The sequence below is a fragment of the Mirounga angustirostris genome, unplaced genomic scaffold (genome assembly GCF_029215605.1).
Source record: "Mirounga angustirostris isolate CCGP_5_RB_7025 unplaced genomic scaffold, mMirAng1.0.hap1 SCAF_7, whole genome shotgun sequence".
Lineage (NCBI taxonomy): Eukaryota > Metazoa > Chordata > Mammalia > Carnivora > Phocidae > Mirounga > Mirounga angustirostris.
The window spans coordinates 7377550-7514415 of record NW_026991715.1 but is presented as its reverse complement, the minus strand read 5'-3'; the positions used below and the strand labels follow the sequence as shown (position 1 = coordinate 7514415).

The following is a 136866-nucleotide window of genomic DNA, read 5'->3' as shown; positions in this document are numbered from 1 at the left end:
TGCATTACATATCAAGTTCAATTTGTTGCTAGTTTGCAACCATTTCAACAGCCCAACCCCTATTTACTGTTATCACCTCAGCCACATGAGTGACAAATGTGCTGATGAGGCCATGAGATTATCCTATTCAATATTTTCCAATTTTTGTGATGATTGCTATTATCTGTGTTTTGTGTTTTTGAATCCTAAATGCAAGTATAAATTTCATTAATCCTCAGAACATTGGGTATCTATTAAATCAGGAAACGTCCTTTTGAAACTTACAGGGTTAAGGGTCTGACTCTTGATTTCAGCTCAGGTCATGATCTCAGGGTTGTCAGATGGAGCCCCACATCAGCAAGCACGCTAAGCCTGCTTAAGATTCTTTCTCTCCCTCTGCCCCTCCCCTCCACACACACACACTGCTCATGCTCTTTCTCACTCTCTAAAAAAAATAATTTTAAAAAATGAAAATTTCATAGTATGAAACTGTTCATTCAGTATCAAAATTAGTGGAAAGTCATAAACCAGCATATACTAAAAGCTAAACAAAGGTTTATAATTAACTATAAAGGGATAAAGTAACAAATTTTCTGATGAAATTCAGATAAAAATAATCATAGAGGTTGTAATGATTATCAACACTGTATCATCAATCTTTTTAGCACAAATGACTGATTGCATATACAAGGAGTTTTTTCTCATTCTAAAACTGCAAATGAATTTTCAAGTGTCAGCATAAAATACTGCAATAATGAAAATGTAATTGCTCTATTTACTATTTCAGAGATTATTAAAGATCTAAAGATGCTTCATTTTGTTACAACATAGCCCAAGATGTAAGTAATCACAATGCAGGAAAAAAGTTCCTTTCCTTGTGCAATGTTTTTCTTGTGAAAAAGCCTTGCTTAGAAGGTATTGCAAGTAAAATCCCTTCCAGGTGAGACTTCAGAAATATAAAATTTTTGCAGAGACTCAGTAAATTATGAGGAAAAGTGTACTGCTTTCGGTAGCGATAATACAGATGCAAATTTTGGATGTGCAAAAGTGCAGACAATTTATTCGAAGTTACAACAAAGTATAATGGATTCTGTGGCAGACGGTGGTGGTTCTGCCCATACTCTGCATTTCTGCGTAGTGCTGCGGACAACATCTGATATCCTTGCTACTGACACTGAAATAATTATTACAAAAATGTTGCAACATTTGAGCAGTTACAGGATTTTTGTGATTTTGTTTGCATTCAATAATCTTCAGTTACTTAGCATTCAGAAACTTGTTTGGACTTCTGGTTTCAGCTATGACATGTAAACAGCTTAAAATCATCACTTCTAACAAGAAAAAGCTGAAAATCACAAGCTGAAGATCAATAACTTATCTTCCTGGGAACTGAGGTTACTGGGCAAATTGCAACACTGATCTCGAGAGACAGACATATCCAGAAAGACAGCCCAGTTCTGCTTACATGGAGCAGAAGCTGCTGGAGCCATAAACATACAGGAACATTTAAATGATAGTTTTGGTGAATTGTTGGAGGTTGAGTGTGGGCTAGCCTGAGAATGAGAGGTCCCCCACATCTCCAATGCCATTAGCTCCCTCATGCTCAACATCACTCATCATCAGGGAAATACAAATCAAAACTACAATGCGGTATTGCTTCACACCAGTCAGAATGACTAGTATCAAAAAGGCAAGAAATAACATGTTGGCAGGGATGTGGAGAAAAAGGAACCCTTATGCAGAGTTGATGGGAATGCGGATTGTTGCAAACATTGCAGAAAACAGTACAGAGTTTCCTCAAAAAATTAATAGAAATACCATACGATCCAGTAATTCTTTTTTTTTTTAAAGATTTTATTTATTAGAGGGGGAGAGAGAGAGCACAAGTGTGGGGCAGAGGCAGAGGGAGAAGAAGACTCCCCACTGAGCAGGGAGCCCGATGTGGGGCTTGATCCCAGGACCCTGGGATCATGACCTGAGCTGAAGGCAGACGCTTAACCAACTGAGCCACCCAGGCGCCCCTAATCTAGTAATTCTACTTCTGAGTATTTACCCAAAGAAAATGAAAATACTAATTCGAAAAGATATGTGCACCCTTGTGTTTGCTGCAGGATTATTTACAAGAGCCAAGTTGAATCCATTGACTCAAGAAGGACCAAGGGGGGTCGAATTTTGAAGAAGGGAACTTCTGAAAGGAAAAAGGAGGCCAAAAAAAAAAAAAAATTTGAGAAGACATCACTAAAGTACTAAAAGTGAATAATTGTCCTAGGATTCTATACTCTTTGGAATATATATATATATTTTAAAGATTTTATTTATTTGAGAGAGAGAATGAGAGAGAGAGCATGAGAGGGGGAGGGTCAGAGGGAGAAGCAGGCTCCCCGCTGAGCAGGGAGCCCGATGCGGGACTCGATCCCGGGACTCCAGGATCATGACCTGAGCCGAAGGCAGCCGCTTAACCAACTGAGCCACCCAGGCCCCCCTGGAATATATTTTAAATTAAAATAGTAAAGAATGGATATATGACAGGTGAGTACAAAGAAAATAGAATGAGAAGACCTATTCAGTTAATCCAAAAGAAAACACTTAAAAACAAAAGTAACATAAGGGAGGAGTGGGGGGAAAAAAGGATTAGTGTGAAGCCAGATATAAACCCCACAAGCCACCCAAATGGTGCTTTAGTTATGCTTCTCTAGTCGGGAGTGTCACAGCACTTTACCTGGTCCTAAGGGTTAACTTGCTTCAAGTTAGCACACTCCCTACTTGCTGACCTAAGCCCCTTGATCCCTAACAGACAGACCGCTGGCCTTGAGGAGTGAAGGACCACAACTTTCCCAGGCCACAGGGGCCGGCAAGTCTGTTTGAAACACCCTCGGCTCTTTGATTAGCCTAGCAATGTTTTAGCAAAATGTTTTTCTTTTTTGAGGTCACACAGATGCTTTTCCTAACCTCCGTTTGTGCATTAGTAGGCTTCCCTGTCCTGTGCAGAAGGAACAGGGTACTCTACATACCAGGAAACAAGAACCAGAACCCGGAACACAGCCCTGGCCCCACCCCAACACCAGCACTGGGATGACATTTGTAGTTAGCACCATCGTGTCTGCACATAATCAAGAAATGTTGCAAACCACTGCACTCCCTTTACTTGTTACCCTAAACCACTTTGATCTTTTTAATTTTTTTTTTTAAGATTTTATTTATTTATTTGAGACAGAGAGCATGAGCAGGAAGAGGGCAGAGGGGGAAGCAGACTCCCCGCCGAGCAGGGAGCCCGATGCGGGACTCGATCCCGGGACTCCAGGATCATGACCTGAGCCGAAGGCAGTCGCCTAACCGACTGAGCCACCCAGGCGCCCTACCCTAAACCACTTTAAAAACCCCTGGACCAGGCAGAAACCTCAGAGTTGGCTTTTGGACAAGAGTCTGCCTTCTCCCCCGTCTGCTGGCCTCCTGGATGAAGCTCAAGTTCCTTTCCAATCAAAACTCGTCTCTTGAGTAACGATTGATCTTTTGACAGGGAGCCGAACTTGGAACTTGGGTTCGGTAACAGGAGGAGGAAGGTACATGTTATCCCGCTGATGGAGGGCAGCAAGTCTGTGGGCTCAGCCAAAAGGCGGCAATCAAAGTTGAAAACAGTCTCAGCAGGATGGATTTCCCCACATTGTGTAGATTGAATATGGCAGTTCATTTGTGGGGCCCAAGCAAATGCCACCAAAAGGGCCCCAAAAGGCTTGCCTGCTGGTAGGGAGGGAGCTGCTCTCGTCCCTCCCTGGAGGTTCCCTCCTCTGTATCTGACCTCAGCTGCTTTAAGGACTGAGCCAAATACTCTCCTGGGGAGGGAACGGCATGACTCACAAGTCTAGTGATCCAGGCAGGCTGGGTCTGAGGACCCGGACCTGGTCCCGCAGCACCAGCCCACAGGGTCCTTTGGCTTCTCGCAGGACAGAAATCAAACTCCCGTCCAGAGGAAGCGAGAGCAGTGTTTATGGAAGGTATATAGAGGGTGCAGGGACAGACAGAGGGTCTGGGAGACTCAGAAAGGCAAGGAGAGAGTGTCTCGTCTCTGCCTGGGGTCTGGCTTTCTACTGAGGATGGTGGTCTCTCCGTCATCCAGGAACCGGTGAGAACAAGGACAGGGTCCGGGTGTCCATCACAAGTCACTTCTTCCCTGAAGCCAAGGGGGTCTGGCGTCAAAATGTCCAGTGTCAGTGCTCTGAAATCCGCACACGATGGCCTCACCCAGTCATTCTTGCCCCTGCACTCCTTAGATGTTATCTATTGTGCTGGAAGGCTCCAAAGACATCATTAACTCCTTGTCTCTTACAAGGAGCACATACATTAAGGCACGTGTAAGGTGAGGGTACAGGTCCTAGCAAGAAGAGAAGCAGGAAAAGGAAGAAACACCCCAGCTTTTCTCCTCATGGGGTCCCTTCAGTTTCCCTGTCTCCCTAGCTCTGCTGCACACAGATGCCCGAGTCAGCATCCTCCCTGGTCCTGAGTGAGGGATGCCAAGTACGGGGCTGGCCAAGGCTCCCAGAAGCAGAGGCAGCATCAGGGTGGAATGTGACAGCACAGGGAAAAAGGGGAGGGGGCTTCAGGCCCACAGAAAAGGAGGTAGCTCTGAGCCTGCATTGAAGACCAAAGGGGGGAGAGAAGCCACCCCCGATTCATGCTGTCCCCCCCAGGGCCACCTCCGTTACCCCCTGTACTTCCTGGTTTACCTGAACTCTCTCAAACTCCTGACCAGCATGTGTTAAACCGCTTGGTCTCTGTTCCCAAAAAAGAAATTCAACTGGGAGAGTTTGAGCACTAATTGTAGTTTGGCGGGGGGGGGGGGGGGGGGGGGGGGGGGGGGGGGTTAAAGTAAACTTACAAGACAGGACTCTGAGCCAATTCAGTCCCGTGGTTCCAGCTGCCCTGCCAAGTGCATCGTCAAACGTGTGGGTCACGGCTTGCTCCGTGAATGTAAATGATTAAAGAAAGGAAAACGATAGATCAATACTTCTCAAGGACATGTAAACAGCCTCCCCAAAATACTAGCATTCAAATCCAGCACTCTATCAAAGGATAACATAGCATAACCACAAGCAATGAATTCCAGAAATACAAAGGTAGTTTATCAGGTGGGGGCGGGGGGTGGGGCGGGGTGGGAAATGGTAGTTTATAACAAATAGAAAATCTCAGGCCACCTGGGTGGTTCAGTGGGTTAAGCGTCTGCCTTCAACTCAGGTCATGATCCCACGGTCCTGGGACCGAGCTCCCAGCTCCTGGGCAGTGGCGGGGGGGTGGGTCTGCTTCTCCCTCTGCTACTCCCCCTGCTTGTGCTCTCTATCAAATAAATAAATCTTAAAAAAAAAATAGAAAATCTTGATAAAATAATTTACTAATATTCAACACCCATTCACGATTAATTTTCTATTTTTAAAATGTTTTATGTATTTGAGAGAGAGACAGTGTGGGCGCACAAGCCGGGGTGGGGGGCAGAGGGAGAGGGAGAAGCAGACTCCCCCTGAGCCCCCTGAGCAGGAACCCCCCGGGGGCTCCACCCCAGGACCCCGGGATCACGACCTGAGCTGAAGGCAGACGCTTACCCACTGAGCCACCCAGGCGCCCCATGATTGATTTTCAAAGACCTCTCAGACCACTATGACTAGAGAAAACAATCTTAGACTCAGCTGCACAAAGGCGACAGCAGGTGTTAATCCCGCGTGAACTGCGGAAAGCGCCTCAGCCCTTGGGGGGCGGGCCTGGCCCAGGCACCGGGAGGTCAGTATGGCACCTGCTGGGGTCACCGGACGGGGGTCCTTGGACCCAACGACTGTAGAAACGGGACTGTGCCCGACACTTACAGGCACAGGCAGGGCAATACTGGGCCAGCGGGCGCGGCTGCAGGGAGACGCAGTCCGACAAAGGGGTCGCGCGGGGTCCCCAGCAGCGGTCCGGGGACACTTCACCGGGGCTGCGGCGGGAGCGGGGTGACGGCCGCGCAGGCGCAGGTGACGGAACTTGCGGCTTCTACGCGGCAGATCTCGTTGGCGCGTTAAATCCCCCTGGCTGGGCGCGTTTTTTAGCGGTGAAATGAGGGAGAAAGTCGGTGAAAGGCCCGCTTCGGCGGCCACTGGTGTCCGGGACTCACGTGACCCGGTCTAGGCCTGCTCCTCGGCAAGCGGCTTTGCTCTGCAAGCAGCGATCCCCGCCCGCGGGGAGCGTCCCGGGTGCACTTGTTCCCCAGGTCCTGGCCCGGCTCGCTGGGACTGACACAGGACAGAACAGAGTGGTGCCCAGGACTTGGCTTTGACGCGGGCGGGCGGGGCTGCAGGAGTGTGGAGCCTTGGGGTCAGGCTTTCCCGAGACTGTGGCCTCTGCAAGGTGAGGAGACAGAGGCCAGGGATGCTTACTCTTCCCGAAAATTCCAGCTGCCTCGGCTCCCTGCTGGAAGAGAAGCCCTCAAAGGGCCTAGGGGTGGAGGCAGCCTCCTCGATGACAGAGCAGAGGATTCCCAGGCCCTTGTCCCCAAGCCCCCAGGAGGAAACTGGGGATCCCCACAAATACCCCAAGAAGGCCCTAATGGGGTTCCGTTCCAGCCCATGTGTCCAGGACTCCCAACATCTGGGGAACTGAGGGGATTCCTCCTGGAGCCAGTAGGTAAGAAGGAGCCAGAGGCAACAGGGCCCAACCACCCCTCTCAGGCATGTTCTAGAAAGCATTCCTTTAGCTAGCCCTAAAGCAACGGTTCTCAACTGGGGAATTTTGCACCCCAGGAAACACTTAGCAATGTCGAGAGATGTATCTGGTTGTCACAACTGAGGGGGAGCTACTGGAGAGATGTGGGGTGCTGGTAAGCATTCTAACACGGGCGAGACAGCCCTCCACAGCAAAGAAGTATCTGGCCCAAGTATCAGCAGTGCCGAGACAGGAAGGAGCTTTAGAAAGCCGGGCCCTGAGCCGGGAATCTGGGGGCAGGCCCGGCCCATCTGTGCCCTGTGCAGAAGAGCAGACAGCTGCCCGTCGGGCTGCCCCCTTCTGAGAGGAGCACAGCTTCCTTCCTACCTGTTTGCTACCTGCCCCCCACAGGATGTGCCCAGGACCTCGGCTCTAAGGGTCTGTGCCCCGGCCTCGTCCAGAGTGTGACCTGACCCCCTGGCTAAGACGAGATCAGGGCAGTGATTGGACAGAGGGTCTGTGATAACCTAAGTCATCTGCATGTGTCAACCCTGCCCCCCCACCCCGGCCCTCTCACTGGACCTCCCTCTTCCCAAGTGCTGACTCCAAACCCGGCCCATCCGTGCTCCCCCCGAGGCTGCAGTGGGCGCTCCCACTGAAGAGCTACACTGGGGGCACGCAGGCCCCAGGATGGGTGCTCTGGACTGTGAGTCCTCTGCGGTGCCCTCCAAACTCGTTTCCTGCACGTTCACAGTCAGGCCTCTCTTCCCAGTAGCAGTGGCTGAACCCCAGGACCATGAACCAGTCACAGAACCATCACACTGTTTTGGCTTTGGTCCCAAGTCCACCTGAAAGAAAATGAGGGTCATGCTTCTCAATCCCAATGACTTGCTCTCCCTTCCACAAACCCAGTAAATACATAATCATAAAAAAAACTATCAAAACCACGTAGATGTCCCTTACACTCTCCAGTAGTATTTGTTTATTTCTGGTTTAGTTACAAGCAATAGAAGCAGGGACATCTCGTTACCACAAGAATCGAGAGGACCGGGCGCCTGGGTGGCTCAGTTGGTTAAGCGACTGCCTTCGGCTCAGGTCATGATCCTGGAGTCCCGGGATCGAGTCCCGCATCGGGCTCCCTGCTCGGCGGGGAGTCTGCTTCTCCCTCTGACCCTCCCCCCTCTCATGTGCTCTCTCTCATTCTCTCTCTCAAATAAATAAAATCTTAAAAAAAAAAAAAAAAGTACTTTAAAAGAAAAAAAAAAAGAATCGAGAGGACCACACTGATGGTTCCAGAGGCCTGCCATGAAGCAGCAGGAAGAGGTGAACGACCAGGAAAGGAGAAGGGGACAGGGCTGTGCCAGGCTGCATTCCAGAGGTCCCTGATCTAGCAGACTCCACCGCGGGGGGTGGCCTCCCATCCTGGGCACTGGTTGACTGCTGCACTAGGAGGGGAAGGTTTCTGCCGCGAAAGGTCTTGGGCTCCCTCTAGCACAAGGATACCCACTTCCTGTGGAAGTAGTTGAAAACAAGATCTCCTGCCGCCCCCCAACAATCCCTCCACAAAGGTAGAAAGAAAACACATTTTTAAAAAATGGAGTAAGCTTTAAACCAGATTGTGGTACCCACAAGACAATCCACTAGCAAGATTACGGAGACAGACGGAAACTCATAACCCAGGGCATCACATACGCAAGATAAACCACAACCAGCCCTCGAGAAGACTTGACCATGCCGTTCGTCACACCGAGCTCACCCTAAATTCACCTGGCAAGTGGGATTGCTACTGGTTTCCTAGTTGCCTTTACCCAAAGGAAACATTTCTAGTATTTTATTACGAGAGGTAGGTTTGTTACTCAGAGCCTTGCACCTGCCCAAGTTCGTTCCTTCCCTCCTGGGAGACCGGAATAAGGGGCTCTACCGTCCTCCATGATTGCATTTCACAGAGATGGCTCTCCGGTGCTTGAGAAATCATTCTTGATCTTTAGAAAGCTAGCAAGGGGGTTATCCAGCTTTTTAAGTTCCCTCCCAGCCCACAGGGCAGCTCTGGGGAGGAGAGGCCGATGGCCCCATGTACCTGGTCTCTGTCTTTGCCCAGAGTCCCAGTGACAGGAACGTGAACAAGGCCCCTTCTGAAGGCAAATCCCCACCACCCTGCCTCAGCATTGTCTATTAATGACCAGTACTGGACCTCACCCTCCTATTAAAATTGAGCTGAAGTTTCTTTTTTAGATTTTTTTTTTATTCACTTGAGACAGAGAGTTACAGAGAGAGAGCGAGCGAGCACAAGCAGGGGGAGTGGGAGAGGGAGAAGCAGGCTCCCGGCTGAGCCAGGAGCCAGACGTGGGGCTCCATCCCAGGACCCTGGGATCATGACCTGAGCCGAAGGCAGACGCTTAACCACCTGAGCCACCCAGGCGCCCCTGAGCTGAAGTTTCTTAATAGTCAGACTTGGGGGAATATTTTCTGTGTAGTATATGTGTACAGGGTCACTCTGTCATATCTTTCTCCACTTTCTTAGAAGTTTATGAATTTTTTTCTCCCAGTGTAGATCCCAACTTAGTCTAGTCTTTCTCTTGAAAAACTTATTACACACAATTCACGCTCCTTTTACTAATAAGATTCGTCGAAATAATGAGGATTGCTGTCCTTCGATGAATATTGCCTTTCGTGGAGAATGGAAGCTTTAGAACCGAGGTGGCTTACTGGTCGTTAGAGGGTGCCCTTGAAAGGCCACATTTCCAAAAATAAACATTGGCAGGGGGTGGACTTGTGGGTCAAAGCCCTGGCAGAAGGACTCCGCCAGGACCCGAGGGGGTGGGCAATCCACCCCACAGATTAGTCAGAGACAGGCGCAGGCCCAGCCACCACTCCTCCCTCCTCCGCCGTCTTATGCAATTGGAGGCCTTGGTGCCTGAACCCGACGAAGCCTGGGCTCTAGGTCCTCCCCTTCTGGGCACAGAAAAACAGCAGTAGCCCAGAGCCCATGTTTCCCTCTTTTGTCTGACAAAGGGTGTCTCGTCATGTGGCTGCAGGCTGGACACACCCCAACCCAGCCACCCAGAGGCCTCCAGAGACAGCTTGCTGCCCTCAGATTTCAGGAAGTATCCGAGAAGACAGGACTGAACAGGATGCTGCTCTGACCCAGGTTCTCACCTGGAAGACCCAGACGTCAGGGCCACCTTGTCCCCCACTTTCCCAAGACCTGCAGGAGGAGCCATCTGCCACCAGGGGGCAGCAGAGATACCACCGGGCTTGGAGGGTCTGTAGTGGGGGAGCAGGGCAGGGCTCCCCGTTAGCACAGAGGTGGTCACTGTGTGTCGGAGCCCCCGTCCCCAGCCCCCATCTCACCTACACTCAGCCTCTCAACACACATGTGGGTTAAAATGGCCGCAAACATTCCAGCGATCTTTGTGTTCTCTCTCTGCTTCAATCTCTTTCCTCCTGGCAGGTCTCTCCTAAAATTTTCTTTAGGTCATCGAGGAATCTGAGGTGATGCTCTACCTCTGGAAACCCTTCCAGTCACTTCCATGGCAGCTCAGCAACTGTCCTGGGCTCACCCAGGCACTCACAGTTCTGATGCATGAAGACCTTCCTCCAGGAAAACCTAGTATGTTCATTCATTTCAAGGACTTCTGCCTATAGGTTACTAACACAGAGTTCCTCTTTCTAATGTTTGGCTGAAAAGCTCCGATTTACCCAAAAAGTATTTTTAATTGCATTATATTTCACTGACAACGTTGTTTTACCCTGAAGTATAGAAACAATTTCCCACATATTGATGATTTTTCTGTAAGCTTGAAGCTGAGCCCAGCCTTTCGTCACACGGCCCCTAGAAGACAGCCCTAAAGACATTTGAAGAGCAGATTATCAAATCCACACACCCCTCTAGAGTCCATCTCTAGGTTCTAGGTCAGGCTTAGGTCCTCTGCCCCAAGTGGTGGGAATTTCATAAAGCTCTCAAATTCCTCAAGGAATAAAAAAAACCAAACCTGGGGGCGCCTGGGTGGCTCAGTCGGTTAAGTATCTGCCTTCAGCTCAGGTCATGATCCCAAGATCCTGGGATTGAGCCCCACATTGGGCTCCCTGCTCGGTGGGAAGCCTGCTTCTCCCTCTCCCACTCCCCCTGCTTGTGTGCGTGTGCTTGCTCACACTCTCTCTCAAATAAGGTTTAAAAAAAAAAAAAAAGAACCAACTCTAAATTATGAGATGCACTTTCCTTTTTACAAGACTCCTCTTGACCTTTAAGGGGAAAAGTCAGGGGCCAGGGTGGGGAGTCTTGCGTCTGTGTTTATGGAGAGGCCCCACAGAGAATCCTGGGCTATTAATAGAAGGTCCACAGTTTCCGGGGTTTTCTCTATTTTCCAGGTCCTGGTTGTTAAGGGAGTGACTTCAAGCCCAGCCCGGCCCATTGTGTCCAGAGAATTCTGAACCAGGTCAGCCCATAGGTTCTCTCGACCCATCAGAAAGAGGTCCTGGCCTTTTTGGAATGTCCCCTGCTTCTCTTTCCTATTTGCTCCTCAGTAACTGGGGGACCCAGCAGTGGCCTCGAGGGACACTGTCTGGGCCTCAAAGTGGACGTGGCCTCTTCATTAGGGCAGATTTCCCAGGGAGACTTGACACCCTCCTGAAATCTGTTCTCTATCCCCTTTCTCTACTCCCTCCCCACCACCACGCCCCTCCCCACCAACTGCCTCCACACAGTGGGCACCACAGCATGCATTCACCCCCACAATCAACTCACCTCCAGCCTCTTGAGAGAACCTACTTCAGCTTCCTAGGACACCATTAGGTAGAAACTGTCATAGATTCTCCCCCACATTTTTCTTATTTGCCCAAATTCCCTTATTTCAGGATGCTTGATCCTTCTTAATTTTCCTTCTGTCACTCAGAAGACTCCATTTTACCTTTGGAAATAAAATCCTTCCCCGTCACTGTCTTGCCACATCAGAAATGACCACTGGCTCATGGTCACACGTGTTTCTGACCTGGGAAGACAGTCCTTCACACAGCAGCCCCCACTGTCTCCTCACGCCTCACCTGTAACTGCTTTTCCTTCTCATATTCTAACCCCCAAGAAGGTGCCCTTCATGTTTCAGAAGTTCACCCTAAAAACGTCATAGTTGGGTGTTTTTTTTGTTTTTTTTTTTTTTACAGTGAAATCTTGAAAAAATTTCCCCTAAATTAGAAAAATTTTCCTAAGGCTTAGAACTCAATACCTATGTTTCCTCATCCGTAGGAAGACAAGCAGCCCTAAAAATGGCGACATAGCTTCCTCTAAATCCACATGCTCCTCTGGAATAGATCTGAAATCTCAGAAAGTCTTTCCTAATCAGGCCTGAGTCTTCTGCCCCAAAGAACCTCTGAGAGCGTTCTTTTTCCTCAGAGAAAACGCAAAGCAGCCGCCCATCCAACCCTTCTTAAGAGGAGCTTCTCGGCCCCATTGTGCATCGTGCATTAGAAGCACCTGAGGCTTTCCTAGAGTCTCTGCCCCTCTGGAGTCCTGGGAGGTGGGAAGGACCATGGACTCAGGGCCGGCTCATGGCAAAGGGCATGATGTTCCTCTAGGAGGCAGCAGATCTCAGCCCAGGCTGCAGCTGAGACTCCCCCAGGCAGCTCTCCACACCAAGGCCTGGGACCCGGCCCAGGATAATTAACTTTTAACCACAGGGATCCACCTTTGAAATGCCTTCCGGTTCGTTCCACTGCAGAATCAGGTCTGGGCACCTGAATACAACTGAATTCACTGGCAGGCAAAGATCCATGAGTTTGCTGAATTTGTAGACCAGGGGCTGAGCTAGCCTTGACCAGGAAATTCCGTTAAACAGAGTGGTAGTCAAGGACAGAAAAACAGAGACGTTAAGTGTGACTGGAGCATTGATATGAGGAGGACATACATGCTTGACCTGAAGTTGTTGGTGGATAAGGAATGAAGAAGTTTCTGAGAAGTCATAGAACCCGTGGGCTGCACACGGAGGCAAATCTAAGCAGGATTCCCTGTGAGATGTCATGCCGGCTGTTCATGGAAACCCCCTCGGTGCCTGGTCTATGTTCATTCCCATGTCGGAAAACAAAACAGTTAATGGCACACATAGTTAGAAGATAGGATGCCAATCATTTCTGCTGGAGAAGAGCCATGAGTATGGTGATCAAAAGAATCTAGGAGTCGTTTCTCCATTTCTGCTCTGGAAACATCCTGGAAGATCCCCATTGGCCCAAAGGGAGGGGCCCTGAACAGGGGTTCTATTGAGGGTGATGCTGGGGGAGTTTACTCTGAGTGGGGTCCCGCTGAGCATGGAGGCCAAGGGGATCCTGAAGCTTGGACTTCCTGCTGCATAACAAGGGTGATAAGCTGGAGAGGGAAACTTGGTTGTTAGTAGCATCTGGGGAGGGGATGGGGGTAACATGGTCAGGGTTGCGTCTAAATGGTCCCTTAGGCAGTCGGGGTGGGGTGGACAGGACAGGCCTGGAATGAGAAGCTCAGTGTCTCATTAGGGGATTCCCCGGTCATTTGGGCATCAGGAAAGGGAAGCCTGAAATCTGTCTATGGAAATGAAGGGAATGTGATGTTTTGTTTTTTAAAGATTCATTGATTTTTTTTTTTATGTACTCTCTACATACAACCCTGAGATCAAGAGTCACATGCTTTTCTGACTGAGTCAGCCAGGCGCCCCAGGACTGTGATGTTTTCAGGATTCCTCCTGAGCTAGTAGACCCTGAGCCTGAGCTGACTTAAGAAGTTACCACTCCTTGTAAAGCCCCCTTCCCTGCCTCCTCAGACACCATCCTGAGATAGATGCCATAAATCTGAAGGACCAGGGAGAAATGGGGTGGATGGTCGCCAAGACTTGAGTTTTATTCTGAGTGGGGTCCAGATTCCTGACGGGCAGCTGAGCTCCTGAAGTCAAAAGACAATCCAAGGATCATCATTCCTGTGAGTTTGTGGGACGATGGCTGGATTCTTTGTCTTTCATTTCCATAAGCATTTTTACAGCCATTAAAAGAGGAGCCCTGCATGTCTCTCTGACCTTTACAAATTCTAAACTTGTTCAATCCTCAAAGCATGTGTCATGGAAGGTGTTAACTACACTCGTTTGGCAGAGCTGGGTGGTAGCTACTTCTCAGAGCGGGGACCAGACACCCAGCACTGTGGGTACAGGGCTCATGATGCTGTGGATGTTGCTTCTGAAATATTTCCTGGGACAGTCCTTCAAAATTCCTGATTTTGTTTTAGAGGGAGAGTGTGCATGGGTGGAGGGGGAGGGGTAGAGGGAGAGAATCTCAAGCAGGCTGTACACTGAGCGTGGAGCCCAATATAGGGCTTGATCTCAGGACCCTGAGATCATGAGCTGAGCCAAAATCAAGAGTTGGATGCTTAACCAACGGAACCACCCAGGCGCCCCTCAAAATTCCTGATTTTTTTAAAACATGGATGAATCTTTTTCTTTTAAAGATTTTATTTATTTATTTGACAGAGAGCGAGTGCAAGCAGGGGGAGTGGCAGGCAGAGGAAGAGGGAGAAGCAGGCTCCCCGCTGAGCATGGAGCCCAATGTGGGGCTCGATCCCAGAACCCTGGGATCATGACTTGAGCTGAAGGCAGATGCTTAATGACTGAGCCACCCAGGGGCCCCTCAAAACTCCTGATTTTAATGGGACTGTGTGTCTGCTTTGATTTTTCATCTGACTCACTCATTTTGCACCTCCAAAGCTCCATATAGGTCCTGTTGATGTTCTTTAGTTACCTCCTGTGTTCATACTCTCCCCATGTGTTTGACCACAGCTAGGCTATTCATAACAGTTGTTTCGAAGTCCTTCTCTATTAATTTCACCCTCTCTATCATTTCGGAGCAATTTTCCTGCTTGTAGTGAATATCATGCCTGGTAATTTTATTTTTTTTTCTTTTTTCTTCTTTAAACAGCAATTGGTAAATTTTTTCCTTTTTTTAAGATTTTATTTTATTTGAGAAAGAGATTTACAATATCTTTTTTTTTAAGATTTCATTTATTTATTTGACAGAGAGAGAGAACAAGTAGGCAGAGTGGCAGGCAGAGGGAGAGGGAGAAGCAGGCTCCCTGATGAGCAGAGAGCCCGACGACTCCGGATTTGATCCCAGGACCCCAGGATCATGACTTGAGCCGAAGGCAGACGCCCAACCTACTGAGCCACCCAGGCCTCCCAGCATTTGGTAATTATTTTATTCTATTTTATTTTTTTAAGATTTATTTATTTGGGGCGCCTGGGTGGCTCAGTTGGTTAAGTAACTGCCTTCGGCTCAGGTCATGATCCTGGAGTCCCGGGATCGAGTCCCGCATCGGGCTCCCTGCTCGGCGGGGAGCCTGCTTCTGCCTCTGACCCTCCCCCCTCTCATGTGCTCTCTCTCTCTCATTCTCTCTGTCTCAAATAAAAAAAAAAAAGATTTATTTATTTGACAGAGAGAAACACAGTGGGAGAGGGAACACAAGCAGGGGGAGTGAGAGAGGGAGAAGCAGGCTTCCCGCTGAGCAGAGAGCCTGATGCGGGGCTCGATCCCAGGACCCCGGGATCATGACCTGAGCCAAAGGCAGACGCTTAACCGACTCACCCACCCAGGCACCCCTCATCTGGTCATTTTAGACAGAGGTCAGCATTAGGCATTTTACATTGTTAGGTATTGGATATTTTCTATCCCTTTAAATAATATTGGCTTTGTTCTGTGGTGCAGTTAAGTATCATGAATCAGATTGACTTGACAATTTTTGAAAAGGTTTGTATTTCTTTGCTTCAGAAGGTCCAAGCTCTGATTTCTAGCAAAGAGCAAGAGGAAGAGAAATGGTTGGAAGATCCATAGAAGGAAGCCCATAAACATGAGGATCCTGAGATTAAGAGGGAATTTAAAACACTTCTGGGGGCCCGTGTTTACCATGCGCTCCTCAGAAGTCACGCCCAAGACAGGAGTTAGGTGGTCCCACCAGGCCACATGGTCCATGTGATGGGCCCAGAGAAGCAATTCTCACACAGATATCCCTCCTGCCCCATCCACAGCAAGGCGGCTTGTCCCCCCTTGGAGGCCCAGTCCACACTGACCAAGTGACGTGGTCATCAGCAAACTCACACAGATCCTCTCCTCCCTGAGGCAGCATCCCTGCCACAGGAAACATCACGATGGAGGGTCAAAAGGTGGTAGAAAAAAAGAAACCTCCAAAGTCAGACATGAACATATTTGAAAGGCATTGCAGATTATGTGCCCTCTGTGACCAGGACACCAGGACAAGGAACAGGACAGACGTCAGGAAAGGGAGCTAGCCAGACCCAGGCTGAGAGCTGGACCAACAGATGAAGATGGGGCGGCACAGCTCCTTGGAGAAGCACAAAGTGGATGATAAGCCCACGGACATGGACAGAGGGCCTGGGTCCTGCTAAGGAGTTGATCAAGTGTATCAGAGAGGAGTTTCCTGAATTGCTGGCTGGAAAGGTGCCGGTTTCTCTGAAGAAGCCAGAGGACAAGAGTAGGCTGGGAGATTTCTTTTGCATGTCCAACAGTGACACAGCATGCAAACCAGACAGGGAGGGTGAATGGCTGTGGGCGGTTTTGAGGAGGTGGATTATAGCAGCTGGACCAGGGCACAGGAAGGGCCCCGGAGGCTGCTGGGACTTTGATAGCAGGGGGAATAGGGTGAGTATATGAACACCCGGGAGGCTCTCCGCCTGATGTCATGATGTCTGGAGGGTGGAGAACCAGGCACTTCAAAGAAACCAGAGCTTTCATTGCCAGTGGAGGAAGATGAAGGCAATTATTGAGAGGAGGACAATAATGGAAGCCAATGGAGTTGAAGTCAAAAGACCAAAATGTTCATCTCCAGTTCCAACCCCAAGAAGAATCTCCACAAGGATATGTTCGTACGGCTTTCTCTGCAGTATCCAGAAGGCCGCTAGGGTTGTCTTATGAATGCATATACCAATTTTGTCCCATTGAAGCTGGTTATCCTGCCAATGGAGCAGTGGTCCTGAAGAACTCTTCCCCTGGGCTTTCTTAGAGAGGACATGGCCCCTGGGCATGGCTAGGTCATAGGCAAAGATTCAGAGAGAGGGTGGGTGATGTCCTCATGAGTTCTCCACATGCCTTTCTCTCTCTCAGGTCCTCCCAGTACAGATGCAGCTGACCTCCCACCTCGTCAGTACCGAATCCAGGCCTGGACCGCCACCCACCTTCCATCTGGGGAGATGCTTTGGGACCCCCCCCACATGTGATCTACCCAGAGAATCCTTAGAAACCATAACATGAGGCCTCAAACATGAACCTTCCATGGTCCAGTTCATACCCATTTCCTACCTTTCACACCTGCAAAGTCCCCAGCAGCACTGATGGACTCCCCTCTGATTATGATCCAGATCTTGAACTTTAAGAAAACTTGAACCCGGACCCCAATTCCACTTGAGAGATAAGAGACATCCTGACTTCTTTCCTTCCCCCAAACCAATAAAATAAAAATAAAATGTGAAATGGAACAAAATGATCCTTTAGTTCTGATTTGTGATCAGGGCTTGAAAGGGACCCTAAAACAGAGCAAGGGGCAGGGAGGGTGCTCAGCTTCCTCAGGAAGCTGGAACCTGTCTTCCTACTCATCACCCCTCCCCTTTCCTTCCTGCACTGAGGCTCCTTGACCATCCCGGGGCATCCTTCATAACCTGGACCAGATCCAGGACTTATAAACAATTTGAAACTTGACCTTGATTCCCTTTGAGGGACAAAGGACTATCACAGTCCATATACTCATGACTCTTCCTCTTCCTCAGACTCTCGTGAAATTAAAAATTGGAAGTGCGTAAGACAAATCTCCTCTCTTTCTACCTGGGGGCTGGGATTGGGGGGATCCCAAAATAATGGAGACAAAAGCCAAGGGACAGCTTGGAACTCAGCTGGGTGACTTGGGATATGTCACTCTCTTCACTCTCCTCTCCCCAGCATTCCTTCTGCACATGAGGGACACTTATAGATAAAGGAGTCTGTTAGTTCTTATAGGCAGCCATGGGTTCGGTGCACCTTACTGAGATTGGAGTGGCCCAGTCTGGCTCAGCTGCCCTTCTCCCTGGGACTCATTCTCCAGGCTAGCTGGGGATTCTGTGTGGTGAAGCGGATGCCCACGGGCTCCAAGGCCCTGAATATGCTCAGTCCTCCGAGGCTCTGCTCAACGAGGTGGACAGAAGAAGCAGATACCCCAGGCATTCCAAGGGATCTTGGCACTTTCCCCTTTGGGTTCCCATCTGTAGGCTGGGGGGCATCCTGGGCTAGGGCCTCATGACCTAAACACTCACCCACCAGCTCCCTGTTCCCCATCTGTCACAGGACTCCAGGGACAAGTCCATACCATATGACAGCATGGAGCATGCCAAGAGTATGAACATCATGGTACTAAGTTCCCTTGATGACCCAGAGTCAAGGTTACCTCTCACTCCACCGTCCCCCGGAAACCAGTGTGGACAGCAAAGTATCCTGGGGCACAGACTTGGCCCAGGAATACCTGTTGCCTGTAAGTAGCTGCAACTGGGGCTCTGCATTTCAGAACAAAGGCTCTGGAGTTGTATCATGCTTCCCTGGTGTTTGTGAACCACTATGAAAAAGCTGATCATCAGATTGCTCATGATTTCCCATCATCTCAGAGAACAGAACAAAGAGCGATTTACCACTTAGAGCAGAACGTCTCAACCTTGAATGCCCCTGAGAAACAGCTGGGCCCATAGACTGCAGGGTGGTTAGACTCACCTGGGACCCAATCAAGCCTGATGGGCGAGAGTTGGCCAAATCTGTTTAGAAAGTCTGCAGGATTTCAGCCCAGGTCATGATCTCATTCCTTTTCAATATTGATGCCTTTTATATCTTTTTCTTGCTTAAATTGCCCTGGCTAGAACATTTAGTACAATGTTGAATAGCAATGATGAGAGTAGACATCCATGTCTTGTTCCTGATCTTAGAGGGAAAGCAACCAATCACTCACCATTAAGTATGATGTTAACTATGGGTTTTCTTTTTCTTTTTTTTAAATTTTATTATGTTATGTTAGTCACCATACAATACATCATTGGTTTTTGATGTGGTGATCCACGATCTATTGTTTTCGTATAACACCCAGTGCTCCATGCAGTACATGCCCTCCTTAATACCCATCACCGGGCTAACCAATCCCCCCTCCCCCCTCCCCTCTAAAACCCTGTTTGTTTCTCAGAGTCCATAGTCTCTCATGGTTCATCTCTCCCTCCAATTCCTCCCCCCCATTTTTCCCTTCCTTCTCCTAATCTCCTCCATGCTATTCCTTATGTTCCACAAATAAGTGAAACCATATGATAATTGACTTTCTCTGCTTGATTTATTTCACTTAGCATAATCTCCTCCAGTCCCATCCATGTTGATGTGAAAGTTGGGTATTCATCCTTTCTGATGGCTGAGTAATATTCTATTGTATATATGGACCACATCTTCTTTATCCATTCGTCTGTTGAAGGGCATCTCAGCTCTTTCCACAGTTTGGCTATTGCGGACATTGCTGCTATGAACACTGGGGTGCATATGGCCTTTCTTTTCACTACATCTGTGTCTTTGGGGTAAATACCCAGGAATGCAATGGCTGGGTCATAGGGTAGCTCTATTTTTAAATTTTTGAGGCACCTCCACACTGTTTTCCAAAGTGGCTGTACCAACTTGCATTCCCACCAACAGTGTAAGAGGGTTCCCCTTTCTCCACAACCTCTCCAACATTTGTTGTTTCTTTCCCTGTCCATTTTTGCCATTCTAACTGGTGTAAGGTGGTATCTCAGTGTGGTTTTGATTTGAATTTCCCTGATGGCTAATGATGATGAACATTTTTTCATGTGTCTGTTAGCCATTTGTATGTCTTCTTCAGAGAAGTGTCTTTTCATATCTTCTGCCCACTTTTTGACTTGATTCTTTGTTTTTTGGGTGTTGAGTTTGAGAAGTTCTTTATAGATCTTAGCTACCAGCCCTTTATCTGTAGTGTCATTTGCAAATATCTTCTCCCATTCTGTGGGTTGCCTCTTTGTTTTGTTGACTGTTTCCTTTGCTGTGCAGAAGCTTTTTATCTTGATGAAAATCCTAGCTAATAGGATCCAACAATACATTAAAAGAATCATCCACGAAGACCAAGTGGGATTTATCCCCGGGATGCCAGGGTGGTTCAACATTCGCAAATCAATCAATGTGATAGAACACATTAATAAGAGGAGGGAGAAGAACCATATGGTCCTCTCAATGGATGCAGAAAAAGCATTTGACAAAATACAACATCCTTTCCTGATTAAAACTCTTCAGAGTATAGGGATAGAGGGAACATCCCTCAAGTTCATAAAATCCATCTATGAAAAACCCACAGCAAATATCATCCTCAATGGGGAAAAGCTGAGAGCCTTTCCCTTAAGATCAGGAACACGTCAAGGATGCCCACTCTCGCCACTATTGTTCAACATAGTACTAGAAGTCCTAGCAACAGCAATCAGACAACAAAAAGAAATAAAAGGTATTCAAATTGGCAAAGAAGAAGTCAAACTCTCTCTTTTCTCAGACGACATGATACTTTATGTGGAAAACCCAAAAGACTCCACCCCCAAATTACTAGAACTCATACAGCAATTCAGTAATGTGGCAGTATACAAAATCAATGCACAGAAATCAGTTGCTTTCTTATACACTAACAACACAACTGTAGAAAGAGAAATTAGAGAAATGATTCCATTTACAATAGCACCAAAAACCATAAGATACCTCAGAATAAACCTAACCAAAGAGGTAAAGGATCTATACTCTAGGAACTACAAAACACTCATGAAAGAAATCGAAGAAGACACAAAAAGATGGAAAAATATTCCATGCTCATGGATTGGAAGAATAAACATTGTTAAAATGTCTATGCTACCCAGAGCAATCTATACCTTCAATACCATCCTGATCAAAATTCCAATGACATTTTTCAAAGTGCTGGAACAAACAATCCTAAAATTTGTATGGAATCAGAAAAGACCCCGAATCGCCAAGGAAATGTTGAAAAAGAAAAACAAAGCTGGGGCATCACGTTACCTGATTGCAAGCTATATTACAAAGCTGTGATCACCAAGACAGCATGGTACTGGCACAAAAACAGACATATAGACCAATGGAACAGAATAGAGAACCCAGATATGGACCCTCAACTATATGGTCAAATAATCTTCGACAAAGCAGGAAAAAACATGCAATGGAAAAAAGACAGTCTCTTCTGAACCATGAGAGACAATGGACTCCGAAAAACAAACTGAGGGTTCTAGAGGGGAGGGCGGTGGGAGGATGGGTTAGCCTGGTGATGGGTATTAAAGAGGGCATGTTCTGCATGGAGCACTGGGTGTTATGCACAAACAATGAATCATGGAACACTACATCTAAAACTAATGATGTAATGTATGGTGATTAACATAACAATAAAAATTTTTTTTAAAAAAGACAGTCTCTTCAATAAATGGTGCTGGGAAAATTGGACAGCCACATGCAGAAGAATGAAACTCGACCATTCTCTAACACCATTCACAAAGATAAACTCAAAGTGGATGAAAGAGCTCAATGTGAGACAGGAATCCATCAAAATCCTAGAGGAGAACATAGGCAGTAACCTCTTTGACATCACCCACAGCAACTTCTTTCAAGATACATCTCCAAAAGCTAGTGAAACAAAAGCAAAAATGAACTTTTGGGACTTCATCAAGATAAAAAACTATGGGTTTTCAAGGATGATCTTTATCAGGTTGAGGATGTTTCCTTCTATTCAGAGTTTGTGAGTGTTTTCATCATGTTGGATTTTGTCAAATGCTTGTGTCCACAGAAATGAACATGAGTGTTTTGTTCTTTACTTTGTTCTATATTCTATTGATATGATGTATACTCTTTTCATCTCAAATAATTTAAAAGACAACTGCATAAAGCCATAATTACAAAGCTATTGTTAGGCTCATAATGTATAAGGATGGAATTTGCATGACAATACTACAGAGGAGGTAGGAAGAGAACTATATTTCAGTAGTTTCTGTATACTATTGGAATTAAGTTAATATTCATCTGAAATTGTTTTTTAAGTTAAAATGCATATTGTTTTCCCCAGAGCATCCATTAAAAAGAACTCCAAATATATAGTTTTTTTATTATAAAAATCATTTATTTGGAATAGTACTATATAATAACTCATTTTTTACCTGAGTTATTTTAACAGCTATTTCTTTACACTGGAACAAGATAACATTTTTTATAAAGTCTAGAAGTTAATTATTGAACATCAGTGATTGCTTAACTACATTTAACTACCATTTCTTTTTTCTTTTTTTCCTTTTTAAAAGTTTTTTTATTTAAATTCAATTAACATATAGTGTATCATTAGTTTCAAAGGTAGAGTTCAGTTATTCATCAGTTGCATATAACACTCAGTTCTCACTACATACGTGCCCTCCTTAATGCCCATCACCCAGTTACCCCATCCCCCACCCCTCTCCCCTCCAGCAACCCTCAGTTTGTTTCCTATAGTAAAGAGTCTCTTATGGTTTGCCTCCCTCTCTGATTTTGTCTTATTTTATTTTTCTCTCCTTTCCCTATGATCCTCTGTTTTTTTCTTAAATTCCACATATGAATGAAACCATATGGTAATTGTCTTTCTCTGATTGACTTATTTTGCTTAGCATAATACCCTCCAGTTCCCAAATATATAATTTTTTTAACAAAAAAGAAAAATGGTACACCTGAAAACATCTATTTAACACAAAAGAAGGCAATTAGAGGACAAAGGCACAAAAAAGCTATATAGAGAAAACAAATGACAAAATGACAGATGTAAATCCAATGGATTAAACACTCCAATAAAAAGGCAGAAATTGCCAGACTGGGTTTCAAAAAAGCAGAATCTAACCATGTGCTGTCTACAAGAGACACACTAAAGTCAAATATACAAATAGGTTAAAACTAAAAGGATGGAAAAAGATAGACAATGTAAATAGTTAGCAAAAGAGAGTTACAGTGGCTATTCTAATGTCAAACAAAATTAAGGGAAAAAGGTTACTAGGGACAAAAAGAAACATTTTAAAATATTAAAAAAGAGATCATTCATCAGGAAGAAAAGACAATCACAAACGTAGATCTGTCTAACAAGAGAGCCTAAAATATATGATACAAAAAATGAATGAGTTGAAGGGAGACTTCAGTACTATCAGTCTGCTTGACTTAATTGGCACTTATAGAAAATCCCAGCCAACAGCAGGGGAAAATACATTTTTTTCAATTGCACAAGAAACATTCTCTATGATAGACCACGATCTATTATATATCTGATTTATGCTTGGCCATAAAACTAGTCTCAATAAATTTAAAATAATTGAAATCATATAAAGTATATTCTCTGACTATAAGGGAATGAAATTAGAAATCAACAATTTTCAAAAAATGGAAAATCTGGGGCACCTGGGTGGCTCAGTCGTTAAGCATCTGCCTTTGGCTCAGGTCATGATCCCAGGGTCCTGGGATTGAGCCCCACATCAGGCTCTCTGCTCAGCAGAAAGCCTGCTTCTCCCTCTCCCACTCTCATTGCTTGTGTTCCCTCTCTCGCTGTTTCTCTCTCTGTCAAATAAATAAATAAAATCTTTTTAAAAAATTGAAAATCCATAAACATTTGTAAATTAAACAACACATTTCTAAATAACCCATGAGCCAAAGAAGAAATCACAAGTTAAATTAGAAAGTCTTTAGAACTGAAAGAAAAGGAAATCACAATATATCAAACTTTATGGGATGCAGCTAAAGCAGTATTTAGAGGGAAATGTATAGCTTTAAGCACATATACTAGCAAAGAAGAAAGATCACACATCAATAATTTAAACTTTTCTCTTCTGTATCTAGATTCTGAAGACAAAAGCTTAAATTACTGAGCGTGAAATAAGTGGAAAATAGGAAGATTCACATACTAGAGTGGGAATTAATGAAATAGAAAATAGAAAAATAGTAGAGAAAATAAATTAAACCAAAAGTTGGTTCTCTGAAAGGAGCAACAAAATTGTCAAACCTTAACTAGACCAACAGAGAGAGAGAAAGGAAGCACATCACCAAAATCAGGAATGAAAGGATGACACCATTAGCCCTAGAAAAATTAAAAGAATTATGAAAAAAAATACAGTGAACAATATTATGCCAACAAATTAAACTGAGATGAAATGGGAAAATTCCTAGAAAGACATAAAGTACTTGAAACTGACTCAGGAAGAACAGGATAATCAAATGTAATTTGATTTGATAATCAAACGTAATAAGAACAGGATAATCAAACTTTTTCCTTCAAAAAGTGAGGAAATGAAATTAATAATTAAAAAAAACCTTTCTACAAAGAAAAGCTAAGGCCCAGATGGCTTCAATGGTACATTTTAGCAAACACTTGAAGAAATAATTCCTTCACAAACTTTTCTAGGAAATAGAGGAGGGGGAATGCTTTCTGGCTATTAGGCCGGAATTACCCTAATAGCAAAGCCAGACAAAAATATTATAAGAAAAAACAACCATTGCAGCCTTATTCCAGTATAACCACACTAGCACCTTTGAAAGTCCTTCAGTTCTTAAACACCTCTGCTTCTGAAACCCACCAATACCTACATGCAAGGCTCCCAAAAACTTAGGTAAGACCAGCACTGGCTGTGTTTGGGGAGACTGTCCCTTGCAAGTACAGCTCTCCCTTGGAAGCAAACAGGAAGTTCACTTTTTTTTCTTTGCATCAGATAACAAATTAAACTTATGGTGAATTCACAATCTTTTGGCTAGATCAACTCCAATTACAATTTGTTATTAGTTCAGGCTTGTGGGTGGCAGATGCACGAATGCAGCTTTGAGATGCTCAAACTCAATTTTTCTAGTTTTTGTGGTGATTGCTATCATCCCCTTTTCTATATGTATATATATATATGAACTCCAAAATGCCAAAATGCAAGTGTAAATTTTATGATGAATTTTCTGAACAACTGACATTCATTAAACAAAGAAAAATTCTTCGTAGCTCTTAGTAATGCATGCAATTATTCATTAAATATAAAAAATGATGGAAACTCAGTTATAAACCAGCATATTCTAAGCAGTGAGTATAAGAGATGCATGATTTCTTCAACTAACATCAAAGAAAGTGATAACACATTTTTTGATTAATGAAGATAAAATAATCACAGAAAAAGTTGTAATGGATGGCCTTGTACGCTGTATATTATCAGACTTTCAGCTCAAATGTCTGGCCATACTGCTTCTAGAATATTTTCTAACTGTTTTAAAAGCCTTGAAGAAGGGGGGCAACTGGGTGGCTCAGTTGGGGTCTGACTCTTGGTTTCAGCTCAGGTCATGATCCAGGGTCCTGGGATCGAGCCCCAAGTCGGGCTCCACGCTCAGTGCAGAGTCTGCTTGGGATTCTCTGTCTCCCTCTTCCTCTGCCCCTCCCTCTGCTCCCCCTGCTCATGCTCTCTCTCTCTAAAATAAATAAATAAAAATCTTAAAAAAAAAAAAGCCTTGAAGAAGGAACTTGGCGAGGTCAGGTCAGCCAGCTGTAGAGTCAGAGAACTTTTATAGCCACAGGGAAGATTGTACTGAAAATAAGACTCAGGATCTAACGTTAGGGGGAGCAAAGCTGCAAAGGAAACTGAATGTATAGCCTCAGCGCTCCCTGATGCTAAAGTTCAGAACTCTGAGAAGAACTAGTGCATTTAATATGTTGTCCTTTCAATCTACCCCAAAGTGACCAAATAAGTCACTTATTTATATATGTATCCTTGAAAACATGTAGCATAGTTGTGGTTTTTTAAAAACGGCAAAAATGACATTGTGTTACAAATCGCATTTTCTTTTTCACTCCATGTTAAGTTCTCAGGTCTGTATCGCCATATGTAAATTTAGTTCATTGCTTTTAACTTATGTGTAGTATACAGTTGACTCTTGAACAACACAGGTTTGAACTGTGTGGGTCTGACACCTATACACGGGTTTTTTTCAATAAACACAGTACAGTACCATAAATGTATTTTCCTTATGATTTCCTTAACATTTTTTTCTTTAGCTTACTTTACTGTAAGAATACAGTGTATAATACATGTAACATACAAAATGTGTTAATGGACTGTTGATGTTATCTGTAAGGTTTCCTGTCCACAGTAGGCTATGAGTAGTTAAGTTTTGAGGGAGTCAAAAGTTACGCACAGATTTTCAAATGTGCGGTGGGGGTCAGCACCTCTAACCCCTGCACCCTTCAAGGATCAACTGTGCATCCATTTTATTTACCCACTTCCCTAGTGATGAACATCTACATTATAATCTTTTCTTCCTATCACAAAATGTCAGAGTATCCTCACACATGTTGTCTTAATGGGGTTAAAAGAGACTTCCTGTGGGTTTCTGTTCCACTGTTCCCATGACCACCTTCTTCTTTCCCTTTAGCCCCGCTTGTCCTATCTGCCGAGAGTCCTTGTCTTCATCCTACTTAAAGATGACCCTCCTCAGTTATGCTTTTAGTCCCCAGTTTGTTTCCTTCATGGCATATATAAAAAGTTGAAGTATTTTGGGGCACCAGGGTGGCTCAGTTGGTTAAGCGCTCAACTCTTGGTTTTGGCTCAGGTCATGATCTCAGGGTTGTGATATCGAGCCCTGCATCAGGCTCCACGCTCAGCAGGGAGTCTGCTTGAAGATTCTCTCTCCCTCTCCCTCTGCCCCTCCCCCTGCACGCACGCTCTCTCTCTAAAATAAATAAATCTTTTTAAAAAGTTGAAATATTTTATTCTATTTTCTTTCTCTCTCCCCCACTGGAATCTAAGCTCTATGAGGGCAGGTACTTTTCCTCGTGTACCGTGGTATCCTCAGCACCTAGATCAGTGTGTAGCATAAGTACATGACACAGGAACTTGACAATTATACAGTGAAAGAAAGGGTTAAGCCCAGAAGATTCGAAGACAAATATATATGACATATTTCCATACTTTTATGTAGGCATCTACAACAGTCACGAGAGATTTAGGATTTAGGTAAATGTATTTTCCCTGCAATGGTTTCACGGGATGGGTGACAGTTGAGACTATTGGTAAGTGGGGGTTGAGAAAGTAATTTATTAACCTGGCTCTAAAGCCCTTTCATTGGAAATTCACAAGAAAATTGGGAAGACCAGCCCATCCTATTCCCTCCAGAACCTCTGAATTAAATCCCTTCCAGCACCCTTTTACTCTCCTCCTCACATATACGTGGCAAGGTGCTTTGTGTATCAGGGAACTCTTCTAGCACTGTCTGGTGGGACTGAATCCTGCTTAATAATCCTGTGCTGTGTGAATCCCCTCACAACCAGTGTCAGGAAACACGGAACGGGGGATGTTATCCATCTTCAGCAGTGTGGGATGCATGGAGTCCTTTGTGACTTGCTGTTGAACAATGAATGAGGCATGCTGAGGCCTTTGATGACCTGGACGTGCTGGAGATAATCTGACCCATTGTTTCATCATGAGCAGCCCTTGGTGATGTATCACCGTGGAGAGCGGTTGGTTTTTTTTTTAAGACAAACTCCTTTGGTGTTGATGAAAGATGGATTCGGCATATTTTCCATAAGGACTAAGGAAAGTGAGTTGTTATGTACTTTGTTCTATGAGTTGAAGCACTTAGAATAGTTAAATGCCAGTACTTTGGAGCAAGCAAGGCCTAAGGCTGAATCTTGGTTCTGGTACTTATTAACTGTGACCTAGAGCAAATAACCAAAGAGTGATCACTTCATAGGGTTGTTTAGATTATTAAATGAGGCGACCATGGATATACAGTGGTTAGCACATAATGGATATTTAACTGATAGCTAAACACAAGTGAAAAATCTAATTGAATACAGATTGGTAATTATCAGTAATAGGCAACTTAAAACAGAGGTTATAACTCTGTAAAGGATTGTTTATGCCTTTGTAAAGGTTTCTCTAGAGAGACGATAAGCTTTTGTTAAAATTAATTTACTTGACAATTTAGACTTTTTCTCTAAAACTCTGCTCTCATACCTGTGCTAGACTATACAAGAATATTCCTCTGCTTGCTCTTCAAAACTAAGATTTTCTTTTTTTTTAAGATTTTATTTATTTATTTATTTATTTTTGCCAGAGAGAGCACGCTCATGAGTGTGGGGGCAGAAGGGCAGAGGGAGACGCAGACTCCTCACTGATCAGGGAGCCCGATGTGGGACTCCGTCCCAGGACCCTGGGATTATGACCTGAGCTAAAGGCAGATGCTTAACCTACTGAGCCACCCAGCAACCCCACACTTAAGATTAAATACTCAAAATGACATTTAAACAAGATAGCAGCAACTACAAAGCAGACTCTGCTATTCGGGAACACTTTTCTGGGATGTCTATAGATGCCTCTGGGGGCCTTTCCGTTTGGCTGCCTTTTTTTTTTTTAAGATTTTATTTGAGAGAGCGAGAGCACACAATCAGGGGGAGCGTGGAGCCCTATGAGGGGCTGGATCCCACTACCCTGAGATCATGACCTGAGCAGAAATCAAGAGTCAGATGCCCAACTGACCAAACCACCCAGTTACTCCTTCACTGGGCTGCCTTGTAATGTTGTATTGCTGTTTGAGCAGAACTGTGCACAGTCTTGACCACATTCTCTCATATCCTCTTGAGACAAACGTTTCTCAGCAAAAAGAAAAAAAAAGCAAGTTTTCTTCGGTGCCGGCTTCAGTTTATGCCTGTACATACACAGTAAGCTGAGCCCCACTTTACCTTGCAGATGGCCCAGTCCACCCAGTTCGGCACTCTATCTGATAGATGTCCCTGATCCAGCATGGGTAATCAGTCGTAGAACCAGTGAATTTCATGTTTTGGGCAAAATTGGTTGGTGTATCTTGGTGGCTCCAGGCATAACAGTATGCTGTGGGTGCCTGTTTCAGGACCTCATCTCTAACTGGTGCCTAGTCAAGAGCAGGGTAACGGCTGGGAACAGATCTAGTCTGGGACAGCATCTTATAGATGGACCTGGAAGGATGGGCAAGATTTAGAGTTGTCGATACAGAAATGTTGGCGACTCCAGACAACAATAATATTGTCCGTTTCATTCTATAGCATAAAGAATTTTCAGTTCCAATTTTCCAGTTATCTTTCCAACTCCATTTCTTCGCTTCTTGAAGGGTGGCATGATCTCCGTGAGGATGTACGTATCTTCAACTTCACTTTTTGAAGTCCTGTGGTACAATCTCTATGACAATTCAATTTATCCTAAGTAGGGGGCACAAGTGTCTAAGGATATCAGATCACTAAATTACAGGGTCTTCCTTTCACCTAACGATATACAAGAGTTCAGGTGCTATTGAGTTTATGTCCATAACCATCCAACCCTGTCCTCCCAAATTTGATTTCTGGCTTTCCCTTTTATTCAGTGAGTCCTTGTCAGAATACAGAATCCTCTTGACCCCTTCAGTACTAAGGATACCTGACCCCTTCCCTGCATTTGGGACTGCCAGCTTTTCCTTCATTTAAGCCCTTCTCCCACCAGCTTTCTCTGACACCGCACTCTTGGTTCTCCTCTCCTTCTGATCGTTCCTTCTCAGGCTCTTTCCCTCCGTCCCTTAAAAGCGTTTCCTAGGGCTCAGACTGGTTCTCTTTTCTCTACACACTCACAGTGGAGAACTGTCTAGGGACTCCTTAGAACTGCAAAATACTTTGAGATAAGCAAGCCCCTTAACAGATGCTCACTAGCTCTCAGATGTTACTCTGCCTCGGTTAAACGAAACCCACCCAGCAAGGACACAAAAATGGGAGCTTTGTTAGGGAAATTTTCCAGCTACCACCTGCCCGGGAAGCAGGCACCTTAACAGGAAGAACCCTGTGAGGAGTCTCAGCTGAAACTTGCTCCTTTTGTTTGTTGTGTTCTTCCGACGAGGAGCACAGGCCTCAAAAAGAGAAGCAACCCTGAGCTTGTTTTCTGAGACATCCTCTCTATTTATGCCCTTCCATTTTAGACTGCAAGCTCCCAGGCGAGCTGGACGACTCTTGCCCTGATCACTGAACTGCCCGCAGCACCCGCCCCGGGCCGGGCACAGGGCAGGTTTGGGGGCTTAGCTGCGGCTTGTTGGCACTCTCCAGCGCTGACGCCCCGGAGAGGACCGAGGGACGGCAGCCCAAGGGCCACAGTGGGTCCAGCTGAGCGGGAGAGCAGGAACCGGGGCCACGGCTGGCTCCGCCGAGGGGCGCCGCACCCAGCTGCACCTGAAGGAGCAGACACGTGCCACACGGTCCCGACAGAGCCCAGGCATTTCCTGCGGATTTCATCCAGACCCCGCCCCCACGGAAACAACCTTCAGGGTCCGGTCCACCACCCCGCCCCCAGGCCTCCGGGCGGGGCCTGCCTGGGCCGCGCAGCCGCAGTGTGGAGGGCCGGCCCGGCCCGGGTCGTCACAGAAGCCCCGCCCCTTCCGCGCAGTGACGGGAGCGCGCGAGCCTCTGTCACGCAGGCGCGCTCGCGCGGCGTAGGTGGCGCTAGAGGCCGCCCCGGGGGTTGTCAGGAGACGGCGCTGCCGCCATTTTGTGGGGTGTTTGTCGCAGCGGCTGGAGAGGGAAGACGGCGGTTTGGCGACGTTTCCCGGCCAGAGGGCCTTTTGCTTTTGCGGAGGTGAGGTTTTGGGTGGGCCGGGCTGGGCCGTTTCCAGTCTCTTAAGAAGCCAGGTGTCGGAGAAATGACCCAGTCCGGGGCCTTGGCGATCGGGCTTTCTTCGAGCACAGCCCCGCTGGTGGCCTTTGAACCTCGAGTTGCTCGGGTGCCCTGGTAGATTTGAAGTCCCGGGGCGGCGGGGCGGCGGTTGTGCCGCGGACGCGTCTCTGATGGCCTGGCCCTCGCGTCGGGGCTCCGGGAGCCCTGGCCCCTGCCGCCGGCGAGAGCGAGGACGTGTCGGGAAGACCCTTCGAGAGCTGCCCTGGGGGCCGGTGTAGTCGGAGGTCAGGTTCTCCCCCCAGGGCCTGGTCTCTGCCCCGCGGTAGCGTTCCGGGGTTTTCCAGTCAAAGCCTCTGGACCTGGCTGCGAGGGCGCCGAAGGCCCTGGCCAGGTGCCCGGGCGGGGCGGAGTGCGCGTCGGAGGCACTGCGAGGCCGCCGGTCCGGGTGGGGGACCGAGCCCGGGCTCGGGGGAGGGGGACCGCGCAGGGCTTCGAGCCTGGTGCAGCGCCCTTCCCGCCGCCTGAAGCGGAGCGCACGGCTGCCGCGCTGATCTGCGTTCCCGACGCTTGGGCGTCAGGCTGGCCTCGGTTACCAGGTGGCCTCGCACGCTGACCCGCCCCGCTCGGCCTTGTTTTGTAGCTGTCCTGCTGTGACTGTGCTCCGCACACGCGCTCCTCCAGGCTCCCGTTACCCGTTAGGTGCAGTCCTTCTGGGCCATCTAATCATACCTTCAGCCTCTTCCGATGTTTTTTTTTTTTAAAGATTTTATTTGACAGAGAGAGAGACAGCAAGAGAGGGAACACAAGCAGGGGGAGTGGGGGAGGGAGAAGCAGGCCTCCTGTCGAGAAGGGAGCCCGATGCGGGGCTCGATCCCAGGACCCTGGGATCACGACCTGAGCCGAAGGCGGACGCTTAACGACTGAGCCACCCAGGCGCCCCTATTTTACTATTTTTAAATAAAGAACGCATTCATGTGGGGTGCCTGGGTGGCTCAGTCAGTTGAGCATCTCCTTTTTTTTTTTTTTTTTAATTGACAGAGAGAGACACAGCAAGAGAGGGAACACAAGCAGGGGGAGTGGGAGAGGGAGAAGCAGGCTTCCCGCCGAGCAGGGAGCCCGATGCGGGGCTCGATCTCAGGACGCTGAGATCATGACCTGAGCCGAAGGCGGACGCTTAACGACTGAGCCACCCAGGCGCCCCCGATGTTTTTAAAAGTCATGTCCACAGGGGCGCCTGGGTGGCTCAGTCGTTAAGCGTCCGCCTTCGGCTCGGGTCGTGGTCCCGGGGTCCTGGGATCGAGCCCCGCATCGGGCTCCGTGCTTAGCGGGGAGCCTGCTTCTCCCTCTCCCACTCCCCCTGCTTGTGTTCCTGCTTTCACTCTCTCTCTCTCTGTCAAATAAATAAATAAAATCTAAAAAAATAAAAAAAAAGTCATGTCCACAGCATGAAATTGGGTATGAAAGGGCAGTAAGAGAATCAGATTTCTAAGGCGGATCCGTTGTGTCCGATGTTTCCAGTGAAAGATATGCGGGGACTCTCACATGTAAGACTGTTTCTTGATTGAAGGTAGTGTAATAATTCTAAGTGGTTTTTTCTTTTGTGTGGATGTGAAGGACCTTTGACATGCAGGTCTGGGATTCTCTCTGCCTCCTGAGACAATATTTCTGAACATTAGTAGGGGGAAAAGTTCAGGGTGCTCATTCTTATTTCAATGTTTTGAGTATTGATAATTTTGGTGATCTGAGTATTCTGCCTTGTTAGAGATGAGCTGGTTTTGGCAGACTGACAGAAGGGGCAAAAACAAACAGACAAACAAAAAACACCCCACAAAGCTAAAGCAGATAGTTTTGCAAAAACTGCATTCATAATGGATAATCATGATGATAATCCTCAGTCATCAGGTGTTGTAATTTTGCTGGCTGTGATTTAAGAATGCTTAACCAAGCTATTTTAAAGAGTTACTACTGTGGTTAAAAGACAGGTGGGGTGATTAAAGGAAGGTTTGGAAGAATTCCACTAGAAATACAAATTTCTTTAGATGGCTTTTCTGTTGGCCTTGCCTCAAGTTAACTGGTAGTGTCATTCATTTCAGTTTCCCATTTTGAGGTGACTCTGTATCACACTGGAATGCTCACTTAAATCATTCCCAATGAGAATCCTAACACATTTTAGAATTTTTGATTTACCTGACCAATGCCTTCTCTTCTCTTTTTAAGCAAAAGGCATGATACAAATATTTTCTTAGGGAATACCTCCCAGGAGAATTGCAGCTGCCTCATTTCAAGTCTTTTAATGCATTTGAAATCATTTATTTAAATTTTTACTTGAATTTGTTTGTTACAAAGTCATTTGGGCAAGCTAAAGGCAGTAAACTAAGCTGAATTTGCTCCATTTTACCTTTTTTTCAGCTCTTGAGTTGCAAAACTCACCCTTTGAGCAGTTTGGATATCACTGTTAAAAACTTAACTGCTTGGTAAAAGAAGTAAGATGGGGAGCAGCAGATAGTGATTACATTGTTAGAGCACCTATCCCGAGCCTGGAAGGAACCTTTGCATTAGAGGTTGTAGAGGGAAGCAGGAAATCAGGGAATGGTCATTACCCTCATCTGATTTCACTGACCATGTGCATCCTTGTAGGTTGGTTTCTTCAGTCACCCCAGATCTACAACAATTATGTTTTCATTTTAAGACTAATTGCAAGATGATCTGAAAATAAACTTGTTGAATAGAGAAAATGAGTTTATTAAAAAAAAAATCTTTGTTTTGCTTTTCAGTTTCTCTGTTTGAATACTGTGTTTTACTCATGTCCTACTTTTTTCCCCAAAGCTTGGAGTCATTCTGAGATTAGAAAAGGGAACTCTCTTTAGTGTTTTGGTTTTTTTTTTTTAAAGAAGCTTCTTTACCTTTAAAACATCATCCCCTGTATTTAGTGTCCCTAAGTGTTCCTCTGATTTCAGTTGTCTGTATTACAGAATTTTGCCAAAGCTGTATGACACTTAGGGTATTTCTTTAAAATAGTTCATAAGGCCCCTGGGTGGCTCAGTTGGTTAAGCGACTGCCTTCAGCTCAGGTCATGATCCCAGGGTCCTGGGATGGAATCCTGCATTGGGCTCCCCACCCCTTGCTCTGTGGGGAGCCTGCTTCTCCCTCTCCCTCTCCCTCTCCCTCTCCCTCTGCCTGTCGGTCCCTGCCTGTGCTCTCTCTCTGTCAAATAACAAAAATCTTAACTTTTATGGGCTATTTTTTTTTAACGTTTTGTTTTAAAGAAACCATATTAATAACTTAATCAGGAGATCATTTACTATAAAAGGAAGGTAAGGGACACCTGGCTGGCTCAGTTGGTGGAGCATGTGACTCCTGATCTTGGGGTTGTGAGTTTAAGCCCTGCGTTGGGTATGGGGATTACTTAAAAATAAAATCTTAAAAGTAATAAAAATGAATTAAAACCACTCAAATTATTAATTTTTAGCTGGATATTGTCTACTGGAGGTTCTAAGTCTAAATCCTAGCTCTTTGACCATGTTTACAATGGCAGTTAGCAAGGGTTAGTTGAAGATAAACACCAAACTTGAGCATTTCTTTAGAAGAATTGAAAGAAAGTGTATTATTAAGGTCTCACAGTGTCTTGCATCATTTGGTACTAGATCTGTATGCCATTTACAGTCATCTGACATACCATGGAATGGTGTTCTATGCCTTGGGAAATACCACCTACAAAGATGTTAGAACCCATAGGAGCCCATGTGCTGAGTGTTTATATTTAAATGCTGTGTAATATTTTATTTACTAAACATAGCCATCTATCGTCTCCACAGCTCACTATTCCTTTCCATTAACAGATGCGGCATTCCAAAAGAACCCACTGCCCTGATTGGGATAGCAGAGAAAGCTGGGGCCATGAAAGCTACAGTGAAAGTCACAAACGGAAGAGGAGGTCCCACAGTAGTACGCAAGAGAACAGACACTGTAAAGCACATCACCAGTTTAAAGAATCTGATTGGTAAATTACTTTTGAATTAGTCACATTTTAACACTAGGCGTTTTAATGATTTCTCATTAGCTTATGTAGCTTTATTCTGTCAGATTGTTTTATAGTTCAGTCAGGAGATACTCAGAAAACGTTTGTTGGATTCCTGTTATAGGCTAAATACCGTACAGGTGCTGAGACTACAGCTGTGACTAAAACAGTTCACACTCTTGTTGATGTCTGGCTGGGCCTGGTGGGAGACAGTTGAGTCCCAGCTGCCAGGGCGGTGGTAGTGAGGGCGGTGAGACACAAAGAGTTTAGTCAGAGTGGTGACAGGATGTCCAGTGAGTGCCTTTAACTTGTATGTAGGAGGAGATGTGTATTTTGGGGTGCTCATTTAGGGTTCCACGAATGAGAGATGATGAGGGGGTAGGGAGAGTTAGTCCAGATGAGAAAACCAGCATGTGCTACTTGGGAATGGTAAAGTGCATGGGGGGATTAGTCACTTACACTGTATTCTGTAGGTTATATTTGTGGATAAGGCCAGTGGAGGTGTGTAGGACTTTTAGAAGCTTGGTTATTGTAAGAACCAGTAATTTAGGAAAGGGCCTCAATAAAAATTGTTCAGTAGCACATGTCCTGTTTAATTATACTACTGTGTAAAATTTGGAGGTAATACATTTATATAGAATTAAAGGAATTTTAAAGTTCCTAAAGGATTAAAGAAAGGCTAGGTGAGTAGCATTTCTTTCGGTCTGTCTTCCATTAACTTCCCTTTCTCATTTGTTTTGTTGGTTCTGTGTTTTCTCCTTGTTTTGTACAGATGTTCCATTGAGACTGTTTGCCAGATTGCTTTCTAAATTAGCCAGCTGGGGTTACTTTAAAAAAGAGTATGTAATTTTTTTCCTTCTCCATGCTAAAACAGTCTTGTTCTGCGGAACAGTGAGCTTGTGGATAGTCACTGCAGACTAATCTTTTCTTCATCACATACTGTCATATGGGGAAGAGGGAGGGTGTGCGCCAGGATGACGGTGACCTGAGCTAATTAATGCACTGTAGAAAAACGTCTGTTCCCTTCTATTAACAAATACAAAATGCCCTGTGAGGTTTAACATCATAGTACTGATAATCGATAAGCTTGTTATTCATTGTATATGTAGGAAGGAAGGTTTGAGTGATGAATAGTTTTCTTGTTCACAGTTAACTACATAAACATGATACTGTGTCAGTCCAGTTAACCAGCTGGCCAGCAGCTGCTGCTTTGACAGTGGCACCAGGGGTGTCTTCTGGTAATTGCTCTCCATAATCTGGAATATTCTAATAGCCTTTTTTGAAGATTAAAAAACTTTACAATAGGGGTGCCTGGGTGGCTCATTCGGTTAAGCGTGTGCCGTCGGCTCTGGTCATGGTCCCAGAGTCCTGGGATCGAGCCCCGTATTGGGCTCCCTGCTCGGCGGGGAACCTGCTTCTCCCTCTGCTGCTCCCCCTGCTTGTGCTCTCTCTCTCTCTCTCTGTCAAATAAATAAATAAATAAAACAAAACTTTACAGTAGTATTTTTTATAAAATTATTGAAAAGAGAACTGCAGTAAACTGTAAAGAAGGTAACCTTGGTAGGTGGTAAGTCCCCCATTATTTCTAACTGTTCTTAAAAAATCATTCTTTACAAGTCTTTGTTTCTATTTCCTGAAAATAGGTTCTAAGAAGGGACATTTTTAAGTTAAAGGGTGTGAACTCTTATAAACCTCTTGCTACATATTCATGTTTTTTTCTAGAAAGTTTGTACCAGATTCTACAACATGTTCTTTCATGCTCCTACCAGTCTTGACATTTTGAAATGCCAAGAATAGTGGTTTTAATTCGAATTTTTAAGGTTTTAGTGAGTTTGTCCAATACATATTTTTTCTCTTTCAGAGTATTTTACTGATTTAGAAGAGCTTTTACTGTATATCAATTTTTTTTAACCTTTTTTCATACATATTGCAAAGTGTCTTTCTGATTTGTCTTTTGGCAGTAGCCTGTGAATTGGTCTCCCTTGCTACAGGCTTAATTAGTTCTGTACAGTATATCAGGAAGACTGATGTGGCTATAAACAGTGCTTTTATGTATTGTGGTAAAAGTTCTTGCCTTATGTAACCTAGAGTATCAAGTCTTAAACCAGTGATTCTCAAATTTGAGTGTGAACAGAATCTCATCTCCTCAGAGGTATGTGTAAAATGCATATTACCAGATGTAGATTCAGTCAGTCTGACCTGGGGCCCAGGGATCTTCATTTTTTAATAATTCCATATTTTGATACTATTGATAAACAGACCACCCTTTGAGAAACGCTATCTTAAACTCTTCAGCCTGGCATGCAAGATTTGCATGATCTGTTCCCTGCTTATTTATTTGCCTCTGTTCGTTCCCCTATGTGGAAAATTGGTCTTGCTGTAATTGTCTACGTACTGTTTCCTGGGTAATACGTAGACAGGCCATCTCCCAGAACACTGTTGTGATCTGTTAATGTGAGATGGTAATAATGCCATTCTTCTGCCCTGGCATTTCTTCTGCTTTCTACTGTATCGAAATCTTGACTTCCCTTTAAGATGCAACTCTGCTTTTTTATGGAGTCTTCCCTGACCATTTTAAACAGTTTGAGCCCCCCCTCCCCCCCAATGATCCTAGCACTCATGCAACCTTTCAACATTTCCTGCATTGTTGAGTTTTGTTTTTATGTTCGTAATCTCAGATTGTTCATTTGTTGGCAAGGATTTTGCCTTATATCTATTTTTTTTTTTATCTTCCACAGGACCTGTGTGGAAATAAAAACGAATGCCCGTAGCCTCATTATTCTTGGCTATCTTGAAGGACCACAGTGAAATATTCACTGGACATTCAGTGAATATTTTTAGAACTTAAATCAGTCTCTTCATCTTGTCCACTCTGTCCATACATAGCCTTTATAATTCTGTAGACTTTGTTTATATGATCTCTAAGGCTTGGTGGTTACAGATTGAAGAGGTCCCTCATCTTTCTAGTTTATCCTCATGGCTTTACTTCACCTCATGTTTGTTAGTCTGTAGATCGTTTATGGATTATCTGCAGCTCTAATTTTATGCACTATTCCAGCTAAAGATTATTAGTATTAGTTTTTTCTGATAGGTTTTGGACTTTAATGGAAAGGATGCCCTACAGAATTACAAAGGATGCCCTTAAGAGTGAGGTAATTTCTAGCCTGATGTAGATTTGTTGCTGACAGTTCGAAGCCAAGTGATCAGATCCCTGACCCAGACTCACATTCTTACCCTAATATCCTGAGTCATTTCTCCAGTGGTTAGAACCTAAGATTAAAACTGGGGAAAGGGGATAAAGGGGGTTCTGCATTTCCCTAGCCTGGATTTGATGCCAGCCCTGTTGAGTAGGAGCTTAGAGATGCTTTCCCTGTATCTCTGCCTACACCAGCACACTGGGAAAAAGAACAACAGCATATTCTGGGCAAAGAATGAGGTTGGTGAGGGCAACTAGTCAACATCTGTCACTCCATTGCTTGTCAGGATTCTTGTAGCCGATTTGTCTGACTGGGCAGGTGTCCCCTCTCTCCCTCAGTGCTCCATGTGCATCCCTCTTGAAGCTTCGCACTCTGTTGAAGAGGACACCATCCCAGGTAGAGAGGGGGACGGGAAACTGGGCCAATTGAATCTATGTCCTTTTCTTTCCATCAGATCTAGGCTACTTAACTGGGATCTGTGGACTTCCTGGGGTCCGGGACCTCTATGCAATTCCTTGCCGAGTTTTGTTTGTGCATTTGTGCATTTCTTAAGGGAGAGGGTCCATAGCTTTCATCAGATTTTTGAAGGGATCTGTAGATTCAGAAGTTAAGCACTATGGCACTAGATGGTAAGGTTTCCCATGTAGAATTTTTGAGTATTTTGCAAGTGGGAATGACAGGAAATCAGAACACAAAGGGAAATAGGGTGGTGCGGGTGGGTGTTTTGTAATCCTAGGCAAGCAATTACAAGATCCTTTTCTCATTTGTGGGGAATATATTTTAATGTCTTTGGCACATGAGGCAACCTTCAAAAGCGGTGTTGTCTATTTCTCAAAAAGGAAAACCAGGAAGCTGGGAATACGAAGAGGAGAGGAGATGGGATGGGTGATACGTGTAGTAGAATGGGCCTGTATGATAGGAGTTAGAATATGTTCTACAACCATGGCAAATCCTTTTCCTTCTTAGGGATCTTAATTTAGTGATGTGTAAAATGAAAGGGCTGGAATGCAATTAAGATTCCTTCTAGCTCCAGTATACCTTTCATGAAAGAATTGTGTGTGTGCCGGAGAGAACTAAAATTCTCTTACATTAAAAGAGAAAGGAATCCTGTTTGGCCTGCCTCTGATTGTGTGTGGCTCTGTGAGGAAAGCAGGCAAGCTAATTATAGATGCATGTATCCTAAGACTGATAAATTTCAGAAGAGCAGTTTTGTGAATTTTTGGTTTTAACTTTCTCTGAAAGGTAAAGGGACACTTAAGTAAACCCTGAACATAACATAATTGACTCAAGCTTTGTTCCTTGATGTGAGGTGTTTGATAGTCTATCTGATGGAGAGTGTGAACTCGCTTGTTGGTTAAAGCAAGATTATGTCTTAAGTTTATGAGATAAGTATAAATTCTAATCCATCAATTTGAGGTTTTTTCTTTTATTGAGTTAGCTGCTAAACCAGGAATTACTGAGAGATTGTTCTGTTTGAGCCACACTGCTGCAGAACGAAGAGAATGATTTGAAATCCTTTACTGTGTTCACAGTCATTATTTAGAAGCAAGGTCCTTGAATGAGAGAGATTATCGGGACCGGAGATACGTTGATGAATACAGAAATGACTACTGTGAAGGCTATGTTCCTAGACATTATCACAGAGACGTTGAAAGCGGTTATCGAGTCCACTGCAGTAAATCTTCGGTCCGAAGCAGGAGAAGCAGTCCTAAAAGGAAGCGTAATAGACACTGTTCAAGTCATCAGTCATGTTCGGTATGATTGATTTTGTTTTTATCTTGGGTGGATGCTTATTTGTGTGTAAAAGCTCTTAAGGAGCCAGTAAGTTTGAAAAAGTTTATGTATACATATAATATTATTTGGATATATTATAATTGTTTATATTACTTGAGTCCTTAAACATCCAGATTCTCATAGCTAATCTGTATTTATTAGGTAGCCTTCATTTGCCCACGTTTACTCATTTTCTGCACTCCAGATCATGAGTTCTTGATTTTAATATTAAAAATATTTTTAAGTTTTGTAATATAATTTTGTGAAAAGATGAAGCACCCATCTTTTCTTTCATCTTAAACTTTTTTTTTTTTTAACACACTTTAAAAGAAGCCCTTTTCCTGATAGTTGGAAACAAATCTAGAATGTTGCACTGGTGGATACTTAATTGTTGATAGTCTCTACATAGGGAAGTCCCAGAGCACAGTGCGTCATTGTCCGTAGCTAGTTCCATCAAAATTCTGAAATGGGTGCTGAATGGAAAATGCATTAGCCAAAAGCGTGCCTTTTTTTACACTCAGACATCTTCACCTGTTTAATCAGTAAACTTTGAATAAATTGTTTTCTTCCCCAAGTTTTCTTCAGTAGAACTAGCTTTGATTAGATTGAACACTGAAATTAACTAGCTTTTATTTCCCCTTTTACTTTAATAATGTATACTTTAAAATATTGCTAAATAAGCAATTTCAACTAGTCTTGACATTTTAAAACCTTTTCCTGACAAACTAGACATTTCAATTCACAGCATATGCTATTATAGCAAGAGATTAGTAGATCATGACATTGCATTCTTTAAATTTCAGACTTCAATTAAATCAGTATTTTAGAGAGACAATTGTGTTGTTTTTTTCTATTGCCACTTTAAGTATCTTATCTGAAAATCTGTTCCTTGCCATGTTTTTCTTCTGTAACATAAACTGTGCCCTGTGAATTTCTGGGGACTGAATTTGAAATTGCTCCTGCCAACTGTTCGTGGCCTGGTGCTTATCTGAATGCCTGAATATCTCCCCGCTGAATGAATTGCGTATTCTGCCCTGAATTCACTCTGATATATTGATTGGCTGGACGATCTCGGTGCTGCCCACTTGCCGTTCCAGAAGAGCCACCGAAGGAAAAGATCCAGGAGTATAGAGGATGATGAGGAGGGTCACCTGATCTGTCAAAGTGGAGACGTTCTAAGAGCAAGATGTATAGAATATTTTTCAACACTTTTTTAACTTTGCAGACAGAATAATCTTTTTAAGAATAGTTTGTCAGCGGGGGGCTAAAGAACTCTTCATTGCTTTTTTGTTTTGTTTTTTTGTGGGTTTGTTTGTTGTTCTTTTGTATTTCTTCTTTTCTATAGAATTTAAATATTTCTACTCTAAAGTTCCAAAATAATCAATGGAATTTGAGATTAGAGCAAGAAAGATAGCTCTATCTAATTGTTTTTGTAGCAGCTGAAAATAAAATAATTTGAGTGCTGGAACCTTAGTTATGCTTTGGTAGAGATCATTTGAAAATATTCCACACTTTAAGTATTCATTGTTTGAATAACTAGATAATTAGTACTCAGGTACTTACTCCTCTTTCTCCTCCCTTACTTTAGATGAAATCGTGGACACTTTGGGTGAAGGGGCCTTTGGCAAAGTTGTAGAGTGCATTGATCATGGCATGTAAGTTTTTTTTCTTTTTTGAACATTCTGATATTTCTTGGGGGGAAGGATCCATCATTTAGATGAAATGGTATTTTAAGTAGGAGCCACGTGTTTTCCTGGGTGGTGTAAATATCCAAAATTTCTTGAGCTGTGTCTGGTTATTTACCAGAATGTGGATTTTGATCAAGAATGCTGACAAATTCAGGGGCGCCTGGCTGGCTCAGTCGGTGGAGCGTGCGACTCTTGATCTTTGGGCTGTGAATTTGAGCCCCAGGGCAGGTGTAGAGATTACTTAAAAATAAAATGTTAAAAAAAGAAACCTGACAAATTCCATCAGTTGGTGTTTGTTGAAATTAAAGTGGGTCTTAAAAAGAAGGGGTTTCCTAGAATTTAGGTCTTGACCCTTATGTGAGATTTAGAGTGCTTTGCTTTAGTTTTGAATAGCAGAGACAATAAAGCTTGTCTAATCTCGGTCAGAAACATGTATTCTCGATCTGAAGATTGCACAGTGGAAGAAATGGCCTAGCAAAAAGCAGTCTGCCCTGGAGTGTTGTTAATAAGGGAGTGGAAGGGAACATCTTCCATTTAAAAGGTTTTGGAACCTTTTAGGGGCTCCTGGGTGGCTCAGTTGGTTAAGCATCGGCCTTTGGCTCAGGTTCATGATCTCATGGTCCTGGGATCAAGCCCCCATTAGGGAGGCTCAGTGGGGAGTCTCCTTGCCCTCTACCCCTCCCCCGCTCATGCTCATGACCTCGCCCCACCCCCCATAAATTTAAAAAAAAAATCTTAAAAAAATAGATAAGATTTTGGAACCTTCCAGCTTTATTTTGGAATGATTCATAATTACAACTGGAAGTCTGCTATTAAGTACTAGATAGTACTAGAAGAATTACATTTTATCACAGTTGTGCTCTGTGTCATGCAGATCTTATACATTGTTTCTTCAGACTTGATGAAATCAAAGTTTGTATGGCAAAGAAACAAAAACAGAACAAAAACCTTTATTCCCAAATTTGTGTATTAGAGTTAGCTTCTTAAGTATAAAGAAATTCTATTATTTAAAGTCTGCAGAATAAAGTCCAGATTCTTTAATGAGTTATACGAAACCCTTTGTGATTTGGTGCTCTGTGTCTCATTTTAACATTTTCCTCCAGGATCTCTGTTCTGTAAATTGCAAACTTTTTTTGTAAATGAACCTCTTTAAAACAGTTTAGTTCAACTGCACATCTCTAAATTGGTATCTAAAATTTTTCATCATAAAATAGTTGGGAAGGATGTGATTTTCACCTTATTTAAACAATATATTTTTATTTATTTATTTATTTATTTATTTATTTTTATTTATTTATTTTTAAAGATTTTATTTATTTTTCAACAGAGAGAGAGAGGCAGCGAGAGAGGGAACACAAGCAGGGGGAGTGGGAGAGGGAGAAGCAGGCTTCCCTCGGAGCAGGGAGCCCGATGCGGGGGCTCGATCCCGGGACTCCAGGATCATGACCTGAGCCGAAAGCAGTCGCTCAACCAACTGAGCCACCCAGGCGCCCCAAACAATATATTTTTAAACTTCTCTCTTTAAATATATTTGAGGGAATGTAAATACTGTAGCAACTTGATAAACCTAATGTTATCCATGAATCAACTCTTCTTGAATGCTTAAACATGTTATTCTTGGTTATTTTCATTCCATTTTCCATAAAGTATATTATTCTAAGTATCTTATTATCACCCTGTCTTTTTCTGTAACAAAAATGTGAATGTTAAGTGAAATTTTGAAGTATATTGAAATACTTTCAGACTTCTAGAAAAGTTTCTAGAATAGCTGAAAAATCCTATATATCCCTTTCCCAGATTTTCCACATGTTAGCATTTTACATTTTATCATTCTCTATATACACACATGTGTTATATTTTCAAATTTTGCCAGCTCAGGTCTTACTCAGACTTCACCAGTTGTCCTATTAATATCCTTTAAAATTTCTTGAGATTCCAAAGTGAGTATTTGAGATATTCCAATTAATGGTATTCAGTTGATCAAGTACAATTCTATTGCAAATTTTGATACTTATTGGACCTGCGTATAAAAGTTAATTGGAAATGTGTCTTTTATTGGGTTGGTTTGGACTTTTAAAAAAGGAGTACACATATTCATAAACATACTTCAAGTGCTTAACTTTAGAGGCTCCCTTTTTTTTTTTTAGATGACATGTAACGTGTAAGTTGAAAGTGTACAATTCTTCACTGTAATATAATTACTCTAGTAGTTTTAGCTAACGGTTTTATTTTTCATTTGTAGAGCTAATAAGCACTGAGAAAACTTGGTCATACAGTAGATGAGACTAGAAGGAATTTTGTCACAGTAGTTTCATAGCGACTCTTTGAAGAAGTCTTGAGATACATGCCAAGTGTCATAGGGAGATTATCATCAAAATAAGTTTTTAATGATTTGTGAGCTCACAGTTTCACTGGGGCTTTGTTGAAAACAGTGAATCGGAACCCACCAGACTTGGAAAAAAGGTTTGCTGTCCAGCCGCTAAAAAGCTTGGTTTGCCTCAACGATTTTTTTTAAGGCTAATTTATTTTGAGAGAGCGTGAGGGTAGGGGCAGAGGGAGAGACTCTCAAGCAAACTCTCGGCGCTGAGCACCGAGCGGGACGTGGGGCTCACTCTCATGACCCTGAGATCATGACCTGAGCAGAAATCATGAGTTGGCTGCTGAATGGACTCTGCCACCCAGGCGCCCCCTAGGGCACATATCTTAATACACTAATTAGGGGTGTATGAAGTTTTCTTATGTAAAGTGGAAGGACCACAGTAAAAAAAAAAAGGAGGCTCGAATGCTGGTTCGTCTTTAGGAAGATCAGATTTAGAAAAGAAGACAAAAAGAATTGGAAGGTTTAGAAATCCATTTCCTTCTAGATCATTCGTGGCTTGATACTTTCTAGGAAGTATTACAGATACCCAGATACCCCAGTCTAAAGCTTCTGCCCTACTCTAGCTGTTTTACCTACTTGCATCAGTGAATGTGCTAAACATTTTCTTGGCTTCATGGCGTCTGCTTTGTTTGAACATGTTCACTTTTCCTCCCAAATCTTACAGACTGGTAGCTGTTTTTCAGGGCTCAGTCATGTGTCACCTCTTCTCTGAATAAGTTTGAGCTTCCCTGACCCCCTAATTGTTAAGCTCTCCCATCTCTTTGCTGTGTAGTAAGTAGCTCATACGAAGCACTTCTAACCTTGTAAGTTGTTCATGTGTCTGTTTTTTCCATTAGACCGTGAGGAACGGAGGGACAAACCTTGTCTTCTTCACTAACACCTGTGTGCCCTCTGGCACAGGGTGGTCTGTCCCGGTGAATGAGCATATGCTTTCAGCAGTAGCATGTTCTATTTGAGGTTTTATTTTTATCTTCTTTTTTTTTTTTTAACTTTTGTTTAAAATCTAGGTAAATTGTAAAGTTCTGGAAACATTAATATTTGTGAGTATTAAGGGAATTGTTCTATAGAAAGTGTGTTTTGTCAGAATGTTTTGAAAAGATGTTATATGGAATCTGATAAAAGATGCCCTGAAAAGTCTTTTTAGACTTATTTTAGAAAAATAACAAGAGTAATTAATACTCAGTAAGATTATGCTTTAGAGGACACATGTCTTCAGCCTTCTCCTGTACATAAACCTTTTTCATCTTAATTTTGTTTTTAAGGGATGGCATACATGTAGCAGTGAAAATTGTAAAAAATGTAGGTCGATACCGTGAAGCAGCTCGTTCAGAAATCCAAGTATTGGAGCATTTAAATAGTACTGATCCCAATAGTGTCTTGTAAGTATAAACTTGAACTGTGCTCCATCATGTTGCCTAAATTAAGCAGAATTCTGTGAACTGACTTGTTTTTATTTTGATCTGTTTTAGCCGATGTGTCCAGATGCTAGAATGGTTTGATCATCATGGTCATGTTTGTATTGTGTTTGAACTACTGGGACTTAGTACCTATGATTTCATTAAAGAAAATAGCTTTCTACCATTTCAAATTGACCACATCAGGCAGATGGCGTATCAGATCTGCCAGTCTATAAATTGTAAGTATACTTGATAAATTTTAAACACCAGAAAATTAAAAGTGTTCGTTATACAAGCAACATGTCAAAACATTGTTACTAAAAGTACACGTTAGGTAAAGATGAAACTCCCGTACCCACTACTAATCCTCACTGTCCCCCAATACGGATGAAATAATGTAAAGGAAACTAATAATGCCTTTTTGTTCTCTTGTAGTTTTGCATCATAATAAATTAACCCATACAGATCTGAAGCCTGAAAATATTTTATTTGTGAAGTCTGACTATGTAGTCAAATATAATTCTAAAATGGTAAGTTACAGACTTAATTTTGGTGGTGGTTTTTAAAATTAATTTAGCTTGGTGATCTTGGATGAGGAATTTTCACTTCTGAGGCTGGTTATATCCTGATATTTAACCTAAAAAGGATAATCCTTCTTTACTTTTCTCATGGAGTTATGTTGAACATCAGAAAGATAATTCATGTGCAGCAAGCCTTTTGAAGTGCTATAAAGTATTTCATTTCTTTACTGATCTTTGTGTTGACTCAACTGTATTTTTCTAGAAACGTGATGAACGCACACTGAAAAACACAGATATCAAAGTTGTTGACTTTGGAAGTGCAACGTACGATGATGAACATCATAGTACTTTGGTATCTACACGGCATTACAGAGCTCCAGAGGTCATTCTGGGTCAGTAGACACCACCCTTCCTGATACTGTAATTAAAAAAGATATTTTTTTCCTCCACATCTTTTATTAGGGGATTGGGGGGGCTGGATATGATTTTCTTAGCAGTGTACAGAAAATGTTACCTGTCTTAAGAAAAACTGTCTGGACATGGCTAAAAATAACTTTTCCTGAATGGGAAAAATGTGATACCATCTGTAAAGACATTTCAGATGTTTTTGTTTTTAGTTTTTATTTTATTTATGTATGCTTGTATGCTTGCTCCATGCCCAGCATGGAGCCCAGTGCAGGGCTTGAACTCACATACCTGAGATCAAGACCTGAATTGGAATCGAGAGACAGACGCTTAACTGACTGAGCCACCCAGGCGCCCCCAAGTGGTTATTTTTTAAACAGGTTAACTTTGCGAGATCATAAAAGGGCAGGTTCCGTTGACAAAGTCTGTCACAGCAATGTGAAGTGATGGGGCTACCCATTTTCACGTCACAAAAGCATGGTGCTGTAGAAATGCTAAAGGTCTGGTTGGCAGACATCTAGGTAAAGAGCAGATGGAGGTCAAGAAGAAGGAGGGGGGCCAGTCTAAAAGGAGAGCTTCTTCGAGAAGAAAATGAGAGAAAGATTAAAGAAGAAAATGACTTAAGGTACAGAGTTTTGAAATAGGAGGGAATTCAGTAAGGGAGTGTGTGTCTTATGCCTCAAAAATGTCCCAGAGACCAGATCTTGTAATCAAGTGGGGAAGTGTCAGGAGGTTGGGGGTTCGGAGACAGTGGAAGGAAATTCAGATCCAGGTGCTCTTTGTAGTTGGTTACATGGAATAAGCTTATTAGCCAAAAGTATGGTCCAACTGAGGTTGAGTAGTAGACCATTTTAGTAGAGTCAGTTTCTTCTTTTCACCTTTTTTTGCGCAACAGGAGTTGGTAGTTCAGAATAAGATTAGAAAAACATGATTTTTACCTAGAGTTGGGGGATTGGTAAAGGCATAAGGAAATTGAGAATATTAGGCAGTGCTGGCCAATAGAACTTTCCATGTTTCCATGGAAACTTTCGTTGGATATCTGCAGTGTCCAATATGGTGGCCGTTCACCACATGTGGACTACTGTGTACTTGCAGTGTCAGTAGTGTGACTGAGACACTGAATTTAAGTTTTATATTAATTTAAGTGTTGGATGTAAATAGCCTCATGTGGCCGGTGGCCACCGTGCTGGAAAGTAAGGTTTCGAGCTTGTCTTTGAAATGGATGATAATAGGATTCCTGCTTAGTGTGGTCTGAAAGGAGCCGTTGTGTTGCAGTAGTTTAGAAAGTGTATTCATGGTTGAGGACTAAAGGCTTCAATGAGGGCAAAAGAAAGGGGTATGGAAAGAGTCTGTGGACAGAGAAGTATTTTCGGGTCTTAAAAAGACATAACTTACTGTGTTGTCAATTTTAAGATGCAGATTTCCCCGGGGCGCCTGGGTGGCTCAGTCGTTAAGCGTCTGCCTTCGGCTCAGGGCATGATCCCAGGGTCCTGGGATCGAGTCCTGCATCGGGCTCCCTGCTCAGTGGGGAGCCTGCTTCTCCCTCTGCCTCTGTTTCTCTCTCTCTGTCTCTCATGAATAAATAAATAAAATCTTTAAAAATAAAAAATAAGTGATGCCTGGGTGGCTCAGTCGTTAAGCGTCTGCCTTCGGCTCAGGTCATGGCCCCAGGGTCCTGGGATCGAGCCCCGCATCGGGCTCCCTGCTCCGAGGGAAGCCTGCTTCTCCCTCCCCCACTCCCCCTGCTTGTGTTCCCTCTCTCGCTGTGTCTCTCTCTCTCAAATAAATAAATAAAATCTTTAAAAAAAAATGCAGATTTCCCCCCACATTTTAACATGAGGAACACAACACAGAATAACTGGCATTTTTTTCTTCGTTATTGGTACATAAAATAGTCCTGTGTCTTACTGTTAATGGCCTCCCTAGATTGGATAAAATACAGTAATTCTTAGTAATGACAGTAACACAGTTCCAAGTATGGCCAGACTAGATAGTTGATGTAAATGCAGACTTGGGGTTATTGCCCTTGAGGAAAAGAAATTAGGAGATTGGGAGATTAGTAGGGTCCTTTGTGTTTTTGTGAAGTATTAATCCTGAGGATTAAGGCAGAATTAGGTTGAAGAGGAAGATGAAGTCAGGGGTGCCATTGAGGAGGGCAGTTGGTCTCCTGTCTTGCGTGCTGGTAGTAAACAGATGAAGCTCAGAGAGGTAGGTAGAAGTGAACGGTGGGGAATCCCAGAGAGTCCGAGTCGGTGCCCAAGAGAATGGGATGGTTTAGAACGGTGTGTGGCAGGTTATGCTCACCTGGGAAAAAAGCTGCTTTGGGAGATGGGAGTGGCTGGAGAAGAAGACATTAATTTTGGGTCCAAGACCTATCATTTGCAGATTTTTTTATGTGTCACCATAGGTAGACCCCGTGCGCAGTTATCCATTTGTTCAAATGATAGGCACTGTGAGGATTAACCAAAGTGACTAAATTAAAAAAATAAGTAAATAAAATGACTAAATCACAGTCAAGTTTTTCGAATGTGTTTTTCATTACTGAAAGTAATTGAAATGTCTTTTAAAGTAGGTTTTATTTATATATTATTGTTTTATTAACTATTTGATCTTTAAAAGATGAAAACATCTATATGGTTTACTCTTTTTCTCCTTTCCAATTAAGTACAGGCTTAAGAAGACTAGGTATTTTATTCTTTCCTGAACAGTACTGCCATTGAGAATTGTGAAGGGGAAAGTATATGTGATACCACGTACAGACAGCTTGAAAAGTACATATATAAGTAGAATAAGTAGATCCCTGTGAACTTTAAATGGCTCTGTAATTTTGCTTATAATGAAACTGCTTGCAATACCATTATAATCCTTATGTAATTTATGTAAAACTATATTTTTTATTTTTTATTTTTTTTATTTTTTTAAATATTTTATTTATTTGACGGAGAGAGACACAGCAAGAGAGGGAACACAAGCAGGGGGAGTGGGAGAGGAAGAAGCAGGCTTCCTGTGGAGCAGGGAGCCCGATGCGGGGCTCGATCCCAGGACCCTGGGATCATGCCCTGAGCCGAAGGCAGATGCTTAACGACTGAGCCACCCAGGTGCCCAAACTATAGTATTTTTTTAATGCAAGAAGTAAACTCAGGCTTTACGCTGATAATAATTGATAAGTGGTTAGTAATTACATTTTGAGGATGATTGTCAACCTGTATTTGCTATAAAAATATAAATTTTCCTGGAATAACCATGAACTGGGTGTAACCATGCTTCCCATTGCATACAGTTCTGAGACTATGGAGTATTTGTACAAATTGGTAGTTACACGTGGGAAATATTTGCTAGTCCCTCTCTTATTTTACATAAAATGCCCCCACCCCCAGATTAAAGCACTGACTTGTTGTAAGGATATGGAGAATTATGAGAACATACTGGGTGACATCTTATATAAAACTGAAGATGTAAACCCTGAGTTTACTGTCCTGTTCTCCCAAATGGGCGAGGTGAAAAGAGCACCCATATGGGGAAGGCTGTAGTGGCGATTAAAAATTGTTGCATGTACAAGTGTGTGTTTGTGAATGCTGGAGAGGTTGGGAGACAGGGGAACCTCTGACACTGGTGGTGGGGATGCAAGCTGGTCCAGCCACTCTGGAAAACAGTGTGGAGGTGCCTCAAAAATTGAAAAACAGAGCTACCCTATGACCCAGCAATTGCACTCCTGGGTATTTACCCCAAAGACACAGATGTAGTGAAAAGAAGGGCCATATGCACCCCAATGTTCATAGCAGCAATGTCCACAAAAGCCAAACTGTGGAAAGAGCCAATATGACCTTCAATAGATGAATGGATAAAGAAGACGTGGTCCATCTATACAATGGAATATTACTCAGCCATCAGAAAGGATGAATACCCAACTTCTACATCAACATGGATGGGACTGGAGGAGATTATGCTGAGTGAAATAAGTCAAGCAGAGAAAGTCAATTGTCATATGGTTTCACTTATTTGTGGAACATAAGGAATAGCATGGAGGACATTAGGAGAAGGAAGGGGAAAATGGGGGGGTGGAATTGGAGGGAGAGATGAACCATGAGAGACTGTGGACTCTGAGAAACAAACAGGGTTTTAGAGGGGAGGGGAGGGGGATTGGTTAGCCCAGTGATGGGTCTTAAGGAGGGCACGTACTGCATGGAGCACTGGGTGTTATACGAAAACAATGGATCGTGGATCACCACATCAAAAACCAATGATGTATTGTATGGTGACTAACATAAAAAAAAAAAAATGTGTTTTTAGGGCGCCTGGGTGTCTCAGTCTGTTAAGCATCTGCCTTCGGCTCAGGTCGTGATCCCAGAGTCCTGGGATCGAGCCCCATGTCGGGCTCCCTGCTCAGTGGGGAGTCTGCTTTTCCCTCTCCCTCTCCCCACTTGTGCTTGCTTGCTTATTTTCTCTCTCTCTCTCAAATTAATTAAAAACAAAAAAACCAAGTTGTGTGTTTTTGTTTTTACAGCTTTAGGTTGGTCCCAGCCTTGTGATGTTTGGAGCATAGGTTGCATTCTTATTGAATATTACCTTGGTTTCACAGTCTTTCAGGTATGTATTTAGTAAATACCATTTCATAATTTTTTTTCAGTATTAAAGACATGTGAAAATTTTGGCCTCCATATTGACAAGTTGCTGTAGTGTTGTTCTTCTTAAGGTTAAAACTTACATATGGAAAATGGTCATCCTTCTCTAAAACTGGAATTGGGTGAACTACTTTTGGTGAATGGTCATAGTCCATTTTGCATGTGATTGGAGTTTTTAACACACAGTTCATACTGTGTTCCCATTTTTTTCTTGAGCTCTTGCATAAGTTTATATTAGTGTTAACTGTGGCCAGTTTTAATTCCGTTCTGGTTATGTTGACAGCACGGCCATGAACAAGTCACTTACTCCTTTTTATAAAACAATTCAGGAACAATAAGTGGTATTTTATGCTTATGTATTAAGCATCTGTGACCCCCTAGGCACATTTCAAGGCTCTTACGTGTATAAAGATGAAAAGACAACATCTCTCTCCTCAAGGAATTCGTGCAAAAGAGATGTGGGAGAGCTTACAATACAGTGTGGTGTATTTGCTATTATGGAACAATGTAGAAAGCGTAGTGGGAACCCAGGAAAGATGGACAGTTACATTCCTCTGACAAGGCACCACTGTGGAGGTGTAGTTTAGGCCAGTGCTAGAAGGAAGATGAGGGGTTTGTCAGAAAACTAGAGAGAGTGGCAGCCAGCTCAGGAAGAAGAAATTGTACCCATTAACGTATAGAGGCGTAAAAGAACATACTCTAGTCGGGGAACCGTAAACAGTGCTGTCAGAGTATCTCGCATAAATGGGGAAATGATGCAGGGACTGACTAATGGACTTGTTTGGATAGAAAGGAACTTGTTTCCTAGAAGTTAGTGTTTTCCAGAATGTAGGCTAACCCAGTGTGGAAATGATTTTGTAAGTTTGTCATTCTGGCCTTTATTTAGAGATTATTCCTCCAGGTTTTTTGTTTTTGGTACTAAATTGTGCCTTTTATGGAATGGTGATAATAGTTGTTGGTAGTTGGTTTTTAAAATTAAAGTCCTTACTTGGCAAAACAAAGTAGGAAACCTTATTTAAGTCTCTACTTTCTTCCCTTATAGTTCTACTTACATCTGAAATCTAACCATCTTCTAAAAGGTTTAGGTTGTGCGAGCATTGGAGAACTTGGAAGTAGGGCTGTGATGTGCTCAAAGTGTCGTGATCTCTTTTGAGGGGGGTGGGGGTCCAAGTTTGGCACATTCTGGCTCCTACTGTTGAGGGTGACTTGCTTTCGGGGGGGATGCAGGGTGCGGGGGTGGGGAGTGTGAGGAGTTCAGAGTCACTTGGGTGCTGGCTCTTGTAGAATGTGTTCTCTGCTTGTGGGGCCCGTCACCAGCTGTCTCCCTATTGCTAATCCACAGAGATCCTGTTAAAAGTACCCTGAGTTTATAGACAAGTTTGATATCTAGAACCATGGTGACCAGTCAGTTCCTGGAGGTGGTATATCTGGTTTGTGGCGGTAAGCTGAGGGCCAGGAAAAGTTGAGCAGAGTGAGGTCTTCTTCCTTCTGACACCTGTAATAAGTTGCTTCCCATGATTTGTGATTGTAAATCACTCTGAGGTCTTAAGTGCAGATTATTAACACTGGTTTGAGACATGTTTTCTGTTTTAAGTTCCACCCTCCAAAATACTCTTCAACTAAGGAATTTTTTTAAAATGTGGAGCTAGCTTTTAGCTGCACCTACTGCGAGAAGGAAGACCATTAGCAGTCAGAGGGTTGACATTCCAGAAAATGTCCACATCACTCCGAAGGGATGCACTATTGTAAAGAGCCCCAGAGGAACCCTGCAAAGGGACTTCAGTCACATCAGTGTAGAACTCCGTCTCCTTGGAAAGGAGGAGAAGATTCCAGGTTGACAAATGATGGGGAAATAGTGTGAACCGTAGCCAGTTCTTTTCTGTCTGTAGTCCTGTACAGAACATGAGCAAGGGTGTTAGACTGGGCTTCCATTACAAGATGAGGTGTGTATATGCTCATTTCCCCATCAACATTGTTACTTAAGAGAATGGTTTTCTTGTTGAAATCTGACATTTCTTGGGTGAAAAATATGCCTGCAGGGTTTGGATGAGGCCAGGTGTTGATTGTTCAGTATCTCTCAAGCCCAGAAAGATGAGTTAATTCTTGAAGGAAATGACACTGAACTTGTATCAAATTGAGCTGCTTTGATTCAGCAAGCCACAACAGTTAAAAACAAGGATATCAGAAAACACGGAGGTGGTATCTATGATTCGGAAAAAGGAACAGTTCAGCAGGCTGATGAGTAAGATCTAAGTTGTCAAGCTACAGAAACAGCAAGATGCCGGATGATCTTTCAGACTCACTGGTGGTATTTTAAAAACATAAAGATAAAAGTGGAGCTAGTATTACCTCCTCCTGTCATAGATTAGGGACTTTGCATGTTGGAAGCGAGGTGCTAGGAACAGTAGTTGATAGATTTTAAAAGGCATTGCACACAGCCTCTGCTCTTCACACTTGAGAGTTGGCAAATGATGTTCTGCCTGATGACTGCCTAAAAAAGAATGTGACAGAGACCATTTATGGCCAGGTAGGCCTAAAATGTTTACTGTTTGGACCTTCACAAAAGTTAGCCGCCAGCCTCTGATCAGGGAGCTCACTATCTCAGCTGTAAGTGTGCGGGTCTCTCCCCTACTTGGGCCAGAGCTCTGCTCCTGTGTGACGAGTTTTTACTTAGATCCACAACTCACCTTTGCTCATTTATGAGCTAGTATCTCAGCTTCTTGGACACGCACGTTCCCACATACGGAGCTCAGGATTGTTGTGAGAATTACTGGCCCTGTATTTTTATTGCCTGGGAATAGTAGATGTCAACATGTTGCTATTCACTGGTGAATGGAGGCCAGTTTGGGGTCAGCAGCTGAATAAGTGAGGAGACCGTTTTTCTGGTACTTTTCCCTAGTGATTCTTTAACAAATGGTGCAAGAAATGAGAATAAATAAGGAAAATGTTCATTTTCGCATTAAAGTCCATGTCTTCTGCTATACAGAACCTTACTGTTGGATTTCAGAAAGACTTTTCAGTTTTACTGGTTTGCACGGAGAATACAGCTCACTCAGTATTGTTCCGTCTTTGAAGTAGAGTTTAGTATCAGCCATGCAGCTGTCTAATCTAGCCCTTTGTTGTCAGTGCTGTTTTCCGGTATTTTCCTTTATTGTGCTTGTAGCACAAGGGAAAGTGCTAAATTCGTTTTTCTTATGTATTTTAGACTCATGATAGTAAAGAGCACCTGGCAATGATGGAACGAATATTAGGACCCATACCGGCACACATGATTCAGAAAACAAGGTACGTGCAAGGCCCTATTCAAACTACAGAAAACCCAACTTCGTTGTTACTGCTTGTCCCAAGGACTTTGATTTAGATTTTTTTTTCATGAAGTCAAATTTTTAAAAAGTAATGCAGTATTTACCTTGTGATTTAGTAAACAAAGGTATGGTGTTTTTACACTCAGGTTAACTTTTGCGTAAATGTTTTCCTAACTTGATAAAAACATAATACAGAGAGTAGTAAAAAGAGCTTGATTTTGGAGTCCTGTTGATCTGTTTGTATTCCATACCACTGCTAGCTAGATGTCTGCCTTTGGACAAGATACTAGAGTGGTTTGCAAACAAAGCTTCACCACCCCATCCCAGATCTAGTGCAGTCTGAACTCATGGGGCTGGGTCCAGAGGCTGACACTGTTCCATGCATGGTATTTACGAGCCACTCAGGCGGGCCACCAAAACCTCAGAGGGTGCAAGAGTGAGGGAGATGTAACCTAAAGTACCTGATACGTAACTGCTGAGATGTGAAAACATTGTATGCGTGTGTGTGTGTCTGCAGAGCTGCCCATGCTTCCATTTGGTCCAGTGGGGGTAGGGTAAACATGTGGCTCTTCTGTTGTTTTTACTGACCCAGACTTCTTTTTCTTGTAGAAAGCGCAAGTATTTCCACCATAACCAGCTAGACTGGGATGAACACAGTTCCGCTGGCCGATACGTTAGGAGACGCTGCAAACCATTAAAGGTAAAAGAGAAAAGATCCGAGGTGGTTAAAAAAAATGTTTTTAAAAGTTATTTTTAAATTGTTTTTTAAACAGACATTTTGTCCCCCAGGAATTTATGCTTTGTCATGATGAAGAACATGAGAAACTGTTTGACCTGGTACGAAGAATGTTAGAATACGACCCAGTGAAAAGAATCACCTTGGATGAAGCCTTGCAGCATCCTTTCTTTGACTTATTAAACAAGAAATGAAATGGAAATCAGTGGTCTTACTATATACTTCTCTAGAAGAGATTACTTAAGACTGTGTCAGTCAACTCTAAACATTCTAATATTTTTGTAAACATTAAATTATTTTGTACAGTTAAATGTAAATATTGTATGTTTTGTATCAGTAGCATAATTACCTTGTTAAGCAAGTATGGTCTTGATAATGAACTATAAAAGTTAAAGTTAATTTTCCTTTTTGAGATTAATTACCATTTTTAAAGCTCTTTGGAATATTCTTTGTGTCCAGTGATAAGTGTGATTGATCTTGTCTTTTGTACATGGAGGTCAGCTCTTTGAAGTGATTTTTTTTGAGTAAAAGAAAACCTTGACTACCTTATTCTTAATGAATATTCTTTATATACCTCAAATTCAAAACTTTTCGTAACTTTATAAAGTTTTTTCTGTAATTGTTGAACAGGTAATAAGTATTAACTCCCAATAGTAGACAGGTATTGGAAACCAGAACCCACAGGAAAATGTTTACTGTTGGAATTCCATTAAATTTTAAGAACTGTGTTCTGTCTCGGTGGCACTAAGTAGCGTTTGTAGCAGGCGTCCAGTTTGTCCCTCGTGACAGGTTGTTTAATAAAACCACATACACACTTTATTTAAGATTGAGTCTAACTGGCAAGTCACAAACAGAACTAGGAATTCTGATGCCTGAGGATTTAATTTTTAATTTCACACCGAGGAGTTTTGAAATCCTGGAACATCAGTTTCCACATCACAGGAAGGAAGGAAGTACTTCAGTCGCAGCCTCTGAGAGTTAAAGGTTATGAAGCAGTTTAGATTTGTGTTACTCTGTAGTGGAGCAAAGGAATGACTTGCTGGGAAAACACATGGGACACAAAACACCCTGAATAGACCATGTAATCCTGAAAGAGAAAAGCAAAGCGCTGGAGGCATCACAATTCTGGACCTCAAGTTATTGCAAAGCTGCAGTGATGAAAACTGTATAGTATTGGGCGCCTGGGTGGCTCAGTTGGTTAAGCGACTGCCTTCGGCTCAGGTCATGATCCTGGAGTCCCGGGATCGAGTCCCACATCGGGCTCCCTGCTCAGCAGGGAGTCTGCTTCTCCCTCTGACCCTCCTCCCTCTCCTGCTCTCTGTCTCTCATTCTCTCTCAAATAAATAAATAAAATCTTAAAAAACAAAAACTATAGTATTGGCACAAAAACACACATAGGTCAGTAGAACAAAAAAGAAAACCTAGAAATGAGCCCCAAATTCCAAATTCCATGGTCAATTAATTTTTGACAAAGCAGGAAAGAATATCCAATGGGAAAAAGATAATCTTTTCAATAAATGGTTTTGGGAAAACTGGACCACTTTCTTACACCATACACAAAAATAAATTTAAAATGGATTAAAGACCTAAATGTGAGAGAGGAATCCATCAAAATTCTAAAGGAAAACAGGCAGTAACCTCTTTGACATTGACCATATCAAAATCTTTTTACGTATGTCTCCTGAAGCAAGGGAAACAAAAAAATAAGCTATCGGAACTTCATCCTGATAAGAAGCTTCTGCACAATAAAGGAAATAACAAAAACAAAAAGGCAACTTATGGAATGGGAGAAGATATCTGCAAATGATATATGCAATAAACAGTTAATATCCAAAATATATTAAAAAAACAGATAACACCCAAAAACCAAATAATCCAATTAAAAAATGGGCAGAAGGCATAACTAGACATTTCTCCAAAGACGTACAGATGGCCAACTGACACATGAAAAGATGCTTAACATCACTCATCATCAGGTAAATGCAAATGAAAACTACAGTGAGATATCATCTCAAAACTGTCAGAATGGGTAAAGTCAGCATAACAAGAAACAGCAGGTATTGGCAAGGTTGTGGAGAAAGGGGAACCCTCTTGCACTGTTGGGAATGCAACCTGGGGCAGGCATTGTGGAAAACAGTATGGAGGTTCCTCAAAAAGTTGAAAATAGAGCTACCCTATGACCCAGCAATTGCACTACTGGGTATTTACCCCAAAGAATACAAGAACACTAATTCAAAGAGATAGATGTACCCCCATGTTTATAGCAGCATTATTTACAATAGCCAAGATACAGAGGAAGCCCAAGTGTCCACCCATTGATGAATGCATCAACTGATGCAGAAGATACGGCATACATATACAATGGAATATGATTCATCCATAAAAAAAGAGTGGAATCTTGCCATTTGCAATGACATGGATGGAGCTAGAGAGTATAATGCTAAGCGAAATAAGTCAGAAAAAGACAAATACCGTATGTTTCATTCATATGTGGAATTTAAGAAACAAAAATGAGCCAAGGGAAAAAAATCAAGAAACAGACTCTTAATTGTAGAGAACAAATGATGGGTACGAGAAGAGAGGTGGGGTGGATAGGTTAAATAGGTGAGAGGGATTAAGAAGTGCACTTATGATGAACACAGAACGATGTATGGAAGTGTTGAGGCACTATATTTTATACTTGAAACTAATATAACACTATGTTAACCAACTTGAATTAAAATTAAAACAAAAAAAAAGGTCATATCCGTAATATTTGTTTCTCTCAAATGTAGGCTGTTCAGATTATAATCACAGTTCAGGTCTTTCATTTAAACAAAGTGCTGACAATTAGTGATTCTACCAAGATTTCATCTTGTTATTTTGTTATTTGCTTTCTTGAGTGGAAACACAGGGAAGGAAAAGGCAGTGGAAAGGTCTTTGTTAGGTCCCATCTAACTTTTCCCAGGTTTCCTCCTGTTAAAGAGCTTAGGACGCCCTCACCCCAGAACTGAGCCAGTGCTGTGCAGCTACAGGAGAGCTTGAGAACAACATACCTTCAACAACGAGATGTCCTTCTGTTCAGTTATGTTCACTTCTCAGTATTTTCCACTGGGTCAGGGTGGAAATAAAGGACAGAATAACAGGAGCAAAAGATTCTCTTGGGGCATAGAACTCCAAGGAGGTTTCCTAGGGCTTTCTTTGAATTCAGGACAAGAGATGGGGATCTGAGAGTCATCTTACTGGACCTCATGGAGAGGTTGGAAACATGTCAGAGCCCTTCTGTGGCTGGCTGGCATTCTGCTCTGCATACCTTCCTCTCTTCTTTGTCCTGCCCGCTGTTTAATGCTGCTTCTGGGTCAACTTGTAAGGCCCATCCATGGGTGAACTTCCAGCTTCTATCAAACTTGCACTTTATCTTTTCCTGACTCAAAGCTCAACCAGACTTTGTGCAGCAGTGCGGCCAAGTGGCCCACCAGATGGCTTTCCTCATTGACACTCCCTGTCTGGAAGTGTTGGTATTTGCATTTGCCACCCCTGCATTAAACTTGTCTTATGTGTCTTCAGGAAACTTTCTGACTTCCCTCTGATACCACCAAGCAACAAAGTTTTCTGTGTCCACATTTTATTTTGACCACATGTACATGAACATATCTAGCAAACATGACTTTAACTTACCATCATTCATTTCCATGTGTCACAGGTTAGGTTTCCTGGAAGCAGACTGAGACAAGTTTTACATGTTGGAAGGTTTATTAAAGAGTGCTGTAAGGATTGAATTCATGGTACAGAAGGGAGATAAGGAAGCAAAATTGGATACAGGGATATGTAGTCTGTAATGCTTCAGATATTACAGGGAGTCCTGGAGCTGGGATGGACATTCAGGGTCAAACTGAGGGAAGGTAACCAAGCCTTTATATCCTGTACCAACTAGTCATAGGAGAAGCACAACTTGAGCAAGGTGTTTTCCTCAGTTGTTGGCAATTCCTGCAGAGGTAAACAGCTGAAACCTGTCACCTGCTAACTCTGTGGGACATATGCTCTGTGTGTCCTATTCTTTTAACCCCATTGGTGCAGCCTTCCTTCTACACTATCCATACTCAGCATGAACATTCTTGATTGAATTAATGTGTTAATCTCATGAACTCTGGTCAAGGAATGACTTATTTTCAGTATGGCACATCTGTTTCTCTTCCAGTCAAACTACAGAAGCTAATTCAAGTTCCCAGACCCCAGAACCCACATCCACAGGTGCCAATGTCAACCTAGACCTGCCCGCCCACCACAGGGACACCTCCCCAGGAGTTTTCTGAGAGCCCCAGCCACTTCCTGGTTCCTCAGGCTGTAGATGAGTGGGTTGAGCATAGGGGTGATCATTGTATAGAAGGCTGAGACCACCTTGTCCTGCTTGGAGGAGTGGTAGGCCTGAGGCCGCATGTAGGTGATCATGGCAGCCCCATAAAAGAGAGAAACCACTGCCATGTGAGAGGAGCAGGTAGCAAAGGCTTTCTGACGACCTTCAGCAGAATGCATGTGGAGCACAGCTACCAGGATCCACAGGTAGGAGGCGGAGATGACAGAGAAGGGCAGGAGCAGCATTAAGATGCAACAGACATAGATCATGGTCTCATAGAGGGAGGTGTCAGCACAGGCCAACTTCAGTATGGCAGGGACATCACAGAAGAAGTGGTCGATCTCCTGAGAGCCACAGTAAGGGAAGCGAAGGGTGAAAATGGCCTGGATCAGTCCATCCACCAGGCCAAGGAGCCAGGACCCTGCCACCATGAGCCAGCAGACACGGCGGCTCATGACCACTGAGTAGCTCAATGGGTTGCTGATGGCCACATAGCGGTCATAGGCCATAAAGGCCAGCAGGAAGCATTCATCCCCCAGGAGGGTGAGGAAGAAGAGGATCTGGAGCCCACAGCCTGTGAAGGAGATGGAGCCATGGCCTAGGAGGAAGTCAGTGGCCATCCGTGGCACAATGGTGGAGATGAGCATGAGGTCCATGAGTGACAGCCAGCTGAGGAAGAAGTACATGGGGCTGTGCAGGCGGGAGTCGATGTTGATGAGGAGGATCATGAGCCCGTTGCCAGAAAGGGCCACCAGGAACATGACCATGATGATGGAAAAGAAGAAGAGATGCAGTGGCGAGTGGGTGAAAAGGCCCAGGAGGATGAAGTGGGAGATGAGAGTCTGGTTTCCCACCCAGACCATTGCTCCTACAGAGGGATGTGCCAGACAAAGGGTTGGGATCTGGAAGCAGGAGATGTATGCTTAGTGCCACAATACTGAGGACATTAAAACTTTGCCCAATGTGTTGTCCTCTTTAAATGTTACTTGGTTTAGAATAAACTCTTTTAGTTTCTCTTTTTTTTTTTTGTTTCAGAGGTAGAGTATAGTGATTCATCAGTCGCATATAACACCCAGTGCTCATTACATCAAGTGCCCTCTGTAATGCCCATCATCCAGTTACCCCATTCCCTCACCCACCTCCCCTCCAGCAGTCTTCAGTTTGTTCCTGTAGTTAAGAGTCTCTTATGGTTTTTCTCCCTCTCTTATTTAATCTTATTTTATTTTCCTTCCTTTCCTCATGGTCATCTGTTTTGTTTCTTAAATTCCACATATGAGTGAAATCTTATGATATTTGCCTTCCTCTGACTACTTCACTTAGGATAATACCCTTTAGTTCCATCCACATCATTGCAAATGGTAAGATTTCATTCTTTTTGATGGCTGAGTAATATTCTTATATAAACATAAACACACATACACCACCTCTTCTTTATCCGTTCATCTGTTCATCTAGGCTCTTTCTATAGTTTGACTACTGTCCAACATTGCTGCTATAACCATTGGGGTGCAGATGTTTTAATTCCTAGGACTTTCTTCACGTAGCTGAGAAGCAAATTTTAAGCTCTTTATTGCTGAAGTGGGCATTGCTTCTGCCTCTGCTAGGAATTGGGCTGTTCTCTAGCCCTCATAGTTGCTTCTCCTGTAAAGGCAAACCTCACTCAAGGATTTGTCTTTTCAGGAAAAAGTACAAAAGTAACAAAGACATGTGCCAACTTTGTGCACTGGTCATTTATGCAAAAATTTTGAACCTCAGTTTTCTTATCCTGGGTAAGAATAACAATCTCATCATATAAGGTGATAGTAAAAATTGCAGGTGACAACATAAGTAATGTCTAGTAGCTTAGAAGTGACAAAGCTGATAGTAATTGAGCATTTCTTATGTGCCATGCATTACAATGAACACTCCACGTCCTCACATTTAATCGTCATAACTGCCCTGAAAGATTCATCATTATTCTCATTTCACAAGTGGGGAAACACACAGAGAGGTTTATTTTTTTCACATATAAAAGCTAAAAATATTTCCTAAAAAGCTTTGTAAATGAGAAACTGAGGGCAACCCAAATGCCCAAAACAATGAAAAATATAAGCAAATACTGTGGCAAGCACAAGACAATTTAATAGATACCGAAAAAAATGTATCTGCTCAGTATTTTAAAATATTTCTAAAGACTCAGAGAAAATTCTGCCCAAATATTATCAATGTGGTTCCTTCTGGATGGGATTAAGGGTTATCTCCCCCAACTTCTTTGTATTTTTTTTTAAGATTTTATTTATTTGACAGAGAGTGACACAGCAAGAGAGGGAACAGAAACAGGGGGAGAAGAGGCTTCCCACTGAGCAGGGAGCCCGATGCGGGGCTTGATCCCAGGACCCTGGGACCATGACCTGAGCTGAAGGCAGACGCTTAATGACTGAGCCACCCAGGTGCCCCCCAATTTCTTTGTATTATACACATTTTCTATAAGGAATGTGGGAAAGTTATTTTATTTTTTTAAAGTGAAGTAATATTACAAAGCTGTAGTCATCAAGACAGTATGTTATTGGCAGAAAAACAGACACATAGATCAATGGAATAGAATGGAAAACCCAGAAATGAGATCCTCAACTCTATGGTCAACTAATCTTCAACAAAGCAGGGAAGAACATCCAATGGAAAAAAGAAAGTCTTTTCAATAAATGGTGCTGGGAATGGGGCGCCTGGGCGGCTCAGTTGGTTAAGCGACTGCCTTCGGCTCAGGTCATGATCCTGGAGTCCCTGGATCGAGTCCCGCATCGGGCTCCCTGCTCGGCAGGGAGTCTGCTTCTCTCTCTGACCCTCCCCCATCTCGTGCTCTCTCTCTCTGTCTCATTCTCTCTCTCAAATAAATAAATAAAATCTTAAAAAAAAAAAATAAATGGAGCTGGGAAAATTGTACAACCACATGCAGAAGAATGAAACTGGACCATTCTCTTACACCATACACAAAGATAAACTCAAAATGGATGAAAGACCTCAATGTGAGACAGGAATCCATCAAAATCCTACAGGAGAACATAAGGCAGTAACCTCTTTGACATCAGTCACAGCAACTTCTTTCAAGATACATCTCCAAAGGCTAGTGAAACAAAAGCAAAAATGAACTTTTGGGACTTCATCAAGATAAAAAGCTTCTGCACAGCAAAGGAAACAGTCAACAAAACAAAGAGGCAACCCACAGAATGGGAGAAGATATTTGCAAATGACACTACAGATAAAGGGCTGATATCCGAGATCTATAAAAAACTTCTCAAACTCAACACTCAAAAAACAAATAATCAAGTGAAGAAATGGGTGGAAGATATGAACAGACACTTCTCCAAAGAAGACAGACAAATGGCTAACAGACACATGAAAAAATGTTCAACATCATTAGCCATCAGGGAAATTCAAATGAAAACCACATTGAGATACCACCTCACACCAGTTAGAATGGCAAAAATTGACAAGGCAAGAAACAACAAATGTTGGAGAGGTTGTGGAGAAAGGGGAACACTATTCCACTGTTGATGAGAATGCAAGCTGGTACAGCTACTCTGGAAAACAGTATGGAGGTGCCTCCAAAAGTTAAAAAAATAGCTATCCTATGACCCAGCAATTGCACTACTAGGTATTTACCCCAAAGATACAAAGGTAGTGATCTGAAGGGGCACATGCACCCCAATGTTCATAGCAGCAATGTCCACAATAGCCAAACTGTGGAAAGAGCCGAGATGCCCTTCAACAGATGAATGGATAAAGAAGATGTGGTCCATATACACAATGGAATATTTCTCAGCCATCAGAAAGGATGAACACCCACCATTTGCATCGACATGGATGGAACCGGAGATTATGCTAAGTGAAATAAGTCAAGCAGAGAAACACAGTTATCATATAGTTTCACTCATATGTGGAACATAAGGAATAGCATGGAGGTCCATAGGGGAAGGGAGGGAAATCCAAAGGGGGAGAAATCAGAGAGGGAGACAAACCATGAGAGACTATGGACTCCGGGAAACAAACTGAGGGTTTCAGAAAGGAGGGAAGTGGGAGGATGAGGTAGCTCGGTGATGGGTATCAAGGAGGGCATATGTGATGAGCATTGGATGTTATACACAACTAATGAATTGTTGAACACTACATCAAAAACTAATGATGTACTATATGTTGGCTAACTGAAAATAATTTTTTAAAAATAGAAAAAATATATTATGTAATATTATTTAATACTAAATTTTACATTTGTGTATGTAAAAAAGAAATGTGTGTGTAAATTTATATCTATAGATATAATCTCTGGAATGAAACAAAAAAAGTAACATTATTAGCCTCAGTGGAAAGAATCATAAAAATCAGATTGAAAACATCTAGAATAGAAAGAGTTTGATGGTATACACTTCGTGCCTCTTGAGTTGTATTCTGTGAGACACCTACATCGTCTAAATAAATACATAAATACAATGTTGAAATGATGCTCAACAGGATGTGCTATGGAATTGATAAAGTGAAAACCAACATGCATCCCCAGTTTGTTTTACGTGCTTAATAAATATTTGCTGAAATAAATAGCCAAAGTAATATTTAAAAAGTAACACAGTGTTCAAAGAAAAAGGGAAACTGACTTGTCAGTAATCAAAAAATAGTCTAGTATTGATGAAACAATAAGCAAATTGACAGAGTAAGTCCAGAATCAGACCCATATGTGTGTGAAAATTTACAGTCCAATTTAAATAATACAGTGTAAAATCTGAGGTGAAAAAAGGCTATTCAATAAATGGTTTGGAAAAAATTTTTCACCTGTTTTGAAAAAAATAAAATTAGATTCCTACCTTATACCACACACAAAAATAAATTCCTAGCAGACTAAAGAACTAAGTAGAGAAAACTTAACATTGTCAGAAGAAAGTAATAATGTATTTATGACTTCAGAGTAGGAGCAATCTCATTAAATAAGACATAAAAATAAACAAAATATTTAAACATACATTATTATAATAAGAATTTACAATATATTACATAATACATACTAGAAAGGGATTCCTTTATCTTCATATATATCTTCCAAAAGATATAAAGAACACCCATAAATCAATAAGAAAGAAGAGTAAAAATATCAGCAGTAATTCTCAGAAAAGAAAATACAAATAAACATTTAAAAAATTGCATGATGGGAATTAAAGAGAGCACATGATATCCTGGGGTATGGGGTTTGCTTCCTACTGAGGAGAAAGAGAGGGGAAGCGGTGACTCTCCAATGGTTGCCTTTCTCCCAGATTTAAAGTAATAATAGAAAAATTTTAGGGAGGGGGGAAAGATGGCGGAGGAGTAGGGGACCCTATTTCAACTGGTCCCCAGAATTGAGCTGGATATCTACCAGACCACTCTGAGCACCCACGAAATCAGCCTGAGATGTAAGAAGATCTGGTTCTCTACAAACAGAATATCGCAGGCGGTTGGTTTCGAGGTATGAAGCAGGGAGCTGTGATTCTGCGGGCAGATATTGGAGGATAAACAGGCGGCGGGAGGGTGCCTGGACGTGGGGATCCTACACTGCCCGTGAGTGACAGCCTCGCATGCTGGGGATGGGGGCACAGACTCACAGACTGGTAGCGTTGGGAAAGGACTTTAGGGCAGCCCCCGGGGTGGAAAACCAGTGCGGCAGGGTCGCGCGCACCCGAACCGCAGCCTCCCAGACAGAAACCTGGAGTGACGGTCCGCGCACATGAACTGCAGCCTCCCAGACGGAAACCAGTGCGCTGGGGTCCCGCTGGTGAACTGCAACCCCCGGGGGTGGAAACCCCAAGAGGCGGAGTCGCGTGCGCGCAAATTGGGAGCGGCTGGCGGTTTTAGAAGCACAAAGGGCAGAGACGTGCCCCGAAATGGAGGCAGGACTGGGAGCGCTGCGGAGGGGCGCACAACCCAGGACGCTGCAGTTTATAGCAGCGCGGACAGAAACGGAGACGGTGTGGCCTGGAGAGCTCACTGAAGAACAGACTGCGGTCTCTCTGCTCTGAGGCAGAGGGTTGGAAACCGTCTCTTCTGCTCTGACTCATGGAAGAGATGCGGAAAGCCGCCAGGAAAAGGCGCCAGAGAACAAAAGCCCCACAGACTGATTCCCACTGAGCCCATCCCCCACCACAGGGGGGCAGGGCAACTCCACCCAAACAGGGTTGCCTGAGTAACAGCGCGGCAGGCCCCACCCGCAGAAGACAGGCTGGGAAAACAAGAGGCCAGCAACCCTAAGGTCCCAAGAAAACAGGTGCATCTGGCTTGGGTTCTGGTCAATAATTTGGACTCTATACATTCCCTCAAACACCCATCAACAGAATGACTAGGAGGAGGAGCCCCCAAAACAGAAAAGACTCAGAGATTATGACTTATGCTGCAGATTTACAAATGGATGCAGATATAACCAAGATGTTGGAGATGGAATTCAGCCTAGCAATTGTGAAGACAATGGCTAGGATGGAGAAATCAATTAATGGCAACATTGAGTCTCTAAGGGCAGAAATAAAAGGGGAATTGGCAGAACTTAAAAATGCTATCAATGAGATCCAATCCAATCTAGATAATCTAACAGCTAGGGTAACTGAGACAGAAGACAGAATAAGTGATCTGGAAGACAGTATAATAGATAAAAAGGGAAAAGATGAGGCCAGGGAAAACAACTCAGAATCCATGAAAATAGAATCAGAGAAATAAGTGACACCATGAGGCGTTCCAATGTCAGAATCATTGGAATCCCAGAGGGAGTGGAGAGAGAAAGGGCTAGAAGATGTTTTTGAGCAAATTGTAGCTGAGAACTTCCCTAATCTGGGGAATGAAACAAACATTCGAGTCCTAGAGGCAGAGAGGACCCCTCCTAAGATCAAGGAAAACAGGGCAACACCCCGGCATGTAATAGTAAAACTTGCAAATCTTAGAACCAAGGAAACCATCTTAAGGGCACTTAGGGGGAAGAGATTCCTTATGTACAGAGGGAGGAACATCAGAATAACGTCAGACCTATCCACAGAGACCTGGCAAGCCAGAAAGGGCTGGCAAGACATATTCAGGGTACTAAATGAGAAGAACATGCAGCCAAGAATACTTTATCCGGCAAGGCTTTCATTTAGAATGGATGGAGAGATGCAGAGCTTCCACGACCGGCAGAAGTTGAAAGAATATGTGACCACTAAGCCGGCCCTGCAAGAAATATTAAGGGGGGTTCTATAAAAGGAGAAAGACCCCAAGAGTGATCTACAACAGAAATTTACAGGGACAATCTATAAAAACAACGTCTTCACAAGCAACATGATGACAATTAATTCATATCTTTCAATAATCACTCTCAACGTGAATGGCCTAAATGCTCCCATAAAATAGCACAGGGTTGCAGATTGGATAAAAAGACAGGACCCATCCATATGCTGTCTATAAGAGACTCATTTTGAACCTAAAGATACATCCAGACTGAAAGTGAAGGGATGGAGATCCATCTTCCATGCCAATGGACCTCAAAAGAAAGCTGGGGTAGCAATTCTTATATCAGACAAATTAGATTTTAAACTAAAGTCTGTAATTAGAGACACAGAAGGACACTATATCCTACTTAAAGGGTCTATTCAACAAGAAGATCTAACAATTGTAAATATCTATGCCCCCAACCTGGGAGCAGCCATCTACATAAGCCAACTATTAACCAAAATAAAGAGTCATATTGAAAACAATACGTTAATTGTAGGGGACCTCAATACTCCACTCTCAACAATGGATAGATCATCTAAGCAGAAAATCAACAAGGAAACAAGAGCTTTGAATGATATATTGGACCAGAGGGACCTCATAGATATTTACAGAACATTCCACCCTAAAACAACAGAATACTCATTCTTCTTGAGCGCACATGGAACTTTCTCCAGAACAGACCATATACTGGGTCACAAATCAGATCTCAACCGATACCAAAAGGTTGAGATTATTCCCTGCATATTCTCAGACCACAATGCTCTAAAACTGGAACTCAATCACAAGAAAAAATTTGGCAGAAATTCAAACACTTGGAAGCTAAAGACCACTCTGCTCAAGAATGTTTGGGTCAACCAAGAAATCAAAGAAGAACTTAAACAATTCATGGAAATCAATGAGAACTAAAACACATCGGTCCAAAACCTATGGGGTACTGCAAAGGCGGTCCTAAGGGGGAAATACATAGCCATCCAAGCCTCACTCAAAAAAATAGAAAAATCCCGAATTCACCAACTAACTCTACACCTTAAAGAACTAGAGAAAAAGCAACAAACGATGCCTAAGCCATGCATTAGAAGAGAAATAATTAAAATTAGAGCAGAAATCAATGAATTAGAAACCAGAAACACAGTAGATCAGATCAATGAAACTAGAAGTTGGTTCTTTGAAAGAATTAATAAGATTGATAAACCACTGGCCAGACTTATCCAAAAGAAGAGAGAAAGGACCCAAATTAATAAAATTATGAATGAAAGGAGAGAGATCACGACCAACACCAAGGAAATAGAAACAACCATTAGAAATCATTATCAACAACTATATGCCAATAAACTGAGCAATCTGGATGAAATGGAGGCCTTCCTGGAAACCTATAAGCTGCCAAGACTGAAACAGGAAGAAATTGACAACCTGAATAGACCAATAACCAGTAACGAGATTGAAGCAGTGATCCAAAACCTTCCAAAAAACAAGAGCGCAGGCCCTGATGGATTCCCTGGGGAATTCTACCAAACATTCAAAGAAGAAATAATACCTATTCTACTGAAGCTGTTTCAAAAAATAGAAACAGAAGGAAAACTTCCAAACTCATTCTATGAGGCCAGCATTACCTTAATCCTCAAACCAGGCAAAGACCCCATCAAAAAGGAGAATTTCAGACCGATATCCCTGATGAATATGGATTCCAAAATTCTCAACAAAATCCTAGCTAATAGGATCCAACAATACATTAAAAGGATCATCCACCACGACCAAGTGGGATTTATCCCCGGGATGCAAGGGTGGTTCAACATTTGCAAATCAATCAATGTGATAGAACACATTAATAAGAGGAGGGAGAAGAATCATATGGTCCTCTCAATGGATGCAGAAAAAGCATTTGACAAAATACAACATCCTTTCCTGATTAAAACTCTTCAGAGTATAGGGATAAAGGGAACATTCCTCAAGCTCATAAAATCTATGAAAAACCCACAGCAAATATCATCCTCAATGGGGAAAAGCTGAGAGCCTTTCCCTTAAGATCAGGAACACGCCAAGGGTGCCCACTCTCACCACTGTTGTTCAACATAGTACTAGAAGTCCTAGCAACAGCAATCAGACAACAAAAAGAAATAAAAGGTATTCAAATTGGCAAAGAAGAAGTCAAACTCTCTCTTTTCACAGACATGATACTTTATGTGGAAAACCCAAAAGACTCCACCCCCAAATTACTAGAACTCATACAGCAATTCAGTAATATGGCAGGATACAAAATCAATGCACAGAAATCAGTTGCTTTCTTATACACTAACAACGCAACTGTTGAAAGAGAAATTAAAGAAACGATTCCATTTACAATAGCACCAAAAACCATAAGATACCTCAGGATAAACCTAACCAAAGAGGTAAAGGATCTATACTCTAGGAACTACAAAACACTCATGAAAGAAATTGAAGAAGATACAAAAAGATGGAAAAATATTCCATGCTCATGGATTGGAATAATAAACATTGTTAAAATGTCTATGCTACCCAGAGCAATCTATACCTTCAATGCCATCCCAATCAAAATTCCAATGAGATTTTTCAAAGTGCTGGAACAAACAATCCTAAAATTTGTATGGAATCAGAAAAGACCCCGAATCGCCAAGGAGATGTTGAAAAAGAAAAACAAACTTGGGGGCATCACGTTGCCCGATTTCAAGCTATATTACAAAGCTGTGATCACCAAGACAGCATGGTACTGGCACAAAAACAGACATACAGACCAATGGAACAGAATAGAGAGCCCAGCTATGGACCCTCAACTCTATGGTCAAGTAATCTTCGACAAAGCAGGAAAAAACATGCAATGGAAAAAAGAAAGTCTCTTCAATAAATGGTGCTGGGAAAATTGGACAGCCACATGCAGAAGAATGAAACTCAACCATTCTCTAACACCATTCACAAAGATAAACTCAAAGTGGATGAAAGACCTCAATGTGAGAGAGGAATCCATGCAAATCCTAGAGGAGAACGTAGGCAGTAACCTCTTTGACATCAGCCACAGCAACTTCTTTCAAGATACAGCTCCAAAAGCTAGTGAAACAAAAGCAAAAATGAACTTCTGGGACTTCATCAAGATAAAAAGCTTCTGCACAGCAAAGGAAACAGTCAACAAAACAAAGAGGCAACCCACAGAATGGGAGAAGATATTTGCAAGTGACACTACAGATAAAGGGCTGGTATCCAAAATCTATAAAGAACTTCTCAAACTCAACACCCAAAAAACAAAGAATCAAGTCAAAAAATGGGCAGAAAACATGAAAAGACGCTTCTCTGAAGAAGACATACTAATGGCTAACAGACACATGAAAAAATGTTCATCATCATTAGCCATCAGGGAAATCCAAATCCAAATCACACTGAGATACCACCTTACACCAATTAGAATGGCAAAAATGGACAGGGAAAGAAACAACACATGTTGGAGAGGTTGTGGAGAGAGGGGAACCCTCTTACACTATTGGTGGGAATGCAAGTTGGTACAGCCACTTTGGAAAACAGTGTGGAGGTGCCTCAAAAAATTAAAAATAGAGATACCCTATGACCCAGCAATTGCACTCCTGGGTATTTACCCCAAAGACACAGATGTAGTGAAAAGAAGGGCCATATGCACCCCAATGTTCATAGCAGCAATGTCCGCAATAGCCAAACTGTGGAAAGAGCCGAGATGCCCTTCAACAGATGAATGGATAAAGAAGATGTGGTCCATATATACAATGGAATATTACTCAGCCATCAGAAAAGATGAATACCCAACTTCTACATCAACATGGATGGGACTGGAGGAGATTATGCTAAGTGAAATAAATCAAGCAGAGAAAGTCAATTATCATATGGTTTCACTTATTTGTGGAACATAAGGAATAACATGGAGGACATTAAGAGAAGGAAGGGAAAAATGGGCGGGGGGAATTGGAGGGAGAGATGAACCATGAGAGACTATGGACCTGAGAAACAAACAGGGTTTTAGAGGGAAGAGGGGATTGGTTAGCCCAGTGATGGGTATTAAGGAGGGCACATACTGCATGGAGCACTGGGTGTTATACGAAAACAATGGATCATGGAACACTACATCAAAAACTAATGATGTATTGTATGGTGACTAACATAACATAATAAAATTAAAATAAATAAATAAGAGAGCACATGATATGATGAGCACTGGGTGTTATATTCAATTAATGAATCATTGAACATATATCAAAAACTAATGATGTTAGCCAGCATTCTGAACATAAAATCAATCAATCAATCTTAAAAAAAACTAATGATAACACCTTGGCTAATTGAATTTAAATTAAAAAGTAAATTAATTTTAAAAGACTGCTTTATTTCACTAGTAACTAGAAAACATATATACAAATTTTTACCCATAAAGTTGACATAAATCTGGTAATATTAAATGTAGGCAGGCAGGAATATAAGAAACAAAAACATAAATTTCTGAAGGACACAGATTATGATAACCCTGGAAAGAGGATTAGAATTGAGAGGGGATTACGGTCAAAGAGGGACTCTACCTTGATCTGTAATATTTGAATTTTTGGCAAGATGTCTTCATGTATTCCTTGAATTAAGTGAATTTATGAGCAGGTAACTGATGTACCTGGAAGATCTTTTCTCTTTCAGCTTCCTTTGTAGGAAAGGAAGCTTTTCTTTTACAGAAAAAGTAACACTGATTGTACACTAGTCTCAATGTCACTAATGGGGGTGTTGCAGGGCATCTCTGTTGCCAAAGCTACCCGGCCATATGCACTGCAGTCATAGCACTTAGAGCAGATTGAGAGCCCCAACCTAGGGCATGACAGTAGACCTCACAGAGTGACTGCACAGAATGCAGCGAGGCATGAGAGAAAGGGCAGGGGATTAGAAAGCAGAGCAACATTAACAGGAGATGAAGGGAGGAAGGGAGAGATGAAAGGAGTAATGGGAAGATGTCAAGGAAAGGGAGACAAGATAAAGAGATGTGATAAAATGGAGAAAAATGAAGAAGGAAAATGTTAGACGGTCACAAGGGTTATTGCCCCAGAAGAGACCAAAAGTAAGAAAACAAAGACAATGCAATAGAGGGCAGGGGACACAGACATGGTGAGAAAGAGAGAACACAGTTGCTAAGAGGGAAGGATCAGGGGAAAGGCAACAACACAGGTGGGATGAGGGATAGACACACCAGGGGCACCTGGGTGAAGCGGGCAGCCAGGCAGAGGGGCAGAGCACTCCTGTTGCCAATGCCACAACGAGCTCTCTGACTTCTGGGACTCTGGAGGATGTGAGGGCCCAGCATCTCTGACTCTCCCATCCTGTTGGGAAAGACCAGAGCAGACCACAATGCCTGCAAACCCCTCTAGCTTTCTTTGGAAGTTCTGCCCCATCAAGGTCTTCCCATAGCTGCTCCTGGCCCTTCAGGCCCCAGAAACAGGTGCTTCCGATATGTACAGAGACAACGGACATGGCCTGACCCTTCCTAGTTTCCTCCAACTGAGATGCAAATTTCTCCTGACAAAGTCTCACCAGGTGGCTACAACACATTTTTTTTCCAGTTGGACAATATGGGGAGATATTTTATAGCAAGAAAGCCATCCTCCACCCCTCAGATCAGGTTTGTCAAAGCCCTAAGCTGTGCATAAGAGACTCCCCAAAAGGTGCACTGGAAATTATGTTGGGCAGGCCTGCAGCAGAGAGTAGTCAGATTCATGGGGCAGCTATGAAATGAAAGGAAATTGTGGAGTGGGAAGAGAAAGGAGCAAAGGCACCAAAGTATGCTTTTCAAAATAACAGCAGGGCCCTAACTGTCCTTCAAGAAGAAGGGGTATAAGAGAAAATATACACATGGAAAAATATATATAAGGTGTGGAAGAGCAGCACACAGAAATTTTTTCCATGAGTTAGAAATATAATTGAATTTAAATTTAAAAAAATAAATAAATAAATAAACTGCCACATAAATATATATATATGGGCCCATGTGGTGGGTCAGCAGGAGATGACTTCACCACCCTCATTCAAAATCTAACAGCCAGATATCATCAAGGACAGATAGCTTTCTCGGTAACATAGGGGGGCAGTTTCAGAAGGTCCAGCCAGTGTCATCCTCTCTAGACTTGAAAAGACAAAACAGTGCCCATCCTTCTGAAAACATGTGGTGAGACCCTGAGAAATTAACTTCCTCTCCTGGGTCTTGGTCTGCCAAAATGCAACATGACAGTTGGATGAAACAGCCCTGAGGTCATTCTAGTTCTACCCACAGAATAAAGAATTAGGAGGTAAAACAACATTCCAGAAACAAAATCTAGCCACACAAGAGGTCTGTACCTCAAGAGAAATAGTAATGGCAAAGGTAGTTGTAGGGTGAACAAACATTTTAAGCATTTGATAACAGAGAGGGGAAATACAAGACACATAGAAGGAAAAAATCTTACCTGAAACCAAGTAATCAATGACATCAGGAAATGCTAGCGAGTGAGGGGGCAGATTAAGAGTCTGGAGCCCTATGTCCTTGGAAAACAGACTTCACCACCAAGGGAGCGCTGCTCTAATTAGGCAGGCGGGTCTGCAATGGGTGTCTCTCAGTACAGGGAAGCCAGTGAACCTCCATCTATTTAGAAAGAAATGGGACTGAAATGGAAAAAGGACATTCTCTTAGAGGAGCACAGTTCCCAAAATTAAAAAAAAAAAAAAAAAGGCTTGTGTTGTCAGAACTCCTCCAAAATCTCTCCTATCCTGTGAAAATGGGAGTTGACTGGGGTGCTTGGGGCACTTCCCTTTTACAGGTAGGAAATACCTGATGCCTTCCATGAGGGCTGTGGAGAGATTTTGAAGAAATGCATTAAAGTTGGTTAAAATGGGGGAGGGGCACCTGGGTGGCTCAGTCGGTTAAGTATCTGCCTTTGGTTCAGGTAATGATCCTGGGGCCCTGGGATTGAGCCCCGCATCAGGCTTCCTGCTCAGTAGGGAGCCTGCTTCTCCCTCTCCTTCTGTGCTCCCCCTGCTTGCACTCTCTCTCTCAAATAAATAAACAAAACATTTCAAAAAAAAAACATTGGTTAAAATGGGAAGAAAATCGGTTCTGAATGGAAGAACACACAAAAAAACCTAGAAGAGTCAGCGTCATGCTAAAACCCAGGCAGTATCTTTATGGTTAAGAAAAAGCCTTCCAGAACAACAATTACAGTACAGTGAGATCATCTATCCCTCATCCATAAGAGGAGCATCCAGAGTAACCTGGACCAGGAGAGGAAAAGGCATTCACTGGGGATAGCAGGGAGCCTCTCACCTATGGAAGAGACCCTTTGTTGGGCCAGAACCACTGCCAGACTAAAAGGTTTTATTCCCTCACTCCTCCCTGCTACCTATTGTTCTCCTCATCTGCTGTTACTAAGGAATGTTGCTTCTATTTTCACAAATCCTTGGAGAGCCCTCCTCTGTCACATCTCTTTCCCCAGTCTCTGGCAATTAAATTCCCAGGGAAAGGAGCCTCCTGCAGAGTTCTCTGCTCATCTCAGCTACACTAATAGCAAGCTCTCTCCCAGGAGAAGGAGGAGAAGAAAACTGAGGAGGGTTTCTATGGGTCAACCTGGGAGGAATTGGCTCTCCCCGTATTCCAAAAGGGAATGGGAAACTTTGGCTTTTGTTCTGTGTTGTGGACCACCTTGAGAATATCCACTAAATACTTCAGGTAAGCAAAGACATCCAGTGACTTCCAGACCATCACCCCTCCGTATCTTTCTACCTCCTCCCAGGACCTTGGCCTAATGAGAAGGGAACCATCCAAGATCACACTGACCCTTCTGATTTCAGAGTTCAGTTACACTGAAATTCAAAGCAGTATCTAAGAGCTCAAGGATTCAACAAACACTCTACTATGACCAAGAGTTCATCTATCCCTGGCACTTACCATCTCCTCCCATTCTCCTGTCAGCTCCCACCCACTTCACTTTCTCTCATACGAAGAAATTCACACAAACAAAAGTAGCATGGCACAGACACTTGACTTCAAAGTCAGACAGAGCTAGGTGGGAATCTTATGTAGACGGGACCTTGGACAAGGGACTAATCTGAACCCTAGTTTCCTCATGTATAAAGTGAGAATGATGATGTTCACTACAAATATTTGTTGTGAGAATTAAAAGGAATAAAATATCTAAGGTGTGGGCACCTGGGTGGCTCAGCTGGTTAAGTGACTGCCTTTGGTTCAGGTCATGATCCTGGAGTCCCGGGATCGAGTCCCACATCGGGCTCCCTGCTCAGCAGGGAGTCTGCTTCTCCCTCTGAGCCTCCCCGCTCTCATGCTCTCTCTCTCATTCTCTCTCACATAAATAAATAAAATCTTTAAAAAAAAATATCTAAGATGTTCTCCCTGTTACAGGTTCTGAGAATTGTATTTACTAGTGTCACTGTCCTGCCATCTCCCTAAAGCTGGAAAGCAGAGGCAAAAATACACAACTTACTAAAATAAAACTCACTAAACAAATAACATAGCCTAAAGACTAATTGATTAATTAACTATAGAAATGAAGAAATACATAAAATAAATCCTAAGTAGGGATTTGTAGGGTTACCACATAATATTCAAAACATTGAGGATTGTATGAAAAATTGCAAAGCATGGAAAGGAATAAAGAAGTGTAAGAAAAAAGTCAACAAACTTAATGATAGGTGAATTCAGATTATCAGGTATAAGGCACAAAAGAGAAGTATAAGGAACAGAGCCTTAGATCTCTGTGGGATACCATCAAGCATAGCAACATAGGTATTTGCAAATTTAAGAAAGAGTGCTCACTTCGGCAGCACATATACTAAAATTGGAATGATACAGAGAAGATTAGCATGGCCCCTGCCTAAGGATGACACATGAATTCGAGAAGCATTCCATATTTTTTTAAGCTAAAGACTGTAGTAAGAGACACAGAAGGACACTATATCATTCTTAAAGGGTCTATAGAACAAGAGGATCTAACAATTGTAAATATCTATGCCCCCAACATGGGAGCAGCCAAAGACATAAGCCAACTGTTAACCAAAATGAAGATACATACTGATAATAATACATTAATAGTAGGAGATCTCAAAACTCCATTCTCAGCAATAGACAGATCATCTAAGTAGAAAATCAACAAAGAAATAAGAGCTTTGAATGACACACTGGACCAGTTGGACCTCTTGCTATGTACAGAATGTTCCACCCTAAAACAACAGAATACATATTCTTTTTGAGCGCACATGGAACTTTCTCCAGAATAGACCACATACTGAGTCACAAATCAGGTCTCAACCAGTACCAAAATACTGAGATTATTCCCTGCATATTCTCAGACCACAATGCTTTGAAACTGGAAATCAGTCACAAGAAAAGTATGGAATAAATTCAAATACTTGGAAGCTAAAGACCATCCTGTTCAAAAATGTTTTGATCTACCAGGAAATCAAAGAAAAACTTAAACAATTCATGGAAACCAATGAGAATGAAAACACATCGGTCCAAAACCTATGGGATACTGCAAAGGTGGTCCTAAGGGGGAAATACATAGCCATCCAAGCCTCACTCAAAAAAATAGAAAAATCCCGAATTCACCAACTAACTTTACACCTTAAAGAACTGGAGAAGCAACAACAAATGATGCCTAAGCCACGCATTAGAAGAGAAATAATTAAGATTAGAGCAGAAATCAATGAATTAGAAACCAGAAACACAGTAGAGCAGATCAACGAAACTAGAAGCTGGTTCTTTGAAAGAATTAATAAGATCGATAAACCACTGGTCAGACTTATCCAAAAGAAAAGAGAAAGGACCCAAATTAATAAAATCATGAATGAAAGGGGAGAGATCACGACCAACACCAAGGAAATAGAAATAATTATCAGAAATTATTATCAACAACTATATGCCAATAAATTAAGCAACCTGGAAGAAATGGATGCCTTCCTGGAAACCTATAAGCTGCCAAGACTGAAACAGGAAGAAATTGACAACACGAATAGACCAATAAGCAGTAATAAGATTGAAGCAGTGACCCAAAACCTTCCAAAAAACAAGAGTCAAGGGCCTGATGGATTCCCTGGGGAATTCTACCAAACATTCAAAGAAGAAATAATACCTATTCTCCTGAAGGAGTTTCAAAAAATAGAAACAGAAGGAAAATTTCCAGACTCATTTTATGAGGAAAGCATTACCTTGATCCCAAAACCAGGCAAAGACCCCATCAAAAAAGAGAATCAGACCAATATCCCTGATGAATATGGATACCAAAATTCTCAACATGATCCTAGCTAATAGTATCCAACTGTACATTAAAAGGATTATCCATCAGGACCAGGTGGGATTTATCCTTGGGATGCAAGGGTGGTTCAACATTTGCAAATCAATCACTGTGATAGAACACATTAATAAGAGGACGGAGAAGAACCATATGGTCCTCTCAATGGATGCAGAAAAAGCATTTGACAAAGTACAACATCCTTTCCTGATTAAAACTCTTCAGAGTATAGGGATAGAGGGAACATTCCTCAATTCCATAAAAACTCTTTATGAAATGCCCACATTAAATATCATTCTCAATGGGGAAAAGCTGAGAGCCTCAGGAACACAAACAGGATGCTCACTCTCACCACTATTGTTCAACATAGTACTTGAAGTCCTAGCCTCAGCAATCAGACAACAAAAAGAAATAAAATGTATTCAAAATGGAAAAGAAGAAGTCAAACTCTCTCTTTGCAGATGACATGATACTTTATGTGGAAAACCCAAAAGACTCCACCCCCAAATTACTAGACCTCATACAGCAATTCAGTACTGTGGCAGGATACAAAATCAATGCACAGAAATCAGTTGCTTTTCTATACACTAAAAATGTAACTTTAGAAAGAAAAATTAGGGAATCAATTCCATTTACAATAGCACCAAAAACCATAAGAATCTATACTCTAGAAACTACAGGACACTTATGAAAGAAATTGAAGAAGACACAAAAAGATGGAAAAACATTCCATGATCATGGATCAGAAGAATAAACATTGTTAAAATGTCTATGCTGCCCAGAGCAATCTATAATTTCCTTTTTTTTTTTAAGATTTTATTCATTTATTTGACAGAGAGAGACACAGCAAGAGAGGAACACAAGCAGGGGGAGTGGGAGAGGGAGAAGCAGGCTTCCTGCTGAACAGGGAGCCCGATGTGGGGCTCGATCCCAGGACCCTGGGACCATGACCTGAGCCGAAGGCAGACGCTTAATGACCGAGCCACCCAGGCGCCCCTATCTATAATTTCCTTTTTAAAAAATTTTATTATGTTATGTTAGTCACCATACAATACATCATTAGTTTTTGATGTGGTGGTCCACGATCCATTGTTTTCATATAACACCCAGTGCTCCATGCAGTATGTGCCCTCCTTAATACCCATCACCAGGCTAACCCATCCCTGCTCCCCCCTCCCTGTTTGTTTCTCAGAGTCCATAGTCTCTAATGGTTCATCTCTCCCTCCGATTCCCCGCCCCCATTCATTTTTCCCTTCCTTCTCCTATTGTCTCCATGCTATTTCTTATGTTCCACAAATAAGTGAAACCATATGATAATTGACTTTCTCTGATTAACTTATTTCACTTAGCATAATCTTCTCCAGTCCCATCTATGTTGATGTAGAAGTTGGGTATTCATCCTTTCTGATGGGTGAGAAATATTCCATTGTATATATGGACCACATCTTCTTTATCTATTCATCTGTTGGAGGGCATCTCAGCTCTTTCAGTTTGGCTATTGCGGACATTGCTGCTATGAACATTGGGGTGCATATGGCCCTTCTTTTCACTACATCTGTGTCTTTGGGGTAAATACCCAGGAGTGCAATGGCTGGGTCATAGGGTAGCTCTGTTTTTCAATTTCTGAGGCACCTCCACACTGTTTTCCAAAGTGGCTGTACCAACTTGCATTCCCACCAACAGTGTAAGAGGGTTCCCCTTTCTCCACAACCTCTCCAACATGTGTTGTTTCTTTCCCTGTCCATTTTTGCCATTCTAACTGGTGTAAGGTGATCTATCAATGTGGTTTTGATTTGAATTTCCCTGACGGCTAATGATGATGAACACTTCTTCATGTGTCTGTTAGCCATTTGTATGTCTCCTTCAGAAAAGTGTCTTTTCATATCGTCTGCCCAATTTTTGACTTGATTATTTGTTTTTTGGGTGTTGAGTTTGAGAAGTTCTTTATAGATCTTGGATACCAGCCCTTTATCTGTTGTGTCATTTGCAAATATCTTCTCCCATTCTGTGGGTTGCCTCTTTGTTTTGTTGACTGTTTCCTTTGCTGTGCAGAAGCTTTTTATCTTGATGAAGTCCCAGAAGTTCATTTTTGCTTTTGTTTCACTAGCTTTTGGAGATGTATCTTGAAGGAAGTTGCTGTGGCTGATGTCAAAGAGGTTACTGCCTATGTTCTCCTCTAGGATTTGCATGGATTCCTCTCTCACATTGAGGTCTTTCATCCACTTTGAGTTTATCATTGTGAATAGTATTAGAGAATGGTCGAGTTTCATTCTTCTGCATGTGGCTGTCCAATTTTCCCAGCACCATTTATTGAAGAGACTGTCTTTTTTCCATTGCATGTTTTTTTCTGCTTTGTCAAAGATTATTTGATCATAGAATTGAGGGTCCATATCTGGGTTCTCTATTCTGTTCCATTGGTCTGTATGTCTGTTTTTGTGCCAGTACCATGCTGTCTTGGTGATCACAGCTTTGTAATATAGCTTGAAATCGGGCAACGTGATGCCCCCAGCTTTGTTTTTCTTTTTCAACATTTCCTTGGCAATTCCAGGTCTTTTCTGATTCCATACAAATTTTAGGATTGTTTGTTCCAGCACTTTGAAAAATCTCATTGGAATTTTGATTGGGATGGCATTGAAGGTATAGATTGCTCTGGGTAGCATAGACATTTTAACAATGTTTATTATTCCAATCCATGAGCATGGAATATTTTTCCATCTTTTTGTGTCTTCAGTTTCTTTCATGAGTGTTCTGTAATTCCTAGAGTATAGATCTTCAACCTCTTTGGTTAGGTTTATTCTGAGGTATCTTATGGTTTTTAGTGCTATTGTAAATGGAATCATTTCTCTAATTTCTCTTTCTACAGTTGCGTTGTTAGTGTATAAGAAAGCAACTGATTTCTGTGCATTGATTTTGTATCCTGCCACATTACCGAATTGCTGTATGAGTTCTAGTAATTTGGGGTGGAGTCTTTTGGGTTTTCCACATAAAGTATTATGTCATCTGCAAAAAGAGAGAGTTTGGCTTCTTCTTTGCCAGTTTGAAAACCTTTTATTTCTTTTTGTTGTCTGATTGCTGTTGCTAGGACTTCTAGTACTATGTTGAACAAGAGTGGTGAGGGTGGGCATCCTTGATGTGTTCCTGATCTTAGGAGAAAGACTCTCAGCTTTTCCCCATTGAGGATGACATTTGCTGTGGGTTTTTCATAGATGGATTTTATGAACTTGAGGAATGTTCCCTCTATCCCTATACTCTGAGGAGTTTTAATCAGGAAAGGATGTTGTATTTTGTCAAATGCTTTTTCTGCATCCATTGAGAGGACCATATGATTCTTCTCCCTCCTCTTATTAATGTGTTCTATCACACTGATTGATTTGCAAATGTTGAACCACCCTTGCATCCCGGGGATAAATCCCACTTGGTTGTGGTGGATGATCCTTTTAATGTATTGTTGGATCCTATTAGCTAGGATTTTGTTGAGAATTTTGGAATCCATATTCATGAGGGATATCGGTCTGAAATTCTCTTTTTTGATGGGGTCTTTGCCTGGTTTGAGGATTAAGGTAATGCTGGCCTCATAGAATGAGTTTGGAAGTTTTCCTTCTGTTTCTATTTTTTGAAACAGCTTCAGGAGAATAGGTATTATTTCTTCTTTGAATGTTTGGTAGAATTCCCCAGGGAATCCATCAGGCCCTTGACTCTTGTTTTTTAGGAAGATTTTGATCACTGCTTCAATCTCGTTACTGGTTATTGGTCTATTCATGTTGTCAATTTCTTCCTGTTTCAGTCTTGGCAGCTTATAGGTTTCCAGGAAGGCCTCCATTTCATCCAGATTGTTCAGTTTATTGACATACAGTTGTTGGTAATAATTTCCAATAATTGTTTCTATTTCCTTCGTTTTAGTCCTGATCTCTCCCCTGTCATTCATAATTTTATTAATTTGGGTCCTTTCTCTTTTCTTTTGGATAAATCTGACCAGTGGTTTATCGATCTTATTAATTCTTTCAAAGAACCAGCTTCTAGTTTCGTTGATCTGCTCTACTGTGTTTCTGGTTTCTAATTCATTGATTTCTGCTCTAATCTTAATTATTTCTCTTCTAATGCGTGGCTTAGGCGTCGTTTGTTGCTTTTTCTCTAGTTCTTTAAGGTGTAAAGTTAGTTGGTGAATTCTGGATTTTTCTATTTTTTTGAGTGAGGCTTGGATGGCTATGTATTTCCCCCTTAGGACCACCTTTGCAGTATCCCATAGGTTTTGGACCGATGTGTTTTCATTCTCATTGATTTCCATGAATTGTTTAACTTCTTTGATTTCCTGGTGGACCCATTCTTGAGCAGAGTGGTCTTTAGCTTCCAAGTGTTTGAATTTCTGCCAATTTTTTTCTTGTGATTGATTTCCAGTTTCAAAGCATTGTGGTCTGAGAATATGCAGGGAATAATCTCAATCTTTTGGTATAGGTTGAGACCTGATTTGTGACCCAGCATGTGGTCTATTCTGGAGAAAGTTCCATGTGCGCTCGAGAAGAGTGAGTATTCTGTTGTTTTAGGGTGGAATGTTCTGTAAATATCTATGAGGCCCATCTGGTCCAGTGTGTCATTCAAAGCTCTTGTTTCCTTGTTGATTTTCTGCTTAGATGATCTGTCTATTGCTGAGAGTGGAGTATTGAGGTCCCCTATAATTAACGTATTGTTATCAATATGACTCTTTATTTTGGTTAATAGTTGGCTTATGTAGATGGCTGCTCCCATGCTAGGGGCATAGATATTTACAATTGTTAGATCTTCTTGTTGGATAGACCCTTTAAGTAGGATATAGTGTCCTTCTGTGTCTCTAATTACAGACTTTAGTTTAAAATCTAATTTGTCTGATATAAGAATTGCTCCCCAGCTTTCTTTTGAGGTCCATTGGCATGGAAGATGGATCTCCATCCCTTCACTTTCAGTATGGATGTATCTTTAGGTTCAAAATGAGTCTCTGGTAGGCAGTATATGGATGGGTCCTGTCTTTTTATCCAATCTGCAACCCTGTGCCGTTTTATGGGAGCATTTAGGCCATTCACGTTGAGAGTGATTATTGAAAGATATGAATTAATTGTCATCATGTTGCCTGTGAAGACATTGTGTTTATAGATTGTCCCTGTAAATTTCTGTTGTAGATCACTCTTGGGGTCTTTCTCCTTTTATAGAACCCCCCTTAATATTTCTTGCAGGGCTGGCTTAGGGTCACATATTCTTTCAGTTCCTGCCAGTCTTGGAAGCTCTGCATCTCCCCGTCCATTCTAAATGACAGCCTTTCCGGATAAATTATTCTTGGCTGCATGTTCTTCTCATTTAGTACCCTGAATATGTCTTGCCAGGCCTTTCTGGCTTGCCAGGTCTCTGTGGATGGGTCTGACGCTTTTCTGATGTTCCTCCCTCTGTACGTAAGGAGTCTCTTCCCCCTAACTGCTCTTAAGATGGTTTCTTTGGTTCTAAGATTTGTGAGTTTTACTATTACATGCCAGGGTGTTGGCTTGTTTTCCTTGATCTTGGGAGGGGTCTTCTCTGCCTCTAGGATATGAATGTTTGTTTCTTTCCCCAGATTAGGGAAGTTCTCAGCTACGATTTCCTCAAATATATCTTCTAGTCCTCTCTCTCTCTCTCTCCACTCCGTCCAGGATTCCAATAATTCTGACATTGGCACACTTCATGGTGTCACTTATTTCTCTGATTCTATTTTCATGGATTCTGAGTTGTTTTTCCCAGGTCTCTTCTTTTCCCTTTTGATCTATTAAATTGTCTTCCAGGTCACTTATTCGTTCTTCTGCCTCGCTTACCCCAGCTGCTAGATCATCTAGATTAGATTGGATCTCATTGATAGCATTTTTAAGTTCTGCCAATGAGCTTTCATTTCTACCCTTAGAGACTCTATGTTGCCATTAATTGATTTCTCCATTCTACCCATTGTCTTCACAATTGCTAGCCTGAATTCCATCTCCAACATCTTGGTTATATCTGCATCCATTTGTAAATCTGCAGCATAAGTCATAATCTCTGAGTCTTTTCTATGTTGGGGGTTCCTCCTTCTAGTCATTCTGTTGATGGGTGTTTGAGGGAATGTATAGAGTCCAAATTATTGACCAGAACCCAAGCCAGATGCACCTGTTTTCTAGGGACCTTAGGGTTGCTGGCCTCTTGTTTTCCCAGCCTGTCTTCTGCGGGTGGGGCCTGCGGTGCTGTTACTCAGGCAACCCTGTTTGGGTGGAGTTGCCCTGCCCCCCTGTGGTGGGGGATGGGCTCAGTGGGAACCAGTGTTTGGGGGCTTTTGTTCTCTGGTGTCTTTCCCTGGTGACTTTCCACGTCTCTTCCGAGAGTCAGAGCAGAAGAGACCATTTCCAACCTTCTGCCTCAGAGCAGAGAGATTGCAGTCTGTTCTTCAGTGAGCTCTCCAGGCCACACTGTCTCCGTTTCTGTCTGTGCTGCTATAAACTACAGCGTCCTGGATTGTGCACCCCTCCACAGCGCCCCCAGTCCTGCCTCCAGGTCAGGGCACATCTCTGCCCTTTGTGCTTCTAAAACCACCAGCAGCTCCTAGTTTGCATGCGTGACCCCACCCCTCTGGGTTTCTGCCCCAGGGGTTGCCCTAAAGTCCTTTCCCCACCTCTAGGGGTCTGTGAGTCTGTGCCCAGTTCCCAGTGCGCGAAGCTGTCACTCACCAGCGGTGTAGGATCCCCACGGACAGGCTCCCTTCCACTGCCGTTTATCCTCCAATATCTGCCCCCAGAATCAGGGCTCCCCACTTCGTACCTCAAAACCAACCACCTGCAATATTATGTTTGTAGAGATCCAGATCTTCTTACATCTCAGGCTGGTTTCGTGGGTGCTCAGAGTGGTCTGGTAGATACCCAGCTCAATTCCAGGGACCAGTTGAAATAGGGTTCCCTACTCCTCCACCATCTTTCCTTCTCCTCTGGATGGCATAGACATTTTAACAAAATTTATTCTTCTAACCCATGAGCATGGACTGTCTTTCCATCTCTTTGTGTCTTCCTCAATTTCTTTCATAAGTGTTCTGTAGTTTCTAGAGTACAGATCCTTTACCTCTTTGGTTAGGTTTATTCCTAGATATCTTGTGGGGTTTTTTGGTGCAATTATAAATGGGATCGATTCCTTAATTTCTCTTTCTTCAGTCACATTGTTAGTGTATAGAATGCAACTGATTTCTGTGCATTGATTTTGTATCCTGCCACTTTGGTGAATTGCTGTATGAGTTCTGGTAATTTTGGGGTGGAATCTTTTGGGTTTTCCATGTAAAGTATCCATGTCATCTGTGAAGAGTGAGAGTTGGACTTATTCTTTGCCGATTTAAATGTCTTTTATTTCTTTTTGTTGTCTGATTGCTGAGGCTAGGACTTCTACTGTTATGTTGAACAATAATGGCAAGAGTGGGCATCCCTGTCATGTCCTGACCTTATGGGAAAAGCTCTCAGTTTTTCCACATTGACAGTGATATTCACTGTCCACATGCTGATTGGAGCCCAATCTTATGACCCTGAGATCATGAGCTGAGCGAAAATCAAGAATTGGACATTTAACCAACTGAGCCACCAAGGTGCCTTAATAGACTTTTTTAGAGAAGATTTAGGTTTACAGAAAATTGAGCAGAAAGTATAGAGTGTTCCTATATACCACTTCTCTCAAACCCTCCTGCCACCCATCACAGTTTCCCATATGATTAGCATCTTGTATTTGTGTGGTACATCTGTTACAACTGACAAACACATATTGATACTATGTTATTAACCAAAGTCCATAGTTTACATTGAGGTTTATTCTTGGTGGTGCATATTCTATGTGTTTTGCCAAATGAATAATATGTATCCACCATCACCTTATTGTACAGAATAGTATCACTGTCATAAAAATCTCCCTGTTCCAGCTATTCTTCCCTCCCTATCTCCCTCCAGAACCCTTTCACTAATGATCTTTTTACTGAGTTGTTATGTTTCTTCCAGGATGTCATATAGTTGGAATCATACAGCCTTTTAGACTGGCTTCTTTCACTTAGTAATATGCATCTAAGGTTTTTTCATCTTTTTATGGCTTAATAGATCATTTCTTTTATTGCTGTAAATAAGTTTCCATTTTATAAATGTACCACAGTCTGTTTATGTGCTAACCTTTGGAAGGACATCTTGTTGCTTCCAGTTTTTGGTAATCATGAATAAAGCTGCTATAAATATTCATATTCAGGTTTTAATGTGGATTTAAGTTTTCAAATCATTTAGGTAAATGCCTAGAAGTGTGATTTCCTGATCATATGTTAAGACCAGATCATATATGACTGTTCCATGGTCATAGGATTGTTTGGCTGTGTAAGAAATTGCCAAACTGTCTTTCAAGATGACTATATCATTTTGCATTTCCAACCAGCAATGAATGAAAGGTCCTGTTGTCCCATATACTTATTAATCTTTGTGTTCATCAGTGTTTTGGATTTTAGCCATTCTAATAAGTGTGTAGTGATATTGCACTGTTTCAATTTGCAGTTCTCAAATGGAATATGATGTTTAGCATATTTTTTCTTTTTAAAAATATTTTAATTTATTTTTTTATCTTGACAATTCTCTTTATTTTTTTATTATTATGTTCAATTAACCAACATATAGTACATCATTACTTTTTGATGTGTTCAATGATTCATTAGTTGTGTATAACACCCAGTTCTCATCACATAATGTGCCCTCCTTAATGCTCATCACCTAGTTACCCCACCCCTCCACCCACCTCCCCCTCCACAACCCTCAGTTTATTTCCCAGAGTCAAGAATTTCTGAAGATTTGTCTCCCTTTCTGATTTCTTCCCATTTAGTTTTCCCTCCTTTCCCCTATGATTCTCTGTGCTATTTTTTATATTCCACATATAAGTGAAACCATATGATAATTGTCTTTCTCTGATTGGCTTATTTCACTTAGCATAATACCCTCCAGTTCCATCCACATCGATGTAAATGATAGGTATTCATTCTTTCTGATGGCTGAGTAATATTCCATTGTGTATATGAACCACATCTTCTTTATATGCTTATTTCCCATCTGTACATCTTTGGTGAGGTGCCTGTTCAGATCTTTGCCCATTTTATTTTGGATTTTTTTTAATTGTCAAGTCTTAAGAGTTCTTTGTATACTTTGGATATAAGTCCTTATCATGTATGTATTCTTTTTTTTTATTCAAGTGCAATTAACACACAGTGTTATATTAGTTTCAAGTGTACAATATAGTGATTCAACAATTCTATACATTACTCAGTACTCATCATAGTAAGTATACTCCTAATGCCTTTCACCTATCTCACCCCCCCACCCCACCACACACACACCTCCTTTCTGGCAACCAATGGTTTATTCTCTATATTTAAGAGTCTGTTTTTCAATTTTTTTCCTTTAAATTCAGTTTAATTAACATACTGTATTATTAGTTTCAGAGGTAGAATTCAGTGACCCATCAGTTGTATATAACACCCAGTGCTCATTACTTCAAGTGCCCTCCTTATTGCCCATCACCCAAATACCCCACCCCCACTTTCCCTCCAGCAACCCTCAGTTTGTTTCCTATAGTTAAGAGTTAAGAGTCTGGTTTTTTGTTTGTCTCTTATTTTGTTTGTTTTGTTTTGTTTCTTAAATTCCACATATGAGTGAAATCATATGGTATTTCTTTCTCTGACTAACTTACTTTGCTTCGCATTATATCCTCTAGATCTATCCATGATGCTGCAAATGGCAAGATTTAATTTTTTTTATGACTAATATTTTATATAAATAGCTTCCATTTATATTTTATATAAATAAATATATATAACTTCCATATCTTGGCTACTGTAAATAATGCTGCAATAAACATGGGGGTGCAAATATCTTAATTTACTAGTGTTTTTTGTTTTCTTTGGGATAATATCAAGTAGTGGAATTATTGGATCATATGGTAATTTTGATTTGTTTATCGCAGTGGCTACACTAGCTTACATTCCCACCAACAGTGCACAAGGTTTTCTTTTTCTTCACATCCTCACCAACTCCTGTTATTTCTTGTCTTTTTCATTCTGGCCATTCTGACCGGTGTAAGTTGATACCTGATTGTGGTTTTAATTTGCATTTCCCTAATGATTAGTGATATTGAGCATGTTTTCATGTGTCTTGGCCATTCTGTATGTCTTCTTTTGAAAAATGTTTATTCAGGGCGCCTGGGTGGATCAGTTGGTTAAGCAACTGCCTTCGGCTCAGGTCATGATCCTGGAGTCCCGGGATCGAGTCCTGCATCGGGCTCCCTGCTCAGCGGGGGTTCTGCTTCTCCCTCTGACCCTCCCCCCTCTCATGTGCTCTCTCTCAAATAAATAAATAAAATCTTTAAAAAAAATGTTTATTCAGGTCCCCTGCCATTTTTTTCAAGTTTTTATTTAAATTCCAGTTAGTTAACATACAGTGTAACATTAGTTTCAGGTGTAAAATCCAGTGATTCATCAGTTACATACATCACCCAGTGTGCATCACAAGTGCCCTCCTTAATGCCCATCATCCAATTACCCCACCCCTCTACCCACCTCCTCTCTAGCTACCCTCAGTTTGTTCCCTATAGTTAAGAGTCTCTTACAGTGGGGCACCTGGGTGGCATAGTCATTTAAGCATCTAATTCTTGGTTTTGGCTCAGGTCGTGATCTCAGTGTCCTGAAATCGAGCCCTGTGTAAGGCTCCATGCTCAGCATGGAGTCTGCTTGGGTTCTCTCTCCCCTCTCCCTCTGCTCCTCCACGCCCCCCCCCCACAGGTGTTTTCTCTCTCTCTCTCTCTAAAATAAATAATAATAATAAATTTTAAAAAGAGAATCTCTATGGTTTGCCTCTCTTTCTCTGTTTTTATCTTATTTTTCTTTCCATTCCCCTATGTTCATCTGTTTTTCTTAAATTCCACATATGAGTGAAATCATATGGTATTTGTCTTTCTCTGACTGACTTATTTCATTTAGCATAATACACTCTAGTTCCAGCTATGTCATTGCAAATGGCAAGACTTCATTCTTTTTGATGGCTGAGTAATATTCCATTGTACATCTGAGTAATATTCCATACCACATCTTCTTTATCCATTCATCTACTGACAGACATCTGGGCTCTTTCCATAGTTTAGCAATTGTGGACATTGCTGCTATAAATATTGGGGTGCATGTGTGTATGGAATTTTTTTTTAATCCATTCATTGATCCTATGTGTTTTGATTGGAGAATTTAGTTCATTTTCATTTAAAGTAATAATTTATACATATGTACTTATTGCCATTTTGTTAATTGTTTTCTGGTTGTTTTGTGATTCTTTTCTGTTCCTTTCTTCTTACTCTCTTCCTTTGTGGTTTGGTGATTTTCTTTAGTGTCAGGCTTAAATTCCTTTATTATCTTTTGTGTACTATTATAGGTTTTTGCTTTATGGATACCATGAGGCTAACATATACTAGAGTGTGTGTGTAAGTACACAGTCTCTTTTAAGTTGATAGCAACTAAATTTGAATGCATTCTAAAACTATATTTTTACTCCCCATTTTTATGTTTTTGATATCACTTGTACATCTTTTTTTGTATCATTTAACTGATGATTAATGTAGTTGTAGCTATTTTTACTACTTGTTTTTTAACCTCTATACTAACTTTATAAGTGATTAATCCACTACCTTTACTATATATTTACCTCTACCGATGAGATTTACATTTTCATATGTTTTCTTTTTTTTAATTTTCTTTTTTTATTTTAAAAGATTTTATTTATTTGACAGAGAGAGATTTTAGCCATTCTAATAGGTGTGTAGTGATATTGCACTGTTTCAATTTGCAGTTAAACTATTTTTGAAAAAACTTTTTTTAACCTCTAAGAGTCAGATGATTATATTTGGAATACTTTTCATATCAGTCAGTTTTTAGATGTTAGAAACTAGCCTGAGAGGAGGTTTAATTCTGGAAAATGTATCTTTTACAATAGTTTTGATGTAAAAAGCATTTTTAAAAACAAATTTTGGCTCATGTGTGAACACATACTGATAAGCTGAGGTTTTCTACTTCTGATGGGGCTGCAGTCTTTAAGAAGAAAGGCAAGCATTGTTGTCCTTTGAAACAACATCTCCTGGATCTCATGTTGGTGTGTGTGCATGAATGAGTCTGCTTTTATGCTTGTATTTTTTTGTGTTGAGTATCTATTTTGAATATGCATAATTATGCTTTGATTCCTCATAATTTCTTATTGTATAGAATTGATTTGCATTGAGCATAAACTGTAAAGTGTGAAATATTTCACTTAGCATAATCTCCTCCAGTCCCATCCATGTTGATGTGAAAGTTGGTTATTCATCCTTTCTGATGGCTGAGTAATATTCCATTGTATATATGAACCACATCTTTATCCATTCATCTGTTGAAGGGTGTAAGTCAAGCAGAGAAAGTCAATTATCATATAGTTTCACTAATTTGTGGAACATAAGGAATAGCATGGAGGACATTAGGAGAAAGAAGGGAAAAATGAAGGGGGAGGAATCAGAGGGGGAGACCAACCATGAGAGACTATGGACTCTGAGAAACAGAGGGTTTTAGAGGGGAGGGGGGTGGGGGGATGGGTTAGCCCAGAGATGGGTATTAAGGAGGGCATGTATTGCATGAAGCACTGGGTGTTATACACAAACAATGAATCATGGAACACTACATCAAAAACTAAAGATGTACTGTATGGTGACTAACATAACATAATAAAATAAATTAAAAAAATAAAAAGTGTGAAATAAGTATGTGGCTAAAAGAGGAGCTCATTTGTTTTGGGGGGCAGAGGATGGGGAAGACCCTGGGTGAGGTGAGGGGGTCACCAAGGCCTTGGGAGTGGAATGGTGAGAGGCAATTCCCTGTCCTCCATGAAGAGGGGGGTGGGGGTACTTGCCACTCCCCTAAGCCAACCCCAAAAGAATTATATATAATTTGGGGGGATGCCACCCAAAATCTTATTTGATATGATTGTTGGCATCTTGTTTGATATGATTGTTGATCTGCCCAGAGAAAGAGAAACTAAAGGGTGTGGTCCTTGGAGATAGCCTGCCTAACTCCCATTTAACACAGCACACACACACAAGGTTTGAGTTTCCTCTGTCAAAAGAGTATCTGGAAAGCTATCTAAATTGAACTATTTTGTTGCACCATCCTTCCCAAGCATGTAGTCTGACAAGTGAGGGGACCCAACATCACAGGAGCATTGGAGTGTTCTTGCATGAACAAATAAAGCAGAGGTTACGGGTTCAGCTAAAGCTGCGGGAACTGAGGAATGCGGAGGACCCAGGGGAGGTTGTGGCTGCACTGTTTCCTTCGTCTCTCCTTGCCTCAGCATTGAGAGAACAGCAAAAGTCTGTCGAAGACAGGAAGTGGAGGTCTCTAGGGGCAGAACAGCCCCCTCCTTAGAGCAGGCATACAGCCTACCAGATGCCAGAATTGGGTATGAGACCAGAGTTTGCAAACTGGACAGATCATTTAATAATTAAAGTTATACGAACACTTTGGACTGTATTATTGAAGAACAAGAAAGAAGGGCTCTATGGAGGCAATCAAAGGCAGGGATTTAAAAACTATGAAAGACATGAAAACATGTCACGTCACTACCTTGTAGTGTTAAGATTATTCAATCAGATGGTTTTGATCTTCAATTATATATTTTTAAAATATTTTCTTGTGATTGTTTCCTACTGGCATGAGGCAGAAGGAAAAAACAGTGGTTTACTTTTTTAATTACAAAAGCAAAAACACACACTCCCTGGAAAAATTTATCATGCCACAGTACCCATAGTATAAATAGACTATATGTTATCTGTTCTCCTAATAGCAAGTAGGTGGTATTCCATCCCTGCTTTCAATGTTTGCAATGAATATCCTCATATTTTCAGGTACTGGTGTGAATATTTCTGTAGATCAGATTCCTGTATTTGGAACTGTTGGGTCAGAGGATGCTCACATTTAGAAATTGGTAGAATTTGACCTCAAAATGTGCCAGTTTATAATCCCACCAAAGATGTATGGAAATGCTCAGTCTATGGGAATATTTGTCTCCCCCTGTAAGATTCCCATGGGGCCAATGATAACTTGACTCCTACCCACTGTTGAAGTTAAGGTCCTCTCTCAGCTCTTCCTGCCCCCGTGAATTAGCCAGACCTGGGCTGCTTCAAGCAAGGGCAGCCTCGTTCAGTTGTATTTTGTACACTGGATTGGGATCCACACATAAGTGCTGTGTTCACCGTTTCCCAGTTTTGAGGAATAGCTCCATGGACAATGTAGACAGTGGGGAGAATTGAACATACCATGTCTTATTTCTTTAGAAATTTTCAAGAGAGTAATGGGGTTTGACCGGAAGGAGGCTTGGGTTTCTACTCTGAATAATCTGGCCTCTTGGGTGGTCTCCAGCTTAGCCTTTATGGTCCACAAAACATGTAGCTGACTAAGATCCCTGGGCTTCCCCATTATTTAAAATGCATCAGTAGAGCTATCAGTTATTTAAAAATAATTTAACTTGCATTTTGCATCAGCTATATGTTTGTTTTTCTTATTTAATGTATAAAAACAATCAAAAGAATAGATAATCACTGTATACAGTCAAGGAACATATTTTTAATGCTATCATATAACATTTGTGAGTAGGACCCCAAAATATTTGCACACTAATGGAAATGATTATAGAAAACCAACCCTTTCTGAATATCATACATGGTATGTTAACAAGGCTATGATTTTTTTAAAAGTTTTTATTTTAATTCCAGTTGTTAATATAGTGTTATATTAGTTTCAGGTGTACAATATAGTGATTCAACAATTCATACATCACCAGTACTCATCACAAGTGCTCTCCTTAATCCCCATAATCTATTTCACCCATCCCATCAACCCTCTCCCTTCTGGTAACCATCAATTTGTTCTCTATAATTAAGGTCTCTCTCTTGGTTTGTCTCTCTTTATTCCCCCTTTGCTCATTTGTTTCTTAAATTCCATATATGAGTGAAATCATATGGTATTTGTCTTCACTGACTTATTTCACTTAGCATTTTAAAAAGTTTTTATTTTACTATTTTTTAAAAGATTTTATTTATTTATTTGACGGAGAGAGACACAGCGAGAGAGGGAACACAAGCAGGGGGAGTGGGAGAAGAAGCAGCAGGCTTCCCGTGGAGCAGGGAGCCTGATGCAGGGCTCAATCCCAGGACCCTGGGATCATGACCTGAGCCAAAAAGGCAGATGCTTAACGACTGAGCCACCTAGACACCCCTGTTTTTTTTTATTTTTTTAAAGTTTTTATTTAAAGTCCAGTTAGTTAACATACAGGGTAAAATTAGTTTCAGGTGTACAATAAGTGATTCAGTACTTCCATACGACAGCAGTGCTCATCACTGCAAGTGCCCTCCTTAATCCCCATCACCTGTTTAACCCATTCCCCCCCCACTTTGGTAACCACCAGTTTGTTCTCTATAATTAAGAGCATTTCTTGGTTTGTCTTTTTTCCCTTTGCTCATTTGTTTTGTTTCTTAAATTACTCATATGAATGAAATCGTATGTTTCTGTCTTTCTCTGACTGACTTACTTCCCTTTGCTTTATACTCTCCAGCTCCATCCATGTCATTGCAAATGGCAAGATTTCATTTTGTATGGCCGAGTAATATTCCATCGTACATATATACCACCTCTTCTTTATCCATTCATCAACTGATGGACATTTGCATTGCTTCCATATCTTGGCTATTGTAAATAACGTTGCAGTAAACATGGGGGTGAATGTGTCCCTTTGAATTAGTGTTCTTGTATTTTTGGGTAAATACCCAGTAGTGCCATTGCTGGATCATAAGGTAGTTCTATTTTTAAGTTTTTGAGGAACCGCCATACTGTTCTCCAGAGTGGCTGCACCTGTTTGCATTTCCCCCAACAGTGTAAGAGGGTTCCCCTTTCTCCACATCTTCACCAACACCTGTTGTTTCCTGTTGTTCATTTTAGCCATTCTGACAGGTGTGAGGTGATATCTCCCTGTAGTTTTGATTTGCATTTCCCTGATGCCGAGCAATGTTGAGCATTTTTTCATGTGTCTGTTGGCCATCTGTATGTCTCCTTCAGAAAAATGTCTCTTCATGTCTTCTGCCCATTTTTTAACTGGATTATTTGTTTTTTGGGGTGTTGAGTTTTATAAGTTCTTTCTAGATTTTGAATACTAACCCTTTATCAGATATGTCATTTGCAAATATCTTCTCCCATTCAGTAGATTGCCTTTTTAGTTTTGTTGATTATTTCCTTTACTGTGCAGAAGCTTCTTATCAGGATGAAGTCCCAATAGTTTGTTTTTGCTTTTGTTTCCCTGGCCTCCAGAGACATGTCCAGTAAGAAGTTGCTGTGGCCAATGTCAAAGAAGTTACTGCCTGTGTTCTCCTGTAGGATTTTGATGGACTCCTGTCTCAAATTTAGGTCTTTCATCCATTTTGAGTTTATTTCTGTGTGTGGTTTAAGAAAATGGTCCAGTTTCATTCTTTTCATGTTGTTGTCCAGGTTTCCCAATACAATGTTTTGAATAGACTTTTTTCTATCGGATATTCTTTCATGCTTTGTGGAAGATTAATTGACCACATAGGTGTGGGTCCACAGCTGGTGACTGAACTTAATCTCCAGCCTCTCTTCACTCTCTGAGTTTAGGGGTGGATGGTGGGGGTGGGGCGAGGGGCTAAATGTCAACCTTTTAATCACATACTTGGTTCCCCTGAAAACCAGCTCCACCCTTAGGGAGCTTTCCAGAAGTCATTTCACTAACATAAATGAGGTGTGGTTGAAAGGGGCTTGTTATGAATATCAAAAGACACCCTGATAGCTCTTATCACTTAGGAAATTCTAAGGGTTTTAGTTCTGTGCCCGAATCTAGGTGGAAGACCATATACTTCTCATTAATCGTAATATCACACCTATCTTGTATTTTCCCTGACTCAGCCTTGGAGTCCATCACTTCTCGAAGGAGCTTTGGTTCCTTTTAGCAGAAAATAGTACTAAAAACTAAGTTCTGGATGCTAGGTGCGCTCTTTGGTACTGGACTGTTATTGTTCCTGTCAAAACTGACAGAGCCAGGAACCATGCGTGTGCACACACAAATCTATCTGTCTCCCTACTTATCATGTGTGTGCATGTGCTCCACCTATCTGTACATTGTAAAAACTGTGAGTTCACAGAGCTACTCTTTCATTTTCTTCTTTCCTCCTTCTGTAGTTCTGTATTTCATCTCTGACTGAAAAACCTCTCAGCACACAGAGGGCATTTTCTTATTTGCCCAATCCCTTGTTGATCAATTCTTGTCATTATTCATCCTTGTCATGATTCATTTTAAAGTTCAAACTGTCCCATAACTGGTCAGTGGAGCATCTTCACCCTGGTTCCTATGGCCCCATCAGTTCCTGAGCACATTTGAACACAAGATGTTCCAGATTCACCTGTACTTTCTCTGATCCAACCCTGGAATCAGCCATTTCTCCAAGTTCATTTCAGTGGGAAATGACATTTTAAAACTGGGATCTAAGCCCCAAGTGAACTCACTACTTTGAGGTATCATTGCTTCTAGACATTTTAGAATACATATACAGAAAGTATTTAAAAAATACAAGTTAACTGATACTTCTTATCCAATCCAGTAAGGTTTCCCACCATTTTTCCCCCATTCCAGTTTCTTTCTGGTCTCCCACAGTACACACTGTGGCTCCCAACAACATGAACTTATTGTTCCTCCTTTGCTTAGTCTTATCATACACACAAACAAGCTTTGAAATTCCCTCTTTTCATTAAAGAAAATCATATATGTATATATATATTCATGCATATATATGCATACATCTATAGGTAAAGTTTCCTCTTTTTGTTTGCTTCTGCTGTGCTGAGTCTTTAGCCTTTGCTGACATTTTGGTGATGTTTCCTCCACTCTAGAGGAAATGTGAGAGCAAATCCCAGCCAGGTGTCCAGGAAGCTGCCAAGGACCCAGGCAGGAAAGAGAGTGCCTCACCACAGGCCCAAGGTGGGATCCGAGGGTTCATAGGGCTGTAACCAGGTATCAGTCTCATCTTCTTCTGTTAGAAGGAGGCATGTCCTTCTAACAGGCAATGGGCAGATGGTGAGGGGATCTGGGTGTTCACCACCATCGTGAGCTCTGGGCCTGAAATATGCACAGAGCGTCCCTGAGAAGGGGTGGGTGAAGGTGAAGATGTGGGAGCCGTCTGATGCGTTGAAGAAGGACAGTTTTCCTGCCTCCCAATCCAGAAAGATGCCCACACGCCGTGGCGGCACACGCAGGGTGAGCGCAATGCGGTGTGGGTCCAGGATGAAGTACTCACAGCGGTTCCACAGCCCCATCACCCAGTAGCCATTGGCTGGGCTTAGGTGCCCCGGCCCCAGGCGAGGAACTGAGGCCAAACATACACCCAGGAACCAGCGGCTACGCCTGCCCACGTGCACTTCCCAGTAGTGGCGGCCAGCAGAGAAGCGCTGACAGCTCAGGACACACGTCTGCTCAGAGAACCGCTGGGGGTCCCCCACCACAGGGCCAGGCACTGCTGTGCAGGAGGACACGCTCTTGCCATCCTCAGAGACTTCCAGGCTGTGGTGCGCCGAGGCTGGATCGAGGGTTACATCCACTGTGCGGAGGCACAGGGTTAGTGCCTGCGAAGGGCGGTTCTGGACCCTGCCTGTCCCTTTCCCCAACAGGTAAACTTCTAGTGCTCCTGGCGGTCACTCCCACCCCTGACACCACCCCTGTGTACTGAAGCAGCTTGCAAGGCACTCCTGAGCACTTGAAAGCCATTAGAAGAATCATTTCTTTCCTGAACTGGAAGTTTCCAACTGCCATTCTAGGTGCTATGGAGAGCAGAGATAGACAACAAGGCAGATTCGTGGGGATAGAGGTGGGCTCATTTCCCCCTATTCCCGGTCAAGGGGAAGGGGCTCCAGGCTCGTTCAATTCCTCACTGATGCCACCACCCTGTGTGACCTTGAGATCATCATGTGAGCTCTGAGCCTCAGTTTTATAGCAATGCTAGCATTTTAAAACTGAAAGGGACCTCTGAGATGATCCAGTCCCATGCCCTGCCCTCTAACACCCATCCCTCAAAGCACACCCATTTGATAGATGGGAACCCCAAGGATCTCTTCTGTCAAATGAGAGGTTCCTACAAACTGGCCCTAGCAGTCTTCCTGCCAGATGGAAACAAATCTAGTAAAACCCAGAAAGTAATGTGCTTTTAGGAGGAGGTGTGTGCACACAAAAAAGTGCATGTGTGAGTGTAATCAGATGTGTGCATGCAGGCGTATGTGTCATGTTGTGTATGTGCAAAATTAGGCTTATGTGTTTCTGTGTGTAGGCTCCATACTTGGATCCTGGACAGATCCTTCCTCCAATCTCAGATCTGTCTACCTTCCTTCTGTTTAAGATCCAACCAACCCCAGTCACAAGTCACAATGCCTTGACTTCAGTTACCTGCATATTGTTGGGCTGCTCTCCACTCTGAAACCAAACAGAAAGGAAAAAGAGATCCAAAGATCTGAGTCAGTAACTCTGCAACCTTGAGGGAGGCTCAAAATGCAATGAGGGATGCTACAAACCCAATGATCCCACTCCCACCATGACAGCGAGTTGGGGGTCCAGACTGGTCTGGGTTCACAATGGCATTTCTCTGGGAATTTAGGATTAGGTTAAGTGGCTGGTGTCAGTGCTGGGTTTTATCAAACCTGCATGCAGTCTAACCTTGTACTGAAAAAGGCAGGAGAACAAAGCATGTGGGCAAAGAGAACCAATACAGGTGGCCGGGATGCCCTGAAGTTTTTAAATCTCTGACCAGCAGGCTCAGTCTGAGGAAGCCTGGCTGAGCATGGCTCCTGTCCTAAAATGTCATTTAGATATCCTGTTTTGCCTCCTTTCTTGACATGAACCGTTCTGAGTGGATTTCTCTTTTATCTTAATCTGCTTTACAACAGAGAGATCAACAAGTCACAAAATAGCAAAAGTAATAGAAATTTTCAGAGCTCCATAAATTTATAGCAGGGCCTTTAAGTCCTGAGTTTACATCAGAATAACTAGTAGTTATTCTTGCATAGAATAACTCAATTCTATAAAGATGTTGATTCTTTCTAAATGTATCTAAAAATTCAAAGCAATCCATGAAAAATTGCTTTTGGATTTTTTTAAGGAATTTTATAAATGTATCCTAAAATTTAAAATGGGCCTAAAAAGGTCCATTCACTTCTAAAAGGAAGCAGAAATGGAGGAAAACTTGTACTTTTGGGTACTATAAAAGCCATAACAGTGAAAACAATGAAGTAATAGGTGGTCAACAGATAGATCAATCTACACATGAGAACCAGAGATGAACTAAAGGCAATACCCACATCAATGGGGAAATCATGAACGGTGTAGTAGATGGCACTGGGAAAACTGACTCACTATATGAAGAAAAATAGCTGTATTCTCACCTAGCACCAAATACAATGGCAAATTTCAGATGGATTAAAGATATACATAGAACACATGTGAAGTGAATCGAAGAAAGTGGAAGAGAGTATCTACGACCTAAGTGTGAGGAAGGCTTTCTTCAACAAAACTTCAAAAACACATGCCATACGGTACAAATTTGATGAATATATATCTGCATAAGGATATTAATCCCTCACTGGTATTAAACACTGTGAATTCCTTCTTCTAGTCTGTCACCTGCTATTAGCTATGTCCTTGGTTTCCCACTGAAAAGAAACCATTAATTTTGATAAAATCTAATTCATCAAATTTTTACCTAATGACTTGTGTTTTTAAAACTTTGTTGATGTATATATATGTGTATCTATATGTCATATGTCTATATATATGACAATATATTGTCATTATGTACATATATGTGTCATGTCCCCTTGAATTGATAAAAGATAGATAGCAACCTCATACTAAAAACAGCCAAAAGGGGCACCTGAGTAGCTCAGTTGGTTAAGCTTCTGCTTTTGATCTCAGCTCAGATCTTGATCTCAGGGTCATGAGTTTGAGCCCCATATTGGGCTCCACACCTGGCATGGATTCTACTTAAAACAATGGCTAAAGGACATGAACTGGCAATATTCAAAAGAGGAAGCCCCAAAAGTCAACTAGCATATGAAGAGATGCCCAAACTTAGTATTCAGAGGAGAACAGACTGAAAGAACAAGGAGCGATCACTCATCCCGATCGACTGGCTGACTCAGAGAGTGCCTTATGTGGGATGTGGGCTCCTGGGAGTCTCCCCGCACTGCCAATGGCAGGATGATGACACTGCCTTCGGGGGATCCCTCTATCCCACTTAGTGACATATCCCCCACGGGCCAGTAATTCCCTTCGTGGGTATACATCCCAGAGAAATCTCCACATAAAGCCAGAAGGTGACACATTTGAAGCTATTCATTCAGTGTTGTGTGTGGTGGTGTGGGGTCAGAGGCGGGCTGGACGTCTATTTGAAGAATATGGCTGGCTAAAATGGAGTACCCTGCAGCAAGGAGAGACGGACCAGATAGGGTGGCAGGGATGGACACTAAAACAGTGATGAGTGAGAAAAGCAAGGAACAGCACGAGACTGTAAACATCATTTACAGAAACGAAAATGCTTGTGCACAAAGCCGAAAATTCACCTTTTGCAAAAATACATACAAAATAAAGCTACACATCAGACTGTTTGCTTTATGTGGGGAATGGAGGAAGGGACAGGGAAAAATATTTACACATAGAGTAACATGCCCACTCTAGACCCACAAGTCAGTCTTTGAGGGTGGGTGCCAGGATCTAGGTGATTCTGATGTGCAACCAGAATTGGCATCAATGGTTTATAATATGCTTACACCTCAGAACAATAGAAAAGTAAATAGAAAAGTAAAACTTGAATATAACCTCTACTAAGTGACATACAGTAATACATGCCATATGCCTATGAAAGAAACCAGAATGAAGTATGGTTGCTGAGTCAGAGTGAGTGACTGGGATGTTGAGATGAAAGTGGACAGTGGGAGGGAGACGAGCTTCACTCACCAGCCTGGCCTTCAGCCCTTCTCCAGTCTGAAGCAGCCATGGAAAAACAGAATTAGAACACCAGGTCAGTGCTGCTTCCCTGCTCCCACATTGCATTTTGTACCCACCCCTGCCTTTCTCCCCTTTTACCTGCCACCCATATGGCTAGCAGGGTTGGGAAACGAGAAGAACATACATGGAAAATCAGATGCTAAAACATGCACAAGAAGAAATAATCTGAAGAAGGGTCACTTACCGAGCTCTGTCTGAAGCTTCTCTGTAAGCAAAACACACAGAGAAAACATCAGTCTCTGGGTGAGGGGAACCACCTTCCCAAGGCAGTTAGGTCACTGGGAGGAGGTTCCTTAGTCTTAAACCACTGCTCACCCCAATCCCATCTTAGTCTCTGTACCACCCATCTGCATGATTCTTATGCCTCATCCTATTCTTTGCTCTAAGGCAGAAATCTGCACAGGGCTAGAAAAGGAAAACAGGTCCTGGTACTGAGGGGCCTCTTCCCAGGGCTCATGTCTAGTTTGAAAGGCTACTTTTCATTTAACCCAAAATCAGAAACTTTTCCTGGGGAGGAGGTCCTTCATAAATCCAGGCACTGAGCACAGCTGGTGTAAACCTCGGGGTCACTTGTTGTGTACATTATTTTAAGGACTGGGAGGACATTACACTCAATTATTTCCCCTGGCCAGATATTAAGACTTTGATATTTTGCCACTAGGAATGCATTCTTTTGACTTCTCCACTTTGTCTTTTTTTAAACTTTTTTTTATTTTTAAAAATATTTTATTTATTTTTTGAGAGAGAGAGAGAGATAGCGAGAGATAGAGCACAAGCAGGGGAGAGAGGGAGAAGCAGGTTCCCCGCTGAGCAAGGAGCCCAATGCAGGACTCAATCCCAGGACTCTGGGATCATGACCTGAGCCCAAGGCAGATGCTTAACCAACCAAGCCACCCAGGTGCCCCTCTTATGTCTTGTTTTAAAAGTAAATCATTCTGGCTAGAGGCTCGGGAAGATAGTGGAGTAGGAGGACCCTGAGCTCACCCCTTCCCATGTTTTCAACTAGATATCATCCACATCCAAGACTGGCAGAGAGATCTAAAAACTGGCAGAAAAAATTCCACAACTAAATATAGAGACAAAACTGCATTTGTTTTTTTTTTTTTTTAAAGATTTTATTTATTTATCTGACACAGAGAGAGAGATAGCGAGAGCAGGAACACAAGCAGGGGGATTGGGAGAGGGAGAAGCAGGCTTCCCGCCGAGCAGGGAGCCCGATGTGGGACTCGATCCCAGGACCCTGGGATCACGACCCGAGCCGAAGGCAGACGCTTAACGACTGAGCCACCCAGGCGCCCCGACAAAACTGCATTTGAAAGGTTAGGATGGTCAGATAGGTAGAGAGAGCAGAGAAATGGGCCCCCACACCAGGGAGCTCACACGGGGAAGGCTGATTCCCGTAACACTTGGCTTTAAAAACCAGAGGGGCTGAATTCTGTGAGTTTATAAAACCAGTGGGACTTGAAGCCTTGTGCTTTAAAGGTCAGCTGACTTAGCAATGGATGAGCCTGGAGGGCAGGTGATAACTGAGTCACTGTCTTTAAGGAGACAGCAGCCCGCACAGAGAGGTAACATAAAAATGGCAGTCTACACAACACTGGGGGCAAATGGGAGACAGATCTGTTCATAATGATTTTGCAGCATGTTAGGGGACTTCAAAAATGAGGGAGCTGGTAGGCATTGTTTTCCTCTCCTGAACCCCCAGCTACCTGTGGGAGGTGGGGCTGCACAGACACTTGCTACCTAACCCATTAGCAGTGTGCCCTTCCCACAAGTTCTCCTGAGGACTAGCCCACACTAAGTCTGCTAGCTTTGACCACAGGCTCAGGGGAAATATTGTTAAAGCCACACCACTCCCAGCTGTGCACCCCCAACCACCATCGTGCACTGGCCCCAGCTGTGCCCAGCCATCCTCATGCTCCGCACCCAGCCTCATGGCCCCAGGAGCTCCAGCAAACAACCACCAGCCACTGCAGCACTTTAGGGGGTCCAACATAGGACCAGTGGCCCAGTGCAAATTTTCCTAGAACGGCGGCCCCACTCCTAAGTTCCCCAGCAGGCACACCCCATCAGAGTTGGACTGCCTGGGTTCTACTAACATCACAGAGAGCAAGCACAGCCCACAACAGCCCACAACAGGCAGAGGGTCACTGCAAATGACTACACTAAAAGGAAAAGTGACTCAGACACAACAGCAGAGTGTAAGCAACACACATAAGATACCCTCCTGACATTCATAACACGCAGAAACACACACAGAGAGGCAGACAAAATGAGGAGACAGAGAAATTTATCACAAATGAAAGAATAGGACAAGGCCAAGGCAGAGATCTAAGTAAAACAGATATAAGTAATATGCCTGATGGAAAATTTAAAGCAATGATTCTAAGGAACTCGCTGGACTTGAGAAAAGAGTGGAAGACATGACTGAGACCCTTAACAGAGAGATAAGGAAAAACATAGCAGAAATAAAGCACACAATAAACGAAATGAAAACACATTTCATGGAAAGAACAGCAGGCTGGAAGAAGCAGAAGAATGAATTAATGACCTAGAAGAAAGAATAACAGAAAGCCAACAAGCTGAACAAAAGAGAGAGAGAAGTATTTTGCAAAATGAGAACAGACTTAGGGAACTCAGGGACTGCATCAAACGTAGTAACATTCGTATTACAGGAGTCCCAGAACAAGAAGAGAGAGAAAAGGGGGCAGAAAATTTATTTAAAGAAATAACAGCTGAACACTTCCCTAATCTGGGGAAGGGAATAGATATGCAGTCCAGGAGGAACAGAGAACTCCCATCAAAATCAGTAAGAGCAGACCCAACCAAGACATACAGTAATTAAGTTCACAAAATATAGTTATAAAGAAAAAATGTTCAAAGCAGCAAGACAAAAGAAGTCAGTAACTTAGAAGGGAAAATCAGTAAGACTATCAAGACATTTTTCAACAGAAACTTTGCAAGCCAGAAGAGAGTAGCATGATATATTCAAAATGCTGAGTGGAAAAGATCTGCAGCCAAGAATACCCTATCCAACAAGACTATCATTCAGAATAGAAGGAGAGATAAAGACCTACCCAGACAAACAAAAATTAAAGGACTTCATGACCACTAAACAAGCTCTGCAAGAATTATTAAAATAGACTCTTGAAGATGTAGTATATATATATATAATGGAATATTACTCAGGCATAAAAAAATGAAATCTTGCCATTTGCAAGATATAGATGGACATAGATGGAGCTAGAAAGTATTATGCGAAGCAAAGTAAGTCAGCCAGAGAAAGATGAAAACCATATGATTTCACTCATTTGTGGAATTTAAGAAAGAAAGCAAAGGACCAAAAAAAGAGAGGGAGAGGCAAACCAAGAAACAGGTCATAACTACAGAGAAAAAACTATGGCTACCAGAGGGGAGGTGGGTTGGAGATGGGTTAAATACATGATTGGGATTAAGGAGTGCATTTGTGATGAGCACTGGGAGGTGTATGGAAGTGTTGAATCACTATATTGTTCACCTGAAACTAATATTACAATGTATGTTAACTGACTGGAATTTCAATAAAAACAACAACAAAAAAGACATAGGGTGACAAAACGGATAAAAAAAGAAGACCCAACTATATGCTGCCTACAAGAGGACCATTTTTATGCGCCTGGGTGGCTCAGTTAGTTAAGCATCTGCCTTCAGCTCAGGTCATGATCCCAGGGTCCTGGGATCAAGCCCTGCACTGGGCTCCCTGCTCAGTGGGGAGCCTGCTTCTCCCCCCTCAACCCACTCACTCATGCTCTCTCTCACTCACTGTCTCTCAAATGAATAAATAAAATCTTTTAAAAAAAAGAGAGAGACCCATTTTAGACCTAACACACCTGAGATTGAAAGTGAGAAGATACAGAAACATGTGCCATTCAAATGTATGTCAAAGACAGCCAGAGTAGCAATACTTATATTGGACAAAATACTTAAAAGAAAGACTGTAAAATTTGATTTAGAAGGACACTGTGTAATAATAAAGGGGACGATCCAACAAGGAGATATAACAATTGTAAATACTTATATACCCCAAATGGGAGCACCCAAAGACATAAAACAGTTAATAACAAACATAAGGGAACTAATCAATAATAATCCAGTAATAGTAGGGGACTTTAACATCCTAATTACAGCAATGGACAGATCATCGAAAGAGATAATCAACAAGAAAACGATGCTTTGAATGACACAATGGAACAGATGGATTTAATAGGTATATTCAGAACATTTCATCCTAAAACAGCAGAATACACATTCTTTTCAAGTGCACAGGGAACCTCCTCCAGAATAGATCACACACTGGGTCACAAATCAGGCCTGAACAATTCACGATCTAAGTCATACCATGCAACTTTTCTGACCACAATGCTATGAAATGAGAAGTCAACCAGAAGAAAAAGTCTGGAAAGACCACAAACACATGGAAATTAAAAAACAAAAAAAAAACAAAAAACCAAAAACCATGCTATTGAACAATGAATGGATCAACCAGAAGTCAAAGAAGAAATAAGAAAGTACATGGAAACAAATGAAAATGAAACCACAATGGTCCAAACCTTTTGGATGCAGCAAAAGCGGTCCTTAGAAGCAAATATATAGCAATACAGGCCTAACTCAAGGAGCAAGAAAAAGCTCAAATAAACATCCCAACTTTGCACCTAGAGGAGCTAGAAAAAGAACAACAAACAAAACCTAAAACCAGCAGAGGGAAGGAAATAATTAAGATGAGAGTAGAGATAAATGATACAGATAAATGATACAGAAACTACAAAAACAATAGATCAATGAAACCAGGAGCTCTTCTTTGAAAAAAATCAATAAAATTTATAGCCCTCTAGCTACACTTATCAAGAAAAAAGAGAAAGGACTCAAATAAATAAAATCACAAATAGGGGAGAAATAAGAGAAATAAGAAAAAAAGAGAAAGGACTCAAATAAATAAAATCACAAATAGGGGAGAAATAACACAGAAATACAATCATAAAAGAATGTTATGAAAAACTACAGACCAACAAATTGAACAATCTAGAAGAAATGGATAAATTCTTAGAAATATATAAAATACCAAAACTGAAAAAGCAAGAAGTGGAAAACTTGGACAGACTAATAACAATTAGTTATTATTAGACAAAGAAATTGAATCAGTACTCAAAAAACCCCCAGCAGATCAAAATCACAATGAGATACCACCTCACACCAGTCAGAATGGCTAAAATTAACAAGTCGGGAAATAACAGATATTGGCGAGGATGTGGAGAAAGGGGAACCCTCCTACACTGTTGGTGGGAATGCAAACTGGTGCAGCCACTCTGGAAAACAGTATGGAGGTTCCTCAAAAAGTTGAAAATAGAGCTACCTTATGACCCGGCAATTGCACTACTAGGTATTTATGGAAAGGATACAAACATAGTGATTCAAAGGGGCACATGCACCCCAATGTTTATAGCAGCAATGTCCACAGCAGCCAAACTATGGAAACAGCTGAGATGTCCATCGACAGATGAGTGGATAAAGAAGGGGTGGTATGTATCTACAACGGAATCTTACTCAGCCATCAAAAAGAATGAAATCTTACCATTTGCAATGATGTGGATGGAACTAGAGGATATTATGCTAAGTGAAATAAGTCTGTCAGAGAAAGACAAAAACCATATGATTTCACTCATATGTGGAATTTAAGAAACAAAACAGATGAACATAGGGGAAGGGAGGGAAAAATAAAATAAGATGAAATCAGAGAGGGAGGCAAAACCATTAGTGACTCTTAATTATAGGAAACAAATTGAGGGTTGCTGGAGCGGAGGAAGGGGGGGTGATGGGCATTAAGAAAGGCACTTGATGGAATGAGCACTGGGTGTTATATGCAACTGATGAATAATTAAACTCTACCTCTGAAACTAATAATACACTATATGTTAATTAATTGATTTTAAATTAAAAAAAAAAAAAACACTCCCAATGAACAAAAGTTCAGGACCAGATGGCTTCACAGGTCAATTCTACCAAACATTTAAAGACTAATTAATACTACTTTTCTCCAACTATTTTAAAAAATAGAAAAGGTAATTCATTCTGTGAGGCCAGCATTACCCCAACACCAAAACCAGATAAAGATACCAAAAGAGAGACAGAGAGAGAGCTGTACATGCCAAAGCCCCTGATGAACACAGATGCAAAAAACCTCAACAAAATCCTAACAAAATGAATCCAACAATACATTAAAAAAATCATTCACCATGATCAAGTGGGACTTACTCCTGGGCTGCAAGGGTGGTTCAACATCTATAATCAATCAATGTGATACATCACATCAGTAAGAGAAAGAGTAAGAACCATATGATCCTTTCGGGGGTATAGCTCAGTGGTAGAGCATTTGACTGCATATGATCATTTCAATAGATACAGAAAGACAAAGTACAACAGTGATTCATGACAAAAACCCTCAACTAAGTAGGTTTAGAGGGAGCATACCTCAACATAATAATGGCCACCTATGAAAAACCCATAGCTGATATCATCCTTAATGGAGAAAAGGTGAGAACTTTTCCTCTATGGTCAGGAACAAGGCAGGGATGTCCACTCTCACCACTGTTATTTAACATAATACTAGATATCCTAGCCTCAGCAAGCAGACAACAAAAAAGAAATAAAAGGAATCCAAATTGGCAAGGAAGAAGTCAAACTTTCACCATTCGCAGATGACGTGATACTTTATATAGAAAACCCAAAGGAGTCCACCAAAAAGCTGCTAAAACTGATACACAAATTCAGCAAAGTTACAGGATACAAAATCAAAGTACAGAAATCTGTTGTATTTTAATACACCAACAATAAAAAGGCAGAGCGAGAAATTAAGGAAACAATCCCACTTACAATTGCACCCAAAACAATAAGATACCTAGGAATAAATCTAACCAAAGAGGTGAAAGACCTGTTCTCTGAAAACTCTAATACACTGATGAAAGAAATTGAAGATGACACAAAGAAATGGAAAGATATTTCATGCTCATGGATTGGAAGAACAAATATTGTTAAAATATCTATATTACCCAAATCAATCTACACATTTAATGCAATCCCTATCAAAATACCAACAGCTTTTTTTCACAGAACTAGTACAAACAGTTCTAAAATTTGTACAGAACCACAAAAGACTCTGAATAGCCAAAGCCATCTTGAAAAGGAAAAGCAAAGCCGGAGGCAGCGGAATTCTGGACTTTAAGGTATAATACAAATTGTAGTAATCAAAACAGTTTGGTACTGGCACAAAAATCAATGGAACAGAATAGAAAACCCAGAAATGAACCCATAACTACACAGTCCATTAATCTTCGACAAAGCAGGAAAGAATATCCAATGGGAAAAAGACGGTCTTCTCAACAAATGGTGTTGGGGAAACTGGACAGCAACATGCAAAAGAATGAAACTGGACCACTTTCTTACATCATACACAAAAATAAATTCAAAATGGATGAGAGACCTAAATGTGTGTCAGGAAACGACAGAAATGCTTGAAGAAAACATGGGCAGTAACTTCTTTGACATAGACCTTAGCAACTTCTTCTAGATAGGTCTCCTGAGTCGAAGTAAATAAAAGCAAAAGCAAACTTTTGGGACTTCATCAAATTAAAAGCATCTGCACAGCATAGGAGACAATCAACAAAACTAAAAGGCAACCTACTGAATGAGAAAAGATATTTGCAAGTGACATATCTGATAAAGGGTTAGTATCCAAAATCTAGAAAGAACATATAAAACTCAACACCCAAAAAACAAATAATCCAATTAAAAAATGGGCAGAAAGCAAAAAAAGCCCACATTTTTCCAAAGAAGACACACAGATGGCCAACAGACACGTGAGAAGATGCTCATCATCACTTATCATCAGGGAAATGGAAAACAAATCTACAATAAGATTCATCTCCCACCTGCCAGAATGGCTAAAATCAACAATACAAGAAAAAACAGGTGAGGATGTGGAGAAAAAGAAACCCTCTTGCATTGTGGGTGGGAATGCAAACTGGTGCAGCCACTCCTGAAAACAGTATGGAGGTTCCTCAAAACGTTAAAAATAGAACTACCTTATGATCCAGCAATTGCACTACTGGGTATTTACCCAAAGGATACAAGAACACTAATTGAAGGGGATACATACACCCCAATATTTATACCAGTATTATTTACAATAGCCAAAATATGGAAGTAGCCCAAGTGTACATCGATTGATGAATGGATAAACAAGATGTGGTATATATATACACACACATATATATATACACACACAGATACATATAAATATAAAATGGAATATTACTAAGCCATAAAAAATGAAATCTTGCCTTTTGCAACATCATGGATGGAACTACAGACTAGAGAGTATAATGCTAAGGGAAATGAGTCAGTCAGAGAAAGACAAATACCATCTGATTTCACTCTTGTGGAATTTAAGAAACAAACAAACAAACAAACAAAAAAAACAAAGGGGAAAGATAGAGAGAGAAAGACAAATCAAGAAACAGACTTAATTATAGATGGTCACCAGAGGGGAGGTGGGTGGGGGATGGGTTAAATAGGTGATGGGGATTAAGGAGTGCACTTGTCTTGGTGAGCACAGGGTGATGAACGAAGGTGTGGAATGGCCATTTTGTACATGTAAAACTAATATTACACTGTATGTTAACTAACTGGAATTAAAATAAAAACTTAAAAAAAATAATCCCTGTACACTAATTTAATCTATGGTGTTAATTACTTTTTATAGTTAGGCCTTCCGCAGGACTAGGTGGACTACAGGACAAGCTTCTCTAACCTCATAATTTCATCTGGAGTTTTACTGGGGCATACAAGGTGGTTCTTGAGGTCTTCCCCACCCCACCCGCCCCCATGGTAGCTTTTTCCTCCATGCCCCCTTCCTTTGGCTTTACTCTCCCCTCCTGCGTACGGACACACACAGCCCACAGGTTCACGGTCTTGAGTCCCCTGGGGAGAAAAGCAAACCTGACAAATTAGTCACATTTTGGTGCAAAGTAAAGTTGCCTTCCTTCCCAGTGGCATTCGCATTAAAAAGAGAAAGAAATCCTAGGAAGGTGAACCAGTGGGAGTAAACGTTTAATGGTGGAATCGTAACCAAATCGTATAATTTGCAGGAAAAGGGCGGGCCGGGTTTGCCGGGGGTCTGAAGTCAGACCTCCTTGGCAGCTGCACCGTGAATCGTGGGGAGCGGCGCGGCGGGAGGTGCAGAGGACGGATTCGGGCTTAGGTGGTTGCCACGCACCGCTCGCCCCGGGGAGCCTACAGCTCCTGAACACTCCCCGCAGCGCACGCACGGGTCACCCCGCTGGTCCGCAGCCAGCACCGTGGGCGCGGCGCCCAGAACTTACCCCGCTCCGCTGTGAGTCTCTCTGGAGAAAAAAAAAAAAAAAAAAACACGAAGAAAAGAGGAAAGATCTCAGGTGACGAGCACTGAGGCTTCACTTCCCTAAAGCGCACAGACTCGGCCCGCTGCGTCCTGGGCACCGGGAGCGGCTGCGTGCGCTGCAGGAGTGGGCTCCGCGGCAGGCAAGCGGCTGAGCAAACCTGCGGCCGCCCTGCGCCTCCGTCCTGCTCCCAAGCGCCCGGGGTCCGAAGTACTCGCCTCGCCCCCCCCCCAGCAAACTCCCCCGCCCCCCACCACTCTGTGCTACTGAGGGAGGCGGGCAGAGAGTGCGCCTCTTGCCTCCTTCCCCGCTTACCCTTGTCCTTCTCAGCCCGCTTCCTCAGCTTTTCTGAAAGATGCAAGGAAGGGGCGCACAGGTGAGGGTGCGCGCTCGCCGTTCCCGCGCGCGCCCCATCGCCTCCGCCACCGCCTCTGCGCGGCCCCTCCGCCTCCAGCGCCTTCCTCCCCGCACAGCCCGCGCCAGGCGGGAGCCCCCCGCCCCCGCCAGCCTGCCCCCTACCTTGGCACCTCCGTTGCTTCTGCAGGAAGTACAGCGCCAGCGTCACGAGGACTGCCAGGAGCAGAGGCAGTCCCCCCAGAGTCCCGAGGAAAGCCCTCTTCCAAGGGGAGCTTCCGGGTAGAAAGGCGTCTGGAAAACACCTCACAGGGAGTTGTTGTCTCGCTTTAGGCGCCACTAAACACCTAAGGGACAAGCCTATCCCGGGCCCAGCGGCCCGGAAATCCTTCCAGGTTGGCAGGCGTTAAACCTCGGGGCAGCACCAGAGCAATCTGTAAAATGGGCACGAGAGCGGCCGCGCGCGCGCCCTCCGCAGGGAGGACCCTGGGGAGTAGGGAGCGGGGGCTCCGAACTTGCCTAGCAGCAACCGGGAAATGCACACTGAAGGACCTGGAAGGGAGGGGCTGATGGACCCCCCCACACCCCCAGCTTTTGACCTCACGTGCCCGTGGCCCTGCCCGCCCCACCCCGCCCTAAACTTTTCCCCACAATTGTCCTGTTTCTGAAGAACACAAGAATCGAAGGCATTGGTATCCGAAAACCAGTGAATTTTTGCTCTCTTCCCCCACGCTCAAACCCACAAGTCATTTTCCGCTTCTTGCAAACACTTCCGTTTACTTCTCATCACACCTTTGGAAGAATTGGCTCCCTGGGGAGGCTTTGCCCGAGGGCAGCGTGTGGCCCAGGCGCCCTCCGACAGGGGCCAGTCGGCAAAGAGATACGCGCAGGACGAAAGTAACTCTTTAGAAACTCCTGTGGCAATTTGACGTAATAATTTGGTGTCTGCTGAAGATTATTATTTTTTAAAAGTGGTGGTTTTATCTCAGTGGTCTTTTTAAAAATATATTTTTCTCTTTTTTATTGTAGTAAAATATATAACATAAAATTTACCATCTTAACCATTTTTAAAGGTACAATTCAGTGGCATTAAGTTACGTTCACATTGTTGTGGATCATCATCACCACCCATATCCAGAACTCTTTTGGTCTTCCCAGACTGAAATTCTACCCACTGAACACTAACTTCCCATTTCCTGCTCCCCACCCACCTCAGCCTCCAGCAACTGGAAACTTCTATTCCACTTTGTACCTTTATGAATTTGACTACTCTAGGTACCTCCCTATAAGTGAATTTCAAACAATATTTGTCTTTTGGTGTCTGGCTAATTTCACTTAGCATTATGTGGTTCATTTTCCCTTTTTCAGTTTAATTTTTCTAGTAGTGCATTTTTATTGTCTTGTACCAAAATATTGGGCCACAAGGGATTGGTCCTTCACTACAGATGGTTTGCCAAGCTCTGACCTACAGGTTAAGAGCAAGAGCTCCGGGTTCAGTGCCTCCCTGACATGCCACCCTCGACCTTGTCCCTTTGTTCAAGCTTCTCCTGCCTCCTTCCTACTCCCCTAGTGGTCATATGCGGCCCCATTCCCAGTGCACGAACTTTGCACTTGCTGTCCCCTCTACCTGAATGTTCTCCTCACAGATATCCACGTGAACCACATCCTTTGAAAAGGATAAATGCAAATCAAAGAAGAAATAATTGGATTTGGAAAGAGACTCCCTCTTTTTCCCTTTTCTTAGAACATTTCCTCCATAAAACTAAAAAAAAAAAAAAAATCCTTTCTCTATCCCTTTGAGATATATGTAAATGTTTTCGAAAGCTAAACAAGCTCTTGCTAGCTTTACAACCCAGGAATGTTTTTCTTAAGGAGTTCAGAGACATTTCTTTGAAATGTAAACATCAAGGAGAGAGTGTCCCTATGTCCTATCTCATGGGGGTTTCAGGTGCCTGGCTCCAAGTTGTGACTATGTGCTTGTCATAGAGATTTAAGACGTTTTATTTTTCCTTGGATAACACAATTAGCTAACCCAAATGACCACCCCAATGACACAGTAAATTTTCAGTGAAGTATGTGTGGCACGTGGTGTTGTTGAGTCCTCTTACCCAATGACAAGTTATCATTTAGAAGGGTCAGATTTCTTTCTGTTATTATACAGTTGACCCTTGAACAACACAGATTTAAACTGTGTGGGTCCATATAGACGTATTTGTTTTTATATAATTCCAGTTAGTTAACATATAGTGTAATATCAGTCTCAGGTGTACAATATAGTGATTCAATTCTTCCATGCATCACCCAGATGCTACTCAATCCCCATCACCTCTTTAACCCATCTCCCGGATCGACCTCCCCTCTGGTAACCATCAGTTTGTTCTCTATAGTTAAAGAGATTGTTTCTTGGTTTCTCTCTCTCCCTCTCTCTTATTTTTTCCCTTTGCTCGTTTGTGTTGTTTCTTAAATTCCACATATGAGTGAAATCATATGGTATTTGTCTTTCTCGGACTTAGCATAATACTTTTGCTTACATTTGCCTAGCATAGTATCTCTAGCTCCACCCATGGTGTTGTAAATGGCAAGATTTCATTTTTTTATGGCTGATAATATTCCATTGTGTGTGTGTGTGTGTGTGTATATACCACTTCTTTATCCACTCATCAGTCAATGGATATTTGGGCTGCTTCCATACTCTGGCTATTGCAAATAACGCTGCTATAAACATCAGGGTGCTGGTACCCCTTCAAATTAGTGTTCTTATATTCTTTGGGTGAATACCTAGTAGAACACTTATAGATAATAAGGTATTTCTATTTTTAACTTTTTCAGGAACCTCCCTACTGTTTTCCAGAGTGGCTGCATCAGTTTGCATTCCCACCAACAGTGTAAGAGGGTTCCCCTTTCTCCACATCCTCGACAACAACAGTTGTTACAATTTTGTTTTGTTGATTTTAAGCCATTCTGACAGGTGGGAGGTGATATCTCATTGTAGTTTTGATTTGCATTTCTCTGATGATGAGTGATGTTGCGTATCTTTTCTATTTTGTTTGTAGTTTCCATATCATTTATTTTTGCTCTAGTCTTTAGTATTTCCTTCCTTCTGCTGGTTTTCGGCTTTGTTTGTTCTTTCTTTAGCTCCTTTAGGTGCAAGGTGAAATCTTTACCTTTGAGCTTTCTCTTTCTTCTTGGAGTAGGCCTGTCTTGCTATGTACTTCCCTCTTAGATCCACTTTCGCTGCATCCCAGAGGTTTTAGACTGTTGTGTTTTCATTTTCATTTGTTTCCATGTACTTTTTAAGTTCTTCTTTGATTTCCTGGTTGACCTATTCATTGTCTAGTAGCATGTTATTTGATCTCCATGTGTTTGTGTTCTTTCCAGATTTTGTCTTGTTGACGTCAAGTTTCATGGCATTGTGGTCAGAAAAGATACGTGGTGCGATTTCAATCTTCTTGAATTTGTTGAGGTTTTTTGTGTGCTAATATGTGATCTATTCTGGAGAATGTTGTGTGTACTTAAAAAGAATATGGATTCTTCTCTTTTAGGATGGAATGTTCTGAATACATCTGTTAAGTTCATCTGGTCCAGTGTGTCATTCAAAACCCTTATTTCTTGTTTGATTTTCTGTTGATTTTCTGTTTAGGTGATCTGTCCATTGATATAAGTGGGGTGTTAATGCCCCCTACTATTATTGTATCAAATGAGTTCTTTTATGTTTATTACTAACCATTCATCTATTTGTGTGCTCCTATGTTGGATACATAAATACATACAATGGTTATATCTTCTTGTTGGATAGACCCCTTTATTATTAAATAGTGTCCTTTGTCTCTTTTTACGGTCTTTGTTTTAAGGCCTACTTTTTCCAATGTAAATATCATTGCTCCAATTTTCTTTTGACATCCATTTGCATGATAGATGTTTCTCCATCCCCTCACTTTCAATGTGCAGGTGTCTTTAGGTCTAAAACGGATCTCTTGTAGGCAGCATAGAGATGGGTCTTGTTTTTTATCCATTCTGTCATCCTGTCTTTTGATTGGAACGTTTGATCCATTTACATTCAAAGTAATGTTTTCATTTCATTTTTTGTGCCCTCTGCTATGTTTTTCCTTATCTCTGTGTTAAGTGTCTCAGTCATGTCCTCCAGTCTTTTCTCAAGTCCAGTTAGTATCCTTATGGTCATTGCTTTAAATTCTCTAACATACACGATACTTATATCTGTTTCACTTAGATCTCTACCCTGGCCTTATCTCATTCTCTCGTTTATGATCAATTTCTCTGTCTCCTCATTTTATCTGCCTCTCTGTGTCTATTTCTGTGTGTTAAGAACATTTTCTGCTTTTGAAAGTAGTGACTTTACGAAGAGTAGGTCCTGGAGTGCCTGTTTACCAGGAACAGGCACTTCAGCAAATCATCCTATGTTTTTTACTTACGTCTTGCTGTTGTGTCTGAGTCACTTTTCTTTTCAGTGCAGTTGTCTACCCTCACTCTCTTCCTGTGGTGGCTGTATTCGCTCTCTGGGATGTTAGTGGGACACGGGCCTGCTCGCTCTGAGGGGGTGTGCCCACTGGGGAACTTGGGAGTGTGGGGGTGGGATTAGCAATATTTAATTGGGCCACTAGTCCCATGCCAGATCTCCTAAAGCTCTGTGGTGGCCGGGGGCTCTTGCCAGGCCGGTGGGGGCACAAGGCTGGTCTCAGTGCTCGATGCTGACATGCGGCCAGGCCGGGCATGTGAGGGTGGCTGGTGGTGCGTGGCTGGGCATCGCACTGTGGCTGGGCGGGGTGTGCTGGTACAGCCTCGCACCTGTTGTCTGGGCAGCGTGCATGTGCAGCTTTAACAAAATTTGCCCTGAACTCTGGGTGGAGACTCTGAGTGTCTGCAGCCCCACCTCCCGTAGGTGGCTCCATGTTTATGCTGGGGTCGGGGGAGGAAAATGGCAGCTGCCCGCTCCCTTATTTTTAGAGAAGTCCCCCAACACTCTCTGAAATCAGGATGCACAGATCTGACTCCCGTTTACCCCCGCTCTGTATAAATTGCCTTTTTTATATTGCCTCTCTGTGCAGGCTGCTGTCTCTCTAAAGGCAGTGACCCAGCGGTCACTCACCCTCCCAGCTCACCCAGTGCTGACTCAGCTGACTTTTAAAGCTCCAGGCTCCAAATCCCACTTTTTTTTACAAACTCACAGAATGCACCCTGTGTAGTTTTCAATGACAAACGTTATGGGAAATAGTCTTCCCTGGGTGAACTCCCTGGTGTGAGGGCCCATTTTTCTGCCTTCTCTGTGCACACAGCCTCCCTCTGCCTTTTTGACCTTCCTAACCTTTCAGCTGCAGCTTCTTCTCTATATTGAGTTGTAGAGTTTGTTCTGCCAATCTTCGGATTGCTCTCTGGTTTATTGACTTGGATGTGGATGATATCTAGTTGTGAATGTGAGACAGGATGAGCTCAGGGTCCTCCTACTCCACCATTTTCCCAAGATCCTCTCCTCCTTATGGTTTTTTTTGTTTTTAATAACATTTTCTTTTCTCTAGTTTACCTGATTGTAGGAATACAGCATATAATACATACATAAAATCTGTGTTAAGTTTCTATTTCTGTTAGTACTCAACAGTATATTATTAGTAGTTAAGTTTTTGGGAGTCAAAAGTTATACGTGGATTTTCAAATGCTCAGGGCAGAGGGGGGTCAGCACCCTTAACCCCCTGAATTGTTCAAGGGCCAACTGTAATATAACTATTGATTTGTACCAATGTGAAGAATGACCCATAGGTTAGGTTTATCCTCAAGACTTAAAATAGTCACGAACATCAGATCCTTCAGTTTGTGCCTCATGATAAGACTTTGGTCCTAGATGATGGCCTCATCCTTCAACTCATTGCCTAACTATCTTCCTTCCTAACCTACCACTTTTAAATCCACATGCACCCCCCACCACACGTTAGCACCCTTCCCTGCTTTGTTTTTCTGTACAGCACCTTACATCTTCTAATCATACAATATAATTGACTCTTTTGTTTGTGTTTCCCCCACAGGAATGTCAACCCGAGGGCAAGGGTTTGGGGCACATTACTTATAAATATCGTTTGAGGGATGAAACTAGGAACACATGGGCTCTCATGATGACCTCTAATGAGTAGTTTCTGGGTTTTAGGGCAGAGCCTTTGGTGTATAACACTGATTCCCTGGGGTCTCCCCAGCATACTGTTTGGGTGAGTGGTAAGCTGTTGTACTCTCAGTAGGTTCCTGATATCCAAGGTGCTGACTTTTCAGGTGTCTAGGTCAGTCCGCCCCAGAGACAACCAGGCCCCAGTACCACTATGCCCTTTTAGATGGCCTTTGGAACAATGCACATGAAGGACATGGTGGGCAAGAAGATGAGGGTTAGTCAGCATCTACTAACCTGCTATCTGGATGGTGAACTCTTTCTTCTGGAGCAGGAGGGAGTTCTGGATGGAGCAAGACACATTGCTGTGGGAACCCCCTTGGACAACCACGGATGTTTCCAGATTGAACAGGCCCCGGGCATCCTGGACAATGGCTTCCATCTCTGGAGGCAGGCACTGTCCTTTATGATCTTTCCACTGAGCCTGGGGCTTGGGGTACCAGCCACTGGAGCTGCACCTCAGCTGAACGCCTCCCTTCTTGAAGCTCTCAAGGGAGATGTGAGGGTCTGAGCCCAGCCCTGGGAGAGGCAGGAAGAGTGGGAAAGATCAGGCTCCCTCGCAGAAGTTGTGCATGAAGTTCATGCCACCATGCAATGTCTGCAGTCATTATAAGGTATCACAAACCGTGACTGCTCTTAACCCACATGTGGGCTCACAACCCCCAACTGTGGGCTATAAATGACAGTCTAAATTGGTGGTGGCAGGTGGGACATGGGGACAGTAGAACCCATGAGGGACATTTGGAAATATTGTGGGGGGCCATTTGGCCAGAAGGGCTACTGGCATTTAGTCATATTATGCAAGAGATAGTCCCCCGAAGTAAAGAAAAACCCCACCCCACATTTCCATAGATTGTCCTCTGTCTCTCTTGAATCCCACCAGAGGTCAGAGTGTGTCACACGCACTCCTTCATGTCTCCATCCTGTGGAGCTAACGTCCTATTTTGAATATGCAAAACACTGATATGTTTAAAGAGCAATACTGTAAAAAATGTACATCAGGAAAGTCCCAGACCTTTCTCCATCCTTTCCATCCACTGCTCCCTCCTCTCCCTTAGGCAACCAATTTCATTAGCTCATTAGTTCCTAGTGCATCCTTCCTGTGCTTCTTTCATGCAACGTTTCTTTTTTCTTACACCAAAGTTTACATACTGTAGAACCTCTTTGCACCTTGCTTTTTTCTCTTACCAACATCCTAGAAATCACTCCACATCAGTTCCTAGAGCACCTCCGCATTTTTTCAGGTGCATAGTGTGGATCACTCCTTTGTGTGATGGGCCATATTCAACACCTTTGCTTAGATATTTAGATATTCCACTGTTGTACAATTACAAATGATGCTACAAACATTAAACTTATATAGATGCCCTTTTCATATTGGAGCTGTGGGAGGCTTATATTCAGGGTAAACTAGAGGTGGAGTTGCAGTTCAAAAGGTAGACATATAGGCAGTCCTGTTAGCTATTGCCAAATTCCCATGCACTGGAGCTTTGCTTTGCTTTCCATCACCAGGGTACAAAGCAGAAGGCCTGCTTCCCCACAGCTCCACCATGGGTGTATGATCAAACTGCTGAGTTTTGGGCGCCTGGGTGGCTCAGTTGGTTAAGCGACTGCTTTCGGCTCAGGTCATGATCCTAGAGTCCCTGGATCGAGTCCCGCATCGGGCTCCCTGCTCGGCAGCGAGCTTGCTTCTTCCTCTGACCCTCCCCCCTCTCATGTGCTCTCTCTCTCTCATTCTCTCTGTCTCAAATAAATAAATAAAATCTTTAAAAAAAAAACCTGCTGAGTTTTTGCCAATCTCAGAGGTAAAAAAAGTTGCATCTCAGTGTAACTTTAATTTGCCTTTCTTTCGTGATGGGTAAGGGTGATCATCTTTTTCCTTTTTTTTTTTTTTAAAGATTTTATTTATTTATTTGAGAGAGAGAGAATGAGAGACAGAGAGCACGAGAAGGAAGAGGGCAGAGGGAGAAGCAGACTCCCCGCCGAGCAGGGAGCCTGACGTGGGACTTGATCCCGGGACTCCAGGATCATGACCTGAGCTGAAGGCAGTCGCTTAACCAACTGAGCCACCAGGCACCCAGGGTGATCATCTTTTTGTATGTTTAAGGGCCATTTGTATATCTTTTTTGTGAACTTTTATTTTGTTCATTTTGTAACGAATCTTCCTTTTTGATGGTTTTTTAAAATTAGGTATGTTTCCCCCTTTCTGCATTTCCCTGTCTGCTCGTGAGCAAAGCGGCTCTGTCCAGACGGACCCCTCACTCTGTCTCTTGGGCCGGGCACGTACCTGCTACCTCCAGCTCCCAGACCGCTTCCCTGGAGAAGTTGCTGGAGAGGAAACGGCACCCATATAGGCCCTCGTCGTCAGGAATGATGCCGCGGAGCTGCAAGTTCACGCTGCCATCCACGATATAATCCTTGATGAGTTTGGTCCTGTTCCGGAACTGCGCCATTTGCCGGCTCTGGAGCTCTCGCCCCCCCTCATACAGGTGCACCACATCGGAGGTCTGACTCCGGAACCAGCGGATCTCCATGTCCTCGGCATCCAGGTACGGCAACAGGTGGCACGAGAACTCCACCTCTTCTCCCACGAGTGCCAGGATGGGCTCCCCAGGGCCCACCACCCTGACCTCCTCTAGGACGAGAAGCCAGAATGACAGCCGAAATCAGCTCTCATCCAGGGTGAGCTTTTATCCCATTCCTTTGCAGCTCAGGAAGCTACATACAGTAAACCATCCAAATGACAAAAAGACACTGGGCAAGACAGTTGGCTTGGCTTCTTGAACAAGTCATTGTCATGAAGACGCCAGGTTAAAACATACACAAAGGATATTACAACCAGATACAGTCAGTGTGTGGTGCTGGACTAGGAATTGGTTTGAACCAACCAGCTGCAAATGTTGTTTTGGGGACAGTTACGTAAATATGGCCAAGACATTAAACGAAAGGGAATCCTTGACCAAAAAAAAAGCAAGTTTCAAAACAACACGTACACTATTCTCTTATTTGATTACAAAATGACATGTTTGCATAAAAACATGTGCAGAAAAGAAAGGTCCAAAATGAGATATACCAAATGGTTGATGGTGGTAATTTCTGCATGATGGGAATAGATATATTCTTGTTTCTTCCTTGCCTGATTTTCTAATTTTTTATAATGCACATGTACAGTTTATGTTAATAACAAAGGGTATTAATGTAATCTATGGGTCTCCTTGCTTCATGGGTTTTTCTATCTAAAGGCCAAATCTTGTCTTCAAGATTTTTATTTATTAGAATTTTTTTTTATTTGATCATCCTCTTAAATGGTGCCTCCACGTGGCTCCTCTACTCCCTGTTTTCTGCAAGTCCCGTGGGAGTTGCTATTCCTGTTGCAGTCCCTTTGCATGTGCTGTGTCCTGCCACTCAGGATGTTGCCCTCACTCTTCTGACTTCACCTTTTCTTTCTTTCTTTCTTTTTTTAAATTTTTTTTATTTATTTGAGAGAGCCCGCGCGTAAGAGCAGCAGCTGGGAGGGGCAGAGGGAGAGGGAGAAGCAGACCCCCCACCCCGCCACACCCCTGCTGAGCAGAGAGCCCAACGTGGGACTTGATCCCAGGACTCTGGGATCACCACCCGAGCCGAAGGCAGACGTTCAACCAACTGAGCCACCAGGTGCCCCCTGGCTTTGCCTTTTCTTGTACCTCCTTTTCTTCCTTTCAAGCTCAGCTAAAACCCATTCCCAAAGCTCCCCCTTCATGGATCCCTCCCATCCTTCACTTAGTTCATAGAACATGGCAGTGGTTTTTTTTGTTCACTCTATTTGAGACATCTTGTTGCCCACTGGGTATAACCCCAACACCCTCCCTTCCAGCTTCCCTTTCCAGGATATCTCAAGTTGTCTCTTCCCCCCACTTCATGCCTGGCCCTCTTCCTGGGAGCATGGCCTGCCTCAGTTTACCCTCCACCTGTCATCTTCCTGGAAATTATGTCTCCTTCAGGGGTCTACTCAAACAGTACCTCCTCTCTAGGGTTCTTCTTGGCTTTCTGGAAGACAAATTTCTCTCTTAGCTGTGCTCACAGATCTTTGGATATATTTCTCTTACAGCCATACAGCTGAACAGCTTTTATGTCACGTCTGTCCCCCTCCCTTGACCTTCTTGAGGACCTGGGATGAGCCTGGTCATTTTGGTATCCCTGGTTTCCAGCTCAGGGAATCAGAGAATTGCATTTGCATAATTAGTTTATACTTGCTTTTGGCTGCTTCTTTCATGAGAGATGTTGAGCCTGAGGTCCTTCCTGCCCTTCAGAAGCTACAGCTTCTATGTGGGAGGGCAGCACCTGACATGGCCTGGCAGGCTGTAGATCTCAGGCCTGGGAGCACCAGGTAGGAGGGTGGGCAGAAGCTGAGGTGCTCATGACCTGGCTGGGCTGCAGGTTTGACAACTACCTGAATTCAGCTCTCCGGGCTGGAGGAGAAGAAGGAGATGGGTGAGGAAGAAGACACTGCTGGGCAGAGGAACTCGCTGGGAGAAGTCCGGGAAGCCTGGGAAATCCACCATTTCTCCTCAGCTGTGGGGGCCACCTGGAGAGGAACAAAGAGATGCTGGAATGGATGCAGGAGAGCTAGAACGCAGCCCAGCAGGCCTGATGTCTCTTGCTGCTTCATTTTTTTTTTTTTATAATAGTTCTTACCACTCCCAGTGCCTGGGTTCTTTTAAACCATAGCTGGATGTGAGTGCTGCTTCTGATTTTACCAGGTGTCACCGCTGACCTTGCTCAGACTCATGGAGCTGCAAGGGGACAAGGCCAAAGAGTCCCAGAGGAAGCAGCTTCTTGGCTTCGCATTGTTTAGAGCCAGGAATAGAGCCACCCATTGTGTGGGGATTCAGCCAAGATTAAATGACTTTCCCCGAACAAACGGAAATCTATAAGGACTCAGAGATATTGTCGTTCTCCCTGCCCCACTTCCCTTTGGCCTGGAACATGAGGTCCACAAACAGAGGAACAAACACAGAGTTCTGATCTTTCAGAAGTGGGATGCATGACTGGCAGCAGCCGGCCAGCTCCCACCGCAGCTGAGACACGTTGTTCCAGGCCTGAAACCTCAGGCGGGGCCTTCAAGAGGTCAACTGGTGACTGTCCCTATCGCTGCAAGACTGTGTCTCCCAGGCCACATTAACAGAGTTGTCCCATCTAGCCACATCCCCCATTAGTGGTCCACCCTACTCAGCCCTGGCCCAGGCAAGGGCTGTCCCCTTTCAGTCCTGAGACCCCCTTGGGACCTGTGGTGACATCTCACAGTCTGATAGCCAGTGAACATGGGCAACCCATACATCTTGGGGTACATTCAAGCCTCTCCACATTTCTCCTCTGTTTAGTGGTGGGACTTTAGGCAGATTCTATAACTGACTGACCCTCGATTTCTTTGCCTGAACGATGGAAGAAACCAGTGCCAACTCGGGGGATCATTAAGTCTTCCATGGGAGGGCTAAGTGCTCTTTAGTATATAAAAGCCCGAGCCACCTGCCCCCGCCTCCACCTGCCAAACGTCTTGCTCTCCATCTTTTAGAGCCTGCACGCTCTCCTTTCACCCCATCATAGGAAGGCAGATTTCTTCAGCCCCCAGGCTCCCCTTCTCCCCTCTTCTGCCACCCCACCCCTTTGCTTCATTCTCCTTCTCCTGAAAACATGTTCTTGATGTCCTGTGGCTGCCAGGCTCTACCCACACACCAAACGCATCATGCGGGTGTAGACGAAAGACTTTAGAAGTTGCTGGGCCATGTAGCAGAGGAATGGTCAGAGGAGGCATGCAGGTGAGTTAACAGTGTGTGGGGGGGGAAATCCCTGAGCTAGAAGAACCCGGCCAATGGGAATACAAGGACCCGGCCAGTGGGAAGGAGTGGGCAATGGCCCGTGAAGCCAGTGGGCCAGGGCTGGGGCCCTCCCCTCCTGGAGCTCACATGCAGGTAGGCAGGCAGAGGAGCAAGTTGGAATAGCTCCATTAATGCTCCAAAAGGGACCCCTCAGCAGGAGAAGGTCAGAGGACCCCCTGGAGGGAGCTCGGCCACTTTCATGGCCAAAGCTACTGGAATTACTAGTCACACAATAGTCAGCTTAAACACAGGCTCTGGGCCAAGGTCGAGGCTCTGGCCAGACAGTCCAGCCTCTTGCCCTATTGGCTGATGACAGGAAACTGGCAGCAAAGGAGCTCCAGAGCAGGGAGTCCACCCTGGACGCCCTCTCCCTGTTTGCTTTTGCTTTTTCTCTCCCTCTCCCTGTTTCCTTCTCTTCTCTTTTGTGTCTCAGTATTTTCTTCTGGACTCTGAGGATAGAGCCCCATGAAGGCAAAAGCCATGACTGTGCATCAGCACCAGCTGGGACCTTCCAAAACCAGAGGGGCTCGGGGGGTACTTCTGGGTCCATTTAGATCAGTCAGATTTTGAGGAATTAGTCAAGACCTGTGTGGGTGGTGACTCGGGTTCTCCTACCGCACAGTGACAGAGCATTAGACGGGCTCACAGCTGGGGGCCCCACTTTCCCTGAGCTGGGAGGCTGCCGCCTCCTGGAGGGCAGTCCGTGTGTTCCAGACCCTGGAATTACTAGTGGGACCGCAGTTTTGTAGTGCGAAACACCCATGTGAATCCCGTCACTGAGGCTGCAGGGGAAGGAGGTCGTAAACATCCAAACACACACAGGCATGCATGTGCTTATGCTCACAGTAATAAAAACTGATACGACTTGAGCACTTACTATCTATCAAGCACTTACATATACCAGAAGTATTTATTATTATCATTATCACTGATAGGTCTGAATCACAGACCACAGGAAACTGAGGCACAGGGAGGCTAGGCAACTTGCCCACATGAACAGTTAGGAGGTGGTGGAGTGGGGTCTCTCCTAAGCTCTGCACCAGTGTGGATAGAGATTCCTCACCAGCTTTGTCCTGTGTCAGGGCTGGAGCACCCTCTGTTTTCCTCTCTCCCAGAGCGTGACTCCAGTTAGGGACCACCTGACCCCAGACCGCAGCACTCACCCTGACAGCATCTCCCATGCTCTGAAGAAGCAGACTGAGTCCCCAGGTCTCAGCCACAAGACCAAGCAAGCAAGCACGAGCAACCAACCCACAAATGAATAAAAATCCCAAACTCCAGCTGCTGATAAAACAACTCAAAACTGGAGTCTTCCTCAGACCTTACCAACAGCATCTTCTTGGACCGGAGGTACATGCCCTGTGGTCCCTTTGCTCCCAATGCACAGGCATTGAAAAGCCTTTAACTTGGAGGGAGACTGACGATTTCCTGAAGGGACTTCAGAGGGGCTGAACGCCCCTTTATGCCCTAAAAGGCCCCCCTCCTGCCCATCTACTGCCTGAAGTCCGCCCTTTCTGACCTCACTCTCCAGCTTAAAGGCTCCGATCCTCACTGGAGTGCAAGTACCTGTGAGGGGAAACATTTTCAGATCTCAGCTATTCACACCACAGCGTAAATGGATTGCAGACTATTTCTCGTGAGGAGGTTTTACTGGGAACAGGGTCTGGACACATTGGAGACTAGGAGAAGGTGGAGGACCCAGGGAGGAGATGGACAGCCAGAAAGAGGGTTTCAGGCTGGAGCTAGTCTTTGCAGGTGGGGCACATTCCCTATACTCTCCTGGGAGCCTCTGGGATGTCCCCTGAAGACACACAGAAGAGTAAGGGTCGCACACACGGATGATGAAGAAAAGCCTCCACCCTCCACCCAGGGCAAGCCTGTTTCTTTGCATTCTCTCCCTGGCCTCACTCCAACCCCATCCCAATCTTCTCTTTCTGCATCTCCGATTCCTGAACAACACCTGATGTTCTCTTAATTTGCAGCCCCTCAGCTCTTGAGTGTCTCTATAAAGATTATTTTTTGCTTTTGCCACTTCTGTGAGCTTGGGCTGTGTAACAGCAGTGTGTTGTCCTTTTCCCATTCCTGCATCCTAAGCTGTACACCTTGAGAGGTAGAGCACTCTCCTACCCTCTCCCCCTCCAGTATCTGCTGCAGTGTTTTGCCCTCCACAAGCTATCAAGTAATGCTCACTGGTTTACTCTGGTTTGATTTCAATTGGCCCACAAGATGATTTCCACCCCAGTCTCCAAGGTGGATGAACCGCCCCGAGAAGAGACCTCAGGGAGGTTGGAGAGGGAATGGGGTAGGTCAGAATCCTACCTCCTCAGGTGAAACTACCTGAATGAATATCTCCCCTTAGCCATACTTGAAACAACCCATTCTGCAGCCAGGTTCGGCCTATAAGGTGATGCCAACCCATCTTGTCCTCTCTCCAAAGCCATCATTTTCTGCTTCCCATTTCTGAAAATTGGAGGTTTATACAAGTGTTGAGAATGAGCCACGTACCTGGCAGGTAGCAGCAGGGGGTCTGAAGTGGCAGATGATTCCTGGTGAGCTCAACTCCCTGCAAAAGGCATGACTGTAGTAAAATGTCTTGGTCCCAGATACTAAGGTCCCCTGGACATGAGCTGGCAGCTGAGTTCAGGGGGCCAGTTCATCTGTGACAGAATTATCTACTCACCTTCTACCTTAAGACACATTGCGTGCTCTGCCCTTTGCTATAAAAACCAAGATAGACGGAACAAAACGAGGAAGTCTCTGTCACATCCTGTCTCTGTTAGAAAAATCATGAATTGAATTTCCATGGACAATATCCCCCTAAGGTATTAGAAGGAGGGGAAAGGTAGCTGGAAGCTTTGCAGAGACTGAATTGCAGAGACTCGGAGCAGGGAGAAAATGCTCCAGTTGGCTGCCTGGGATCTTTGGGGCCTCCGGGAGACAGGATGGCCATCCCCAGCTGGCCCCTCTCTCCTCAGTGTCACGGTGAAGGATGCAGAGACTAGGCTGGACTATGTACAAAGGGCTGGTGCTCAACTGTTACCAGCTATGCCCTTCTCTGCATGGCAAGGGAAGTAAAGAAGATAGCCTGGGAGCATTGCCGTAAGTAAAGCCTGCAAGAGCTATTCACATACCACTTGGAAGTAGGGTGGGGCAATGTACTGGGATTTCTCTGTGGAGCTCAACAAAGAGGAAGTAAGCATTACCTCACACCACCCCATTGCCATGGCCATGGTGCAGGGACCTGGCTGAGCCCCACACTGACATCTTTCCTAGGGGACAGGTCAGAGCTGGGCACAGTGTAGCTCATTCACATGCAGGACACCCTCAGGGACTCCCAGAATTGCCTGATTTTGGGGGATGGGCTTGTGCAGGAGCTAGGGCTTAGAGTAAGTAGGTGGAGGAGAGGACAGTGAGCTGAAGGTGACGCTCCATGTTCAGGCAGGCTGGTGCATGCATCACAGGATTATGCATGCATAAAGATATCCTAGGATGGCAAAGGGGCTGTGTGGGGAGCTCAGGTGGTGGGTGATGCAGGTACCTGGAGATGGAGAAACAGAGGAGAGCTTGGGAACATATTAGGCATAAAATGAACACTGAACAAGATAAGGAGCAGGAGCAGGAAAATGATGAGGGCGAGGGGAACAGATATTCTGAGTGGAAGGAGGTGGTTAGCATGTGTAGGGTAGGAAGAGGTTATGGGCTTGTCTTGATAGTTTATGAAACTCACCAGTGGAAGGGAAAGCTGGACAAATGTATGCTACGTGAAATAAGTCAGACAGAGAAAGACAAATACCATATGATTTCATTCATGTGGAATTTAAGAAACAAAACAAGCAAAGGGGAAAAATGAGAAAGAGAGAGTCAAAGCAAGAAACAGACCCTTAACTATAGAGCACAAACTGATGGTTACCAGAGGGGACGTGGGTGGGGGGTTGGATTATATGGGGATTAAGGAGGGCACTTGTGATGAGCACAGGATGATATATGGAACTGTTGAATCACTATATTCTACACCTGCAACTGATATTATACTGTATATTAAAGAACTGGAATTAAAATAAAAACTTAAAGTAAAAAAAAAAATAGATGGGATCAAATTGCAAAGGACTTTTCACGTCACACAGTTGTTCTATGGACATCCAGGAGCCATTTGGAAGTTGAAAGAACCTGAAGTGATTCAGTCCGGAGAAGAAAAATGGTGACCATACTGATGGACTATTTGGAAACATTTATCTTGACCTTTTCATTGTCCTTCCCCTGGGGTCCACCACATTGCCTGGGGAGAAGAGAGACTGTCACATGAGAAATGCCAAAGCCACAGGTGACATCCACGTCTGTGGCTCTGGACACAGTCCTGCTGGGATGTGGGAGGGAGACCCCACCTGCTACTCTGCCTACACAGCGTCTCTGGCAGCGACAGGACCCTGTGCGCCATCCCACCAACTGCATATGGCTCCCTCCATTTCAGAGTCCTCGGGAAACACACAAAGGCCTGTATCCAAAAAGAGAATGACCCCTGGACTCCTGGGGGGCTGTCAGTGGGAAGGGAAGGCCTTCCACCTGCCCTCGGACAGTGGAGAACCCACCCTGCTCAAGCCTCTCCATTGAGTCATTTAGACCAATTCTCCTTGGTGTCCACCAGCCCTCCCCAGGGGGTTTTCTGAGGGGACTTGGGGGCGGGGGAGTGAGAGAACTCCCTCTGCAGCACAAGGGTCATCCTCAAACACAGCATGGGGCACCAGAGGACATGGAGCGAAGAGTCATGCTGAACTCAAAAGTGGATGAGCTAATCCTTCTCTGCCCAGGAAAGTGCAAAAAAAAAAAAAAGGCAGTAAGAGGGGCTTAGGATGAACTTGTGAATGCAGAGGCAGGCTTGGGAAGGTTGGGGAGCCGTGTCCTCTCCTGAGTTGGAAAAAACCTGTTTTCCCTCCTCGTCAGGGTCCAGGCGGACTGTGTGTCACCTCTGTCTCCACCTCTCCTCTCGGTCCTCATCCTAACTTTCCCAGCCTTCTCTCTTGTTACCCCCACCCCTGATCCTCCCCAGTCAGCACCTGCAGCCACCATCTCTTTCATACGGCATTCTACCCACTTCTTCTCTCTGCCAATCCATACTCTTTCCCCAAGATCCTGCTCAAAAGTCCTTCTTCCGGTGTCTTCATGGGTGAACTCCACCTTTCTCGGTGTACAAACCTCTTCTTTCTTACTCTTCAAGTTGCCCCTAGAGTCTGAATGTGTGTAAACGTGTCACACTTGGCAAATGTCTTTATGTGCCTGTGTTTTCAACTACAGTTCTGGCTCCTGGAATTGAGGGATCAAGTCTCCCTGGCCCTTGGCATATTCTCATACACCAGCAAATTACCCCTTACAAAGGACGCTAGTCAGTTGCATGGACTGGCATACAAAAGAAGAGACAGTTATCAACAGAGATGGATTTTGCTCTGTACTCCTTAGGGGCAGAAAGAATGGATTTGAACATTGTTTCATGTGTCTGTTAACCATTTGTATGTCTTCTTTGGAGAAGTGTCTGTTCATGTCTTCTGCCTATGCTAAGTGAAATAAGTCAACAGAGAAAGACAATTATCATATGGTTTCACTCATATGTGGAACGTAAGGAATAGCTCGGAGGACCATAGGGGAAGGAAGGGAAGACTGAATGGGAAGAAGTCAGAGAGGGAGACAAACCATGAGAGACTCTGGACTCTGGGAAACAAACTGAGGGTTACAGAGGGAAGGGGGGTGGGGGGATGGGGTAACAGGGTGATGGGTATTGAGGAGGGCATGTGTTGTGATGAGCACTGGGTGTTATACGCAGCTAATGAATCACTGAACACTACATCAAAAACTAATGATGTCCTATATGGTGGCCAACTGAACATAAAAAAAAAAAAATCCTTTCTGGAGTTCCAAAAAGGGAAGAACGGATTTTCTAACTTCTCATCACCCGCTCCCCCACCCCACTCAGCCCAAAGCATGGCCCCCCTGATCCTCCCTCATTACATAACTTCCTATGTTGTTCTCCAAAAAGCTCAGGCTGAAAGTCCTGTGCCTGCCAGCCAGCACACCCTCACCGTTGTACTTTTGTCCCACAAACGGAGAAGCACACACACGCACTGAGAGTGGGAGAAGTGCACCGTTCCCTGAGCTGCAGGCTCGCGTGTTTAGCTGGGTCCCAGGGGAGGGGGTGTTGCGGAGCATGGAGGACTGCCCAACCAGCCAGGTCTCCAAGGGCGATGGGCATTTCTGGGACGACTTGGAGAGGGCTGCCCAAAAGCGTCGGCACTGGGCACTCCCGGCTCAGAAGACTTGCCCTGCAGTAAAGAGTTAACCAACACCTTCTCATAATATGCAGAACGAGAACTGGAAGTAAATAGCCACCCGCTGAATGCAGGCCCCGTGAGAACCGTGAGAACCGTGTGCCCACGAGCCCTTTCCCTCTGGAGGAGGGAAGCGCATGAACTCTGCTTAGTGTACCTTGATTGTGCTTTTCCACAGAGCCAGCTCAAACTTACAGTTGGACAGAGATTGAACTATATAAAGAGATTGTAATTAAAAAAAGAAGAAGAAGATTGGGCTGTTGTTCTCAAAGATGGTGCTTCCCACCCATGGGCACCAAGCCTGTGCTTCCTACCCCAGCCCCGAGTGGGGGCCGCTGTGTCATCGACATTAATGCTGACCCATTCCTGTGTTCCTAGAATAAATTCTATGTAGTCAGGGTGCGGTATTTTTACAAAATTCTCCTCTGTATTCTAATATTTAATATCAGCTTCTTCTGTATTCATTAGTGAGGTAGGCTATAATTTCCCTTCATCTCTCTCTCTCACCAGCCCCACCCCCAGCGTTATTCTCATTCAGTTTGGAATAAAGATTGTGTGGCGGGGGCTTCTGGTGGGCTCAGTTGGTAGAGCCCCTGAGTTGGAGCCCTGTGTTGGGCGTGGAGACTACTTAAAAAATAAAATCTTAAAAAAAAAAAAGATTGTGCAGCTAATTAGAACTAAGGAAACTTTCCATCTTCTCTGCTAAGAACTTTTTTTATGTGCCACAGAACTGTTGTTTTGCTAGAATTAACTCAGAACCATCTGGACAAGAGCTTTGGGGACAATAGATGCATAACTATTGTAAAAATATGTACTGATGGTATTTGTTCAGTACACGAATAGACCAGAATAAACAAATCAATTTGGGTCATTTATATTTTCCTGGAAAATTACTAATTTCACCTGTATTTTCATATTTATTGGTTTAAACTCTGTGTGATAATCTCATGATGTTTAAACCTCTGTATCTGTTGTTTCTGATATTAATGTGTTCCTTCTTTTTTCTCTCCGACTTCTTTCATTCCTTTGAAGTCTTGCTAAAAAGTTTATTTTACTGATGTTTTGAAAGAAAATGCTATTGTTTTCACTGAGCCTATCTTCCTATTTCTTTGATAGCTGTTTTTGTCTTTTAGATTTTTTTCTTGTTTTACTTTGGGAGGGATCGTTTTATTATCCTTTTTCTGACAGTTTGATTGACATGCCTGTGACCTCATTTATTTTGTAACTCTTCCTTTCTACTAGATGCATGTAAGACTAGTCATTATTCTCTGTGTATTCCCTAGTCCACATCCCATATATAGTTTATTCATAGTTGTTTATTTTTGAGTAGTCTGTAATTTTAGTTTTGTTTTCTTCTTTTCTTTTGCAGATTTTATTTATTTGAAAGAGAGAGAGAGAAGAGGAAGGGAGAGGGAAAGTAGACTCCCTGCTGAGTGGGAAGCCCGATGCAGGGCTCCATCCCAGAACCCTGAGATCATGACCTGAGCTGAAATTAAAAAGTCCGCTTCACCGACTGAGCCACCCAGGTGCCCCTGTTTTCCTGTTTAATGCAAGAATTATTTAGAAGAATACTTTTGATTGCCCACCCCTTTGTTTATAAACTTTCTCTGTGATCTTGTTTTAGATATTACTCTAAATAAGTTACCATATACAATGTATGTAGAACAGTGTCAGGCATATAATTAATAAGTGTTTGCTATTTTCATCATTATTTTTTATATTAACATACAACGTGTTATTTGTTTCAGAGTATGATCTATTATAAGAAACATAAGATTTTTTTCTGCCACAAGATAGTCTCCATCATTTATTTATTTATTTATTTATTTATTTATTTATTTATTTATTTATTTATTTATTTATTTATTTTTGCTTATTTGAGAGAGACACAGCGAGAGAGGGAACACAAGCAGGGGGAGTGGGAGAGGGAGAAGCAGGCTTCCTGGGAAGCACAGATGTGGGGAGCAATACAAATTGTGTCCTCCTAGCAAACAAAAGTCAAGGGGCTCGATCCCAGGACCCTGGGATCATGACCTGAGCCGAAGGCAGACGCTTAATGACTGAGCCACCCAGGTGCCCCAAAGTCTCCATCTTTTAATAGGAGAACTTAAGTTGTCATATTTATTATGGTTATTGATTTCCTTGGACTTACTCTCCTCTTATTTTATGTTCCTATGAAACATGCTTTCTTCTTGTGTATTTTCTTTCCTGACTAGGTGGGTCATAGAGTTCTTTCTTCCTGACCCCTCCAGTGGTTTGAAAGTTCTATAACCTATCTTTATCTATAATTACCCTTAAAAATTTATACATTTATATACATTTTTTCTCGATGTCTAGAAGTGCTGGTCACTTCTGAATGAGACAAAATATTGAGCTTGCCTTTATCTCTCTTGCCTTCCTTTCTGCTCTTCCTCCCAGGTTTGGTTGAAACCATCTGAAAATTTTGTTTCGGATGCTCTTACATACAATTGTCTTTCCATTTTAGGAACTATTTTCTAGGATTACATTAAAAATCACAGGTGCATTAGCAGCAGTCATAAGAACAATCACCACTTTGGGAAATTTTGTTGCTTCTCTCTCTTTCTTGAGTTACATATCTCGTCTGTCTTTCCTCGGGTTTATATTCCTTGAAAAATCCTCTAGTATTTTATTTCAATAAATTTCTTTTGGAAATATGATTTCTCTGATTCTCTTCATTTCTGAAGATTTTCTTTTACTTTCTTAATTGGAAGATGATTGTTTAAAAAGGTAGGTGTGACCATGGGAGGAAAGAGGATCATAACAGAGTCAAGTGGGAAGAGGAGTGGGAAGGTGCAGGATGGGATAAAAGAGATGATCCTGATCCCTCAGAGCAGAGAGTCAACCGACAGGAAGTTGTGATGTAAAAACACACAGTGTAGACATGTGAGAGGTAAGTGAAACGGAGTCACTTATGTCAAGGTGTTCTTAAAGAGAGCCAAGAGGCCACTAGAGGTCACTAAGGATCTGGGCTTTCTGCACATTCTCACCAGATGAAACCATAAAATTTGAACTGGGCTAAACTGCAAATATTCCAAGGACTCTGCCCAAACACCTGCAACTTGCTACAATAAGAGACTTGCTTAGTGAGTGATAGCCTTAGCAACCAATTATATTCAGCCAAGCTTAGTTTTCTGCTGCCAACACCAACCAAAAGTCTTTGGAAACAACCCATAGAAACATTTCATTTTGTCTTTTGAAAACCCTTGACTTTTGTTTGCTAGGAGGACACAATTTGTATTGCTCCCCACATCTGTGCTTCCCAAATTGTAATTCTAAGACCTCAAATAAATGCTTTTGTTTTATTTCAGCTCTTCCTTTTTTCTCATTCAACCAACCTAAGGAAGTAACTACAGAAAAATCAAAATCAAAAGCCACAGAGCTCTCCCTCTGGGCAAAAAGATTGGGAGGAATAGAGGAAAGGAGAGAAAGAGGTTAGGGGACTGTTGCTTTTTATTACAGTGCTTTTGTCCAATTTCACTCTTCAAACACGAGCCTGCATTACTTTCATTAGAATAAGTCTTCTTAAATACAAAGAAAAATACAAAGGAGCTTCTTAGTTCCATCCAGATCTGGGCTGTGAGGTCAGATTTTATATGTGAGTGACTTAGCTAATGGCCCCAGCTGCATAACTTTGAAGGCTTTGTCTTCACTCCTGATTTGCTGAATGGGAATCTATTAGTGAGTCTGACTCCTGATCCAGTGCTCTGAAAAATAGGTCTGTTGAAGCCAGTAAGGGCAGATTTTTGGACTCTTAAGATTCTGAGTATATTCTAGAAGCTGAATTAGAATCCCAGGCAAACAGAGGCTGGGTTAGAGTCCCAGACTTCCCTGTTCATAAGACAGAAAGCCTGTATTAAAGGCAAGCTTCTTTGTTTGCTAGATACCATTAAGAATATGGCAGCTTTTCAGTCAACTGAAATCCCTCCTTTCCAAGCCCTTACTAACTATATGCTGCATCACTATGGTGTTCATTCTGTTTGCTTCCTTTCCTGTAGGCATTACATTACTGTGGGTAATTTGCCATTTCAAGGGCTTCTTTGGGAAACTTAATATCTCCCCAAACCATCTCATCTAAGATGTATCCCTTCCCGTCACCTTCATGCCCCCATCCTTTTACCACCTCCAATCTTCCCTTCAGCTCCCTTAGATCTTTTGATAAGGCACCCTTCATACCCCTACCTCCTGCATTCTTCTGCTCACCCCTGTGAGCCCCTTCCCATTCTAGCCCCTCAACTCCTTGTAGTCACTCAAACTCCGTGCTCCCCCATCAGGGGTCTCAAGGACCCAGGGACCCCAAAAGCAACCACTTGACATTGAAAAAAAAAAAACTAATTGGAGGCAGACTGGCTATTTTACCCACTCATATGGGCTTTGGAGATACCCAAATGTCCAATGTCTTCTCAGTCCTCAGCCCAGATTTAGCCCACAGCTTCTGTAAGATTAGATATTGGGACAAAGGCAATCTTAAAAGTCGCCTCCCACAAATACAGTGAAGAGTTTTAGCTCCCATATTGAGCCTGTAACCATAACTTCTTCCATCTGGCAGAAACACAATTCTGATAAAAATATAAAGAAGGGCAGAGAGAGGATCAAGGCTTATACACACTAGTGAGTTTTGTATTCTGTGTTTATGCCCGACTCCTGGTTAAATTTTTAGAATGAAAACCATAAAATCTCTACTTGTGTCTGTCTGTATGTATAGTATGTGTATGTGATATTTTCCCACCTCCAGATGGTGTTACCAAATTAATTTATAAAATCCCTTAAGGAAACTCTATTCTAATTGGTTTAGATAAAAATAAGTGCTTATATAAATTAAATGTTCCTAAAATTCCTGAGAATACAGAAATATTTTTCAAATTAACTTGATTTGAGTAAATCTTTGATAAATAAGATTGTTTTGATATTGTAGGTTTCATTAAAAAACAGCCATGTCTTCCTAACTGTTAGTATTAAATAAAATACGGGCATACATTCTTATTCTACTTGAACTTACTAATCAAATAAGTGAATATTATATTTGTTAGATGTGTAAGACTATAAAAATTATAAATTTGATCTTAATCAAATCAAGTCATTCTTTTTTTTTTAAGATTTTATTTACTTATTTTAGATAGAGACAATGAGAAAGAGAGAGAGAGAGAGCATGAGAGGGGGAGGGTCAGAGGGAGAAGCAGACTCCCCGCTGAGCAGGGAGCCCAATGCGGGACTCGATCCTGAGATTCCAGGATCATGACCTGAGCTGCTCATGACTGAGCCGAAGGCAGTCGCCCAACCAACTGAGTCACCCAGGCACCCAATCAAATAAAGTAATTCTAACAAACTTTATTTCAATAATAATTGTTTTATATGTCTGCTTAAAAGAAGTTTCCAAAATCTTTTTTTATTATTATTGAAATATAATTGACAAACCATGTTATATTAGTTTCAGGTGTACAACACAGTGACTCAACAATTCTAGACACTGCACTTAGCATAATAACTTCTAGGTCTATCCATGTTGTCACAAGTGGCAAGATTGCATTCTTTTTTTATGGCTGAGTAATATTCCTGTGTGTGTGTGTGTGTGTGTGTGTGTGTGAGAGAGAGAGAGAGAGACATCTTCTTTATTCATCTATTGATGGACATTTAGGTTGCTGCCATATCTTGGCTGTTGTAAATAATGCTGTGATGAACATAGGGGTACATATATCTTTTTGAATTAGTGTTTTCATTGTCTTTGGGTAAATACCCAGTGGTGGAATTATTGAATCATATATAGTTCTATTTTTAATTTTGGGAGGAACTTCTATACTGTTTTCCACAGTAGCTGCACCAATTTATATTCCCACCAACGGTGCACAAGGGTTCCCTCTCCTCCACATCCTCACCAACACTTGCTATTTCTTGTCTAGCCATTCTGACTCATGTAAGGTAATATTACATTGTGATTATGATTTATATTTCCCTGATTATGTGATGTTGAGCATCTTTTCATGTGCTGTTGACCATCTGTACCTCTTCTTTGGAAAAATGTCTATTCAGGTCTTCTGCCCATTTTATAATCAGGTTATTTGTCTGTTTGTTTTTTGGTGTGGAGTTGGGTAAGCTCTTTATTTGTTTTGGGTATCACCCCTCATCAGATATATGCCTTGCAAATATTTTCTTCCATTCAGTAGGTTACTTTTGTGTTTTGCTGATGGTTTCCTTCACTGTACAAAAGCTTTTTATTTTGATGTAGTCCCAATAGGCTGTTTTTGCATATGTTTCCCTTGCTTGAAGAGACAGATCTAGAAAAGTATTGCTAAGGTTGATGTCCAAGAAATTACTGCTTATGTTTTCTTTTAGGAGTTTTATGGTTTCAGGTCTCATATTTAGGTCTTTAATCCGTTTTTGAGTTTATTTTTGTGAATCATGTAAGAAAGTGACCCAGTTTTTTAAAATAGAAAAGAGAGTGGTTTTATCCTTTTGTATATAGCTGTCCAGTTTTCCCAACACACAAAGGAAAAGATGCTCAACATCATTCCTCATCAGGGAGATGCAAATCAAAACTTGAAGAGACTGTTGTATATTCTTACCTCCTTTATTGTAGATTAATTGGCCATATAAGCATGGATTTACTTTTGGGATCTCATTCTGTTCTATTGGTCTATACATCTATTTTATGCCAGTACCATAATGTTTTGATTGCTATAGCTTTGTCATATATCTTGAAATCTGGGATTGTGATCATCTCTAGTTTTGTTCTTCTTTCTCAAGATTTCTCAGGCTATGTCTCAATAAACATGTGGGCACTGAAATTTAAAATACAATACCACTTACAACTGCTCAAGAAAAGAGAAACACCGTGCTATAAATCTCCTCAAACACGTATAGAACTTATCTTCTATATACAATGCACATAACTGAATTGTTATTGGCACTCTTGAAGTACCAATATTACAATGATGGAGAACATTTTGGTGTTTGCCAGTTGTCAGGGATGAGAGGGTCAGGGAAGGGGGTGGTTGTAGCTAGAAAAGGGCAACAGGAGGAATCCCTGTGCTTTGTATCAATGTTAACAAGCCAGTTATGATACTACGGCTCTGCAAGATGTTACCATTGGGTTGACATTGCTGTATTATTTTTTACAACTACATGTGAATCCCCAAATATCTCAAAATAAAAAGATTGTTTAATACAAATTTTAAAAATACATACACATGTAAACACTCATGTTCCCACCTTTAGTTCTGTCATCACCTTGAGGGTCTTGAGAAAGCCTGGGAATCGCAGCAACATGCTGTTTCAGAAACTAGTCTCAGTGCACTTCACGGATACGGGACGGGAGCCTTGACCTTAGCTGCGAGTTTATTCTCACGCTTTTTTCACGATGTTGTGATGGATTGCACTTGGGGTATGAAAGAAAGAAAGGAGTTCATGTTTGGTACCTGAGCTGGTGTAGATTGAAGAATGTTGTTGTTGTGAGGTAGGGAGACTGCAGGGACTCCATTTTTAGAAAGGCTCCCTCTCTGCTGTTTCTATAATAGACCCTATTTACTCATGTTCTGTATTTCACCTTGCATCTGAATTAAACCAAAGAAGCTATGTTCCTACTCCAAAGGGAAAGCAAGAAAGTTAAATCATTCTGAGTTCATCCTAGGCCCCCAAACACCTGATAACATCTGAGAACTGGATCCCAAACATGTTCCCGGACACTAGCTTTGAACAAACCTCAGCTGACAACGACATCAATACCCACTACCTTCTATGATTTATAAAATAACACCTGTTTTTTACCTGTCATTTGCCCTTGATCAGAACCTACCCTGGACTCCTGAATGAACATGTACCTTGGACCTCTTTCCAATATAAACTCCTAGCCCCAAGCAACAGAGACTTACTCTCCTTTCCTTTCCAAGTCTCCCAAACAGTCCACCTGATATACTCTATCATTTACGCTATTTAATAAACTCTGCTTTCACTTCCTCCTGGTTTGAGTTTGACGTCTCTCCTGAGCAAACCCAAGGACCCTCTTGCTGGTCCTGTGTGTCCCCCTCTGGGTCCTACGTCAATTGTTCTAAGGTCCTTGCACCAGGGGCACAGGACTCTGCTCTGGGGACCCCTGTGGCCCCTCAAACCATCCACCATCTCTCGGTCTCTCCTGCTGCAGAGATGTGGCCCCATCTGCCAGCCGGAACCCTGAGCCTGATAAAGGAAATTTTCAAGTTTTAATATTTGTAGTCCCTGCGCCTGGTCTCCCAAGGAAGCTCACACTTTTACGAAGGTCAGAATGTCTTCATCAAACTTCAAAGTATGGGCTCTCTTTCTGCCCTGAGCACACATTGTGCATCTGCTTCGTTAGCCAATGACCTAAAAGAAACATTTCAAACTAAAGATAAGAGTAAAAATCTCCCTATGTTCTGTTCCCATATCTCCAAAGCCTGCAACCTCGCACTGACTAAAAGCAAAAGATAAAGTTTATATTTTTCTGAAATGTCTTTCATCATGATGATTTGTAACTCTTGATGTAACAAAAAACCATATATAACCCAGGATTAAACATTCCCTCTCTGGAGCACTCTCTTCTTTGTGTATCCGAGCAGCTGTCCTCACTTGCACTTGTGATCACATAAAACTCTCTTCCTTTCTTTTCAGAAATTCTGAAAGGTTTGTTCCTTTTGCATCGACAAGAGCACCCCTTGCTGTGGATTTGAAAAAGACTATGAGAGCAGAGACCCAGAGGCCTACCCTGGAGGGTGAAGGTGCAGAGTCTGTCTGTGTATCCACCAAATACTTTCACTTCTGTCTTCCTCTTTCCAAAATGTGATTGAGGCTTTTCTCATTTAACACACCCTCTGAAGCTCTTGAACTTGGGAAAGGCCTTCGCCTTCATGCTTCCCTGCTCAGAGTTGAACTGTGTGCAGGCTCCCTTAGCTGAAGAGCAGGGATTGCTGTGACAAGGTTCCTTCCCCTAACCACGCCTTCCCTGAGCTACTTTTTAACTTTTAATTTGGATTGTTTGGATATATAGAAAGGAAAATATAATGAATCCCGATATTCCTATCCATCACTAGCTTCAAAAATCACCAATTCCAAGGGTGCTTGGGGGGCTCAGTCAGTTAAGCGTCTGCCTTCGGCTCAGGTCATGATCCTGGAGTCCTGGGATTGAGCCCCGCATTGACTCTCCCTGCTTGTGCTCTCTCTCTTTCCCTTTCAAATGAATAAATAAATAATATATATATATATATCACCAATTCCTGGTCATCTCCTGTCATCTAAATGCTCGTCTAACCCCTCAACCCTCCACATAATTTTGAAGCAAATTTCAGACATTATTTCACCCATAAATATTTCAGTGTATATCTCTAAAAGTATCACTTTCTAGGGGCACCTGGGTGGCTCAGTCGTTAAGCATCTGCCTTCGGCTCAGGTCATGATCCCAGGGTCCTGGGATCCAGCCCCGCATCGGGCTCCCTGCTCCGCGGGAAGCCTGCTTCTCCCTCTCCCACTCCCCCTGCTTGTGTTCCCTCTCGCTTGTGTCTCTCTGTCAAATAAATAAATAAATAAAATCTTAAAAAAAAAAAAGTATCACCTTTTAGAGATATTACATGATAGTAGCCATAACTTATCTTTAAAAAAGTAACAATACCTATTTTCTATCATCAAATATCCAGTTATTATTCTCATTTCCCCCACTTTCTGCCACAGACAATATATAGGGATATTTGGTCTGTATGTTCAATTGGCATGCAAATAAATTCCAAATTTATAATAAATTATAATTAGTTGCTACATCTCCTAAGTATCTTGTAATCTGTTAGTTCTCTCTCCTTTTATTTTTCCTTGCAATTTTTTGTGAAAGAAAATGAAATTTTTCTGGTAGTCTGGATGTTGCCGTAGGTCACTGGCTTGATCACTTTTAACATGTTTCTCTGTCCCTGTATTTCCTGAAAATTGGTAACTGGATCTAGAGGCTTGATAAGATTCAGGGTTTTTCTGTTTGGTTGGTTGTTTTTTGTTGTTTTATCTTGTCTTTTTGTTTTTGTTTGCCCTACATCCATCCATTTTTTAGCAGTGGCAAGGACATCCTGTTAGCTAGGATGCAGTGGGGGGTTACTCAGGTCAGAAGGCTATCTGCACAGGGGACGAGGGAGAAGGGACAGAAACAGAGAAAGAATGTCTCTGTTTTGCAGAACAAGCAGCTCCCACCAAGGAGACATGTGGCCAGGAGTTCTAACGGATACACCCTTGCATGAGCCAGTTTGGAGCTGAGGACCTGTGCAGAAACCCTTTTAGCTCATAATACTAAGATCTCCGATGCGCAGGGTTTTCTGCTATTTATTGAACATCGTGTATGCACTAGCATGTTGACATGCTAGGTTTGCAGAGGTGAACCAAAGTGCCTAACTAACAA

General features: G+C 42.7%; 3 protein-coding genes, 1 long non-coding RNA gene and 1 other non-coding gene across 14 annotated transcripts; 3 read left to right on the top strand and 2 right to left on the bottom strand.

Moving 5' to 3' along the window:
• The first annotated feature begins 30146 nt into the window (after positions 1-30146).
• CLK4 (CDC like kinase 4) lies at positions 30147-54917 on the top strand. Of its 7 annotated transcripts, XM_064595744.1 has the most exons (15): positions 30169-30287; positions 34166-34326; positions 35117-35183; positions 37880-37937; positions 39074-39296; positions 40412-40502; positions 40903-40969; positions 44645-44761; positions 44852-45018; positions 45215-45309; positions 45563-45692; positions 50210-50292; positions 53533-53612; positions 54242-54332; positions 54422-54917. In XM_064595744.1, coding segments are annotated over exons 7-15 (906 nt in total). In that variant the 5' UTR covers positions 30169-30287; positions 34166-34326; positions 35117-35183; positions 37880-37937; positions 39074-39296; positions 40412-40502; positions 40903-40967; the 3' UTR covers positions 54563-54917. The 7 variants fall into 7 exon arrangements, 6 of the variants coding, with proteins under 6 accessions (XP_045746217.1, XP_064451811.1, XP_064451812.1 ...); XR_010412935.1 differs by lacking the exons at positions 35117-35183; positions 37880-37937; positions 54422-54917 and adding an exon at positions 52367-52569 and having other exon boundaries at positions 30147-30287; positions 54242-54288; XM_045890261.3 differs by lacking the exons at positions 35117-35183; positions 37880-37937 and having other exon boundaries at positions 30147-30287.
• A 3690-nt stretch (positions 54918-58607) lies between these two features.
• Positions 58608-61078, bottom strand: LOC123853932 (olfactory receptor 2V1-like). Its single transcript, XM_045888803.2, has one exon. It carries the CDS (start codon positions 59562-59564, stop codon positions 58608-58610), a length of 957 nt encoding a protein of 318 aa, XP_045744759.2. The 5' UTR covers positions 59565-61078.
• A 13651-nt stretch (positions 61079-74729) lies between these two features.
• Positions 74730-74836, top strand: LOC123841741 (U6 spliceosomal RNA). Its single transcript, XR_006790281.1, has one exon. It is a non-coding gene; the product is annotated as a U6 spliceosomal RNA (small nuclear RNA).
• Positions 74837-90832: 15996 nt separating this feature from the next.
• BTNL9 (butyrophilin like 9) lies at positions 90833-122849 on the bottom strand. 4 transcript variants are annotated; one of them, XM_045890281.3, is made up of 11 exons: positions 122662-122849; positions 118731-118865; positions 116589-116936; positions 114539-114820; positions 108304-108432; positions 108100-108132; positions 107749-107769; positions 98520-98540; positions 98285-98311; positions 95723-95749; positions 90833-94883 (listed from the first exon to the last, which is right to left on the bottom strand). In XM_045890281.3, the coding sequence occupies exons 2-11, from the start codon at positions 118840-118842 to the stop codon at positions 94252-94254; spliced, it is 1632 nt and encodes a 543-aa protein (XP_045746237.1). In that variant the 5' UTR covers positions 118843-118865; positions 122662-122849; the 3' UTR covers positions 90833-94251. The 4 variants fall into 4 exon arrangements, with proteins under 4 accessions (XP_045746237.1, XP_045746239.1, XP_064451794.1 ...); XM_045890283.3 differs by lacking the exon at positions 107749-107769; XM_064595724.1 differs by lacking the exons at positions 107749-107769; positions 108100-108132.
• Positions 122850-122986: 137 nt separating this feature from the next.
• On the top strand, positions 122987-135214 carry LOC123854873 (uncharacterized). The gene is made up of 3 exons (XR_006793419.3): positions 122987-123255; positions 127840-127996; positions 135108-135214. It is a non-coding gene; the product is annotated as an uncharacterized LOC123854873 (long non-coding RNA).
• The last annotated feature ends 1652 nt before the right edge of the window (positions 135215-136866 follow it).

Bases quoted from the DNA above. Each gene is read 5' to 3' on its own strand.
- CLK4 (XM_045890261.3), top strand. From the start codon at position 34,166: ATGCGGCATTCCAAAAGAACCCACTGCCCTGATTGGGATAGCAGAGAA. The intron at 45,019-45,214 runs GTAAGTATACTT...GTTCTCTTGTAG, and splicing joins GATCTGCCAGTCTATAAATT to TTTTGCATCATAATAAATTA. The intron at 53,613-54,241 runs GTACGTGCAAGG...TTTTTCTTGTAG, and splicing joins CACATGATTCAGAAAACAAG to AAAGCGCAAGTATTTCCACC.
- LOC123853932 (XM_045888803.2), bottom strand. From the start codon at position 59,564: ATGGTCTGGGTGGGAAACCAGACTCTCATCTCCCACTTCATCCTCCTG.
- BTNL9 (XM_045890281.3), bottom strand. From the start codon at position 118,842: ATGGTGGATTTCCCAGGCTTCCCGGACTTCTCCCAGCGAGTTCCTCTG. The intron at 116,937-118,730 runs GTAGTTGTCAAA...TTCTCGTCCTAG, and splicing joins GCCCGGAGAGCTGAATTCAG to AGGAGGTCAGGGTGGTGGGC. The intron at 98,541-107,748 runs GTAAGTTCTGGG...TTTTGCTTACAG, and splicing joins GAGACTCACAGCGGAGCGGG to AGAAGCTTCAGACAGAGCTC.